Source organism: Triticum aestivum, chromosome 3A (assembly GCF_018294505.1).
Source record: "Triticum aestivum cultivar Chinese Spring chromosome 3A, IWGSC CS RefSeq v2.1, whole genome shotgun sequence".
Classification (NCBI taxonomy): domain Eukaryota; kingdom Viridiplantae; phylum Streptophyta; class Magnoliopsida; order Poales; family Poaceae; genus Triticum; species Triticum aestivum.
In genome coordinates, this window is record NC_057800.1 from 692419229 (window position 1) to 692563407 (window position 144179).

The 144179-nt window shown below is 46.0% G+C and overlaps 2 protein-coding genes and 2 pseudogenes across 2 annotated transcripts; 1 reads left to right on the forward strand and 3 right to left on the reverse strand.

Moving 5' to 3' along the window:
• Nucleotides 1-4172: 4172 nt before the first annotated feature.
• LOC123057167 (putative disease resistance RPP13-like protein 1) lies at nt 4173-59420 on the forward strand (annotated as a pseudogene).
• Nucleotides 59421-60717: 1297 nt separating this feature from the next.
• On the reverse strand, nt 60718-62113 carry LOC123059166 (F-box protein At5g07610-like; annotated as a pseudogene).
• Nucleotides 62114-78932: 16819 nt separating this feature from the next.
• LOC123057168 (F-box protein At1g47340-like) lies at nt 78933-81095 on the reverse strand. The gene is made up of 2 exons (XM_044480278.1): nt 81013-81095; nt 78933-79743 (listed from the first exon to the last, which is right to left on the reverse strand). Exons 1-2 carry the CDS (start codon nt 81093-81095, stop codon nt 78933-78935), a joined length of 894 nt encoding a protein of 297 aa, XP_044336213.1.
• A 2762-nt stretch (nt 81096-83857) lies between these two features.
• LOC123059167 (F-box protein At2g16450) lies at nt 83858-85481 on the reverse strand. Its single transcript, XM_044481801.1, has 2 exons — nt 85317-85481; nt 83858-85239 (listed from the first exon to the last, which is right to left on the reverse strand). The coding sequence occupies exon 2, from the start codon at nt 85211-85213 to the stop codon at nt 84089-84091; it is 1125 nt and encodes a 374-aa protein (XP_044337736.1). The 5' UTR covers nt 85214-85239; nt 85317-85481; the 3' UTR covers nt 83858-84088.
• Between the last annotated feature and the right edge of the window lie 58698 nt (nt 85482-144179).

Genomic DNA, 144179 nt, shown 5'->3' on the forward strand with positions numbered 1-144179 from the left:
AGATCAAGACGCTTGATAAGTTTTTTCAATAAGTACATACCTTGACAAATTTTTGAAGTAGTTCAAAATGGAACAGTCAAAGAAGGAGTTCTTGCATGTATTGCAAGGTGTGAAATTGAGTAAGACTCAAAGCCCGACCATGGCAGAAGATAGAAAGAGAATGAAAGTCATTCCCTATGCCTCAGCCATAAGTTCTATAAAGTATGCCATGCTGTGTACCAGTTCTATTGTATACCCTACACTGAGTTTGGCAAGGGAGTACAATAGTGATCTAGGAGTAGATCACTGGAAAGCGGTCAAAATTATCCGGATATGTTTCTCAATTATGGAGGTGACAAAAGGTTCGTCCTAAAGGGTTACAACGGTGCAAGTTTTGACACTGATCCAGATGACTATAAGTCTCAATCTGGATACATAATGAAAGTGGGAGCAATTAGCTAGAGTAGCTCCATGCAGAGCATTGTTGACATATAAATTTGCAAAATACATATGGATCTGAATATGGCAGACCCGTTGACTAAACTTCTCTCACAAGCAAAACATGATCACACCTTAGTACTCTTTGGGTGTTAATCACATGGCGATGTGAACTAAGATTACTGACTCTAGTAAACCCTTTGAGTGTTGCTCACATGGCGATGTGAAGTATGGGTGTTAATCACATGGTGATGTGAACTATTGGTGTTAAATCACATGGCGATGTGAACTAGATTATTGACTCTAGTGCAAGTGGGAGACTGAAGGAAATATGCCCTAGAGGTAATAATAAAGTTATTATTTATTGCCTTATTTCATGATAAATGTTTATTATTCATGCTAGAATTGTATTAACCAGAAACTTAGTACATGTGTGGATACATAGACAAACAGAGTGTCACTAGTATGCCTCTACTTGACTAGCTCATTGAATCAAAGATGGTTAAGTTTCCTAGCCATAGACATGAGTTGTCATTTGCTTAACGGGATCACATCATTAGAGAATGATGTGATTGACTTGACCCATTCCATTAGCTTAGCACTTGATCGTTTAGTATATTGCTATTGCTTTCTTCATGACTTATTCATGTTCCTATGACTATGAGATTATGCAACTCCCGGATACCGTAGGAACACTTTGTGTGCTACCAAACGTCACAACGTAACTGGGTGATTATAAAGGTGCTCTACAGGTGTCTCTGATGGTACTTGTTGAGTTGGCATAGATCGAGATTAGGATTTGTCACTCCGATTGTCGGAGAGGTATCTCTGGGCCCTCTCGGTAATGCACATCACTATAAGCCTTGCAAGCAATGTGACTAATGAGTTAGTTGCGGGATGATGCATTATGGAACGAGTAAAGAGACTTGTCGGTAATGAGATTGAACTAGGTATTGAGATACCGACAATCGAATCTCGGGCAAGTAACATACTAATGACAAAGGGAACAACATATGTTGTTATGTGGTTTGACCGATAAATATCTTCATAGAATATGTGGGAACCAATATGAGCATCCAGGTTCCGCTATTGGTTGTTGACCGGAGATGAGTCTCGGTCATGTCTACATAGTTCTCGAACCCATAGGGTCCGCACGCTTAACGTTCTGTGACAATTTGTATTATGAGTTATGTGATTTGATGACCGAATTTTGTTCGGAGTCCTGTATGAGATCGGGGAGATGACGAGGAGTCTCGAAATGGTCGAGACGTAAAGATCGATATATTGAAAGGCTATATTCAGACATCGGAAAGGTTTCGAGTGATTCAAGTATTTTTCGAAGTACCGGAGAGTTACGAGAATTCGTATTAGGCCTTAATGGGCCATACGGGAAAGGAGAGAAATGCCTCAAGGGTGGCCGCGCCCCTTCCCCATGGACTGGTCCGAATTGGACTAGGGAAAGGGGGCATCCCCTTCCATTCTTCTCCTTCTCCCTTCCCTCTTTCCTATTCCATGTGGGAGGTGGAATCCTACTAGGACTAGGGAGTCCTAGTAGGACTCCACACTTTGGGCGCGCCCTATGAGGGCCGGCCTCCTCCTCCCTCCATCCTTTATATACGTGGCCAAGGGGCACCCCATAGACACACAAGTTGACCATTGATCTTTTAGCCATGTGCGGTGCCCCCCTCCACCATAATCCACCTCGGTCATATCGTCGTAGTGCTTAGGCGAAGCCCTGCGCTGGTACCTTCATCATCACCTTCATCTTCATCACATTGTCGTGCTGGTGAAGCTCTCCCTCGACACTCTACTGGATCATGAGTTCATGGGATGTCACCGAGCCGAACGTGTGCAGATTACGGAGGTGTCGTACTTTTGGTGCTAGGATCGGTCGATCGTGAAGACGTACGACTACACCAACTGCGTTGTCATAACGCTTCCGCTTACGGTCTACGAGGGTACGTAGACAACACTCTCCCTCTCGTTGCTATGCATCACCATGATCTTTCATGTGCATAGGAAATTTTTTGAAATTACTACGTTCCCCAACATCCACTACCCGCAAGAACAAATTTCTGCTCATTTGGTAGCAACGACGAAAGATACTTTCGGGGAATATCGGGTCAATGTGAAGTAGTCCGTGTACAGAAGTCGTGCACTGGGAATCCTATCATGGGGAATAACTCTCCAACTCTTGATGGAAACCTTGAAGTTGAGGACGTGTTCCTCTGCCTTCTCCAACTCCTCTTGGATACGCATCATCATCATCATCATTTCAGCATCCTCATCGTCCAAATCCGATGAGATGATGAACTCGTTGAATATGAATTCGTCAAGGTCTGAGTTCCCACGTCCATCATTCCATGACGAATCCATTGGTGACCTAGAAGTAATGACCAAAATAAAATAAAACAAACGGCTCAGAAATTTCATGAAACACACAAAAGCGCGAGGTGCATACATTTCAATATTTATGCATGAGGAACCTATTAAAATACCTGATTTGGACAAGGATATATACTTTTCGATATTTATGCATTATGCACTGGGCACTACAAGTGTTGCCGATGAAGAATTTATATGAGGTGGGAGGGTGATTGCAGAAAAATTACACCAATCACCTATTGTGGCGGTAGTAGGGGCAGGACGACTTAGGACAAACCCAGATATCAAGTTTTCAAAAAATCCTGCAAACCATGGCATGTTGAATGACACAATGAATGCTCTTTGGTGGAGCTATCAACCGCTTAATCCAGACATTAGGCGATGCTTTGAATTCTGCAATATTTTGCCCTGAAGATCGAAGTTGAAAAGGGATGAGTTAGTTCGCCTATGGATAGCGCAAGGCTTTGTAAAGAGCAACTTTGCAAAAGAGGACATGGAAGATGTAGCCAAGGGCTACATTCAATAGTTAATGTCATGCTCATTACTACAACCAGAAGTAGATGATTCCTCTGAAGAAGAATACTTTACAATTCATGATCTATTGCATAATTTATTAGCCAAGGTTGCTGGAAGTGATTGCTTCATAATTGAGAATACAATGAGCCACAAAGAAGGCTAGAAGGAAGAAGTCCCTCGAGATGTCTGACATCTTTTTGTTCGGAATTATGATGCAAAATTAATTACTGAGAAGATCCTTGGATTGGAAAATTTATGTACTCCTAGCATTGATGTTGTTGAAGAGGATAAACCAGCTGAGAGGAGAGTCATTGAGAGTATATGCAAGGGGCTGCCGAGATTGCCGATACTATCCGTTGCTTTTAGCAAGAAACATCGTCGAATCAGGAAACCCAATAAGTTCTCGATCCCAAAATCTATTACTCGGTTAAAGCACCTACACTATCTTGCTTTTATGACGGACTACTCATGCTTTGTGACTTTACCAAGCGCACTAACTAAACTTCACCTAATCCAGTTGCTAGATTTTTACAGCGGTGAAATGTTGGAATTCCCCTTTGCTGACCTTGTCAACTTGAGGCACATGTTCTAATGATACAAGGTGCAGTCCAGAAGTTGAAGCGGGGGTACTTGAGGGCCTGTGCCCTCCCATGGGGCTTCAAGAAGTTGTAATAGGTGGATACAAAGGTTCAACATACCCAGATTGGATGGTGGATAAGCAGAGTAGTGGCACGAAGAGCCTGCATAATCTTTTTCTCTCAAGATGCAGCCAACTGGGACCTAGATTTGAGGCTTTCCCTCGTCTTTATGTACTCCAGATTTATACCTGCAGCTAGGACTCCTTACCAGGCAACATGGAGCACCTCACGTTGCTCAAGGAACTGTATATCGGTAATTGCAATAATATCCTATCTCTTCCAACACTGCCCTAGTCTATTGAGGAATTGTGTCTTGATTCTTGCAACGATGAGTTCATGAAAGTCTTGTAAAACAGTCAGACGTCCAAATCGGAAAAAGCTTGAGCACATCCCCAGGAAAGTTGTTGGGTGATCCAGCAAGTAAGAATGTAATCCCTTTGCTGCCTTGTTTTCTCATTTTGTAGGTATGAAGCAGGTGGTGTTCGCAAAGGAGGAGCGGCGTGGCATCTGGCACGTCGACAACAACGGGTCTCAGCGGCATGGAGCAACGGGGCCTTGCCGGTGGGCATGTGATGACAGACGAGTGCAAGATGGTGGCATTGTCTAGCACCATGGTGGCGTCGACGGCAGCTAGACCAGGCAAAGGTATAGATGCAGCAGTACATCACTGAAGATGGATTGGTAGCAGGTGGCTGCGGCCGCCTCATACCCGACAGGCGTCCTGATTGAGGAATGCGCCGGACTGATGGGTGCCCCATACCCGGCAGGCATCCTGGTTGGGACCTCGGGCCTTGGATATTCGGTTTGGCTGCAAGGTATGTTTGGTATTAGGCCTAGACTATCAGCATCCCTAGATCATGTGGATAGGAGTAGCAATAGATGTTGCCCAGATGGTGGCTTTAGTCTGACTGTTGTATGACTTTGTAAGGTCTTGTCTGCATAATTAATAAAGTGGCTGCATGCATCGTCCAGATGCAGAGGCCAGGGGTCCTCCTCCATTTCTAAATAAAAAAATTGGATGATAAGTGGGTGAAGACCAAGAACAACCAACAACTGGAGGAACTGATCTCTCTGCTCAAAGTTGGGATGAAAGGAATCAAAATCTTAGTGACGGCTCAAACAATAGTTGCAACTACAGCTCTATGTGATGATGAACCTATTAAAATACCTGATTTGGACAAGGATTTATAATTTTTGATATTTATGCATTATGAACAGGGCACTACAAGTGCTTCCGATTAAGAATTTATATTGCAGAAAAGTTACACCAATCACCTATTGCAGCAGTAGCAGGGGCGGGACGACTTGGGACAAACCCAGATATCAAGTTTTGGAAAAATATTGTAAACCATGGCATGCTGAATGACACCATTGTCGGTGTCAAAACCGACGGATCTCGGGTAGGGGGTCCCGAACTGTGCATCTAAGGAGGATGGTAATAGGAGGCGGGGGACACGATGTTTACCCAGGTTCGGGACCTCTTGATGGAGGTAATACCCTGCGTCCTACTTGATTGATCTTGATGATATGAGTATTACAAGAGTTGATCTACGACGAGATCGTAGAGGCTAAACCCTAGAAGCTAGCCTATGGTATGATTGTTGTTGTCCTACGGACTAAACCCTCTTGTTTATATAGACACCGGGGGGCTAGGATTACACAGAGTCAGTTACAAGGAAGAAGATCTACATATCCGTATTGCCAAGCTTGTCTTCCACGCCAAGGAGAGTTCCATCCGGACACGGGACGAAGTCTTCAATCTTGTATCTTCATAGTCCAATAGTCCGGCCAAAGGATATAGTCCGGCTGTCCGGGGACCCCCTAATCCAGGACTCCCTCAATAGCCCCTGAACCAGGCTTCAACGATGATAAGTCCGGCACGCGGATTTGTCTTCGGCATTGCAAGGCGGGTTGTTCTTCCGAATACTCCATAGAAGATTTTGAACACAAGAATAGTGTCCGGCTCTGCAAAACAAGTTCCGCATACCACCATAGAGAGAATAATATTTCCACAAATCTAATCTGCTGACATGTTCAACAACATGACATCATGTCATGGCCCGGTCATTATTCGAACCGTTTTTCTCAACCAGCACTACACATATCACGAGGCGGTTTTCTTGACACGTCTTGTCGAAGCAGAGATCGTGTCCCCCTTATTACATGATTCTCATCAATACGGACGTGGGTAACCCAATCGTGCCCATTGGTATGACTCCTTGATTTTAGGCAAGTCCCAAACGGCCACGAGGTGGACGCTTGATATTCACCCTCTTTATAAAAAGGCCAAGGCCTGTCCTTTTTTCCCTCTCGTACTCAATCGAATCCTTCCCCCGCCTCGAGTTCCAACACCCAAGGCTCAGGTCAGGTGCTTCGGACCTTCAACCATGTCCGGATCCAACCTTCAAGGTCGGTGGATGCCTTCCTCTATCACAGAGGAAGACATCAAGAAGCTAAGAGAGGCCAGGTATTTGACCGTCGAAATCTCGCACAGGCTGCCTGCTCGAGGGCAGGTCATTCCCACTCCCGAACCCGGCGAGAGCGTTGTATTCATCTCTAACTTCTTCCGAGGGCTAGGCCTTTCTCTAGATCCCTTTGTCAGAGGGCTCATGTTCTATTATGGGCTGGACTTCCATGACATGGCCCCGGATTCCATCCTTCACATCTCGTCGTTCATTGTCGTGTGTGAGGCCTTCCTCCACATTACCGCACACTTCGGCCTATGGCTCAAAACTTTCAATGTGAAGCCGAAGATGATTGGGGGGTGACACGCAGAGTGCGGAGGTGCCGTAATAAGCAAAGGCATTGATGTTCCATGGCCAGAGGGTTCCTTCCGAGAGGTGTCCAGTTTATGGCAACGGGAGTGGTTTTATATCACAGCTCCCCGGAGTACCAAGTGGGTAGCCGCCTGCTACCTCTTGAGCACTGCGTTGGTTTTCCCCGAAGAGGAAGGGATGACGCAGCAAAGTAGCGTAAGTATTTTCCTCAGTTTTTGAGAAACAAGGTATCAATCTAGTAGGAGGCTACGCGCAAGTCCCTCGTACCTGCACAAAACAAATAAATCCTTGCAACCAACGCAAATAGGGGTTGTCAATCCCTATAGGGCCACTTACGAGAGTGAGATCTGATGGATATGATAAGATAGTATTTTTGGTATTTTATGATAAAGATGCAAAGTATAATAAAGGCAAAGTAAATAGCAAAGGAAATAACTAAGTAGTAGGAGATTAATATGATAAAGATAGACCCGGGGGCCATAGGTTTCACTAGTTGGTTCTCTCAAGAGCATAAGTATTCTACGTGGGTGAACAAATTACTGTTGAGCAATTGACAGAATTGAGCATAGTTATGAGAATATCTAGGTATGATCATGTATATAGGCATCACGTCCGAGACAAGTAGACCGACTCCTGCCTGCATCTACCACTATTACTCCACTCATCGACCGCTATCCAGCATGCATCTAGAGTATTATGTTAAAAACAGAGTAACGCCTTAAGCAAGGTGACATGATGTAGAGGGATAGACTCATGCAATATGAAGAAAACCCCATCTTGTTATCCTCGATGGCAACAGTACAATACGTGCCTTGCTGCCCTTACTGTCACCGGGAAAGGACACCGCAAGATTGAACCCAAAGCTAAGCACTTCTCCCATTGCAAGAAAGGTCAATCTAGTAGGCCAAACCAAACTGATAATTCGAAGAGACTTGCAAAGATAACCAATCATACATAAAATAATTCAGAGAAGATTCAAATATTATTCATAGATAGACTTGATCATAAACCCACAATTCATCGGTCTCAACAAACACACCGCAAAAAGAAGATTACATCGAATTGATCTCCACAAGAGAGGGGGAGAACATTGTATTGAGATCCAAAAAGAGAGAAGAAGCCATCTAGCTACTAACTATGGACCCGTAGGTCTGAAGTAAACTACTCACACTTCATCGGAGAGGCTATGGTGTTGATGTAGAAGCCCTCCGTGATCGATGCCCCCTCCGGCGGAGCTCCCGAACAGGCCCCAATATGGGATCTCGTGGATACATAAAGTTACGGCGATGGAATTAGGGTTTTGGCTCCTATTCTGATCGTTTGGGGGTATGTGGATATATATAGGAGGAAGGAGTACGTTGGTGGAGCAACAGGGGGGCCACGAGGGCGGAGGGCGCGCCTGGTGGGGGTGGGCGGGCCCCCCTACCTCGTGGCCTCCTGTTGTAAGTGCATCTAGTGCCACCCCTAGTTAGTTTTGGAGTATTGACGACAAACCTAGTTGAGGGACTAATGTGTTCGTGAGAATTGCAGGATAACACAGGTAGAAGTCCCTCATTGATTCGGTTTTCCTACCAGAGATGACCCCTAAAAATGTATGAAGACATTGAAGTCAATGGTGGTATGTGAAGACATTCACATTGAAGACTATGACAAGAGAAGACATCGCATGAAGACTATGGAGCGCGAAGACTTAGATCTTTCGTAGTTCTTTTTCTTCTTTGTTGAGTCATAGGAACCACCGTACTGTTAAGTGGGGTCCAAGAAAACCAGTCAGAATGACTGAAGTGATGCTTAACCAAAATCCTATGTCTTCGAGTGAAGACTATGAGAGCGAATCTTGTTCAGAGTTGGACAAGTCAGCTTTGCTTGTAGCCCAAGTAAAGTTGCCGTGTGTGTTTGAAATCTGACCGTTGGAACACGTGTCAGTTCCTTAGTGACCCAGGGTCATTTCGGACAAATCAGGTCGGGTTGCCTAGTGGCTATAAATAGCCCACCCCCTACAACCATAAATGGTTGGCTGCTCAGAGTTAAAGTACGGCTTTTGTCGTTTGAGAGCAACCCACCTCGAAGCCTTTGAGAGAGAATTCCTTGAGAGGATAAAGCCCTAACCACCCAGAGCCAAAGAGTGTTAGGCATCACTTAAGTCTTCTTGTCTGTGTGATCTGAAGACTTATTACACTTGAGGACTGTGAATCCTCCAGCCGGTTAGGCGTCGCGTTCTGAGCATCCAAGAGTCATTGTGGATTGCCGGTGAACGAAGTCTGTGAAGGTTTGGAAGTCTACCTTGAAGACTTACCAGAGTGATTGGGCGAGGACTGGGTGTCCTTAGCTCAAGGGGAATAAGGTGAAGACGAGGTCTTCTGAGTTGAATCTCAGCCTCCCTAACCAGATGTACAGTTGTCACAGCAACTGGAACTGGTCCAACAAATCATTGTCTTCAACGAGTCACTGTTTTCATCCTTCCCTTCCCTTTACTTATTGTTAGCTCGTGTGAAGTCATTGTACGATAGCATCACCGTTTGACTTCACTAAGTGATTACGTGGACTGATTGGCTTCTCAACATCTTCCTACCTGATCCTTACTACCTAGCTGCTATTTGTCATTGTGCTTTTACTTCATTGAATACATGACTATGGTTTGTCTAGTGTAGTCTACCTTCCGCTGCATGATAATAGGTTTATTTCTATCATTTGTCTTCGAAACTTACATGTTTTGAAGACTTTCCTAAAAATCACCTATTCACCCCCCTCTAGTCGATCACTAGCACTTTCAATTGGTATCAGAGCAAGGTACTCCCTTGTTCTGTGTGATTTGGTTTAACCACCTGGAGTTTTCGCTATGTCGACTGCAGGGATAATTAAAGTCTCTGCTGCGTGCCCCGTCTTCGATGGAACTGAATATCCCTACTGGAAGAATAAGATGCGCATGCATCTTGAAGCCATTGATGTCAACCTATGGTATGTCGTCAAGAACGGTGTTCCCAAGGCTGGAGAAGGTGTCACTGCCACTAATGTCAAGAAGTTTGTTCAACTGGACTCTACTACCAAGAATATCATCTATGGTCATCTGACCAAAGGACAGTATGGCCGCGTGAGTGCTTTGGAAACATCTAAGCTCGTCTGGGAATGGCTATCCAAGGTCAACGAAGGCGTATCAACCCAGAGAGATCAAAGAATCAATGTCCTTTGCAACCTCTTCAATCGCTTCAAGAGAAATGACAATGAGAATGTCCAGCTCACGTTTGATCGACTCACTGACATCACAAATGAGCTTCAAGCCCTCGGTGCTACTGAGATCACCAAGCATGAAGTCGTCAAGACACTCCTGAGATCACTTGACAGTTCGTTTAACACCCTAGCCCTGATGATTTAAGAACGTCCTGATTTCAAGACACTCGATCTGTCTGACATACTTGAGAGGCTCAACACACACGAGTTTCAGCTTTCTGAGAAAAAGAGACATCTACGGTCCCAACTATGGGCGAACTCGTGCCTTGAAGGCAAAGGCTGTCTCCTCATCTGAAGAAGAATCTGACAGCAGTTCTGATGATCCTGAAGACATTGGAAGGGAGCTTGCTATGCTTGTGAAGAAGTTCCAAAAATTCACCAAGAAGAAAGGCCTCAGAAAGTCTTCACGATCAAGCTCAAGGAATGATGAAGCTTCTGCTCATGACTACAAGAAGAGAACATGTCACAAGTGCAAGAAACCTGGCCACGACATCTCTGAATGTCCACAGTGGGACAATGAGAACAACAAGAAGAAGAAGAGCAAGGAGTATGACTCTGACGACAAGAAGAAGAAGAGATACTCAAAATCGTCTTCCAAGTCTTCCTCCAAGTCTTCATCACACAAGAAGAGCTCATCTGGCAAGGCACGTGCGTTTGTTGGCAAGGAAATGGACTCTGAGGATGAGTCCACTTCTGAGGAGGCGGAAGTGGAGTCTGAGGAGGAGTCCGATTCTGGCGTTGCAAGTCTGGCTACAACATACATTGCCAAGTCCATCTTCAACACTGAAGAAAATGACTTCATCACCGACACCGATGCAAACGACAAGGACTACTCCACTCCTTCCTACTGCTTCACTGCATGCGGTGCCAAGGTAAACACACGCACTACTCACTATCAAACATCTAGTGACGATGACTCTGATTGTGTTTCCAAACCCAACTACAAAACACTTGCTAAAATTGCAACTGAACAACAGAAAATCATGGAACACATTCAAAAACTATTAGACAAAAGCGATGATCTGTTAGACGCTGAAATGACTCGATCTCAGTCCTTAATTGAAGACATAAAAAATCTTCACGTTAAGTATGAGGAACTTGAAAGTCGTCATGAAATGCTCTCAATAGCTCATGAAAGGCTTTCCTATGATTATCTTCAAAGGAAGCAAGATCTTGAGAAATTGAGAGCGGCTCATGAAGATCTTCAAAAAGAAAACAAGTCACTTCGCGCCAAACAGATTAGTTCAGCTCAGGAAGGATTTGAACCACCATGTCTTAAATGCATTGAGCGTGATAATGCTACTTCTGTTGTTGAATGCTCTACTGCTGCTACTGTTGCAAAATCTTCAAGTGTTGATGTGGAAACTAACCCCTCTGCTGAGGACACCACTGCTATTGCTGATGAGAATGCTAGGTTGAAGACACTGCTTGAAATAGGGATGTACAAAAGTCTCAAAGGGCATCAGACACTATGCGATGTTCTAAAAAGGCAGATCCTGAACCGAAACCCTAGGAAAGAGGGTGTTGGGTTCGTAAGGAAAATGAATGCTGATGGCTCTTACTGGAAACCTGAGCAGTACCCCAAAACCACATGGGTTGCTGCAAAGGAACCTTCAGCAGATCTATCCACTCTATCTGGATTCACTTGTGCTAACCCCATTATTATTGATGAATCCTTTGATGCAAACTATAAACTGTTTAAGAATCAGAATGGTGAAGTGTTTGCCAGGTACATTGGTACTAACTGCAGGAATGGACCACCTATGAAGAAGATCTTGAAGGAAATATGCCCTAGAGGCAATAATAAAGTTATTATTTATTTCCTTATATCATGATAAATGTTTATTATTCATGCTAGAATTGTATTAACCGGAAACATAATACATGTGTTAATACATAGACAAACTTAGTGTCACTAGTATGCCTCTACTTGACTAGCTCGTTAATCAAAGATGGTTATGTTTCCTAACCATGAACAATGAGTTGTTATTTGATTAACGAGGTCACATCATTAGTTGAATGATCTGATTGACATGACCCATTCCATTAGCTTAGCACCCGATCGTTTAGTATGTTGCTATTGCTTTCTTCATGACTTATACATGTTCCTATACTATGAGATTATGCAACTCCCGTTTGCCGGAGGAACACTTTGGGTGCTACCAAACGTCACAACGTAACTGGGTGATTATAAAGGAGCATTACAGGTGTCTCCAAAGGTAGATGTTGGGTTGGCGTATTTCGAGATTAGGATTTGTCACTCCGATTGTCGGAGAGGTATCTCAGGGCCCTCTCGGTAATGCACATCACTTAAGCCTTGCAAGCATTGCAACTAAATGAGTTAGTTGCGGGATGATGTATTACAGAACGAGTAAAGAGACTTGCCGGTACCGAGGTTGAACTAGGTATTGGATACCGACGATCGAATCTCGGACAAGTAACATACCGACGACAAAGGGAACACCATATGTTGTTATGCGGTCTGACCGATAAAGATCTTCGTAGAATATGTAGGAGCCAATATGGGCATCCAGGTCCCGCTATTGGTTATTGACCGGAGACATGTCTCGGTCATTTCTACATTGTTCTCGAACCCGTAGGGTCCGCACGCTTAAGGTTACGATGACAGTTATATTATGAGTTTATGCATTTTGATGTATCGAAGGTTGTTCGGAGTCCCGGATGTGATCACGGACATGACGAGGAGTCTCGAAATGGTCGAGACATAAATATTGATATATTGGAAGCCTATGTTTGGATATCGGAAGTGTTCCGGGTGAAATCGGGATTTTACCGGAGTACCGGGAGGGTTACCGGAACCCCCCGGGAGCTATATGGGCCTTAGTGGGCTTTAGTGGAAAGGAGAAAGGGGCAGCCCAAGGTGGCTGTGCACCTCCCCCCTTCCCCTAGTCCTATTAGGGCTAGGAGAGGTGGCCGGCCCCCTCTCTCTCTCTTTCCCCCCTCAAGGAGTCCTATTCCAACTAGGATTGGGGGGGGGGGAATCCTACTCCCAGAGGGAGTAGGACTCTCCTGGCGCGTCTCCTGTGGCCGGCCAGCCTCCCCCCCTCTAGTCCTTTATATACTGATGTGGAGGCACCCTAGAACACACAAGTTGATCCACGTGATCTATTCCTTAGCCGTGTGCGGTGCCCCCAGCCACCATATTCCTCGATAATACTATAGCGGAGTTTAGGCGAAGCCCTGCTGCTGTAGTGCATCAAGATCGTCACCACGCCATCGTGCTGACGGAACTCTTCCCCGACACTTTGCTGGATCAGAGTCCGGGGATCGTCATCGAGCTGAACATGTGCTCGGACTCGGAGGTGCCGTAGTTTCGGTACTTGATCGGTTGGATCGTGAAGACGTACGACTACTTCCTCTATGTTGCGTCAACGCTTCCGCAGTCGGTCTGCGTGGGTACGTAGACAACACTCTCCCCTCTCGTTGCTATGCATCACATGATCTTGCGTGTGCGTAGGAATTTTTTTGAAATTACTACGAAACCCAATAGTGGCATCCGAGCCTAGGTTATTTATGTTGATGTTATATGCACGAGTAGAACACAAGTGAGTTGTGGGCGATATAAGTCATACTACCTACCAGCATGTCATACTTTGGTTCGGCGGCATTGTTGGACGAGACGACCCGGACCAACATTATGCGTACGCTTACGCGAGACCGGTTTCCCCGACGTGCTTTGCACACAGGTGGCTTGCGGGCGACTGTCTCTCCAACTTTAGTTGAACCAAGTATGGCTACGCCTGGTCCTTGCGAAGGTTAAAACGGAGTCTATTTAACAAACTATCGTTGTGGTTTTGATGCGTAGGTGAGATTGGTTCTTGCTTAAGCCCGTAGCAGCCACGTAAAACTTGCAACAACAAAGTAGAGGATGTCTATCTTGTTTTTGCAGGGCATGTTGTGATGTGATATGGTCAAGACATGATGGTGAATTTTATTGTATGAGATGATCATGTTTTGTAACCGAGTTATCAGCAACTGGCAGGAGCCTTATGGTTGTCGCTTTATTGTATGCAATGAAATCGCGATGTAATGCTTTACTTTATCACTAAGCAGTAGCGATAGTCGTAGAAGCACAAACTTGGCAAGGCAACAACGATGCTACGATGGAGATCAAGGTGTGACGCCGGTGACGATGGTGATCACAACGGTGCTTCGGAGATGGAGATCACAAGCACAAGATGATGATGGCCATATCATATCACTTATATTGATTGCATGTGATGTTTATCCCTTTTATGCATCTTATCTTGCTTTGATTGACGGTAGCATTATAAGATGATCTCTCTCTAAATTATCAAGAAGTGTTCTCCCTGAGTATGCACCATTGTGAAAGTTCTTCGTGCTGAGACACCACGTGATGATCGGGTGTGATAGGTTCTATGTTCAAATACAACGGGTGCAAAACAGTTGCACACGCGGAATACTCAGGTTATACTTGACGAGCCAAGCATATACAGATATGGCCTCGGAACACGGAGACCGAAAGGTCAAGCGTGAATCATATAGTAGATATGATCAACATAATGATGTTCACCGATGAAACTACTCCATCTCACGTGATGATCGGACATGGTTTAGTTGATTTGGATCACATGATCACTTAGAGGATTAGAGGGATGTCTAAGTGGGAGTTCTTAAGTAATATGATTAATTGAACTTAAATTTATCATGAACTTAGTACCTGATAGTATCTTGCGTGTTTATGTTGATTGTAGATAGATGGCTCGTGCTGTTGTTCCGTTGAATCTTAATGCGTTCCTTGAGAAAGCAAAGTTGAAAGATGATGGTAGCAATTACACGGACTGGGTCCGTAACTTGAGGATTATCCTCATTGCTGCACAGAAGAATTACGTCCTGGAAGCACCGCTGGGTGCCAGGCCTGCTGCAGGAGCAATGCCGGATGTTATGAACGTCTGGCAGAGCAAAGCTGATGACTACTCGATAGTTCAGTGTGCCATGCTTTACGGCTTAGAATCGGGACTTCAACGACGTTTTGAACGTCATGGAGCATATGAGATGTTCCAGGAGTTGAAGTTGATATTTCAAGCAAATGCCCGGATTGAGAGATATGAAGTCTCCAATAAGTTCTATAGCTGCAAGATGGAGGAGAACAGTTCTGTCAGTGAGCATATACTCAAAATGTCTGGGTATAATAATCACTTGATTCAATTGGGAGTTAATCTTCCAGATGATTGCGTCATTGACAGAATTCTCCAATCACTGCCACCAAGCTACAAGAGCTTCGTGATGAACTATAATATGCAAGGGATGAACAAGACTATTCCCGAGCTCTTCGCGATGCTGAAAGCTGCGGAGGTAGAAATCAAGAAGGAGCATCAAGTGTTGATGGTCAACAAGACCACTAGTTTCAAGAAAAAGGGCAAAGGAAAGAAGAAGGGGAACTTCAAGAAGAATGGCAAGCCAGTTGCTACTCAAGAGAAGAAACCCAAGTCTGGACCTAAGCCTGAAACTGAGTGCTTCTACTGCAAGCAGACTGGTCACTGGAAGCGGAACTGCCCCAAGTATTTGGCGGATAAGAAGGATGGCAAGGTGAACAAAGGTATATGTGATATACATGTTATTGATGTGTACCTTACTAATGCTCGCAGTAGCACCTGGGTATTTGATACTGGTTCTGTTGCTAATATTTGCAACTCGAAACAGGGGCTACGGATTAAGCGAAGATTGGCTAAGGACGAGGTGACGATGCGCGTGGGAAACGGTTCCAAAGTCGATGTGATCGCGGTCGGCACACTGCCTCTACATCTACCTTCGGGATTAATATTAGACCTAAATAATTGTTATTTGGTGCCAGCGTTGAGCATGAACATTATATCTGGATCTTGTTTAATGCGAGACGGTTATTCATTTAAATCAGAGAATAATGGTTGTTCTATTTATATGAGTAATATCTTTTATGGTCATGCACCCTTGAAGAGTGGTCTATTCTTATTGAATTTCGATAGTAGTAATACACATATTCATAATGTTGAAGCCAAAAGATGCAGAGTTGATAATGATAGTGCAACTTATTTGTGGCACTGCCATTTAGGTCATATCGGTGTAAAGCGCATGAAGAAACTCCATACTGATGGACTTCTGGAACCACTTGATTATGAATCACTTGGTACTTGCGAACCGTGCCTCATGGGCAAGATGACCAAAACACCGTTCTCCGGTACTATGGAGAGAGCAACAGATTTGTTGGAAATCATACATACAGATGTATGTGGTCCGATGAATATTGAGGCTCGTGGCGGATATCGTTATTTTCTCACCTTCACAGATGATTTAAGCAGATATGGGTATATCTACTTAATGAAACATAAGTCTGAAACATTTGAAAAGTTCAAGGAATTTCAGAGTGAAGTTGAAAATCATCGCAACAAGAAAATAAAGTTTCTACGATCTGATCGTGGAGGAGAATATCTGAGTTACGAGTTTGGTGTACATTTGAAAAATTGTGGAATAGTTTCGCAACTCACGCCACCCGGAACACCTCAGCGTAATGGTGTGTCCGAATGTTGTAATCGTACTTTACTGGATATGGTGCGATCTATGATGTCTCTTACTGATTTACCGCTATCGTTTTGGGGATACGCTCTAGAGACGGCCGCATTCACGTTAAATAGGGCACCATCAAAATCCGTTGAGACGACACCTTATGAATTGTGGTTTGGCAAGAAACCAAAGTTGTCGTTTCTAAAAGTTTGGGGCTGCGATGCTTATGTTAAAAAGCTTCAACCTGATAAGCTCGAACCCAAATCGGAGAAATGTGTCTTCATAGGATATCCAAAGGAAACTATTGGATACACCTTCTATCACAAATCCGAAGGCAAGATTTTTGTTGCTAAATTCGGAAACTTTCTAGAGAAGGAGTTTCTCTCGAAAGAAGTGAGTGGGAGGAAAGTAGAACTTGACGAGGTAACTGTACCTGCTCCCTTACTGGAAAGTAGTACATCACAGAAAACTGTTTTAGTGACACCTACAGCAGTTAGTGAGGAAGCTAATGATAATGATCACGAAACTTTAGATCAAGACACTACTGAACCACGTAGATCAACCAGAGTAAGATCCGCGCCAGAATGGTACGGTAATCCTGTTCTGGGAGTCATGCTACTAGATCATGATGAACCTACGAACTATGAAGAAGCGATGATGAGCCCAGATTCCGCAAAGTGGCTTGAAGCCATGAAATCTGAGATGGGCTCGATGTATGAGAACAAAGTATGGACTTTGGTTGACTTGCCCGATGATCGGCAAGCAATTGAGAATAAATGGATCTTCAAGAAGAAGACTGACGCTGATGGTAATGTTACTGTCTACAAAGCTCGACTTGTCGCAAAAGGTTTTCGACAAGTTCAAGGGATTGTACGATGAGACCTTCTCACCCGTAGCGATGCTTAAGTCTGTCCGAATCATGTTAGCAATTGCCGCATTTTATGATTATGAAATTTGGCAGATGGATGTCAAAACTGCATTCCTGAATGGATTTCTGGAAGAAGAGTTGTATATGATGCAACCAGAAGGTTTTGTCGATCCAAAGGGAGCTGACAAAGTGCGCAAGCTCCAGCGATCCATTTATGGACTGGTGCAAGCCTCTCGGAGTTGGAATAAACGTTTTGATAGTGTGATCAAAGCATTTGGTTATACAGACTTTTGGAGAAGCCTGTATTTACAAGAAAGTGAGTGGGAGCTCTGTAGCATTTCTGATATTATATGTGGATGACATATTATTAATTGGAAATGATATAGAATTTCTGGATAGCATAAAGGGATACTTGAATAAGAGTTTTTCAATGAAAGACCTCGGTGAAGCTGCTTACATATTAGGCATTAAGATCTATAGAGATAGATCAAGACGCTTAATTGGACTTTCACAAACAACATACCTTGACAAAAATTTGAAGAAGTTCAAAATGGATCAAGCAAAGAAAGGATTCTTGCCTGTGTTACAAGGTGTGAAATTGAGTAAGACTCAATGCCCGACCACTGCAGAAGATAGAGAGAATATGAAAGATGTTCCCTATGCATCAACGATAGGATCTATCATGTATGCAATGCTGTGTACCAGACCTGATGTGTGCCTTGCTATAAGTCTAGTAGGGAGGTACCAAAGTAATCCAGGAGTGGATCACTGGACAGCGGTCAAGAACTTCCTGAAATACCTGAAAAGGACTAAGGATATGCTTCTCGTATATGGAGGTGACAAAGAGCTCATCGTAAATGGTTACGTTGATGCAAGTTTTGACACTGATCCGGACGATTCTAAATCGCAAACTGGATACGTGTTTACATTAAACGGTGGAGCTGTCAGTTGGTGCAGTTCTAAACAAAGCGTCGTAGCGGGATCTACATGTGAAGCGGAGTACATAGCTGCTTCAGAAGCGGGAAATGAAGGAGTCTGGATCAAGGAGTTCATATCCGATCTAGGTGTCATGCCTAGTGCATCGGGTCCAATGAAAATCTTTTGTGACAATACTGGTGCAATTGCCTTGGCAAAGGAATCCAGATTTCACAAAAGAACCAAGCACATCAAGAGACGCTTCAATTCCATCCGGGATCTAGTCCAGGTGGGAGACATAGAGATTTGCAAGATACATACAGATCTGAATGTTGCAGACCCGTTGACTAAGCCTCTTCCACGAGCAAAACATGATCAGCACCAAGGCTCCATGGGTGTTAGAATCATTACTGTGTAATCTAGATTATTGACTCTAGTGCAAGTGGGAGACTAAAGGAAATATGCCCTAGAGGCAATAATAAAGTTATTATTTATTTCCTTATATCATGATAAATGTTTATTATTCATGCTAGAATTGTATTAACCGGAAACATAATACATGTGTGAATACATAGACAAACTTAGTGTCACTAGTATGCCTCTACATGACTAGCTTGTTAATCAAAGATGGTTATGTTTCCTAACCATGAACAAAGTGTTGTTATTTGATTAACGAGGTCACATCATTAGTTGAATGATCTGATTGACATGACCCATTCCATTAGCTTAGCACCCGATCGTTTAGTATGTTGCTATTGCTTTCTTCGTGACATATACATGTTCCTATGACTATGAGATTATGCAACTCCCGTTTGCCGGAGGAACACTTTGGGTGCTACCAAACGTCACAATGTAACTGGGTGATTATAAAGGAGCATTACAGGTGTCTCCAAAGGTAGATGTTGGGTTGGCGTATTTCGCGATTAGGATTTGTCACTCCGATTGTCGAAGAGGTATCTCAGGGCCCTCTCGGTAATGCACATCACTTAAGCCTTGCAAGCATTGCAACTAAATGAGTTAGTTGCGGGATGATGTATTACAGAACGAGTAAAGAGACTTGCCGGTAACGAGGTTGAACTAGGTATTGGATACCGACGATCGAATCTCGGACAAGTAACATACCGATGACAAACGGAACAACGTATGTTGTTATGCGGTCTGACCGATAAAGATCTTCATAGAATATGTAGGAGCCAATATGGGCATCCAGGTCCCGCTATTGGTTATTGACCGGAGACATGTCTCGGTCATGTCTACATTGTTCTCTAACCCGTAGGGTCCGCACGCTTAAGGTTACGATGACAGTTATATTATGAGTTTATGCATTTTGATGTACCGAAGGTTGTTCGGAGTCCCGGATGTGATCACGGACATGACTAGGAGTCTCAAAATGGTCGAGACATAAAGATTGATATATTGGAAGCCTATGTTTGGATATCGGAAGTGTTTCGGGTGAAATCGGGATTTTACCGGAGTACAGGGAGGGTTACCGGAACCCCCCGGGAGCTATATGGGCCTTAGTGGGCTTTAGTGGAAAGGAGAAAGGGGCATCCCAAGGTGGCTGTGCGCCTCCCCCTTCCCCTAGTCCTATTAGGACTAGGAGAGGTGGCCGGCCCCCTCTCTCTCTCTTTCCCCCCTCAAGGAGTCCTATTCCAACTAGGATTGGGGGGGGGGGGGAATCCTACTCCCAGAGGGAGTAGGACTCTCCTGGCGCGCCTCCTGTGGCCGGCCAGCCTCCCCCCTCTAGTCCTTTATATACTGAGGTAGAGGCACCCTAGAACACACAAGTTGATCCACGTGATCTATTCCTTAGCCGTGTGCGGTGCCCCCAGCCACCATATTTCTCGATAATACTGTAGCGGAGTTTAGGCGAAGCCCTGCTGCTGTAGTGCATGAAGATCGTCACCACGCCGTCGTGCTGACGGAACTCTTCCCCGACACTTTGCTGGATCAGAGTCCGGGGATCGTCATCGAGCTAAACGTGTGCTCGAACTCGGAGGTGCCGTAGTTTCGGTACTTGATCGGTTGGATCGTGAAGACGTACGACTACCTCCTCTACGTTGCGTCAACGCTTCCGCAGTCAGTCTGCGTGGGTACGTAGACAACACTCTCCCCTCTCGTTGCTATGCATCACATGATCTTGCGTGTGTGTAGGAAATTTTCTGAAATTACTACGAAACCCAACATATCTGGGTGCCGAAAAGGTGTTTGGAGAATCTTCCTGTGAATGTCATCATGACACCACAGGTGAAGAAGACAAACTCCAGACCACAAGCTTCATACGGTCCAAAGGCTTCATACAGACAGAGGACTCACCGGAGTCAAACTAACGCAAATGTTTTGCAGGGAAGCCATACTCAGGCCTATGAATATGAGCACGGTTCATCAAACTGCCATGTTCATAAGACCAAGAACTATTCTGCTTATTCTTATGAGTACTATTGTCCACCTGCAAGACTTTTTGCTAGGGCTCCAAAGCCAAAGTTCTCAGATGCTGCACTTAGACTTATTGCTTCGAAGCCACCCCTGAAGATGTGGGTGGCTAAGAAAGCTTAACTCTCTTTTGCAGGGAAAGGTCTCCAGACGAAAACCAAAATCGTCTGATGCTATTGCTGGGGACCTTAAACATCTTGTAGGGCGCAAGATCAAATGCCCAAATGGTCTTATTATGTATTTTGTTTTTGAATCGCTTGCAACTTGTCCTAACAGTCCTAATCTCGATCTAAGCTTTAATAATCCACTGGTTCATCAAATGTTTTTTCCTCACAATTCTCTTCGTGAAGCCTATCCCCCTAACTGTACTGTAGGGTACGACACCAGCTGTTTCAGAATGAATTATTGATAGTGGGTGTACAAATCACATGACTGGCAAGTGAAGCCTTCTCATGGACTCAACTTTACGTCCATCAGACAAAAGTCACATCACATTTGCCGACACTGGTAAAAGCAAGGTATTGGGTCTAGGTAGAATTGCAATCTCAAAGGATCAACACATGGATAAAGTCATGCTTGTTGAATCCCTTGGTTTCAACTTAATGTCCGTCTCAATGCTTTGTGATTTAAACATGATTGTGATGTTTGGAAAATATCGTTGCCTTGTACTAATGGAATCTGACAAGTCTCTAGTGTTTGAAGGGTATCGAAAAGATGATTTGTATGTTGTAGATTTCTCAGCAGGACCACAACTTGCAGTATGTCTTCTAGCAAAAGCTTCTGAATGCTGGCTCTGGCATCGAAGGCTAGGGCATGCTGGCATGAGGAACCTCCACACCCTTGCAAGGAAGAAGCATGTCATAGGCATCGAGGGCGTCAAGTTCAAGAAGGATCACTTATGCGGTGCCTGTGAAGCAGGAAAGATGACGAGGGCCAAGCATCCCTCGAAGACAATCATGACAACGACTCAACCCTTCGAACTGCTACACATGGATCTTTTCGGTCCCACTCATTACTCAACTCTTACTACTACTGCTTGTCTCTATGGCTTTGTCATTGTTGATGATTATTCAAGATATACTTGGGTGCATATAATCCTTTACAAGACTGAAGTGCAGGATGTCTTCAGACGCTTCGCCAATCGAGCAATGAACAACTATGGCGCCAAGATAAAGCACATCAGAAGTGACAATGGCACTGAATTCAAGAACACTGGCCTTGATACATATCTTGATACTTTGGGCATCACACATGAATTCTCAGCTCCGTACACGCCACAGCAGAATGGCGTCGTCGAACGCAAGAACAGAACACTTATTGAGATGGCTCGGACGATGCTTGATGAATACAAGACTCCAAGAAAATTCTGGCCTGAAGCCATTGACACTGCATGCCATATCATCAACCGTGTTTATCTTCACAAGCTTCTGAACAAGACATCCTATGAGCTCCTTACTGGCAAGAAGCCAAATGTCAGTTACTTCAGAGTATTTGGCGCCAAGTGCTGGATCAAGGATCCACATCACACTTCAAAATTTGCACCAAAAGCACATGAGGGTTTTATGCTTGGATATGGAAAGGATTCGCACTCCTACAGAGTCTTCAATCTCTTTCATTATAAAGTGGTTGAAACAGTGGATGTGCGGTTCGATGAAACTAACGGCTCACAAAGAGAGCAACTGCCAAATGTGCTAGATGAAGTTCCATCGAGTGAATCAATCAAACTTATGGGAACTGGAGAAATCATACCTTCTGAAGCTCAACCTGAAGAGGAACTTATCATCTCCGCACCTGAACAACCTGAAGACAATGCTCAGCCTGAAGACAATCCCTCTAACAATGACAATGATCAGCAAGAGCAAAATCTTCGTCCTGTACATCCTCGTGTTGCAAATGAAGTGCAGATTGAGAGAATAATCGATAGCATCGGTGCACCAGGTCCACTCACTCGTTCAAGGGCGACTTAGCTAGCAAACTTCTGTGGGCACTTTGCATTCGTCTCAATAACTGAACCCAAGAAAGTTGAAGAAGCCTTCATGGAACCTGAATGGATTCAAGCTATGCAAGAAGAGCTTCAACAGTTTGAGCTGAATAATGTATGGGAACTGGTTAAGCGTCCTGATCCTTGAAGCACAATATAATAGGCACCAAATGGATATATCGCAACAAGCAAGATGAGCATGGTCAAGTTGTCAGAAACAAAGCTCGTCTCGTTGCTCAAGGATACACTCAAGTTGAAGGGATTGACTTCGATGAAACATTTGCTCCTGTGGCTAGACTTGAAGCCATACGCATACTGCTGGCCTATGCAAATCATCACAACATACTTCTATATCAAATGGATGTGAAGAGTGCTTTTCTCAATGGCAAGATTGAAGAAGAAGTGTATGTTGCACAACCTCCTGGCTTTGAAGACCCAAAACATCCTGACATGGTATACAAGCTCAACAAGGCATTGTATGGCCTCAAACAAGCCCCTCGGGCTTGGTATGACACACTCAAAGACTTCCTGAAGAGCAAAGGCTTCAAATCTGGTTCCCTCGACCCCACTCTCTTCACGAAGACATATGATGGTGAACTGTTTGTGTGACAAATATATGTGGATGACATAATCTTTGGCTGCACCAATCAGAAATACAGTGAAGATTTTGGATATATGATGCAAGAGCAATATCAGATGTCAATGATGGGTGAGCTGAAGTTCTTCCTTGGTCTTCAAATACGTCAGCAACACAACGACATCTTTATATCTCAAGAGAAGTATCTCAAAGATTGCCTGAAGAAGTTTGGTATGCAAGACTGCAAAGGCTTCACGACGCCAATGCCAGCCAAACATCATCTGGGTCCCGACGACAATGGTAAAGAGTTCGATCAAAAGGTATACCGCTCCATGATTGGTTCTTTACTTTATCTATGTGCATCTAGGCCAGATATTATGCTTAGTGTTTGCATGTGTGCTCGATTCCAAGCGGCACCAAAGGAATCGCATCACTTAGCTGTGAAGCGAATTCTTCGATATTTGGCTTACACCCCAACTCTAGGATTATGGTATCCAAAGGGCTCAGAGTTTGATCTGGTTGGATTCTCGGATGCTGATTATGCTGGTGACAAGGTGGATCGCAAGTCTACATCAGGCACATGTCATTTTCTGGGACGATCACTTGTATGTTGGTCTTCAAAGAAGCAGAACTGTGTATCTCTCTCCACTGCTGAATCTGAATACATTGCTGCTGGATCTTGCTGCGCTCAGCTTCTGTGGATGAAGCAAACACTCAAAGACTATGGCATTCATCTGAAGCAAGTGCCACTCTACTGCGACAACGAAAGCGCCATCAAGATTGCCAACAACCCAGTTCAGCACTCGAAGACAAAGCACATTGAAATTCGTCATCACTTTCTCAGAGATCATGTTGTGAAGGAAGATATTGATATCATACACGTCAACACTGAAGAGCAATTGGCAGATATCTTCACCAAGCCCTTGGATGAGAAGAGATTTTGCAAGTTACGGTGTGAGCTAAATATCTTGGAATCCTCAAATGTCCTGTGATCAGGCACACATCCTAACACTTATGCATATTGACGACTTAGATGTGCAACACACGAAGTAAAGTATATCTTCAATCAATGAAGACATACATTCTAAGTGTGAATACATTAATGTGGAATTTGACTTGGAGCGCCACGATAATTGTGCGCCGTGTCTGGGTCTAATACTTCCTATACGGTGGGTAACGCCACCACCAAATTCTTCTGTTTGAAGTGTTTTACCCATGGCGTTACATTTGCTATGTCTTCACATTTTGTTTGTCTTCATTCTCAACTTGTCCTCATGATTATCTTCACTATGTTGGTTTGATTGTCTTTTTCATATATATACATAGTGTTTTGTCCTCTACAGCATTCACTTATAGCTATGTCTTCTTGTTGAATCTTTTGAACTAAGTGAATGTGATCGGACCCTAACCTCTCTATGCTTTCTATCTCAAACTCTATCTCTCCAAATCATATGCATTCTATTGAAACTGTCGAATGTCTTCTCTGCGTCCTTGTCAGCAGAAGATACAGAGACAAACATTAAGTCCGTTTTCAATGCCAATTCCTTCACCTGAAACCCGGAGAAGTGGGAACGACCACCCGACAATCCAGGCGTGCGTGGGAACGTGGAACAACCTCCGATATGCTGCATGATGGCCACGTGTTCTTCAGATGTGAATCGCCAGGGGCACCTGTGTAATAACGCTGTGCCGTCCCTGTCCCTATAAATACACGCCTCACCACAGTCATTATCCTTTCTTCCACTCTCGCACGAACCCTAGCGCCACCGCTAGCCCTCGACGACACCGGCAACGAAGCGCTTAGCTGCCGCGACCTCTCCGACGCCGTCTTCATGCCGGCCGTGGACATCGTCTTCTCCGCCGTCGCCGTAGGTGTCCTCCGTCGCCAAGTTAGGGCACGGACGATCGAACTGCTCGGCCTCCTCTTCCACTCCGTCTAGCAGTTCCTTGTGTGGTAAATAAAACTTCCTTTTTACGGCCCCTTTGATCCTATAGATTCGTCACTTTCTACCACAAGCAGTTTCTGTTCACACAAGTTGGATCCACTTCATACTGCATCTCATATTATGCCTAGTATGTTCACTTATGCTTCACAAAGTAGTTAGATTCCTCACTTGTACTGATCTGTGGATTCGTACAAATCTGGAACCAACTCCTTATCTATGAGTGAATGTCTTCGCACGATGAGGTCAATGTCTTCTAAACTAATTTATCTTCAAAATCTTCTGAGAATGCATATGACCTCTTCCACTTCCCTCACACCTTAATGCTGTCACAGGTACATGTCCGTGGGAGAATCCCTTGGTTCTCATAGTCTGCATTCATTTGCAAAATTCTTACAGCATCATATAAATTCTCCCGAAGCCAGTTCCTGTTTGTCCAGCAAGCGAAAGCCTCTAAAGCCTTTGAATGTGTTGAAGCCATTCAGTTTGAAGTTCATGGCTGCAGAGAAATCTGTAAGGAAGGGTGGCAGACAGTGTCGTGGGGGAACATCAAGAGATTTGCCTGATGACCTCTCAGAGCTTTACAAGACAGATCCTGAAGAGGATTACAATCAGCGCAAGACCCAAATCCAATGGATTCGAAGATATTGGGCAGAACAATGGTTCAAATACCGGTTTGTGACCCAGGAATATGTTGAGAAAAATGCCATCAAGCGACCTTGGGGAGACATCCTATACAAAAATCTTCCACCCAGGTCCAGAGACGAAGACATTGATCAAGGCTTCTATCCCTGCATGGTCCGAGGACCACAGCCTGCAGATGCACACCCATCGTCACTACTATGGTGTCGTGACAACAATCTGTTCAAGCGCAACTTCCAGTTTGCCAAGAACTCAGCGAAGCAGAACAAGAAGTCATTGGGACTAGACTTCAACCCTGGTCCCTCTGCTCCCCGTGCCGAAGGCACCCGCGAAGCTGAACCCAATCTTGTTGGGCCCTTCTACAATCTGGAAGGTCTCATCACTCACATCGTGGTTCAAGGGACAGCTGTGGATGAGCCTGCAGATGACGCTGAATCTGATGAAGCGCCTACAGCGCCGAAGCCAAAGAAACTGAAGCAACCTAAAGCTTCAAAGCCTGCCTCAGCCCCAAAAATCTCACGGGCGAAGCCACTGGCTACTGCACCTCGTGAAGACAGTGTGCAGTCTGAAGGTCTATCACGTATCTCCAAGCCCCCGAGAGTCAAGATGCCCCTGCCACACACCACCCAAGAACTGACTGCTGCTGCCATTCTGCGCAACGATGCCATTGATCTGTCCAGTGATGAAGATCTGGCAGATGACGCTCTTGAGCAACTGATCAAGAGCAAAGAAGAAGCAAAAAATCTTCAACAATTTGCCTCTGTTTGACGTGGCAATCATCCACGACTTCATCGATGAGTGGTTTGAAACGCCCAACCTCAGCTTTGAAGACCTGCAACTTCCCATTGGCCTCAGTGTTGCCTTCCATGGCGCCATTGCTTCAGAGTTAGCTATCGCCCAGCGCATCGTTGAACTGAAGCAGAAGATTGACTTTGAGAAAGCTCGGTTCAAGAAGCATATGGCCAAGCTCAGCGTGCAAGAGGTGAAGAACTTCAAGATTATGCTGCACAAGCTCAAGGAAGCCTTTCTCAAGAAACATGCAGAAGCTCAGGGTTCTCGTGAGCGCATGAAGAGCCTGGCTGACAAGTGTGTGCACGCCTACAACGAGGCTGAGAAGCGCAAGACCCTTGGGCGTCCGGGCATTGATCCCAGGATGGCTGCTAAGAAGAAGAAGAAGCCCACTGTGGCCAAACCCGACGCACCAAGGCAGGAAGCAGATCCCATTGTCTTCCCAACCAGCATGACTGGCTCGAAGCCAAAAGCCAGGTCTACCGCTTCAGAACTGAAGAAGACGAGGACTGCTGAGGCTGAAGCCAGAAAGAGGAAATATCATGAAGCCTCTGATGTTGCTCCCTCCAAAAAGAAGCGGAAGACCAAGAAGGAACGGGCTGCTCCCACAGAGCCCTTAATTGTTGAACCTATCTCCATGGTTCGCCCTGCCACTGAACATCAAGAGCGCCAACTGACTGTCCATGAGCCTGCTTCCACAGAGGCTTATGAAGCTGAAGACATTCCAGCAGCTGATCCCACCGCTGCTGAAGACATTGGTCACCATGACAATGTTGAAGATGATGTAGTTCTTCCTCAGATCGAGCACCAACAGGTATCATCGCCTGTGCTTACGCACATCGAACTCATCAGCATTGGTCATCCTTTGACGCCAATTGCTCAGGATGCATCATGGGCTGATCACCCACAACAACAAGTCACACCACCCCGGCAAGAAGAAGAAGATGACTTTGAGGCCCAGCCAACTCCATCTCCAAAGGCGTCGCCAGCGTTACGCAGGCTTCGCAAAGGACCAAGGTCTCAAGTCTCCGAGTCTGATGCTAAAACTGCTGAAGACATTCCAGCTGCATCAGCCGATGACACTCAAGAAGAAGAACGTGTTCCTACTCCCCCAACTACTGAAGAAGCTGTTCTCGAGGAGAACGTGTTTGTGCCCGACCCTCCAGCTCATCAAGTGGAGGTAGAAAATCTTGAGGCTGCCACCACCAACACCAATGAAGCCACTGACGTTGTCATGGCTGAAGCAAATGTGGAGCCTACACCAACCCAAGAACCAGAAGTCAGCGAAGCCAATGATGTCACTGCTTCTGTTCCTGCGCCTGTTGCTGGTCCTCAGTTTGACTATCATATTGAGCACAGGCCTTAGGTACAAAAGGCAATGCCAAGGTTGCCCAGGTTTCCAGGTCCTGCCTCAGCACCTGGATCCTTTAATGTCAACGGCTTCAAAGCAGACAACACATTCTTCAATAGCTCCAAGAACCCCTACTCAAGGGAAAGAATATCTTCTGATCGGTTCTGGAGCTACCCGCAGCGAAGCTCCTGCATTCTGTACAATCAAGGTCGCATCTTCCCACATATGCGTCTTGACACCGAAGCAATAGCTGGTCTGCCCTGTCTCGAAGAAGCTCTGGATTGCTTCAAAGAGGTTGGATTGTTGTCTTTCGTCACCGACCAAGAGCACTGGAACAAAGAGTTGCTGCTCCAATTTTATGCCACACTTCACATACGTGGTTATAATAGAGATCCGAAGACTTGGGTCTTGGAGTGGATGACAAGAAATGTTCATCATGAAGCCAAAGCCTTTGATATCATTGAGCTCACTGGTCTGCCCACTCCTGGAGATCTCTATGAACCTGGTTGTCAGCTTCACAGTGAAGCTATGGAGAGCATCTTTCAGAAGCCTGAACCGAACATGAGTTAGATGCTCAGTATGATGAAGCCCTTGCCACAAGATGTTGCATATCCTAAGGAGTTCTTTGTTGAAGACCTTGAGTATCTGCCAAGGACTATCTATCACATCATAAGGCGAACTCTCTGGCCCATCAAAGGACATTCTCCACATGCAAAGCTGGAAGGTGCAATGAAGACTTTGGTCTTCTATATTCTTCATGGCAAATGCTTCAATGCATAGGACTTCTTCATCCGCCAACTTGCTGCATCAGGATCTGATCTTTTTGGCTTGAAGTTCTACGCTCCATGGATAATGCGGCTGATTAAATTCCACTCAGCTATCTCATATCAGCCATCTGCTCGCAATCATCGGATCTTTCTCCCTGATGTGGATATGTCCGTTGAAGCCATTTATCCTGAGCCTGCCAAGGAACCTCTTAGTCTTCAAAATGCGGAGCATCAAAGTTTCACTCAAAACATTGAAGGAGTTGAAGCAGTCACTCGTGTTTATCCTCTGGCTGGAACTACACGTGCACCTCATCATGCTCTTACTAAAGCCATTGAAAGCAGTATTGCCCAATGACCCAAGAAGCGATCTCGTGTTCTCAATGACCGAGAGCTTCTGGTTGCTCTTCATCAGAAACAGGATAGGCATCATGACTGGCTGAAGCGCCAAATGCAAAGCCTCTTGGTGGATGTCAACCGCATTCACAATCTTGCCACCAAGAATGCCTTTGTTGCCCATGAAACCTGTCGGCGTACATGGAAAGGGCTGACGCTTATGTGCTCTGAGGATGATCTTCACGAGGATGGCTTCCCTGAACGTTTCAAGTTTGACTCCACACCTCCCCGAAGGGCTGTGCTGCGACGAACTCCATCTCTTGAAGACTTTGAGTTCTCTTCCTCTGCGGCAACTGTGAATGCCAGAGTGATCGAGGACGAAGATGATGCCACTTCATCGCCCCCTACTTCTGCACGCCTCGACACTGCCCCAAGTTCTTCTGCACCGCCAAACACCACCGATGATCCTGCTGCTTCACCTACTCCTCGTGGGAACGAGTATATGCTCTATGTCTTCAAACCTTTTTGGTCCTCACTGACAAAAGGGGGAGAAGCATATGAGTTTGATAGTCTTCAAGCGGGTCAATATGGGCGGTTACTTTATGTTTTGTCTAGTGTTTACAAATCTTGTTTTGATACATTTGGTTCTTTGAGTTGTAACACTTAAACTCAATGGTCGTCTGCTACTTATTTGCTATTTTGTGGTGCGATGATAAATTCCGCACTTAGATCATTTTGGAGACGTTCATTTTTCATTATGCATGTCATTATCTTCACGTACCTTCATGCATAATGAATTGTCATCATAAGTTGAAGAGGATCTCCACAAGTACAACCTGCCATGTGCATTTGCATTCCAAAAGCAAATTGCTTATATGCACATCTTCAGGGGGAGCCCTTGCAACTTATGAAGACAATTCCTTATCCTTTACAATTTCACATATTATATTCCCAGTTGAAAACTTCAACTAGTTTGTCATCAATCACCAAAAAGGGGGAGATTGTAAGTGCATCTAGTGCCACCCCTAGTTGGTTTTGGAGTATTGACGACAAACCTAGTTGAGGGACTAATGTGTTCATGAGAATTGCAGGATAACACAGGTAGAAGTCCCTCATTGATTTGGTTTTCCTACCAGAGATGACCCCTAAAAATGTATGAAGACATTGAAGTCAATGGTGGTATGTGAAGACATTCACATTGAAGACTATGACAAGAGAAGACATCGCATGATGACTATGGAGCGCGAAGACTTAGATCTTTCGTAGTTCTTTTTCTTCTTTGTTGAGTCATAGCAACCACCGTATTGTTAAGTGGGTCCAAGAAAACCAGTCAGAATGACTGAAGTGATGCTTAACCAAAATCCTATGTCTTCGAGTGAAGACTATGAGAGCGAATCTTGTCCAGAGTTGGACAAGTCAGCTTTGCTTGTAGCCCAAGTAAAGTTGCCGTGTGTGTTTGAAATCTGACCGTTGGAACATGTGTCAGTTCCTTAGTGACCCAGGGTCATTTCGGACAAATCAGGTCGGGTTGCCTAGTGGCTATAAATAGCCCACCCCCTACAACCATAAACAGTTGGCTGCTCAGAGTTAAAGTACGGCTTTTGTCGTTTGAGAGCAACCCACCTCTAAGCCTTTGAGAGAGAATTCCTTGAGAGGATAAAGCCCTAACCACCCAGAGCCAAAGAGTGTTAGGCATCACTTAAGTCTTCTTGTCTATGTGATCTGAAGACTTATTACACTTGAGGACTGTGAATCCTCCAGCCGGTTAGGCGTCTCGTTCTGAGCATCCAAGAGTCATTGTGGATTGCCGGTGAACGAAGTCTGTGAAGGTTTGGAAGTCTACCTTGAAGACTTACCAGAGTGATTGGGCGAGGACTGGGTGTCCTTAGCTCAAGGGGAATAAGGTGAAGACGAGGTCTTCTGAGTTGAATCTCAGCCTCCCTAACCAGACGTACAGTTGTCACAGCAACTGGAACTGGTCCAACAAATCATTGTCTTCAACGAGTCGCTGGTTTCATCCTTCCCTTCCCTTTACTTACTGTTAGCTCGTGTGAAGTCATTGTACGATAGTATCACCATTTGACTTCACTAAGTGATTACATGGACTGATTGGCTTCTCAACATCTTCCTACCTGATCCTTACTGCCTAGCTGCTATTTGTCATTGTGCTTTTACTTCATTGAATACATGACTATGGTTTGTCTAGTGTAGTCTACCTTCTGCTGCATGATAATAGGTTTATTTCTATCGTTTGTCTTCGAAACTTACATGTTTTGAAGACTTTCCTAAAAATCGCCTATTCACCCCCCCCCCTCTCTAGTCGATCACTAGCACTTTCACCTGTTTTATTTCTTGACATAGGGTCCAAGTCTCTCTGGTCTTATTTGTTGAGAAAATCACGTTCCCGAAGGTTTCATTTTTTTTGGACTCTGTTTGATATTCCTTTTCTTCGAAACCCTAAAACAGGCAAAAACGGCAATTCTGGGTTGGGCCTCCGGTTAATAGGTTAGTCCCAAAAATAATATAAAAGTGGAAAATAAAGCCCAATAATGTCCAAAATAGTAGATAATATAGCATGGAGCAATCAAAAATTATAGATACGTTGGAGACGTATCAAGCATTCCCAAGCTTAATTCCTGCTCGTCCTCGAGTAGGTAAATGATAAAAACAGAATTTTTGATGCGGAGTGCTACTTGGCATAATTTTAATGTAATTCTTCTTAATTGTGGTATGAATATTCAAATCTAAAAGATTCAAGACAAAAGTTCATATTGACATAAAAATAATAATACTTCAAGCATACTAACAAAGCAATTATGTCTTCTCAAAATAACATGGATAAAGAAAGTTATCCCTACAAAATCATAGTCTGGCTATGCTCTATCTTCACCACACAAAATATTTAAATAATGCACAACCCCGATGACAAGCCAAGCAATTGTTTCATACTTTTGACATTCTCAAAACTTTTTCGATCTTCACGCAATACATGAGCGTGAGCCATGGATATAGCACTATAGGTGGAATAGAGTGGTGGTTGTGGAGAAGACAAAAAGGGAGAAGATAGTCTCACATCAACTAGGCGTATCAACAGGCTATGGAGATGCCCATCAATAGATATCAATGTGAGTGAGTAGGGATTTCCATGCAATGGATGCACTAGAGCTATAAGTATATGAAAGCTCAAAAAGAAACTAAGTGGGTGTGCATCCAACTTGCTTGCTCATGAAGACCTAGGGCAATTTCGAGGAATCCCATCATTTGAATATACAAGCCAAGTTCTATAACGAAAAATTTCCCACTAGTATATGAAAGTGATAACATGAGAGGCCCTCTACTATGAAGATCATGGTGCTACTTTGAAGCACAAGTGTGGAAAAAGGATAGTAGCATTGTCCCTTCTCTCTTTGTCTCTCATTTTTCCCTTTTTTTCTTTTTTGGGCCTTTTCTCTTTTTTTATGGCCTCTTTCTTTCTTTTTTTCGTCCGGAGTCTCATCCCGACTTGTGGGGGAATCATAGTCTCCATCATACTTTCCTTACTGGGACAATGTTCTAATAATGATGATCATCACACTTTTATTTTTCTTACAACTCAACAATTACAACTCGATACTTAGAAAAAAAATATGACTCTATATGAATGCCTCCGGAGGTGTACCGGGATATGCAATGACTCATGAGTGACATGTATGAAAGAATTATGAATGGTGGCTTTGCCACAAATACGATGTCAACTACATGATCATGCTAAGCAATATGACAATGATGGAGTGTGTCATAATAAACGGAACGGTGGAAAGTTGCATGGCAATATATCTTGGAATGGCTATGGAAATGCAATAGGTAGGTATGGTGGCTGTTTTGAGGTAGGTGTATGGTGGGTGTATGATACCGGCGAAAGGTGCACGGTATTAGAGGGCTAGCAAAGGTGGAAGGGTGAGAGTGCGTATAATCCATGGGCTCACCATTAGTAATATAAAAATCATATACTTATTGCAAAAATCTACAAGTTATCAAAGCAAAGTATTACGCGCATGCTCCTAGGGGGATAGATTGGTAGGAAAAGACCATCGCTCGTCCCCGACCGCCACTCATAAGGAAGGCAATCAAAAAATAAATCATGCTCCGACTTCATCACATAACGGTTCACCATACGTGCATGATACGGGAATCACAAGCTTCAACATAAGTATATCTCAAATTCACAACTACTCAACTAGCATGACTTTAATATCACCATCTCTATATCTCAAAACAATTATCAAGTATCAAACTTTTCACAGTATTCAACACACTCATAAGAAAGTTTTATTATTAATCTTGTATACCAAGCATATTAGGATTTTAAGAAAATTACCATGCTATTTAAGATTCTCAAAATAATCTAAGTTAAGCATGAGAGATCAATAGTTTCTATAAAACAAATCCAACACCGTGCTCTAAAATGATAGTGAAGTACTAGAGCAAAAATTATATAACTCAAAAGATATAAGCGAAGCACATAGAGTATTCTAACAAATTCCAAATCAAGTATGGCTCTCTCAAAAGGTGTGTAAAGCAAGGATTATTTTGGTAAACTAACAAATAAAGACTCAAATCATACAAGACACTCCAAGCAAAACACATATCATGTGGTAAATAAAAATATAGCTCCAAGTAAAGTTACCGATAGAAGAAGACGAAAGAGGGGATGCCTTCCGGGGCATCCCCAAGCTTTGGCTTTTAGGTGTACTTAGATTATCTTGGGGGTGCCATGGGCATCCCCAAGCTTATGCTCTTGTCACTCCTTGTTCCATAATCCATCAAATCTTTACCCAAAACTTGAAAACTTCACAACACAAAACTTAAAGTAAAAAATCTTGTGAGCTCCGTTAGCGAAAGAAAATAAAAGATCACTTCAAGGTACTGTAATGAACTCATTTTTATTTATATTAGTGTTATACCTACTGTATTCCAACTTCTCTATGGTTTATAAACTATTTTACTAGCCATAGATTCATCAAAATAAGCAAACAACACACGAAAAACAGAATCTGTCAAAAACAGAACAGTCTGTAGTAATCTGTAGCTAGCGCAAGATCTGGAACCCCAAAAATTCTAAAATAAATTTCTTGACGTGAGGAATTTATCTATTAATCATCTTAAAAAATAATTAACTAAATAGAACTCTCCAAATAAAAATGACAGCAGTTCTCGTGAGCGCTAAAGTTTCTGTTTTTTACAGCAAGTTCAACAAGACTTTCCCCAAGTCTTCACAACGGTTCTACTTGGCACAAACAGTAATTAAACATAAAAACACAACCAAAACAGAGGCTAGATAAATTATTTATTACTAAACAGGAGCAAAAATTAAGGAATAAAAATAAAATTGGGTTGCCTCCCAACAAGCGCTATCGTTTAACGCCCCTAGCTAGGCATAACAAGCAAGAATAGATCTAGGCATTGCCATCTTTGGTAGGCAATCCATAAGTGGCTCTCATAATAGATTCATAAGGTAATTTAATTTACTTTCTAGGAAAGTGCTCCATGCCTTTCCTTAATGGAAATTGGAATCTAATATTTCCTTCCTTCATATCAATAATTGCACCAATCGTTCTAAGGAAAGGTCTACCAAGAATAATAGGACATGAAGGATTGCAATCTATGTCAAGAACAATAAAATCTACGGGCACATAATTCCTATTTGCAACAATAAGAACATCATTAATTCTTCCCATGGGTTTCTTAATAGTGGAATCCGCAATGTGCAAGTTTAGAGAGCAATCATCAAAATCACGGAAACCTAACAAATCACACAAAGTCTTTGGAATCGTGGAAACACTAGCACCCAAATCGCATAAAGCATAGCACTCATGATATTTAATTTTAATTTAATAGTTGGTTCCCACTCATAATAAAGTTTTCTAGGGATAGAAACTTCCAATTCAAGTTTTTCTTCATAAGATTGCATCAAGGCATCAATGATATGTTTAGTAAACGCTTTATTTTGACTATAAGCATGAGGAGAATTTAGCACGGATTGCAACAAGGAAATACAATCAATCAAAGATCAATTTTCATAGTTAAATTCCTTGAAATCCATAATAGTGGGTTTAGCAACATCTAAAGTTTTAATTTCTTCAATCCCACTTTTATCAAATTTAGCATCAAGATCAAAAATTCCGAATTCTTGGAACGCCTTCTAGGTAAAGGTGGATCATATTCAGTCCCATCATTATCAAGATTCATATTGCAAAACAAAGATTTAATAGGGGACACATCAATAACTTTTAGATCTCCATCTTTATTTTCATAGCAACTAGAAGAACATGCTCTTATAAAGGCATCTTTCTTAGCACGCATCCTAGCGGTTCTTTCTTTGCACTCATCAATGGAAATTCTCATGGCTTTGAGAGACTCATTGATATCATGCTTAGGTGGAATAGATCTAAGTTTCAAAGAATTAACAATAAGAGCAATTCTATCAACGTTCCTAGCCAAATCATCAATCTTAAGCAATTTTTCTTAAATCATAGCATTAAAATTCTTTTGCAAAGTAATAAATTCTTTAAAATTAGATTCAAAATCAGAGGGTATCTTATTATAATTTCCATAAGAATTGTTGTAGGCATTACCATAATTATTAGAGGGATTACTAGGATAAGGCCTAGGATTGAAATTTCCTCTATACGCGTTGTTACCAAAATTGTTCCTACCAACAAAATTCACATCCATAGATTCATTATTGTTCTCAATCAAAGTAGACAAGGGCATATCATTAGGATCAGAAGAAACACTCTTATTAGCAAATAATTTCATAAGTTCATCCATCTTTCCACTCAAAACATTAATTTCTTCTATCGCATGCACCTTTTTATTAGTAGATCTTTCAGTATGCCATTGAGAATAATAAACCATAATATTATCTAGGAGTTTAGTAGCTTCTCCTAAAGTGATTTCCATAAAAGTGCCTCCCGCGGCCGAATCTAAAAGATTTATAGAAGCAAAATTCAATCCGGCATAAAAGTTTTGTATAATCATCCACAAATTTAAACCATGAGTAGGGCAATTACGTATCATTAATTTCATTATCTCCCAATCTTGTGCAACATGTTCATGATCAAGTTGCTTAAAATTCATAATATCGTTTCTAAGAGAGATGATCTTAGCGGGAGGAAAATACTTAGAGATAAAAGCATCTTTGCACTTATTCCATGAATCAATACTATTTTTAGGCAAAGACGAAAACCAAGCTTTAGCACGATCTCTAAGCGAAAAAGGAAATAGCTTCAATTTAACAATATCATTATCCACCATCTTTCTTATTTTGCGTGTCACACAAATCAATGAAGCTATTTAGATGGGTAGAGGCATCTTCACTAGGAAGGCCGGAGAACGGATCTTTCATGACAAGATTTAGCAAAGCAGTATTAATTTCACAAGATTCAGCATCGGTAATAGGAGCAATCGGAGTGCTAATAAAATCATTGTTGTTGGTATTGGTGAAGTCACACAATTTAGTATTATCTTGAGCCATCGTGACAAGCAAGCAAACTAACACACAAGCAAACAAAAAGCAAGCGGGCAAAGAGAGGCAAATAGAGAGGGAGGATAGAGAGAGAGGGCGAATAAAACGGCAAGGGTGAAGTGGGGGAGAGGAAAACAAGAGGCAAATGGCAAATAATGTAATGCGGGAGATAAGGGTATGTGATGGGTACTTGGTATGTTGACTTTTGCGTAGGCCTCCCCGGCAACGGCGCCATAAATCCTTCTTGCTACCTCTTGAGCACTGTGTTGGTTTTCCCCCAAAGAGGAAGGGATGATGCAGCAAAGTAGCGTAAGTATTTCCCTCAGTTTTTGAGAACCAGGGTATCAATCCAGTAGGAGGCTACGTGCAAGTCCCTCGTACCTGCACAAAACAAATAAATCCTCGCAACCAACACAAATAGGGGTTGTCAATCCCTATAGGGGCACTTACGAGAGTGAGATATGATAGATATGATAAGATAATATTTTTTGATATTTTTAAGATAAAGATGCAAAGTAAAATAAAGGCAAAGTAAATAGCAAAGGAAATAACTAAGTAGTAGGAGATTAATATGATAAAGATAGACCCGGGGGGCATAGGTTTCACTACTGTCTTCTCTCAAGAGCATAAGTATTCTACGGTGGGTGAACAAATTACTGTTGAGCAATTGACAGAATTGAGCATAGTTATGAGAATATCTAGGTATGATCATGTATATAGGCATCACGTCTGAGACAAGTAGACCGACTCCTGCCTGCATCTACCACTATTACTCCACTCATCGACCGCTATCCAGCATGCATCTAGAGTATTAAGTTAAAAATAGAGTAACGCCTTAAGCAAGGTGACATGATGTAGAGGGATAGACTCATGCAATATTAAGAAAACCCCATCTTGTTACCCTCGATGGCAACAATACAATACGTGCCTTGCTGCCCTTACTATCATCGGGAAAGGACGCCGCAAGATTGAACACAAAGCTAAGCACTTCTCCCATTACAAGAAAGATCAATCTAGTAGGCCAAACCAAACTGGTAATTCGAATAGACTTGCAAAGATAACCAATCATACATAAAAGAATTCAGAGAAGATTCAAATATTATTCATAGATAGACTTGATCATAAACCCACAATTCATCGATCTCAACAAACACACTGCAAAAAGAAGATTACATCGAATAGATCTCCACAAGAGAGGGGGAGAACATTGTATTGAGATCCAAAAAGAGAGAAGAAGCCATCTAGCTACTAACTATGGACCCGTAGGTCTGAAGTAAACTACTCACACTTCATCGGAGAGGCTATGGTGTTGATGTAGAAGCCCTCTGTGATCGATGCCCCCTCTGACGGAGCTCCGGAACAGGCCCCAAGATGGGATCTCGTGGATACATAAAGTTACGGCGGTGGAATTAGGGTTTTGGCTCCTGTTCTGATCGTTTGGGGGTATGTGGATGTCACATCCCTAGTCTGGTATGACCTAGACTAGCTAGTCATTTGTGCATCATGTTTAAATTCCATTTAATTTTGAAATGAGGATTTGTGAAACCCTCAGAATCATCTCTGAAAATGACCCAAATAAAAATTGTTCCAAAAAGGTCCAAGGAAATGTTCATGTTGCTCTCTGAAAATATTGGTTAGAGGTAAAAATTCAAACAAATATTTTAGGAGCTCATGGATATTTAATTTTGGCCATTTGGATTAATCCGATAATTATTTGCCTTGGATATATATTGTTATATATATAAAATATGGTCCAAAAACTATGCCATTTATTAAGGAGCTCTGGAATAATATAGTTAGCTCCTGCAAAAATTGGCATAAGGTAATAAAATGATTTAGTATTTTAATTAAATCAAAACATATGTCAGAAAAATAGAAAAAGAAATAAAAAGGGATACTTACCTGGCGCTTAGCTCATGTGCTGGCCCAGCACTGTGCGGCCTGGCCGGCCCAGCTAGCCAGCCCAGCCCACCTGGCCCCCCTCCTCTGTCGTCTTCCTCCCCGACAGGAGGACGGGCGCGTGCCCGACGCGCGCGCTCCGCCGAGCCACGCCACCTCCCTCTCTGCCCGCCTGCCCTCTCCCCTCCTCGTCTGGATGCCCCGGAGACGCCACGCAGCTACCCTGAGCTCTCTCGCCCTCTCCCTCGCCCTCGTCCTCTCCTCTGTCACCCTCTCTCGCACGCACCGAACAATGTCATCGTCGCCGTTCGCCGTTGCCGCGGCCACCGCCTCCCCCTTGTCCCTCCGTCGTGTCCACGCGCTCCGCCACTGTGGGCTACGCCTCCTCGACGAGACGCATGGCGCCGGACGCCCTGGAATGCCGCCATCGCCATCGTCTTCACCTCCGGCCGCCGCAGATCGCCATCGCCGCCTCGTCGTCTCCAGCGCGTCCCCGGCCACAACGAGTAGCCTGCAAGTCCTCTGTGAGCCCTGCTTCTTCTCCCCTCTCTTCCCTGGTCGCGCTCGCCCTCTGGCTGTCGTTCCCACCATGGCCGAAACTTCGCCGCCGCCGAGCTCGCCGTCGACGCAGCTCCGATGACCATTTGGTCACCCCGGCGAGTCCAACAAGCTCGTAGGGCCACGTAGACCATCCCTAGTGCTTTGCTTCTCCCGTTTTCGCGCTCCAAACGCGCTCTCGTGCACGACCGAACTCCGGCAGCCGCAGCCGAGCTCGCCGTCGTCGAATCCGGCCACCCCAGGCCCAGCCACGGCCACCGCCCGACGCGCCATCGAGCTGGCTCTCCAACGCGCCTAGCCGCGCGCCATTTGGAGCACCACAGAGGAAACCCGGGGCACAAGTACGCCGCGGATCTCACCGGCGACAAACCGCCGGCGGGTTTGACTTGTTTGACCTGGGGTTTGACCCCCCAGGGTCGCTGACTAGTGGGGCCAGGCCCTGCTAATTTTAGTTAAATATTAACTAAACCTAATATTGCTTAGAGTTGTGTCAGGTCTGATTCATTGGGAATGAATTGGAGTGTTACGATATGTTCTGGTGCTGAGAGTTAAGTGTGTGAACACGATTTGGTAAAGGTAGCGGTGAGAGGCCATGTAGGAGTACATGGTGGGTTGTCTCACTGGAACCGTCATTAAGCACTGAGTTCTATGTATGTTATCCAATGACTCGATACTACCACACATTGGGCTCCGGGCGCTCCAAGCCCTCTCGACTTATTAACCAACTTGATCTCTGTCCAGGAGTCGCAACTAGTTTCTGGTGTTTGTAGGTAGTGTTAGTAGTCTACCAAGTGGCACCCGGCCAGGTGGGCTTGGGACAGACTAGGCACAAGTGGCACGGTGTACCAAGCATAGATCCATCCGGCGAGGTGGGCTTGGGAACCCTGCACACATCATTTGGGGCCGTGAGTGAAACCCCGACCGGATCTCCTTGCAGATGGAACCCGAATAGGCGATAAACCTGGACTAGAGTCTTGTGTGGTTAGTCAGGTCGTGGCCGACACCCTCACCAGGCTTCCGCTTGAAGGTTGCCGAGATACATGACGTGTACATGGCGGTAAGTGGCGAGAGCGTGTGTGAAGAAGTACACCCCTGCAGGGTTAACATGATCTATTCGAATAGCCGGGTCCGCGGTTATGGACTTCTTGGATGCTTACATGGTACATAGACAACTTGAAGTGTATACTCTAAAAAGCTCAAGACAAGTGTGAGTGCTATGGATGGCCTTCTCGTAGGGAGACGGGGATGAATCCATAGTAGTGTATTGTGTGGTGATTAGTGGACTCGTGTGCGCCATATCACCTCAAAGAAGTTCTGGTAGTCGTAGAACAGGTTAGCCACAGAGTCAAAGCTGGCTTGCTGCAACTAAACTCCACATTACCCTCTTGATACAAGTGCATGTATGATAGGATCTGATGTAAGTCTTGCTGAGTACCTTTGTACTCATGTTGCTTTATTTATGTTTTTGCAGCGGAGACTTCGGTCTTAATAGTGTTCTCGTGGACTTCAACGAGTAGTTTGTACCTCAGCTACGATCTTGATCGGATGTTGTAGATAGTCAGGCTCTTCAGCCTTTTTCCTTTATAGATGTCTGTACTCAGACATGTAATGCTTCCGCTTGTTGCTTCATTGCTCTGAATGTTGGGTCATGTGACCCCTGTTTGTAATAAATGCTATGATGGCTCTTCTGATCCTTTATCTATATGAGTTGTTGAGTTATGCTGTGATGCCATGTTGTATAGCACATACTTGCATGTTATGCATACGTGTAATGTGTATTGCTATGTGTGGGATCTGACTATCTAGTTATTTATCCTTAGTAGTCTCTCTTACCGGGAAATGTCTCCTAGTGCTTCCACTGAGCCCTGGTAGCTTGCTACTGCTCCGGAACACTTAGGCTGGCCGACATGTGTCCTTCTTCGTTCCTGTGTCTGTCCCTTCGGGGAAATGTCACGCGATGAATACCGGAGTCCTATTAGCCCGCTACAGCCCGGTTCACCGGAGTCCTGTTAGCCCAGTGCTACAGCCTGGATTCACTCGCTGATGACCGACACGTTCGATGCTGGGTCATGGATGCCTGTCCCTGTAAGTTAGTGCCACTTTGGGTTTACGACTAGCCATGTCAGCCCGGGCTCCTTATCATATGGATGCTAGCGACACTGTCATATACGTGTGCCAAAAGGCGCAAACAGTCCTGGGCAAAGGTAAGGCGACACCCGTGGGGATACCGTGCGTGAGGCCGCAAAGTGATATGAGGTGTTACATGCTAGATCGATGTGGCATTGAGTCGGGGTCCTGACAGCCTTGGTATCAGAGCCTGACTGCCTGTAGGATTACCAAGCCAAACTGGTCGAAGTTGAGTCTAGAAATTCTTTAGTTATGTAAGGGAATTGATTGTGGGAAGGAACGTAAGGCTCCTTTTACTCCTTTAACTCATGGCCTTCTGATCTGAGTCGTCCTATCTTTCCTACGGGGTTAATGAACTAGGCTTTCTCTTTCGTCTATCAGGATCACGTGTTACTACTCCGTAGTCCCATAGGATTGGTTGATCAGAGTTATACCCCAGTTTTGAGTATTTCCGGTGTAGTCCGTTTAGTATGATCTCAGAACCTTGAGTAATGCTGATGAGTATGTTACCACCCCATTTTTAGTAGGATGTCTCATTCTGAGCATTTTACTGCCGTTATGCTGCCGGAATTTCCCTAGGAGTTCGAGAGACACTAATTCCTTGTCCTACATTCTACAGTCTATAGTTGATGCTGACTCCGTCCCTGGTTTCGTTCTCAGGATGTCATCAAGTTCTATTGTTCGTAGCCAGAACCATGGAGATGGTAGGGATGAGGATCCTCCCGACCCGCCTTCGTTGACAGAGTTCATGTTAGAAATGGAGAGGAACAAGCGTGAGTCTAACCGTTTGTTGGCACGTATCGAGGAGAACACCGCACATCAGTCCAATAAGTCTGCGACCATTCATGACTTCATTCGCTTGCACCCACCTACCTTTCATCATTCCATCGAGCCACTCGATGCAGATGACTGGCTCCGTAGCATCACTCATAAGCTGCATTCCGCGAGCGTAGCTGAAGATGACAAGGTCACTTATGCCACATACCACCTGGAAGGTCCTGCTAGTCTTTGGTGGCAGAACTATGAGGCTATGCTTCCAGCTGACCAGACTCCCACCTGGAAGGATTTCGTTGAGGCTTTTCGCGAGCATCACATTCCTGAAGCCCTCATCGATCGCAAGAGAGAAGAGTTCTGTAGTTTCACCCAGGGTAAGTTGGCTGTTGATGCTTACAGTAGAGAGTTTGAGAACCTCGCCCGTTATGCCACAGAAGAGGTGTCCACGGACGCCAAGAAGCAGGCTAGGTTCCGGAAGGGTCTCAATCCCAAGTTGCGTCGTGATCTCCACCTGCATCATTGTGATACATTCCAAGCTCTTGTGAACAAAGCCATTAATGCAGAGATAGCTCAGCTCACTTACGAGGAGTCTCGTAAGCACACCCGTGATTTGGGATCTTCCTCCGGTTCTAGCTCTCAGAAGCGCCGGATTTGGGTTCCAAACTCCGCTCTTCCTTCCGGATATGTACCGAGGCCATCTTATGTGGCACCTCATCCAGTTCAGCAGTATGCTCCACCCAGGTCTATTGGTGGACCGCCTGCCAATGCGGGTCCACATCCTACCTCCAAGATTTGTTACAAGTCCGGAGAGCCAGGCCACATTGCCCGTATTTGCACTCAGATCAGAGTTGCTCCACCTCAGTCCGAGAAGTCTGTTGGTCGTGGTAAGCCATCACGCAAGATGATCAGTGCCAAGTCAGCTCCCATTAAACATGGACGTGTGCATCACGTCTCAGCTAAAGACGCTCATGATGATCCAGATGTCGTTCTTGGTACATTCCTTGTTAACTGTCATCTAGCATCGGTTCTGTTCGATACTGGAGCGTCTCATTCCTTCATTTCTGAAAGCTATGCCCACTTGCACGACATGTCATTTTGTGATATGCCCTCCCCACTACTTATTCAAACTCCTGGATCCAAATGGCAAACTTCTAGGATAAGTTATGGCAATGAAATCCATGTTGACAGACTTGTATTCCTTGCTTCCTTGATATCTCTCAAGTCTTCGGATATTAACATTATCTTGGGTATGGACTGGATGACAGCTCATCATGCCAAGATTGATTGTTTCACCAGATCTGTTCAGCTTACACATCCATCTGGCAAGATAGTCAATGTCTTCACTAGAGTTGCTAAGCGTCATCTCTATTCTCTTAATGCCAGCCCTCTTCCAGACCTTGAAGATATTCCGGTAGTCCGTGACTTTCCGGATGTCTTTCCAGAGGAACTGCCAGGTGTTCTGCCTGACAGAGATGTAGAGTTCGTCATAGATCTTATCCCAGGAACTGCTCCAATCTCTAGGAGACCCTACAAGATGGCACCCTTAGAACTAGCCGAGCTTAAGAAACAACTTGATGAGTCCTTGCAAAAGGGTTTCATCCGTCCCAGTTCTTCTCCTTGGGCTTGCCCCGTCCTCTTCGTCAAGAAGAAGGATGGTACGGACCGGATGGTTGTAGATTATCGTCCCGTTAATTTGGTCACGATAAAGAACAAATATCCGCTCCCCAGGATCAACGATCTGTATGATCAGCTCGCTGGATCCTCAGTCTTTTCCAAGATGGATTTGAGGTTAGGTTACCACCAAATCAAAATCAGAAACGGGGACATTCCCAAGACGGCCTTTGTCACTCGTTATGGCCAGTACGAGTACACCGTCATGTCCTTTGGCCTAACCAATGCTCCAGCCACATTCTCCCGCTTGATGAACTCGATCTTCATGGAGTACTTAGATAAGTTCGTCGTGGTTTACCTCGATGATATTCTTATTTACTCGAAGAACAAGGAAGAGCATGCCGAACATCTTAGACTTGTGTTAGAAAAACTCAGAGAGCACCGCCTTTATGCCAAGTTCTCCAAGTGTGAATTTTGGTTGCCAGAAGTGACCTACCTAGGCCACGTAATCTCTGGTAAGGGCATTGCTGTCAATCCCGAGAGAGTCAAGGCCGTTCTTGATTGGACTCCACCTGAAACAGTTAAACAAGTTAGGAGTTTCCTTGGTCTAGCCAGCTATTGTCGCCGCTTTGTTGAAAACTTCTCCAAAGTAGCCAAACCCCTCACGGAACTTCTCAAGAAAGATAAAAAGTTTGAGTGGTCCCCACAGTGTGAGTACAGTTTTCAGGAACTGAAAAGACGCCTGACTTCTGCTCCCATACTTGTGCCACCGGATTTCACGAAGGACTTTGTTATCTACTGCGACGCCTCACGACAGGGACTAGGTTGCATTCTTATGCAGGATCGTCATGTGATTGCCTATGCATCTCGACAGTTGCATCCACATGAGGATAATTATCCTACACATGATCTAGAGCTTGCAGCCGTAGTCTATGCACTCAAGACCTGGCGACATTACCTCCTTGGTAAACGTTGCGAGATCTACACCGATCACCAGAGTCTCAAGTATATCTTCACCCAACCAGACCTGAACCTTAGGCAAAGACGTTGGTTGGAGTTAATCACAGATTATGATCTAGGGATTACCTACACCCCAGGCAAAGCCAATGTCATGGCTGATGCTCTAAGCCGTAAATCCTATTGCAACAATCTCATGTTGCAGCAAGGCCAACCACTTCTCCATGAGGAATTCTGTAAGCTTAACCTTCACATCGCTCCTCACGGATTCCTTTCTACCTTGGTGGCGAAACCTACCCTTGTGGATCTTATCATAGAAGCCCAAAAGCATGATACGGGGATTACCCGGATCAAGAGAAACATTGCCAAGGGTATTGCTGGTAGTTTCTCTATAGATGATCGAGGTGTTGTTTTCTTTGGGAACCGCCTGGTGGTCCCCAAGAAGCAACATCTGCGACAATTGATTCTTAAGGAGGCGCATGAATCTCCTCTCACGATTCATCCCGGTAGTACTAAGATGTATCAGGACCTACGCCAGAGGTTCTGGAGGATTAGGATGAAGAGAGAAATCGCTGAGTTCATTGCTAAATGTGATGTTTGTCGTCGCGTTAAGGCAGAGCATCAAAGGCCTGCTGGCACTCTTCAGCCTTTAGCTATTCCTGAATGGAAATGGGATAAAGTTGGTATGGACTTCATCACCGGCTTTCCCAGGACCAAGAGAGGGAATAACGCTATCTTCGTAGTCGTTGATCGTCTTTCCAAAGTGGCTCACTTCCTTCCTGTTCGAGAGAGTATCACTGCTAGTCAGCTTGCTGACTTATACATTTCTCGAATAGTGTCACTTCATGGTGTTCCACTAGAGATCAATTCAGACCGTGGCAGTCTTTTCACTTCTCATTTCTGGGAGAGTTTCCAAACTGCCATGGGAACCCATCTTTCCTTCAGTACCACTTTCCACCCTCAGTCGAGTGGTCAGGTGGAACGGGTCAACCAAATTCTCGAAGACATGCTTAGAGCTTGCATTATCTCATTCGGTATGGATTGGGAGAAATGTCTTCCTTTTGCCGAGTTTGCTTATAACAATAGCTATCAATCCAGCCTCAAGAAAGCTCCTTTTGAGGTTCTCTATGGACGAAGATGTCGAACACCTCTAAACTGGTCAGAAACCGGTGAAAGACAATTCTTTGGACCGGACATGATCCAGGAGGCAGAAGAGCAAGTTCGCATCATTCGTGAGAATTTGAAAACAGCCCAGTCTCATCAGAAAAGCCAGTATGATCGTCATCATAAGGATATGACTTATGAAGTTGGCGACAAAGCTTACCTTCGGGTTACTCCCTTGAAGGGTACCCATCGTTTCGGTATCAAGGGCAAGTTGGCTCCTCGTTACATTGGTCCCTTTCGCATTCTCGCTAAACGAGGAGAGGTTGCCTACCAGTTGGAACTACCCCCACATCTTTCTCGAGTTCATGATGTCTTCCACGTCTCTCAACTCAGGCGTTGCTTCTCGGATCCCATCCGCGGAGTGGACCACGAAACGCTTGATCTCCAAGATAACCTCACATACCGAGAGTACCCGGTTCGCATTCTTGATCAAGCAGAGCGTGTCACTCGACGTCAGAACATCAAGTTTCTCAAAGTTCAATGGTCTCATCATTCCGAGAGAGAGAAGCTACTTGGGAGCGAGAAGATCGCCTTCGACTGGAGTACCCCGCTTTCTTTCCGTCGACCCCTGAATCTCGGGACGAGATTCTTTCAAGTGGGGGCGAGTTGTCACATCCCTAGTCTGGTATGACCTAGACTAGCTAGTCATTTGTGCATCATGTTTAAATTCCATTTAATTTTGAAATGAGGATTTGTGAAACCCTCAGAATCATCTCTGAAAATGACCCAAATAAAAAATTGTTCCAAAAAGGTCCAAGGAAATGTTCATGTTGCTCTCTGAAAATATTGGTCAGAGGTAAAATTCAAACAAATATTTTAGAAGCTCATGGATATTTAATTTTGGCCATTTGGATTAATCCGATAATTATTTGCCTTGGATATATATTGTTATATATATAAAATATGGTCCAAAAACTATGCCATTTATTAAGGAGCTCTGGAATAATATAGTTAGCTCCTGCAAAAATTGGCATAAGGTAATAAAATGATTTAGTATTTTAATTAAATCAAAACATATGTCAGAAAAATACAAAAAGAAATAAAAAGGGATACTTACCTGGCGCTTAGCTCCTGTGCTGGCCCAGCACTGTGCGGCCTGGCCGGCCCAGCTGGCCAGCCCAGCCCACCTGGCCCCCCTCCTCTGTCGTCTTCCTCCCCGACAGGAGGACGGGTGCGTGCCCGATGCGCGCGCGCTCCGCCGCGCCACGCCACCTCCCTCTCTGCCTGCCTGCCCTCTCCCCTCCTCGTGTAGATGCCCCGGAGACGCCACGCAGCTACCCCGACCTCTCTCGCACTCTCCCTCGCCCTCGTCCTCTCCTCTGTCACCCTCTCTCGCACGCACCGAACGCTGTCATCGCCGCCGTTCGCCGTTGCCAAGGCCACCGCCTCCCCCTCGTCCCTCTGTCGTGTCCACGCACTCCGCCACTGTGGGCTATGCCTCCTCGACGAGACGCACGGCGCCGGATGCCCTGGAACGCCGCCATCGCCATCGTCTTCACCTCCGGCCGCCGCAGATCGCCATCGCCGCCTCGTCGTCTCCAGCGCGTCCCCGGCCACAATGAGCAGCCTGCAAGTCCTCTGTGAGCCCTGCTTCTTCTCCCCTCTCTTCCCTGGTCGCGCTCGCCCTCTGGCTGTCGTTCCCACCATGGCCGAACCTTCGCCGCCGCCGAGCTCGCCGTCGACGCAGCTCCGGTGACCATTTGGTCACCCCGGCGAGTCCAACAAGCTCGTAGGGCCACGTAGAGCATCCCTAGTGCTTTGCTTCTCCCGTTTTTGCGCTCCAAACGCGCTCTCGTGCATGATCGAACTCCGGCAGCCGTAGCCGAGCTCGCCGCCGTCGACTCCGGCCACCCCAGGCCCAGCCACGGCCACCGCCCGATGCGCCATCGAGCTGGCTCTCCAACGCGCCTAGCCGCGCGCCATTTGGAGCACCACAGAGGAAACCCGGGGCACAAGTACGCCGCGGATCTCGCCGGCGACTAACCGCCGGCGGGTTTGACTTGTTTGACCTGGGGTTTGACCCCCCAGGGTCACTGACTAGTGGGGCCAGGCCCTGCTAATTTTAGTTAAATATTAACTAAACCTAATTAGCCACTAACACTGACTAGTGGGCCCCGACCCCCCCCCCTAATCCTTTAATTAAGCAAATAACCCCCTGTTAACTAACTATGACACTGACGTGTGGACCCCACAGGTCAGGTTTGCCCCAGTCAGCCGCAGTTGACTTGCTGACGTCATGCTTACTCAATGCTGACGCAATTATTTATTTTCTAGAATTATTTTAATTCAGGAAATTCCAGAAAATAATTTAAACTTCAAAATTCATAGAAATTCAACCGTAGCTCAGATTGAAATAATTTATATATGAAAAATTATCAGAAAAATGCAACCTTTCCATCTGTACTAGTTTCATGCATGACAAACCAACTTATACATGCTGAATATGAGTAAACACATTATGTCATATTAAGAGACTTAATTTAGAATTGCATTTGAGCTTATGGTTCAAATGGACTTCAAACCAAATGAGTACTAGTTGCATTAGCTCAAACAGCATCACATCTTCATGCCATGTTCATGCATCATATTGTTGCATATGTTTGTGTATTAATTGCCGACACTGTTCCTTCTCGATAGGTCCTGCTCTGAAGTCCGTTCCAGAGTGCCTGTCTATGAAGCAGTGCCTCCCTTGTTGATCTACCAGGCAAGCAAACCCCCTTGTTCATTCCGATATAATCCTACTCTCTCGCTCCTGCTCTTTGTTATTGCATTAGGACAACAACGATTCATCTGCTACTTTGTGCTGCGGTAGTTGAACCCATTCCTCTGCATGACCTGTCATTGCCACAGTAAATAGTTGAAACCCACTAGCATGTGTAGGAGTTGATTGAAGCCACTGATGTGTTCCTACCATGCTATGCCTGCTATTGCTTAGAGTTGTGTCAGGTCTGATTCATTGGGAATGAATTGGAGTGTTACGATATGTTCTGGTGCTGAGAGTTAAGTGTGTGAACACGATTTGGTAAAGGTAGCGGTGAGAGGCCATGTAGGAGTACATGGTGGGTTGTCTCACTGGAACCGTCCTTAAGCACTGAGTTCTATGTATGTTGTCCAATGACTCGATACTACCACACATTGGGCTCCGGGCGCTCCAAGCCCTCTCGACTTATTAACCAACTTGATCTCTGTCCAGGAGTCGCAACTAGTTTCTGGTGTTTGTAGGCAGTGTTAGTAGTCTACCAAGTGGCACCCGGCCAGGTGGGCTTGGGACAGACTAGGCACAAGTGGCACGGTGTACCAAGCGTAGATCCATCCGGCGAGGTGGGCTTGGGAACCCTGCACACATCATTTGGGGCCGTGAGTGAAACCCCGGCCGGATCTCCTTGCGGATGGAACCCGAATAGGCGATAAACCTGGACTAGAGTCTTGTGTGGTTAGTCAGGTCGTGGCCGACACCCTCGCCAAGCTTCCGCTTGAAGGTTACCGAGATACATGACGTGTACATGGCGGTAAGTGGCAAGAGCGTGTGTGAAGAAGTACACCCCTGCAGGGTTAACATGATCTATTCGAATAGCCGGGTCCGCGGTTATGGACTTCTTGGATGCTTACATGGTACATAGACAACTTGAAGTGTATACTCTAAAAAGCTCAAGACAAGTGTGAGTGCTATGGATGGCCTTCTCGTAGGGAGACGGGGATGAATCCATAGTAGTGTATTGTGTGGTGATTAGTGGACTCATGTGCGCCATATCACCTCAAAGAAGTTCTGGTAGTCGTAGAACAGGTTAGCCACAGAGTCAAAGCTGGCTTGCTGCAACTAAACTCCACATTACCCTCTTGATACAAGTGCATGTATGATAGGATCTGATGTAAGTCTTGCTGAGTACCTTTGTACTCATGTTGCTTTATTTATGTTTTTGCAGCGGAGACTTCGGTCTTAATAGTGTTCTCGTGGACTTTGACGAGTAGTTTGTACCTCAGCTATGATCTTGATCGGATGTTGTAGATAGTCAGGCTCTTCAGCCTTTTTCATTTATAGATGTCTGTACTCAAACATGTAATGCTTCCGCTTGTTGCTTGATTGCTCTGAATGTTGGGTCATGTGACCCCTGTTTGTAATAAATGCTATGATGGCTCTTCTGAGCCTTTATCTATATGAGTTGTTGAGTTATGCTGTGATGCCATGTTGTACAACACATACTTGCATGTTATGCGTACGTGTAATGTGTATTGTTATGTGTGGGATCTGACTATCTAGTTATTTATCCTTAGTAGTCTCTCTTACCGGAAAATGTCTCCTAGTGCTTCCACTGAGCCCTGGTAGCTTGCTACTGCTCCGGAACACTTAGGCTGGCCGGCATGTGTCCTTCTTCGTTCCTGTGTCTGTCCCTTCGGGGAAATGTCACGCGATGAATACCGGAGTCCTGTTAGCCCGCTACAGCCCGGTTCACCGGAGTCCTATTAGCCCAGTGCTACAGCCTGGATTCACTCGCTGATGACCAACACGTTCGATGCTGGGTCATGGATGCCTGTCCCTGTAAGTTAGTGCCACTTTGGGTTTACGACTAGCCATGTCAGCCCGGGCTCCTTATCATATGGATGCTAGCGACACTGTCATATATGTGTGCCAAAAGGCGCAAACGGTCCCGGGCAAAGGTAAGGCGACACCCGTGGGGATACCGTGCGTGAGGCCGCAAAGTGATATGAGGTGTTACATGCTAGATCGATGTGGCATTGAGTCGGGGTCCTGACAGTGGATATATATAGGAGGAAGGAGTATGTCGGTGGAGCAACAGGGGGCTCACGAGGGTGGAGGGCGCGCATGGTGGGGGTGGGCGCGCCCCCCTACCTCGCGGCCTCCTGTTTTATCTTGACGTAGGGTCCAAGTCTCTCTGGTCTTATTTGTTGAGAAAATCACGTTCCCGAAGGTTTCATTCCGTTTGGACTCCGTTTGATATTCCTTTTCTTCGAAACCCTAAAATAGGCAAAAAAAACAGCAATTCTGGGCTGGGCCTCTGGTTAATACGTTAGTCCCAAAAATAATATAAAAGTAGATAATAAAGCCCAATAATGTCCAAAACAGTAGATAATATAGCATGGAGAAATCAAAAATTATAGATATGTTGGAGACATATCACCTGCCTTTCGCTCGAGCCCCCCACCACAACTGACGTCAGGGATCAACAAGGGGCTGGACTGGGGGCCAGTAAATGATGTGCCGATATTGCAAAGTCACATCCGAGATCTCCTCGAGAGAGATGTCAGCCTGGTCACGGTAATGCAAGTCATGCTAGTTTGTCGAGTCCCACCTTGCAAACGTCGACCCCTCCGTATGTGGGAGTTCAACCCGGAAGGATCGCAAACTATTCAGCACTTCCTCGGCATGACGCTCTAAGAGATGTACAAATTGTTCTTCAGACCACAAATAAAGTGTCCGGACACCACCGAGGATAAGGGTCTGAGCTGTAATCGCCCAGATACCTAAGTAAGTAATCTGTGGCCGAACACGCTGTCTTTTTATTTATCATAACATCATTCTGAAAAGTCTCTCTTCGACCAGGACTGGGTAACAAAGGCGAAGATGATCAGGTGTTCGGCCCCCCTTCCCAAAGGCTCGGCCAATCCAGTACTAGCCAGAATGCTCGAGTCGGCGCCTTATCAGGCGCCCTCAGGGGAAGATAAAGGGGGAAATAGAGAGGCTAAAAGCAGGCCTCACTCATTATTCATCCAAACCGGGGGAATTAGCGCCTCCGTGAAGGAGGATAACAAGGGAGAAGAATTTGAAATTCCCTCTCTCCAAGGAAGGAAGAGGAACACCTCTGAAGACCCGGAAACAAAGGTTTCCAAACGGGGGAAGAAATCTTCGCCAGAGGGTCCTGCCTCGGAGGGTACTCTTGCCGCACAATGCCCGCAAGGGGATCAGCCCTCTACCAAGCTGTAAGTAAACAAAAAGTACTTAATAGTAAAAATATCCTACATTACTTCTGAAGACAATAACCGAAGCATATATCTTGTAGTTCGGATCGTAGCCCTTCTCGACAGAGTTCGTCTTCGGGGGATCTTCTTCCGGAGATGATGGAGAGCGAAACACCTCCCCATGCCACCCTGCCTCATGAGGCAGGCGACCCTGAAGTGTCGTCGCGGAGGGTTTCTCCTGATCCGCCAAGGCCAGAGGGTAATCCTTCGGCCACCCGAATTCCTTAGTATTCGGCTCCTAAAGAGAGCAACAGAAAGAGTCCGGAACCGTCCGGTGTGTGATCGGACGCACTGAAGGATCTTCTGGAGCAAGCGTCCATCTCAGAAGCGCATCGTACGCTAATGGGTACGGTGATTGAGAGGATTTCATCCGCCGAAAGCGGGTTGCACGAAGCTTTTATGAGTCTGCTGAAAGGCTTTGAGGTACGTGAAATAGTGTATGTTTTTGACAGTACCGCACACGTTAGGTGTGCCCTATGCAGATAGTAGCCCCTGAGACTGGTTGCCGTCGAGAACAGCGGCAAACAGAGGATCATAGTCCCAGGTAATAATCAGGCTGCCTTCATGTGCAGGTGGCTGAAGGTCCGGTGGCTAGCCGGACTGGTGAGTTTGCCAAGCTGAAGCGGCAATTTGATGCGGCAGATGCCGACATCGTGCTTGTAAACAAGCGGCTCGACGAGGCATAGGGTATGTGATTTCTCCGGTGATCAACACATAGTAAGAGGAGCATGATGCTAGTATCTTTAATATGTTGTGACTACAGATGGAGCTACCACCGTGGAGATCCTTCGGGCGGAACTTGCCCGAGCCAAGGAACAAGCCAGGAATAGTTATGTGGCTGCTCTAAAGGCGGTCGAAGAGCTGAGGGCCGAACAGGCTCTGCATTGCCGAAGCAAGGAAAAAATAGCCAAGATGGTCATTTAGTTGAAAGATGTCGCCGACCGATACCAGCTTCTTGAAAAAGAAAGCCGAGCGAAGGCGACGGACTTGGAGAAGGCCATGGTAGCAGCCAAGGAAGCCCGCTCTAAAATTAGAGTGGCGAAGGAGGAGTTGCGTCAAGCTGGAGATATCGCGGCTGGGAAGCCCTTTTTGTTGCGGACGAAGTTCGGAGATCTGAAGTATGCCCCTCTTGATCAACTATGGAGTTCTGCAGATGCATACATGGATTTGGCAGCCAGTGCTGCTGATGCGGCCAAGTACTTCAAGGATCAAAAAGATCGTGAAGTGGAAAGGCTATTCTGGTCACAGTCCCATGTTCCAGTGCGTCCGCTGCTATTGAATGAGCGAATGGCCGAGTGGGCCGAGATCCATAGGTTGTTCGGGCTTGCCATGAGGTCTGTTGTGGATCATCTGTGGCTGGAAGGGCCAAGGCCGAATAGTTATTTTAGTTTAGTGCAACAGTTCCTTGGTGCTGTGCCGCACATCGACGCTATGAAGAGGTCGGCGTGCATAGAGGGTGCGCGTATGGCACTTGCCCATGTCAAAACATACTGGGCAGGGATAGAGGCCACCGCTATTGCAACCCAGAGTTCGGTCGTAGGCCGAGTACCTGCCGAGCACTACTTTGAAGAAGTCCTTGAAGGCGCTCGTTCAATAGAGGCTTGGTGCTCGAAGAATATATTGTTCTAGTGGCATGTATTCCCATTGTAGAAACAATGTTTTATTGAATTATAAAGGCTGTGTTTATACTTTTGCCTGAAAGTATTATGATGCCTCTTGTGCGGCCGTTTATGTATATATGTATATAACCTGAAAGTTTGCAGTCGTCAGCTTCAGCCCCCACGCATATAATGCGGGGGTGTTCACAAAAAACGCGTATTCACACTTGATCCAACGTTTTGGTCCATTAAGGAGGTGGTAGCGCAGCGAATGAGGCAATCCGACTATATTGCTTTAACACTTTCACTTAGCCATAGGAGTTTGACGGTGGGACTACTATATAGCCCCTGGTACCTCCGCGCTTGCCCGAATACGGTGCGCGTACATACATGACCGGGAAACGGCCCTTCGTTAATGCGGAGGAATCCCGAAGATTCCGCTAAGTCATCGAGTGGTTGACCAGTCTCGCGCTTTATCATGACAGTCAGTTTTCGGCTTTCTCTACTGAGGTGCTCATCCGGATGAATTAGGGCATGATCGCAGTAGTTCTCCCGGTGCCACCTTAGCCGATAGAGCGGAACATAAGGTAGCAAAACACGGGAGCCGGGCAAACCCAACATTTAACCAAAGACATGATTCGGAGCTGATGCATATAAGGCCAAACTCGCGACACCGAACACTCCCTAAGGTATTCGGTCTTTATAACATATGACGGGCTGAACAATGCCCTTAATAATAAACCCCGAGTGTCCAGGTACGTGCAATATTCTGACGTGGCGAAATGCCAATAACGTCAGCATCCTTCTCGGTTGTATTGAGTATCCGGAGGATGTGAACAACAAGAGACAGTAAAAAAGGTTTACGCGGGGTCTTAATCTGAAAAGAAACCTTTGAGCGGGTCCCTGCTGCACGTCTGCGCCTGTATCTCCGTTGTGCCGTGTCCTGGACGGGTGCAGCACGATTGTCATATATAAAAGAGAAGAACTTAGGTGAAAGTTGTCGTGCCAAAAAATTGGTTATTCTCGATAAACCATTAAAATTCAAGATAAGTCAAGTTGAGCCGAACTAGCCCTGATTACACGCGGGAAGCCCCTGGTACCGTCTATGAAGGTTTAACCATCAAACCAAACTCAGGTATATCTAGTGATGTGCCGGACTCGTCGAACAGTGTCCGCGGTCTTGACGACCTATCATTTATTCCGGTTGGTGAGGCCGTCTAGTGCTCGGCTGTTAAAGCCGCTGCACGTTCTTCCGCGCATAGAGAACGCTCAATATGTCCACTAATTGTGATGGTGCCACGTGGACCAGGCATCTTAAGCTTAAGAGAAGCGTAATGTGGTACCGCATTAAAACGAGCGAAAGATGTTCTTCTGAGTAGTGCTTGATAGCCGCTTCGGAATGGAGCAATGTCAAAGTCTAACTTCTCACTTCGGTAGTTGTCGGGTGAACCAAATACAACCTCTAGTATTAGAGAGCCCGTGGAGCGGGCCTCTGGGCCTGGTATTACTCCCTTGAAGGTAGTATTACTGTGGCTGACTTTTGTCGGGTCTATCCCCATTTGACGGACTGTGTCCTGATATATCAGATTTAGACCACTGCCGCCGTCCATTAGGACTCGTGTGAGATGGTATCCGTTTATTATTGGGTCTAACACCAAGGCAGCCAATCCTTCATGTCGAATATTTGTCGGGTGATCCCTGCGATCAAAAGTGATCGGGCAGGCCAACCAGGGGTTGAACTTAGGGATGACGGGCTCTACGGCGCGTATGTCTTGGAGTGCATGTTTGCTTCTCCTCTTCGTCACGTGGATCATGTTTACTGTTTTAACCTCTGGTGGGAATTTTTTCTGTTCTCTAGTGCTTTGCTGGCGAGGTTCATCCTCGTCTTCGCTTGGTGTCTCCCTCCCCTTGTGTTCAGCGTTTAGCTTACCGGACTGCTTGAAGACCCAGCATTCTCTGTGGGTGTGATTTGCAGGTTTATCGAGGGTGTCATGAATCTGACATAGTTTGTCTAGAATCTTGTTTAGGCTGGACGGTCCATCTCTGCTGCCTTTGAAAGGCTTTTTCTGCTGACCTGGTCGAGAGCCCCTGAATCCGGCGTTTACCGCCGTATTGTCTGGGTTGTCTTCTTTATTTCGATGTTTGCTTTTACTGCGTCGTGGTTTTCCATTGCCATCCCTGACTTCGGATGTGCTTGGGTCGCTGGTGCTACTGCGGGCTAACCAGCTATCTTCGCCCGCGCAAAAGCGGGTCATGAGGCTTGTCAGGGCTACCATTGTTCTCGGTTTTTCTTGGCCGAGGTGTCTAGCGAGCCAATCGTCTCGGACGCTGTGCTTGAAAGCTGCTAGGGCTTCGGTGTCCGGGCAGTCGACGATTTGGTTCTTCTTAGTGAGAAACCTGTTCCAAAGCTTTCGAGCTGACTCTCCGGGCTGTTGAATTATATGACTTAAATCGCCTGCATCCGGAGGTCGGACATAGGTCCCTTGAAAATTAGCCCGAAAAGCATCCTCGAGCTCCTCCCAACTTCCAATTGAGTTTTCGGGGAGGCTTTTCAGCTAGTGCCGAGCTGGTCCTTTAAGCTTGAGGGGCAAGTACTTGATGGCGTGGAGATCGTCTTTGCGAGCCATATGGATATGGAGGATAAAGTCCTCAATCCAGACCCCAGGGTCTGTGGTCCCGTTGTACGCCTCTATGTTCACTAGTTTGAATCCTTCTGGAAATTCGTGGTCCAGCACCTCATCGGTGAAACATAGGGGGTGTGTGGCACCCCTGTATTTGGATGTATCATGGCATTCAGACGGTTGTACTATTCGGTTTTGGTTTTCTGTCGGAGCGTGCTTCCTAGATCCATAGATGGATCTGGCCATACTGGATTTTTGGCGCAAGTCCTCACGTAGATCGTGTGTTGACTTATGTGCGGCCTTGTTAGCCGCTCTATCACGGTCACAAGGTGGTTGATCCGGCAGGTTGGCCATTTTATTTTTCGGCTGTGTGGGCTCTAAGGCCTCATCGTCGAATTCAGGTAATAGCTTGCGCTTTGGATAGCTCTTTGTGTGGTAACATCCACCATACTTTTCTTCGTTGTCGAGCACTTTGTTCCACCTGCTGTTGAGCGTATTTTGTGCGGCCTTAAGCCTTTGCTTCTGCTTCTTCAGACTCCTCGATGTGGCAATAAGCCTTCTGCGGAGGTTCTCTTGTTCCAAGTGCGTTTCCGGGATGATGTGTGCATCTTCGTCCGGACTGTTTTCCTCCCCAGAGGGGGTTTGATGAGGTTTATCCTTGGTGTCACCGTGTTCGGACATCGGATCCATACTATGTTCGCCGTTTGCAGTTTCATCGTGCTCTGTCGCTGGGTCAATGTGATCGTCGTTTCCTCTGGAGTCGACTGGAGTGTTATTTTCTCTTGCACTGTTATCGCTGTTTTTGCCGAGGCGGGATTTTGAGCGGCGCCTATGCCGACGCTTTGCTTGCTTCTTGAGGGAGCTATTCTTCGCTGCATCCTGCCGTTCTTTGTCATTGTTTTCTTTGGGTGTATCCACCATGTATATGTCATGTGGTGAAGTGGCTGTCCAGCGCCCTGTGGGCACTGGTTCCTGTTCCTCTCCTGCATCGTCGTCCATGTCGTCGATGTCTTCGGAATCGAAATCAAGCATGTCGGTTAAATCATCGACAGAGGCTACTAAGTGGGTGGTGGGTGGGCAACGAATTTCTTCGTCATCCGCATCCCATTCTAGCCGGACATAGTTCGGCAAGGGATCTCCTGACAAGGAGAGAGACCTTAATGAATTTAGCACGTCGCCGAAAGGTGAGTGCTGAAAGATATACGCAGAGGTGAACTCCATGATCGGCGCCCAATCGGATTCGATAGGCACGGACACAGGCGGCTCGGAGTCCGTGGCCGAAGACGAATCCAGTGGTTCGGCAACACGGCTCTCATAAGGGGCGAAGTCAGTATCTGGCTCCATCGCCACTGAGAGTGCGGCCTCCATGGCGGGGTCTATCCCCCCGTCCTCGGATGGCGCAATTTGCTCCGGATTGAGGGCCGGAGTAGTTGCAGGTGTGATCTCCCGAACACTGTCCGACGGCAGAGTTACGTCATGCTCGTCGTGATTGTGCGGTGCACCTGACATGGGCTCGAATCCGTCGAAGATCAGGTCTCCGCGGATGTCAGCAGTGTAGTTTAAGTTTCCGAACCTGACCTGATGGCCAGGGGCGTAGCTCTCGATCTGCTCCAGATGGCCAAGCAAGTTGTCCCACAGTGCGAAGCCGCCGAATACGAAGATATGTCCGGGGAGGAAAACCTCACCCTGGACCGCATCGTTACCGATGATCGAAGGAGCCATCAAGCCTTACGGTGACGGCACAGTGGAACTCTCAATGAAAGCACCAATGTCGGTGTCAAAACCGGCGGATCTCGGGTAGGGGGTCCCGAACTGTGCGTCTAAGGCGGATGGTAACATGAGGCGGGGGACACGATGTTTACCCAGGTTCGGGCCCTCTTGATGGAGGTAATACCCTACGTCCTGCTTGATTGATCTTGATGATATATATATATATATATATATATGAGTATTACAAGAGTTGATCTACCACGAGATCGTAGAGGCTAAACCCTAGAAGCTAGCCTATGGTATGATTATTGTTGTCCTACGGACTAAACCCTCCAGTTTATATAGACACCGGAGGGGGTTAGGGTTACGCAGAGTCGGTTACAAGAAAGAAGATCTACATATCCATATTGCCAAGCTTGCCTTCCACGCCAACGAGAGTCCCATCCGGACACGGGACGAAGTCTTCAATCTTGTATCTTCATAGTCCAACAGTCCGGCCAAAGGATATAGTCCAGCTGTCCGGAGACCCCTAATCCAGGACTCCCTCAACCATCGATGCTCTTTGGTGGAGCTACCAACTGCTTAATCCAGACATTAGGCGATGCTTTGAATTCTGCAGTATTTTCCCCCAAAGATCGAAGTTGAGAAGGGATGAGTTAGTTCGCCTATGGATAGCGCAAGGCTTTGTGAAGAGCAGCTTTGCAACAGAGGACATGGAAGATGTAGCCAAGGGCTACATTCCAGAGTTAATGTCATGATCATTTCTGTAACTAGAAGTAGATGATTCCTCTGAAGAAGAATACTTTACAATTCATGATCTGCTACATGATTTATTAGCCAAGATTGTTGGAAGTGATTGCTTCAGAATTGAGAATACAATGAGCTACAGAGAAGGCTGGAAGGAAGAAGTCCCTCGAGATGTCCGACATCTTTTTGTTCAGAATTATGATGCAGAATTGATTACTGAGAAGATCCTTGGATTGGAAAATTTAGGCACTCTCATCATTGATGTTGTTGAAGAGGATACACCAGTTGAGGAGACACTCATTGAGAGTATATGCAAGGGGCTGCCGAGATTGCAGATAATGTTGGAATTCCCCTTTGCTAACCTTGTCAACTTGAGGCACATGTTCTGCTGGCCAAACATGAAATTCCCTAACTTGGGCAGGCTAATCTTGACCAAACACTACCGTGCTTCACAGTAAGCAATGAATAGTGTTATGAGATATGGCAACTGAGGGACCTAATGCTTCATGGGCTCATGGCTGTCTGGAGATGCATGGCCTTGAAAATGTTAAAGGCAAGGAGGAATCTCTCGAAACCAATATAGCTGCCAAGGAATGGCTCACAGAACTAAGGTTGATATGGGTTGGTGATAATGATACAAGGTGCAGTCCAGAAGTTGAAGTGGAGGTGCTTGAGGGCCTGTGCCCTCCCGTGGGGCTTCAAGAACTTGTAATACGTGGATACAAAGGTTCAAGGTACCCAGATTGGATGGTGGGTAAGCAGAGCGATGGCCTAGCGAGCCTGCGTAATCTTTTCCTCTCAAGATGCAGCCAACTGGGACCTAGATTTGAGGTTTTCCCTCATCTTCATGTGCTCCAGATTTATACCTACAGCTGGGACTCCTTACCAGGCAACATGGAGCACCTCATGTTGCTCAAGGAACTGTATATCGGTAATTGCAAGAATATCCGGTCTCTTCCAACACTGCCCCAGTCTATTGAGGAATTGTGTCTTGGTTCTTGCAACGGTGAGTTCATGCAGTCTTGTAAAATAGGCGAACGTCCAAATCGGAAAAAGATTGAGCACATCCCCAAGAAAGTTGTTGGGTGATCCAGCAAGTAAGAATGTAATCCCTTTTGCTGACTTGTTTTCTCATTTTGTAGGTGTGTACATTGCCTCTGTATATAATTGACGATCTGCTAATAACTCAGCTTATTTTTGTTATTCCATTTGCTACTGGTCGACATTCCAGAAAGGCAGTGAGGAACGTCTGATGGTCAAGCTATCTACTCCCTCTGTAAAGAAATATAAGAGTGTTTAGATCACTAAATAGTGATCTAAACGCTCTTATATTTTTTTACAGAGGAAGTAGTTCAGAGTCACGTCTGACCCTCCTTGGCTGAAGCCCAGCCTCGTGTGGAACTCTGTTTTGCAGATTAAGATTATTATTTCTGTCAAGATGATTCATTCGTTGGGTAGCACTAGGCGCTGAAGCTTGTGCCTACCGCCTATGGAGATTCAGAACTGAAGCCTGAGTGGTGTTGACGCCTCGCCCTTGCAGCGTCGTTGCTTATCAACTTCCAAACGATAAGAATGTTGGGTGGATACCATTTTGAAAGAGGATACATACGTCTTGGATCAAGCGTCGACCATGAAATGATCAAATCGACACAAAGATAACAGGACTTGGCCATCTCTGTCTAGAACTGATTTAAGTGTGAAGAAGAAATTGGCAGTCAGAAGTTTCTCCAGATAGGTGTCACTTGGCAAACAGCAAGAAGTTTCTATGTTGATAAATCTCTATGTAAAACACAGATTCCCAACGACTACAGGTTGCAGTTACACTAACTGAACGGGTACACATCTTCTATTAGAAAACTGCAGCAGGAGAATCAAGCGCTGAAGCCAACAATAATCAAACCAGAATGGCAAAAGAGCACCTGTGGTTCGCATCAAGTTGAAACAAGCAGTTCATATGTCAGAAAGCCTTAGAAATAGATCATGTTAACAAAAATACATCACAGAAATGGAATAACAAAGAGAACTGAATCTCCACAGCATGTAGTCCTCGAACGCTACAGAAACACAACAGCAGTCTTGCATTCCAGGTCCAGCCAAACAACAAGATAAGTTCTAGGCTAGAGCTAGAGATTGAGAACAAGAATATAACCATTCATTTCTACTGTCGGAAACACAAGGTTGCAAGATCTTAAGTTCTAGGTTAATTAGAGCTAGATGTTAGGAACAAGAAAACAACCATTCATGTACAACTAAAGTTCATAAGCGGATAAACACATTCAGAAATAGGGAAATAAGCAGAGAGAAGAACGTAGATATTAAAATATTCATAATAGTTCCAAGAAAACAGTAAAATATCCGTACTTAAGTAGTAGGGTGTTACGCCTGCGTGGCTGCTATAAATGGCCACTTGAACACAAACAGAGTACTAAGTTTACTAAATAGCTAGCTAGCTCCACAAGTCCAGTAATGAGTGCAGTCAAGCACCAACCGCTTTATCACAACTTCATGAAGCTCTGCCCAAATCACTTTCTTCCCTGCTTGTACCATTAATGTAACTCTAGTACCATCAGAAAGATTGACAATTGTGAGGCTCCAATACACAAGACATTTAGTGCCCGTCTGCTAATGACTTCGAGAACAAAGGAACATCGGAAAGATAAGGCAACCTGGAATTCCATGGAAGATCACATATGAAATGCAGCTCCCCAGAATCCATTTCATATGAATATAATTTTTTCAGTGATCGGCATCTCGATATAAATTCTTTGATTATGAATATCACATTGTGTTCTGGGTGAGCTGAGATAACACCGTAAAATTGCCCAGAGCTTGAATAGTCTATTCCAAACAGTCGCAAGTAGCTGATATTGAGCTTGAGGGTCCAACAATTTTCACTACTAGAATCTTCAAGAACCCAGAAAGACAGCTCAAAAGCAGCCTGAAGTGAGATACAATTGTCCCCGTGATACGTAGACATTAGGACCACCAGGAGCATCATGTGAAGTGGGAATAGGAATGATCCTACAAGTTCCCTCCAGGTCGACGACTGCAACTGAACTATTATCAGAACATAAATACAACACTCCGCTCAAATACGCGCCACCTGATAAGTAGAGTTTCTCAAATAGATCATCCAAAACAATTGGATGTGTCCAGACTCCAACTTTGGTAGAGTAAATCCCCACCGCTTCAATGCTATAATCATCCCTCTTATCCGGATTCCAAGCAAGGGCAGGTACCAACTGGAACACATAGAAATGTGAGGAGACGGCCGGGTCAAATCCAAGGCAAGCGCTTCTCTCCAACCAGGACCACTCGATGGCTGGCACTGTTACCCATTTCTCAGTGGCCGGATTGCACACCACGTAATCCAGCGTCTCTGGGTCAGTCGACTTCCGGGCTCGGCGGAGGAGGAGGGGAGGCCGTTGCAGCAATCCAAGATTTGAAGGCTCTCGTATTTGGGCAGGAACGAGAGGGAGGCGTCATGAGGGCACCAGTTTCCAGAGACGCTTTGGTAACCATGAGAAAGATCTGGATGGTCGTCCGTGGCGAGGGTTGTGTAGAAGAAGCCGCAAGGGTCGACCGGGGAAATATTTTGCGGTGGTCGGGGTAGGAGATGAGGTCCCGCCAGCGTGTGGAGACGCACTTGCAGCAGCAGGTGGACTTGTACGGCACGCGGGAGATGACCTCGACAAGGAGGTCTTCGGGGAGCTTGATCGTCGGACCGGTCATGACTCATGAGGGTCGTCTCCATGGATCCCGTCGCCATCTCCGGGGAAGCAACGAGCGGCCAATCTGCAGATCGGGGCGGAGGAGGAGAAGTTAGGGACTCATCCAAGCGGCGAGGGGAGCGTGATGGAAGAGAGGACCTACCAGATGCGAGACGCGCGAACTGCAAAGGGAGGAGCGGCCAGAGCGCCGCCGCTGGGTGCTCCCATCCGCGCCGGCCGGTGAGGGTTTGGTTTGGCTTGGCTGGGACGTGGATTTTTAGAACACTTGCACCCAGACCCTGCTATCCTAGCTCTCCAATATCGCTTTAAGATCCGTGTGACGCAATTAATTTTTTATATGAGATTTTCTCTTTTTTGTTTCTCCCACGTAGAACATATCTTGAAATTCAAACCTATGCAGCGTGCCAAAACTTTCTAGCTAGAATTTAGGATAAATCTTTCAGTTTTTTTGTCAAATATAAATAGACAAAAAATTCTGAAAGATTTATCCTAGATTCTACTTAGAAAGCTTTGCCACACTGCATAGGTTTGAACTTCAAGATATGTTCTACGTGGGAGAAACAAAAAAGAGAAATGTATTTGCATGGATCTTAAAGCAGAAAATGGATGGCTAGATAGAGAGGGCCTGGGTGCATATGCTCTAATATATATTTTCGGGCTTGGCTGCAGAGCGAGAGAGATGGACGGATACTGCAGAAGTGGAACCAAAAGCCAGTTATGTCGTGTTTTTCCTGGGCTTAGTGAGTCTAAACACTCAGTGAAGGACATTTTGATTCTCTCAAAACGATGATCTTTGAAATACATTTTGATTCTCTCAAAAAGAGCACTTCGCTATCAGTGAGCACTTTTGAAGGGGCAAAATGCATCCAAACAACACTTACAATCTAAACCCGATCTTTTCTTGTAGCCTATGTTGCCGTGTGCTCCCAAGAGTAACGCGACACATGTAGGCATCGCCACCCGTCGGTGCCAAGGTGCAAAGTTTTTGTTCGCCCCTCTCCCCCCACACCCCATCAAATCTAAGTATATTGCTACCCAAGGATCAATGTTGATGCCTCCCTCAATAAGCTCGTGGTTTCCCCTGATCTGGAAGAGGGCTCCCACTTAAGATAACAGACCTATAATTTGCCGATGGAGCTAAAGCACCTCATCGGCAAGGTTTGAGGAGAAGCTACGGCTCCAACGATGCCAGTAGATTGTTGGTGTCTCCGACCGTACCATCGAATCATATGGTCGACGGGCGACCAATCTTCTTCATCTCGGTCAAGATGTCAAAAGGGCGACAACACAACGTCAGTTTTGGAGTCCATGGTGTGCAAGTGGTCCGGAGTAGCCCCCAACTATGTCGTGATTATTTCTATGGGGTAGTTGTTTATTATTTGTCATATAGGGGCGTCTTTGTAAATGCAAGGACTAGCATGTAATTGTTTTTTTTCATTTGGGGCATATGTAAGTTGTACTACCACACCGCACCGAGTCCTCCGGAACCCTTCCACCATAAAAAAGTTATATGTCATCTATAGATTTCTAGAGCGAACCAAATATTTTGTTTGGGTATGTCTAGAATTCAGTTGACTAAGACTCAACCAAATCCAGCCAACTAAGGTTTGTGGTGCTACAACAAGTAGCACGGGTGGATGTTGCAAACTGATGGGATGACATGTTGCAAACAGCAATGATAGACACTGCAAGACTTGCCACGAGCAATGACGATGGCTGTTGCGAGGACTCAACCAAATCCAGCCAACTGAGGTTGTGGTGCTACAAGCGGCACGGGTGGATGCTGCAAAATGATGGGATGACATATTGCAAACAGCGATGGCAGACGCTGCAAGACTTATTGCGAGCAATGACGATGGGTGTTGTGAGGACTCAACCAAATCCAGCCAACTAAGGTTGTGGTGCTACAAGCATCATGGGGTGGATAGCACGGCTGGATGCTGCAAACTGATGGGATGACATGTTGCAAACAGCGATGGCAGACGCTGCAAGAATTGCCGCGAGCAATGGCGATGGGTGCTGCGACCGGTGTGATTACATTCTGCAAGCGGCAATTGCGGACCTGCGACTAGTGGGACGACATGCTATAAGCGACGAGGGTGGACGTTGGACGGGTGAGATGATATGCTGCAACCGGCAACTACGAGCGGTGGGACGATGTGTTGCGAGGGCCGTTGGATGATGCTCCGTCTAGCACTAACCTCCACGCAAAAGATCCAACAGCTACACAGTCAACTGAGACTTGGTTCGGTTGAGTTTTAGCAATATCGTTTTTCTTTTCTTTTGATTATTGCCTTCTACAGTAAAATACTTGTAGTGTCTAGCATTGATTTGGGATAAATAACACAAAAGCACAGCAGACACGAAAGCATAGCAGCCCAACATAGTATTGATGAAATCGACACAAAGATAACAAGCAGTGTTCAAAACTGGAATTGGCAACTTGGCCGTGATGTAACTGATTCAAGTGAGCTGACCAGATTGCCCTCCATTGTCCAGTCTAAACTTTCTCCAAATGGATATAACTTGGATCCCAGAAAATTTCTACGTTCATAATTTTACAACTAATCTATTAGAACTTGCAACTGGAGAACCACGCTCTGAGGCCAGTGATGGTGACACGAAGATAATCAAACCGGAAAGAGGCGAAAAAGCACTTGCATTGAAACAACAGTTTATATATAGGATTCCTCTTCTGTACTTTTGGGAGTATGTACTTTCATCCTCAATATACCTCATATACGCATTAATTATACCTCTTTATTATTCTCAATATACTTCATTAAATATTCTAAGATACCCCAATATGAGTTTAGTTGAAAAAATATTATCAGCGACGTATTTTTTGTAATATACCTTTTCACGTACAAACACATCAGTATATACGTAAATATTTAAAAATACATAGACTCACATGAATTTTTTCATGAAACTCATTTTGGGGTATCTAATAATTACTAATGAAGTATATTAAAAATATTAAAAAGGTATAAAAGATTCATCTATGTGGTATATGAGGAGCAGGAGCACACAACCATTTTTCTATATATATATTCTTCACCCAAGGTAATTTTATGATTATTTCATAATTAAATTATGTTTCGAATTCAAATAGTTACATTCCTATTGATTCACTATATAAAATTTGACGTAAGAAAAATAAAAATATAGGTCATAAGACAAGAAAATATGCAGTTTATGTGTATTTTAGACTATGTTTTTACGTTTGGAATTTTACATAACATAAAATATTTTTTACGGCGATTATATATTTTCTTACAGTCCATTTTTGCATCGGAAATAAGACAAAACTTACGGAACGTAAAATTACGGTGCATTGATGGTAAAATAGAGGGGGGTGAAGAATAACTATTCCTCATCCAGGGTGACGAATAGCGCGACTATCACACTTTCAGCAGAAGATGAAAATACAACACATAAATTTAATAACAAAGAGAATTGAATCTCCATGGCAAGTACTCCTCGAATGCTCTAGAAATGCAACAACAGTCTTTGCCATTTCAGGTCCACCGAAACACACTAGTAGAAAAAGGGCCTTTAGTCCCGGTTCAAGGCCCTCCACGTGGCCGCTGCTTGGAGGTCCACCTTTAGTCCCGGTTGGTAACACCAACAGGTACTAAAGGAAATTTTATGAATTTTTTTTGAATTTTTTTTTGAATTTTTTTTAATTTCAAATTTCTGAATTATTTTAACCTCTAATCTCTAATCACCCCTTGTCACTGCTCAATTTAACCTTTAATCTCTAATCACCCCTCATCATTCCAAATCATCTAACTTCCCGAACAGTCACCCATCCTCTCACTACTCCAGCCTGAGCACGCTTAACTTCCGGGTTCTATTCTCCCTCGTTTCCAAGTCTGCACTTGTTGTTTTCCTGACAATAGTAAGATGTCAATCCTATTAACCCTCAGGAATTTAGTTTGAGCATGAAGTCACACATTTCACTGTTTGAGTTTGAAACTATTGTTCTAAAAATCAATAATTATTTAGTAACACTAATATTTCTTGAATAGGTAGTTTGACCACAGTTTGACCATAGTTGACCAAAATTCAAAAAAACTAAAATAATTATTTGGTAACACTAATATTCTTGAATAATTATTTAGTAACACTAATACTTCTTGAATAAGTAGTTTGACCATAGTTTGACCAGATTTAACAAAAATTCAAAAAAAACTGAAATTTGAGCATAACTTTTTTCCTTTTAGAATTTGAGGATTCTAAAAAATTGCAAACAGGCCGTAGGCGGTCTCCATCGGATGCGGATTTTCGTTCCGAACATTTTGATATATTATACGTTTTTCCCGACATCGTATGCAAAAGTTATAGCCGTTTTATATTTTCCCTACATTTTTTACAAAACATGTCCAAATTTAAGTTTTTAAATTTTCCTAACTAGTAGATGTAGTAATATAACTACCTCTCGAAGGATTTTATTTTTTGAAGTTTTTATCATTTTCTTTTGATTTTTTCAAAACAAAAAAGGCGATCCACCTGGGGGGTAGAGTTTGAAAATGGGACCTTTAGTCCCGGTTTGAGACACAAACCGGGACTAAATCGCACCCTTTAGTCCCGGTTTGTGTCTCAAACCGGGACTAAATCGCACCCTTTAGTCCCGGTTTGTGTCTCAAACCGGGACTAAAGGTCTAATCTTTAGTCCCGGTTTGAGACACAAACTGGGACTAAAGGGCATCGCACCCTTTAGTCTCGGTTCGTGTCTCAAACCGGGACTAAAGGGCTCAGGTGAACCGGGACTAATGCCTTAGCCGCACAAACCGGGACCAATGCTCACATTAGTCCCGGTTTGTGACTGAACCGAGACTAATGTGAATATTGCCCCGTGACCAGAGCCCTGTTTTCTACTAGTGACAGCAAGATAAGTTACAAGCTATATAAGAGATTAAAAAGAAGAGTATAACAATTCATGTACTATCTGAAACACATGCTGGTATACCATCAAATTATTCACAAATAGAGAATATATAATCCAGATATGAAAATATTCATAATAGTTCCAACAAGACAGTCACAATTCAATGATTAAGTATAAAACTACACAAATAGACGCAGAGTACTAAGTTAACTAAATAGCTCAGAGCATAAAATCAGGTACTTGACTTCACTCAAGCACCAACAGCTTCTCACAACTTACCCAGATTACTGTTGTAGACATCAAACTCCATAATCATCATCAGAAAGGTGGACAACTGTGAGGTCCAATATACAAAAAGACCATTATGCCCATCTACCAACGACTCCGAGTACAAAGGGGCATATGGAAGATAAGGGTATCTGGAAGTCCATCCAAGGTCACATATGAAACACAGCTCATTAGAATCAATTTCAGATGAAAATATTTTCCCCCGTGTTCGGCGGTATCCCGATGTATATTATATGGTTATGAATATCACATTGTCTTCTAGGTGAGCTGAGATAACACCATAATAATCCTTGGAGCTTGAACCGAACAGTTGCAAGTAGCTCACATTGTGCTTCATGGTCCAATAATCTTTACTACCATAATTTTGAAGGGCCCAGATTGATGCTTCAGCAGCACCATAATATATGACGTACAATTGTTGTCGTGATACATAAACATAAGGACCACAATGAGCATCATGTAAAGTAGGAGAAGGAATGAAACGACAGTTTCCCTCCACATCGACAGCTGCAACCAAATTATTATAAGAACATAAGTACAACAACCTGCTAAGAAATGTGCCACCGGAAAAATTGTATATCTCAATTGGATCGTTCCATTCAATTTGATGTGTCCAACCTCCAGCTTTGGATGAGTAGATCCCTACCTCTTCGATGTTATAATCAAACTTCAATTTTACATTGAAAGCCATGGCAGGTACAAAGTCGAACATAAGGAAATAGAAGACGGCTGGGTCAAATCCTAGGCGAACATACGACGACGAGGACCATTCATTGGCAGGGACGATTACCCATTTCTCGGCAGCAAAGAAGGGGCGGTCACCCCTCGATTCCGATGATTTGGAAGAGGTTCATCCTCATCGACATTGGAGGAGAAGCTATGTTGCTCGTTGAAGCTTCCGTCCTCCCTCGGATGATTAGGGAACGACAACCCATTGTCGGGCTTCGACGCTTTGCCGTTAATTCTTCTAGTTGAAGGGCGGCCTTATGGAGTTCATTTGCCATGGCTCTTTCTCATCCCATCGACCTGGTTGTGGCAGTTCGGCTTTGGTTTGGACTCCAGCCGTCCCAAACAGTTTCATCCCTAGCAACGGTGGGAGTGGGATCACATGTTTTTCTTTTCTTTTTCTTTTTTGAGGACAGAGTAGGAGAAACTACTCCGAAGGAGCATTAAACTCGGACAACATCAACGATCGGAGGCCCTGTGGGACGTCTGCAATCATCAGTTTGTCACCCATGCTCCTGTTCAACGTCGCCAAACCATGCGCCAGTTTGTTGATCTTCCTGATCCCGTATTGGACGTTGCATGCAGCAAAACCCTTCATCGCATCTTTCATATCCATGATTAGGCCATAGCAGGCAGTCCTGGACGGTTTCTGGGGGGTTAGCTCTGCTATGATGTTTTGGTTGTCCATCTCTAGCACCACCTCACCATTAAAGTATCTACTCATTGTCTGTAGGCCGACAAGGGCCGCACGCGCCTCGACTTCCTCCACACTGCTGCAGAGCGGGAGCTTTTTGCAGACAGATAAAAAACCAGGCATCTGTGGTCCCGGGCAACCACCCCCGCCGCACTCTCCCCTGTATCAGCACAGAAAGCTGCGTCGGAGTTAATTTTAGTCGTTCCCCGAGCCGGCGGCGCTCTCCACTTGTCCTCTTGGGTGGCGGGAAGCAGCCGGTTCTTTCTCTCTCCCTCATCCAAATCGGTGCGTCCTTTCTGCCTGTCATTAGTCTCCTCTGAACTATACAGATCTTCCACATACTGCTTTAAGAACTGCATTGAAGCCCGCATAGATTCTCTCCCATTATTACGCATGCAGTCCTCTCTGAGGTGCCAGCATCGCCACAAGAGTAGCAGCAGTTTGGCGCGCATCTCCTCGTTTTCAGTGTCCAGTGCAACTTGCAGCCAATCATCACCGGTGAATCTCAGCTTGTTCTCCGCAGTTAGTCTCCAAACTTCTCTCATAGCTGCTTTTAGTGCATACAATAACCGCATGGTGTTCATCCTCGACACCATTGCCACATAAGCTGCAAGTGGCATCAACTTCCAATGTTCTCCTCCATTTGTTCTTCTTGGTGGCCAGGGTATTAGTTGCAACTCTCCAAGCAAAGATGCGGATCTTCCCGGGGACTTTTGTTTTCCAAATTAGGTCCCAGATGTTGTGATCATTTGGGTCCCTAGAAGAGTTCGACGGGGTATTCGACACTTGCTCAGGGTTAGAAGCCGCAAGTCTATATGCGCTCTTGACTGAGAAAAGGCCATTCTTCTCATAATGCCAAGCAATGCAGTCGCCCACCTCCGAAGAGGGAATATTGAGCTTGCATGTCTCATCAGCATCAAAGGGATATAAGATTTGTCGGATGAGGGGTTCATTCCATTCCTTTCTATCGGGCAACATAAGTTGGTTCACCCAACGAATCCGGGAGCGCCTAATGAAGGCAGTCGTCATAAGGCCCTCTTTCCTTGGGATCCATTGATCTCTCTGAATTTGAATGCTTTTTCCATCCCCCACCCGCCATATTAGGCCTTTTTTCAACAGCTCCAGACCGAACTCAATGGCTCTCCATACCGGGGACGCATCATTTGCAAACACTGTGTCCAAAAGGTTCCCATTTGGGTAGTACTTTGACTTAAGAACTCTTCACAGGCTATCCGGATTTTGTATGAGCCACCATCCCTGCTTGGCCAGAAGTGCTTGGTTAAACAAGTGCATGTCTCTAAAACCAATACCTCCCGCCCTCTTTGGCTTGATCATGCGATCCCACGCCATCCAATGTACCTTCCTATGCCCCTCGTCATCCCCCCACCAAAAGTTTTGAATCATTTTCTCATATTTGTCACAGAAGCCTTTGGATAGCATAAAGACACTCATGATGAAAGTTGGGAGGGCCTGAACAAGCGATTTCACATGAACTTCTTTTGTTGCAAATGACATAAACTTCTCTGACCAGTCACTACATCTCTTACCAAATCTGTCCATAATTGGTTGGAACTGCTCATCTTTCATTCTCCCCTCGGGAGTAGGCAGTCCAAGATACTTACTTTCAAAGGTTTTAGCGACCACCCCTAGGATATGTTTAATTTCCTCTCTTATTTCCGCATGGCAAACCTCACTAAACAAGAGGGACCATTTGTTCTGGCTAAGTAGTTGTCCCGTACATTTCTGGAAAGTATCCAACGCGTGCTTGATCACCTTAGCTTTTTCTGGCACCGCCTTAAAGAAAATCAAATTGTCATCTGCAAAAAGAAGATTTGATATACCCGGGCTATTTCTGGCAATCTTGATCGGTCTAAGGTTTTTCACGGCCAGCTCCTTCTTCAACAATAGCACCAAACCGTTAGCCACAAAGAGGAAGAGATAAGGGCTTAACAGTTCCCCTTGACGTAAGCCACGGGAGGGGAGGAAGGGTTCCAACAGATCGCCATTACACTTGATCGAATACCTCACTGACTTGACACATTGCATCACCCAATTGGTCCATATGTTGTTGAACCCAACTTTCTGGAGCACACCTTCAATAAAAACCCAGCTCACCCTGTCATACGCCTTGGCAAGGTCCAACTTGTAAGCGCAATAATTGTCCTTCTCCTTCTTACAGTGCTGGATCTTATGGAAGCATTCAAAAGCGATGATGGCGTTATCCGTAATCATTTTGCTCGGGATGAACGCGCTCTGGGTCTCTGAGATGATCCCATCCAGAATAGGGCGCAACCGATTGACGAGACACTTAGAGATCACCTTGTAGATGATGTTGCATAAGTTGATCGGTCTATAGTCTTTGAGAGACTGAGGGTCTTTTCCTTTTGGGATTAGCATGATCACCGTATCGTTTATTCCTTCTGACATGACACCATCCACAAACAAAGCCCTCACACTTCTGATCACATCTTCTTTAATGTCTCCCCAGTTTCTTTGAAAGAAGCGTGTCAGGAAACCGTCGGGCCCCGGGGCCTTAAGGGGGCCGATCTGAAATAAAGCATCGTTGATTTCCTCGTCAGTGAACGGCTTAACTAAATCTTTATTCATGTCCATAGTAACACGGGTAGTTACCAGCTCTAGGATATCGTTGGGATTGGTGTTCTCCTCGTTGGTGTACAGGTTCCTGAAGAAGGCGTTTGTTAACGCATGCAGACCAACGGTATCCTACACCCAGTTCCCACTAGCATCACACAATTTTTGGATGGCATTTTTCTTCTGCCGCCAAGTCGCTTTCCGCTGGAACCACTTTGTGTTCCTGTCCCCTTCATGGAGGTACGTCGCTCTAGACCTCTGTCTCCACATGAGCTCCTCCCTTAGAAGCATTTCATCTAAATCCTTGGCTAGTTTTGTTGCTTCCCTCTCGAGAGCGACCGTGGGTGTGGAACACAAAATTCTGTGGAGCCTCTTCCTGATCTCAGATGTTTTCCTTGTAATCGAACCAAAGTCACGCTTGGCCCGCTTCGTTAGCTCGATCTGCATGCTCTTCAACTTAGCTCCAAGCATGTGCATGTTCTCTTCTAGGCCACTTCTGCTCCACGACTCTGTGATTGTTGGCTGAAGGGAGTCCACCCTCTCCCACATCTGCTCATATCTGAAACATCCCTGTTTACCTTCAGACACAGGCCTCCACTCTTTTATACTTCCCATCCGTAGCAAGATTAGAAGGTGGTTAGATCAAGATGAGAAGATGTGCTCCACCGAGGCATTAATAAACAGATCCAACCACGCCGGAGAGGCCACAAATCTGTCTAGTCTCGCACGAACATTATGGCTTCCTTGATGCTTATTGTTGTAAGTCCACCCGGGCCCTTTGAATCCCAAATCAAAAGGGTTGCAGTCCGACAGAACCTCTCTAAAATTCTCCATATATCTCTCAGATCTATTAGCAGCCGAGAAGTGTTCAGACTGCCACATGGTCTTGTTAAAGTCACCTACCATCAGCCAAGGCAGGTTACTACTGTCCTTTATTCTTCTCAACATCGTCCACATGTGATGACGCTCTTGGCCTTTGGGTTCACCATATACAAAGGTTCCTCTCCGTTAAGAGCTGTGTGGGTTTAGACGGATCAACACATCGATATACCTCGTCCCCACGGCAATTTTCTTTATTTCCACAGACTCATCATAAAAGAGAGCAATGCCGGCACCTTTTCCAGTGCCGTGTTGCGTGATACAGTGGCGGAGGCCCAGCCTCCACTTCAGGTTCGAAACATACTTATTGTTCTGTCGAGTTTCATTCAAGAAGCCGAGCTTGGGCTTGTATGTGTGCACCAGACACACTAGTTCTTGAACTGTTCGAGGTTACCCGAGGCCTCGACAGTTTTGGCTCATGATCGTCATGGCTCCTGGTGGGCGCCGTCATTGGCACCCACCAGGACGCCGGGAGCCCCTAGCCCGGTCGCTTCCTTGCTTTCCACCATGCCCTCATACACCGTCCCAGCGGCACAGACCTTCTTGCTCTTATCCGGTCCACCCTCCATCTCAGTAGCAGCTGCAAGTTCCACCTCCAACTTATCCCTACCCCCTCTCTTCCCCGGGATCGAAGACGCCTGCCCCACCCTTTTCTTTGACCTGATATCCTTCAACACTTTGCGGTTGAACAGACCCTCCACCGACCAAACCATCTCATGCCTTGTGGTGCGCGTGCCCAGCTCAAAGCCAGGCGGATACAGCAACTCCTCCTCTACCTCGCCAGATCCAGCCACAACTTTCCTGTCATCGCTTGCAGTCATCACCTCAGGGCCCTGCACAGCAACCTCCACCCCTTGGGCCTGAGCCATCCCGAGAACAAGGTTGACCATAGGTGTGTTTCTCTCAGCAAGGCTAGGAGCAGCCTCCACTACGGCAGCCATAGTGTCGCCATGGGCGAGTCCCGGGTCTATCACTTGGACCGGAGGGGCCAGGCTCAGAGCCAGTTTGATGCCCCCTTCCTCCGCTGGGACGCCCTCGGTGCCCGATTGCATGACCTCACTTTGGATCCCCCCCCCCTTAGACTTTGGCAGCATGGTCGATCTCGGAGGAGTCTGGGCTCCGGCCGAGCCACCATCATCGGAGACCTTGAGTGCACTAACAGCCGCAATGGTAGCCTGCACTTGTGGGTTCAGCAGCACCTCTTCAGGGATCTTCTCACGGGCCGTCCTGTTCTGGTGTGAGCTTCTCTTCCTCTGAACTTCTCTCCCAAAACTCAGGAGGCGGTGGGCGCTGTTCGCCACCGGAGCCACATGGCCCCCTCTACTGTTGCTTTTCTTATAAGGGGAGGCTCGCATTGTTGCCATGAACCTCATCTCATGGAGGTCCTCCGGCAACTTAGAGTCGCGTTGGCCATGCCCAAGATAACCACAGTACCCACAGAATCGAGGCACTCTCTCATACTTAACCTCTAGGGTAAACACCTTATCACTAGGAATATCTCTAGATTTTTATCCTATCTCTAAGGGGTTCATCTACATCATGATTAATGTGAATCTTAATGAAATCCCCCCATAGCTTACCCCTAGTATCAGTGTAGACCTCCAGCACCTCTCCCAGCTTATCACCGAGCTTCCACGCGGCACCTTCATCTAACATGATCGGAGGTATGTCATGGACTCGCACCCAGATCGGCATGTGTGCAACCTCCACCTCGCCCGGGGGGCGCCTCCATCAACAGAGACCATGAGGAAAGCATCCCCCTGATGAGTCCATGGGCCGTTGTCGAGGATGAAGCGACGATCGCCCTCGCGCTCGAACTCGATGAGGAAGTGATTGTTCTTCAGGGGCTTGTAATCCATGCCCCCCCCCCCCCCGAAGACCCCACTTGCCCTTGAGCTCTCCAAAGAGCCCTTCGTTGCTGAATGGCAGGGGCGAGAAGAAGAGACCCACGGCAACCCAATGGAATCTCATGGCTACGCGCTCCTTCGACAGGTCCAGCTCCACCACATCCTCGCCTCGGCGGTCGAAGTGCGTCGGGAACCTTGGCGCAACAATGTCGCCCCCCGCTCCGAGCCTCTTCATGGACTCCCTGCCTCCCTAGGAGCGGGAGGAGTCGCCTCGGAGCATCCTTCCCGCCTGGTTCATGCCTCCAGCGAGGCCAGCGCCTGACTCCGCTTCCATCAGGGCCTTGTCCTTGCGGGATTCCCTGTTCGCCATTGCAAGTTGTTGGGCGCACTCGATCAGAATGCAAACGGGGAGGGGATCAGTAGGGTTTGTGATAGCCTCTATGTTATATCCACTCTTTATATACTCCTTCCCCGATCTGAACTCAGCGATACTGCAGGATTCGCTGATGATACCTTGCCTTTTGACTGGTACCTTTCCTCGTCTACTGATTCTGGTAATCCTCCAATCTTATCAGGAGGATCTGTGTCCTTTGCATCAGGAGGAGTTGGGTTCACCACACCCGTAATATTTCCTCCTAGACCGCGGCCCAGATCTCTACGCATGGTATGAAGTCTTCCCCTGATTCTCCCCATGGCTATACCATCAATGGCCTGAGCTTTTATCGCGATCCCAGATCGGTTTTCTCCGCTCTTCTTCCTTTCCATGGCGATTTCCTTCACCGCTTTCCTTGTCCGGAGCCATGCCTCCCGCAGGCCCAGCGAGTCCGCGATCAGCGTCGGACCCCTTTCTCCATCAGACACTCGTGGATCTCGACCTGTCCGCCGGCGGGCCGGCCACTCGGATGGGTGGGCGTCGCCCCCCCCCCCCCCCCCCCCCCCGGTCGCCCCGACAGACTCTCCGTAATTTTCGCTCCTCATAGTCGGGCTACCTAAACTCTTCGCATGCGTAAGCTCGTGGATGGGGATCACATGTTTTTCGAAAACGAAATCAGGGACAAAGTTACTTATGATTTTATTTTCTTGATTCCTTCTGCCTTCTGTGAGATATAACGAAATGTCTTCATGCATGACATGAACTGCACGATCTACAGACGACACCTTCCTTCCCAACAGCGCTAGGCAACCGCTTTAAAAAAATAATTGCCTGAAGCATGCATGCTCGCTGTAGGTGCTGCCACGTTGGATCGTGCAGGCTTCGGGCACAAATGTGTGGTGTGTATAGCAACGCTGGAGCTATAATGTCAAGGAACATCCTATCGTTGAAAAAAATGTAACAGCGGTGCAACTCTTAACTCCATGATCACCCTCATAATACTACTGTACAGTCTGTTTAGATCATTTTCTGAGGCTGATTGTAATGGGGAGTATCATATACTAGTATCATGCATATGATACTAGTGTATGATACTACCTTCCTAATGCATAGTATCATATATTAGTATCATCTAGTACTTTATTTATTGTTATGCATGACACAAAGTAGCATAGCATTTATTATGATACGGTATCATGATATGATACTGCACCCTATCTTTCTTCATTTAATGCTATGGCACCTTATCAAAATTGCCTAGTTGGCATGCATAATACTAACTATGATACTATCATTACAACCAGCCTTAGTGACAACAAGTACGTTGAAATCATTCTCTTTTCTTAATGGCTTTATTGTGAAGATCAGAGACAACAGTTGCAGTCTGCACGAATAAGACTTGAAAGGACAGGGTGTCGTTGGTAGGCAATGGAAAACGCACTATACAGTGACGAGTGTCCATATTGGTTTCTTTCCCACGCTGTTTCACCAGCCAAGAACACAAGTCCCCTCACCAAGATGCGGGATGTTCGATGATAAGATTTATATGTCAACTAGCATATATGTCGTGCGTTGCAACGCAGAGATATTTTCTGAGAAGCAACAAGAGAGATAAATTATGTGTTCACCAAAAACGATATCCATAGTGGTGGGGCGACAGAGCAAGGAGTTGTGGTCTTCTCGCGAGTCATGTTTGTCCCACAAGATGTTAATAGTGGTGGGCATGGCAGCGACTATACCTGGCCAAACCTCGGGCCGGGCCTAGCCAAGTCCGAGGCAAAAAACCTAGGCCCGGGCCCGGCCCGGCCATCGGGCCTGTTTTTTGGGCCCAAGCCCGGCCCGAACGCGTAAAAGCCCGCCGGGCCTCGGGCCTCGGGCCGGGCTCCTTCAGAAAAGCGCAAAAACAACGGGCCCGGCCACGGCCGGGGAGCACAATCGGCCCGGGCCGGCGGGGCCGGGCTTCCCATCGCCAAGACTAGTGGCGACCACCCAACTTGTGTTTTTCCCCTTCAGGTTCACCTTTGTGTCAGGGTTGTGGTTGTCTCCTCATTTGGTAGTTGTGCGGCGACCTTCGTTGCACTTGCTTCGACCACTCTCTCCTACGATAACGTAACCAGATAGATTACTAATTGCAACGCATAAATTCCATTTTATTAGCATAATCCACGGATAACCAGACAGTCCCTTCTTTATCAGGGTTTATTCTCTTTAATTGTTCTAGCGCTCATGTGCCCACAATTCTTCATAATTAGATCCAAACCAACATATTCTTTCTATTGGCACGCGCCCACAATATTTTTTTGATTCAATATATCAGTATCAAGGTTTGAAATTGCTGACCAGCCTGTCGCCTGGTCGCCACAATATATTTTAATTATAGCCAAGAAGCATATATTCTTTTTTATCGTTAAATAGCGTGTGGACGCACAACAGTTCATTGGCAGCCCATTGGCAGGCACCAAAACGACCAATGTTTGTAAGGCACAATATAAATTTTTAACTAGCGACCTCAAAAACTCGACCATGGGCTGCTAGCCACTCGAACAAATGGGTCCTGCTAACCAATGGCCAACCCAAATGTTTAAGAATATGCAGCGTCAGATTCAAATCTTTTTTTTGTTTTTTTGCTGAATTTTTCTGAAAATAAATTAATATTTATGAGTTGCCGAATATTTTTGGAAACATGAACAATTGTTGAAGCCCCGAACAGTTTTCAAAACTACGAACCTATTTTTGAAAATTGCGTTCATTTTTTGGAAAAAGACAAACATCATTTGAAATAGGTAGATTTAAAAAAATCATAACCATTTTTTGACAACATGAACCTTTTGAAAAAACATGAACATTTTTAGAATGTGTGAACATGTTTTGAACATTTAGAACAAGTCCAGAAAATGTGTTTTTTAACAGTGAACATTATTTTGAATTTGTGAACATTTCACTAAAACAAGAATAATTTTAAAATATGGAATATTTTTAAAATGCAACTTATTTTGAAAATCTTGATTTTTTGTAATACACAAACTTTTTAAAAAATGGTAACTGTTTTAATTTTGAACACATTTTGCAATGGGAACAAAAAAGTAAAGCTTTGAAAATTTTACAAGATAGGAATTTTTAAAAAAAATCTGATTCCTTTTCTAAAATATGGTAAACTTTGAAATTTTGAACGATTTTTTCAAGATTTTAATTTACGAGAAAAGGGAAAATAATCTAAAATTGGTAAGAAAAAAATGATGAAAGAAAAATAGAAAGGAACAGAAAAAATTAGAAACAGAACATAGAGAAAAAGAAAATGGTCCGGCCCAGTCTTGGGCGTCCTGTGCGAAGCTCCACTTATTCGACGCTGCATGCGGCAAATAGTCTTTCACAGCTGTCTGGGCAGATAAATAAGTGGGCTGGCTTCGTCGGCCACAGCGTGCTCAGCGCATGTACGAAAATTGTTTTATGTTTTTTCTAGCAGACGGATGCACAAAAGTTTAGTACGACCTCTGATAGAAAAATAATTTTACGTCAGTGAACGGATGAAAAAATTGGAGAAACGCACCTTACTTTATTAGTAGGTATAGGTACATAGATATAGATAAGAGCACACCCCACCAAAAAAAAAAACAAAGCACACCAACAATCGTCATAAATCATTCATCATCACGACGAGTTTCCACCCTTCAAGCGACAACGCAAATACATCGACCATAAGACTAAAATATCTTTTTTCTTTGCGGGGACACAAGACTAGAATATTACCAGTTCCAACACATAAAAATTGAACAAATTGGCACAAAGTCAATCAACCCAAAAGGACGGCCAAATAAACATTGATTGAAGTCGGATCCAAACAAACTTTGAAAGGCGATCTGAGCAGAAACAATATGCACTCCTCAAGAGATATCCTGACAAATTGGTCATCCTCGGTGAAACAAAGATGACCAAACCAGAATGGCATAAAACAATTTCGGGTCCAGCTGAACTGAAGCTGATGTTCATATATCAGAAAGCCTTAACAGTAGACCATGTTAAACTACTATTGTTACATTACTATATCACAGTTTCAACAGATATGGAAATTGTGGTTCGAGTTGAATTGAAAATGTTGTCCATATATCAGAACCTTAACAATAGATATTAAACCACTGTTACCTTACTATATCACAGTTTTAGCTGACATGAAAGTACAGCACAGAACTGAATCTACAAATGCAACGGCGGTCTTGGCCATTCCAGGTCCACCCAAACAACAAGATAAGTTCTACTAAACTAGATCTAGAGATTAAGAACAAGAATATAAACTTACATATACTGTCGAAAACATAGGTTGGTATACCAACAATTATTTACAAACAGAGAAATAGAAGAGACCAGAATCAACATACTCAAATATTCAAAATAGTTCCAACAAAACGGTCAAGTTTCCATGATTAAGTACTAGAGTATTACAGCTGCATGGCTGCCAATAACAACATAAACACAAGCAGACTACTAAGTTGACTGAATAGCTAGCAGCATAAGTCAGGTACATGACTTCACTCAAGCACCAATAGCTTATCACAACTTACCCAAATTACTGTTGCTCATATTCAAGATCTAACTTCGCTATCATTGTGCTTCAAGGTCCAATAATCTTCACTACTAGAATCTTCAAGGACCCAGATTGATACTTCAGCAGCACCATAATTTGCGACATACAATTGTCCACGTGATGCATAAATATAAGGACCACAGCGAGCATCATTTAAAGTAGGAACAGGAATGAAACGACAGTTTCCCTCCACGTCGATGGCTGCAACCAAATTATTATAGGAACATAAATACAACACCCCACTGAGAAATGTGCCACCTGAAAAGTTGCGTATCTCAATTGGATCGTCCCATTCAATTTGATGTGTCCAACCTCCAGCTTTGGACGAGTAGATCCCCACCTCTTCGATGTCATATTCATACTTCAAATTCCAATTCAAAGCCACAGCAGGTACCAACTCGAACACATAGAAATGGGAGGAGACGGCCGGATCAAATCCCAGGCGAGCATACGATTCCGAGGACCATTCATTGGCAGGGAAGGTTACCCATTTCTCAGTGGCAGGATTGCACACCACATAATCCGGTTCCTCGGGATAAGGCTTCGAACGTCGACAGAGGAGGAGGCCGTTGCAGCAGTCCAACAAGTCAATCTCCTCGCATTTTGGCAGGAACGAGAGGGAGGCGTCAATGGGGCACCAGTTCCCTGAGACGCTTCGGTAACCATGCAAATCATGTGGACGGCTGGCCATGTCGTAGGTTTTGTAGAAGAAGCCGGCGAGGGTCGACCGGGGAAGCTTCTTGCGGTGGTCGGGGTGGGCGATGAGGTCCCGCCAGCGCGTGGAGACGCACTTGCAGCCATGGGCGGAGCTGGGCCCCAGGCAGCCCAGGCCGTTGCCTGGGGCGTGGGAAATTTTCTCAGCCCATATACAAAAAAACACTGTTCGGCCTGGGGCGCAGCCCACTTCTTAGCCCAGGCAGCCTGGGCCAACTGGCCCATCCACCCAGGTCAGTGCCTTTCCCTGGCGCGTGCGTGTGCTACTCACGAGGGTTTGGACGAACCTGTCTGCCGCCCCTTCCCCCAACTTGACGAACCTAGGCGAGGCCGGTGGTCGCGTCCCTACCCGTCGGCGCCGCCCGCCGCCCCGCCGCCGGCTGTCGTCGTGCTACCCATCCAGCCGCCCCCAATCCCCTTCTGCGCCTCTGCCTATACACCTATCCAACCGCCCGCCCCCAGTCCGGCGAGGCGGTGGCCCCGGCGAACTGCCGGCAAGGTGGCCGAGGTGGCCCTTCCTTGGAGGCGCCTTTTTCTCAACAGCCGCGTCACAGAGCAACTCGACAGCAGCAAGGCAGCAAGAGGAAAGCGCAAATGGTCGTATCTCTTCCAATTTCCAAACCTCAATTTTTGTTTGTAGATGCCACTATTGCTAGATGATGATTTTTGTCAGTTGCTAGATTAAACCGTTGCTGCTAGAGGCCAATGTTTGTTAGATACTTAGATGCGAAAATAAAATTTGACATTTAGTAATTTTGCGGAAATCCCTTTTGGAGCTCGGGCTCCAGTGAGGCCTCCAGATTCAGATTTGAAATTTCATTGAAATTTGTATGTTTACATCTCAAAAAATTCTGAAAAAAAATCACAGATATACATGAAGGCATAATACACATGTGTGTAAATTTTCAGTTCAAAATACATTGAAATGAGGGCTGTGCAAAAAGACAAATATGGGGCTGTTTAACACATGATACTATTCATCCTTCCATGCCATGGATTTGTCTTTTTTGTACAGGTCGCAACTCAAGGTATTTCATCATGAATTTTTACACACATGTGAGTTACATTCTTACATACACGCATACTTTTTTCAGAATTTTTTGAACCATAAAAGTTTGAATTTGAATTTTTTAAAAATAAAGGCCTTCATGGAGCTCGGCCTCCAAAACGCCTTTCTCGTAATTTTGTTCCTATATTACTGCTAGAGGCCATTGAATATCATGTTTGTTAGTAACTTTGTTGCAACATAGATTGACTTTTGTATGCCTTCAAACTGAATTTTTTTGGTAGTTTTTAGCCTTTGGTTTCTCGCCTGGGGCGTTAGCAAATCCTGGCTCCACCACTGCTTGCAGCAGCGGGTGGACTTGAACGGCACGCGCGAGATGATCTCGACCAAGATGTCGTCGGGGAGCTTGGCCGTCGGATCGCTGATGAGGGCCGTCTCCATGGATCCCGTCGCCATCTCCATGGATCCCATGAGGGCGGCAAATCTGCAGATCGGGGAGGAGGAAAGGTTAGAGAGATACGTCCGGCTAGCAGTGAGGGGAGAGTGAAGGAAGAGAGGAACTACCAGATGCGTGGCGCGCGAACAGCGGCGAGAGCGCCGGCGTTGGGTGCTGCCATCCGCGCCGGCGAGTGGGTGGCGGCGAGGCGGTGAGGGTTTGGTTTGGGTGCGAGGCGGTGAGATGGAATTTTTTTTTTTGAGACAAAGGCGGCGAGATGGATGGACGGATGCTGCGGAACTGGGCTGGAACCGGAAGGACGGGCGTGTGAAGTTATCTGGGCTTTTTACTGGGCCGTGTGAGTCGCACTATTTCGCACACGTACACCATTTTGCGTTTCTAAAAAAAAACGTACACCATTTTGCAGTCCCTCAACAAACAAACATACACCATTTTGAAGTCCTAATACAAAAAAAAGTAGATCGAGGAGTGGGAGCCGTCCCTTAATTATTTTTTGAATTCTCGTATATCCTTGTTTTTTGCGTAGGTTTTGGTCTCCTGGCAGCATCGGCGAGGTAGTGGCAGAATCTACCTTGACAACTTCTGATCCGGTGGCGACGAAGGGCATGTATGAATTTTGTGTTGCCTATTTGTTAGTTCTTTTCAGATCTTGATAATTTATGTGTTAATCAAGGGAAGTCATTGACTGACTCTTGTCACAGAGACTTCGACCTCCTTCTTTCATTTGCTTCGCAGCATGGTCTTGATAGTTTCACCAACCCTCTGGACTAGTGGGAAACATTGCAAGCTTGCACTGCATGGGGCAAGACCCTAGCCGATGTTCATTTGGCAGTTATTAGATCTTGTTTCTAGCATTTAAAGCCTGGTATGAAGAGGATGTACATTTGCAAGTGTCCCTTTCCTCTACCGCCAGTTTAGTGCAATTTTCAGGCTTTGACCGACAGCATACTCTCTCTGTTTTTATTTACTCCGCGTATTAGCTTTGGTCAAAGTTAATGTAAACATTGACAAAGTTTAGAGACAAAAATATTAACATATACAATAACAAATCAATACCATTAGATTCATTATTGAAGGTACTTTCACATCATATAGATTTTTATGGTAAATGTTTATTATTATTTTCTCTAAACTTGATCAAACTTTGCAAAAATTGACTTCAATCAAATCTAATATGCAGACTAAATAAAAACCGAGGGAGTACAATCTTAGGAAGAAGGCAGCCAGTATGTTTTTGGGTGTAATTTTATCTTTTGCAGGTCAATTTATGTCATGTTGTCTTTTCACTGTGCTGATTACTGTTTTCCTTGATAATTATCAGTAAGTTATCCTTTGGGTATTATTTTCTAAATTAAATAAAATAGGCCATGACAAGAAATTAGAGGAATATTTTCACCCGGTAATTGGTCAAACTGACACAAAGATAACAGGCAGTGCTGGAAAGATATCCTGGCAACTTCGTCATCCTGGTCCTTTACTCATGTCTATGTAGCCGATTCAACTGTCTTTCCACAGGAAGGTACGTATCACTTGGCAATAATGACAAGTCTGAGGTTGAGCAAACAATAATAAGTTGGCATGTAGATAAATCTGTAAATTATGTGCTCAATATTACCATATATGATCCTTAGCGATAGGTCAAGTTAAACTTCTATTTGCCGCAGCTTGAGCAGAAATGATGAAAAAAAAAAGATCAGAGCCAAAACTGCAGAACGAAGGGCTCCCTGATCCTGGAGGCTCTAGAAACTGAAGCCACCGCCGGCGTCGTACCCTAACGATGAGTTGGAGATCACGCGGCTAATGATGGCCCACCGAGCAGCTAGTCCTGGAGGCATCGCATTCCCATGCCGCACATTTCAAGTAAAGAAGGTAATCAACATCCTACACAAACTTGTGTATTACTGGGACTGTATCCAACAGCCTGCGTCTCTGCTAACTGTCCTGTACATGAGGCTAATTTTCTTCTTGTACTTCGCCTGGTAAAGAATTTTCATTTTCTCCACTGCTGATGAATCTGCCGACACAAACATAACTTTGTCATCCTGGTCGAGAGATGTTCTGGCAACTTTGCCATCCTGATGCAGCATGCCAACCCCACTATGTATGAACATATGCAGGTCAAATTGTCCTCCATTATCCAATCTGAACTTCCTCCAGATAGATGTCACTTGACAGAAAATCAGAAGCCCGAGGTGGAGCAAATAATAACAAGCTTCTCTGTTGATAAATCTGCTAGTTATGTAGATCATAAAATTCCTAGCAAGAACAGGGTGAAGTTACAATTCTGAGTAGGAGTGCCCCCATGACTGAACCAACTGAACGGGCAACTCAACTTCTATATATTAGAAACTGCAGCTGGAGAACCACGCTTCAAAGCCGGTGAAGGTGACAGAAAGATAATCGAACCAGAATGGTGAAAAATCACTTGTGCTTCACGTTAAACTGAAACGGCAGTTCATCTACCGGAAAGCCTTAGCAATAGATCGTGCTAAGCTACTGCTATTACATTACCATATATCACAGTTTAAGCACATGAAAATAAAAAACAAAGACCGAATAATCTTAGGCTCTAGTAATGCAACAGCACTTCCAGGTCCACCCAAACAGGAAAATCTTAGGCTCTAGGGTAGAGCTTGAGGTTAATAAGGAGGAAATAACCTTTAGCGCACTAAAAATAATAATCCACAAACAGATAAATAAGCAGAGACAATAATGTAGACATCAATACTCATAATAACTGCAACAAGACGATCAATTATCCTTAATTAGTTTAATAGTAGGGTATTGCAGCTGCTAACATATATGACCAAACAGAGTTTTAGTTAAGTTTACTGAATAGCTTGCCTCATAAAGTGTGGTACATGAGTCCACACTTATAAAGATCTACCCAAATCACTGTTGTTCTGCTCGTACTCACGATGTAACACTCATATCATCAGAAAGATGGACAATTGTGAGGCTCCAATACACAGGACATTTAGTGCCCATCTGCTAATGACTCCGAGAACAAAGGAACATATGAAAGATAAGCCCGCCTGACATACCAGCCAAGATCAGATACGAAACACAGCTCCCTAGAATCCACGTCGTATGAAAATAATTTCACAAGCTCTTGGAACCCCGATCTCAATCCTATGGTTATGAATACCATATTGTGTTCTGGGTGTGCTGAGATAACACCATAATATGGCATGCGGCTTGAATACCCTTCTCCAAACAGTTGCAAGTAGTTGACATTGAGCTTCAAGGTCCAACAATCTTCGCTACTAGAATCTTCAAGAACCCAGATTGATAGTTCAGAAGCACCCCTATTTGTGAGATGCAATTGTCCCAGTGATACATATACATTAGGAACAATAGGAGCATCATGAGAAGTAGGAAGAGGAATGATCCTACAATTTCCCTCCACATCGATGGCTGCAACCGAATTATTATCAGAAGGTAAATACAACACCCCGCTGAGGAATGTGCCACCTGAAAAGTAGCGTATCTCAATTGGATCGTCCCAAGCAATTTGATGTGTCCAACCTCCAGCTTTGGAAGAGTAGATCCCCACCTCTTCGATCCTATAATCATGTCCACCTTTGATAGGTACCAACTCAAACACATGGAAATGGGAGGAGACGGCAGGGTCGAATCCCAGGTGAGCAAACGACACAATCCGGTTGGCAGGGAAGGTTACCCATTTCTCAGTGGCAGGATTGCACACCACATAATCCGGTTTCTCGGCATAAGGCTGCGAACATAGACAGAGGAGGAGGCCATTGCAACAGCCCAAGATATCAAGCTGCTCGTATTCAGGTAGGAACGAGAGAGAGTCGTCAAAAGGGCACCAATCCCCCGAGACGCTGTGGTAAACATCATGAAAACGTGGATCGCAGTCCATGCCGTGGTTTTTGCAGAAGAAGCCGGCAAGGGTCGACTGGGGAAGCTTGTCGCGGTGGTCGGGGTGGGAGATGAGGTCCCGCCAGCGCGTGGAGACGCACTTGCAGCAGCGGGTGGACTTGTACGGCAAGCGCGAGATGATCTCGACCAGGAGGTCGTCGGGGAGCTTGATCGTTGGATCGGTCATGAGGTCCGTCTCTGTGGATCCCGTCGCCATCTCCGGGGAGGCAACGAGCGGCTAATCTACAGATCGGCGCGGGGGAGGGGAGGTTAGAGCACTAGCTAGCCGTGAGAGGGGCGTGAGGGAAGAGAGGACCTACCAGATGCGTGGGGCGCCGGCGCCGGGTGCTCCCGTCCGTGCCGGTTAGTGGGTTGCGGCGAGCCGGCGAGGGTTTGGCCTGGGTACGCGGCGCCGGCGGCGAGATGAATGCAGGAAGTAGGACCGCATTTATCTGGGCTTTTCACTGGGCCTTGTTAGCACATTTCCAAAAAGGAAAAGAGCACTTCGTCAGTACTTGATTCCCGAAAGAAAACTCTTCTAAAAATAGATTCTCCAAAGAAAACAATCAGTACTTTTATTTCTCAACAAAAATAAGTCAGTACTTTTTTTTGAGAGAGAGAGAGAGAGAATCATCAGTCGGTAAAAGAACGAGAACAGAGGGGAGATTTCGGAAAGTGTATGGATGAACACGGATACATATGAACCCACTTTGAAAAACACATTTCTAAATACTAAAAGAAATATGAAAAGGGTTACACGGGTATATCTTTATGTTCTATGTGTGTGCATAAAGTTTCATGAAAAAATAATTTTTTTGTGGCTAGTGCAAAAAAGACAAACAATTTTGTCATGGAACGCTATTTAGAAACACTGAAATTTGTCTATTTTGCGAAGATAAAATAGAAAAACATTTTTTCACAAAACTTTGTGCGGCGCACACATATTTGCGAACATGTATGCATGAAATTTTGTTTTGATTTTTTTGAGATTTTAAAACATGCTTAAAATGTATTTTTGGGAGATGGGTGCAGATGCCTCTGTGTTCAAGACGTGCCCAATCGGGAGTATCCCCTGTCTTACTCTTATAGTAGATGAGAATACTTGAACCCGGGCCGGCGACGACAACCATTGTGTTGTCTACCACTTCACCCAAAAATACTTTTGAAGAGAATAAATTGCATCTAAATTGCATTCACAATCTAACGTTAACGTCAATCTTTCCTTTTTGCATGTTGATATTAGATGAACATGTATATATTCCAATATATATAGATAGATACTCCACTAGATAGATAGATAGATAGATAGATAGATACTCTGTTAGAGTATGTAATGGGTCTAATGGGCCTGGGCTGGCGGTATAGCCCGTCAGTCTTAGGGTTAATTAGAAATAAAGGTCGCTTGCTTAGGGGTCTAGTAAGTCTTGCTAGGGAGTTAAGTAAACCTCTCTATATAAGGGGAGGAGATGTATCAATCTAATCAAGTAAGAATTAAGAAGGAAATCCGTTCCCTTTTGCCCTGCCGTGGGCAAAAAGGCCCCCGACCGGCCCTCTTACGCCCTCTTTCTAGTAGCACCATAACATACTTCTAGCAAGTTGCAAACAATCTGGCTAGGAGTATATTTCTTTACTTGCCTGCTTAACTGAATTTTTAACATTCAGTGTACGGTCGATGAACTACTCAAAAAAAATCATGCCGGTCAACTCTTTCAGTTGGGTTAAATTATGCAAACCATTATTCAATTGGGTTAAATTATGGAATGCCAACTGTCACATCTAGGCTACGCAAAACATGACAATCTTTCTCCTTCATTTTACTCTCCAAAACAAGAGCCAGGGTTGTTTTTCTTTTTTGCAGAAGTAGAGTTTGTTGTGGAGCAGACTTTATATCAAGCAACTATCTAGACTACACTTTATATCAACCAATTTACACTCCAGCACGAGCGGGCAGGCTGTGGCAGATAAGCAGGCCGAAGGGCACGTTGACGGTGAGGATGAGGCACGCGCAGTCAACGCCACTGCAGTTTCGGTCGCCTCTCCTCTCCCAACGCCTGCAGGTACTTTTGGCCGGCATCGCCTCCTCCCTCTTCTGTTGAGGTCTAGCCGAACCCTAGCTGGCCATAGCTCACCCTCTTTTGACAATTTCGCCCATGGGTATGGGTATCCGCAGGTACCCTATCCGAAAATAGTGGGCATAGGCAAGACTTGGTAATATTTTGTACCCATGGGTAATGGGTATCCATACCCGCAAAATATATGCGTAGGGCATGGGTATAAGATTGCGCCCATGGGTAACCCAATGGGTACCTAGAAAATATTAATAAATGAAAATAACTCCTATGATATGTGAGGTCTACATCCAATTCATATTATCTAACTCTTAATTCCTTATTCCCTAAACCAACCATGGCTAATAGGCTCCCAACAACCAGCTCACACTCCTCCTATGTCATATGTGACTCCTCGAAATGATGAAATCTTGACTCATCACCAACACACTCTCTTCCAACTCTCGAACTAGCAAACCCAGTTCCCGTCGTCGCCTTCCACTATGTTGGCTTCCACCAACCACTTGTTGTAATCCTTTGCCGGCTGGAATTGGCCACACACCAAAGGACTTCATGTCGGTACTAGATTGATTGCCCATCATCACTTGAATATTACACTCATGTATGTACTTCTTTAAAATTTAAATGATATATATGGTGTACCCATTGGATACCCATTGGATATAGGATACCCGATAGGTATGCGCATGGGTGTCAATTTGTGCCCATGGGTATTGAAATGGGTGGATATAGAAAGTTTCTATGGGTATGGGTTTGGGCAAGAGGAGGTTGTACCCACCCATACCTTACACATTGCCATCCCTGTCGCGCGCCATCTCTCTGGCATGAACCGAGAAAGAAGAAAGGAGGGACACAGGATGTTTTTCCGCGACGAACGCTTGCTGCACTGACAACAATTTTCTTTTGACCACAAACTCAGGCCACGGCCATTACAACGGACACAGGAGGGGCTTCATATCCAGGGCCACGCCAGGGCACACACCCCGCGTTTTCACCCACTCACACTGGTCGCGCACGTACAAGCCCGGATCGCAACGAGCCCGCAACGGAACAGCGCGGTCACCCCTCCTCGTTGGCCAACGGCCTAGCCCTACATCTGCGCGTCGGGTGCACACACACACACGTACACCCGCGCACACACTCACGCACGCATGCACACACACTTGGATTCTACACAGACACTATCTAGACACGCCCCATACATGTCCTAGATAATAGCGAGATAAGGTACAGAAAATGCACGTGCCTGGCACGGACTCGGCCTAGCGCGCTCACGCCGGTCGCCACCGCCGCGACATGGCCTATTTCCAACACTCACCCCCTAAGCCATGACTACAAGAGGGTCGACCTGACATCGTCAATGTTGGCGAGGAGTGCCTTCTCCTCGTCCTCCGCCTTCTTCGGCTTCCAGGGCTGCCGCACGCTCGCCGTCAGCGGGGTCGCCACGGCAACAGACTCGACCTGGCGCACTGACGCCAGTCGCCATCATGCTTGCTTCTTCCTCTCCGGCGACATACGCCACTTCTCCGGCGATACACGCCGTTGAACGCATCACACCCGGCAGGATCGACACACGATCCACTGTCGCAGTGCCACCACTGGCGATCACGCACAGGCTGACACACGGCCCGACGACCTCATCGCACCGCCGCCACTCAACATTGTCACGCCACCGGCCACCACCAGTGCGCCTCCGGCAAGGGGAGCGAACCTGTTACTAATCAGCTCTGATACCAATTGTTGGGGTCTAGCCGAACCCTAGCTGGCCCTGGCCCGCCTCTCTCTCTCGCCGTCTTTCTGGCACGAACCGAGGAAGAAGAAATGAGGGACACATGATGTTTTTGGGCGACGAATGCCTGCTACACTCACAGCAATTTCCTTTGAGCACAAACTCAGGACACGACCATTACAACGGACACGGGAGAGGCTTTGTACCCAGGGCCATGCCAGGGCACGCTGTTGGGGAACGTAGCAGAATTTTAAAATTTTCTACGCATCACCAAGATCAATCTATAGAGTCATCTAGCAACGAGGGAGAGAGGAGTGCATCTACATACCCTTGTAGATCGCGCGCGGAAGCGTTCAAGAGAACGGGGTTGATGGAGTCGTACTCGACGTGATCCAAATCACCGATGACCTAGTGCCGAACGGGCAGCACCTCCGCGTTCAACACACGTACGGTTGGGAAGACGTCTCCTCCAACTCGATCCAGCAAGGGGGAAGGAGAGGTTGATGAAGATCCAGCAGCACGACGGCGTGGTGGTAGAAGCAACAGTGATCTCGGCAGGGCTTCGCCAAGCGCAGGGAGACGGAGGAGTGTCATGGGAGGGAGAGGGAGAGGCCAGGGGCTTGGGTGCGGCTGCCCTCCCTTCCCCCCCCCCACTATATATAGGGTCCCTAGGGGGGGCGTCGTCCCTAGGAGATCCAATCTCCTAGGAGGGGCGGCGGCCAAGGGGGTGCCTTGCCCCCCAAGGCAAGGGTGGCGCCCCCCACCCCTAGGGTTTCCAACCCTAGGCACAGGGGGAGGCCCAAGGGGGGCGCACCAGCCCACTAGGGGCTGGTTCCCCTCCCACTTCAGCCCATGGGGCCATCCGGGATAGGTGGCCCCACCCGGTGGACCCCCGGGACCCTTTCGGTGGTCCCGGTACAATACTGATTACCCCCCAAACTTTCCCGATGGCCGAAACTTGACTTCCTATATATAAATCTTCACCTCTGGACCATTCCGGAACTCCTCGTGACGTCCGGGATCTCATCTCGGACTCCGAACAACTTTTGGGTTACCGTATACTAATATCTCAACAACCCTAGCGTCACCGAACCTTAAGTGTGTAGACCCTACGGGTTCGGGAGACATGCAGACATGACCGAGATGACTCTCTGGTCAATAACCAACAGCGGGATCTGGATACCCATGTTGGCTCCCACATGCTCCATGATGATCTCATCGGATGAACCACGATGTCGAGGATTCAATCAATCCGTATACAATTCCCTTTGTCAATCGGTACGTTACTTGCCCGAGACTCGATCGTCGATATCCCAATACCTCGTTCAATCTTGTTACCGGCAAGTCACTTTACTCGTACCGTAATGCATGATCCCGTGATCAACCACTTGATCACATTGAGCTCATTATGATGATGCATTACCGAGTGGGCCTAGAGATACCTCTCCGTCATACGGAGTGACAAATCCCAGTCTCGATTCGTGCCAACCCAACAGACACTTTCGGAGATACCTGTAGTGTATCTTTATAGTCACCCAGTTACGTTGTGACGTTTGGCACACCCAAAGCACTCCTATGGTATCCGGGAGTTGCACAACCTCATGGTCTAAGGAATGATACTTGACATTCGAAAAAGCTACAGCAAACGAACTACACGATCTTTGAGCTATGCTGAGGATTGGGTCTTGTCCATCACATCATTCACCTAATGATGTGATCCCGTTATCAATGACATCCAATGTCCATAGTTAGGAAACCATGACTATCTTTTGATCAACGAGCTAGTCAACTAGAGGCTCACTAGGGACGTGTTGTGGTCTATGTATTCACACATGTATTACGATTTCCGGATAACACAATTATAGCATGAACAATAGACAATTATCATGAACAAAGAAATATAATAATAACCATTTTATTATTGCCTCTAGGGCATATTTGCAATAGTCTCCCACTTGCACTAGAGTCAATAGTCTAGTTACATTGTGATGAATCAAACACCCATGCAGTTCTGGTGTTGATCATGTTTTGCTCTAGGGAGAGGTTTAGTCAACGGATCTGCCACATTCAGGTCCGTATGTACTTTACAAATCTCTATGTCTCCATTTTGAACACTTTCATGAATGGAGTTGAAGCGACGCTTGATATGCCTGGTCTTCCTGTGAAACCTGGGCTCCTTGGCAAGGGCAATAGCTCCAGTGTTGTCACAGAAGAGAGTCATCGGGCCCGACGCATTGGGTATGACTCCTAGGTCGGTAATGAACTCCTTCACCCAGACTGCTTCTTGTGCTGCCTCCGAGGCTGCCATGTACTCCGCTTCACATGTAGATCCCGCCACAACGCTTTGCTTGCAACTGCACCAGCTTACTGCCCCACCATTCAAAATATACACGTATCCGGTTTGTGACTTAGAGTCATCCAGATCTGTGTCGAAGCTAGCATCGACGTAACCCTTTACGACGAGCTCTTCGTCACCTCCATAAACGAGAAACATATCCTTAGTCCTTTTCAGGTACTTCAGGATATTCTTGACCGCTGTCCAGTGTTCCATGTCGGGATTACTTTGGTACCTTCCTACCAAACTTACGGCAAGGTTTACATCAGGTCTGGTACACAGCATAGCATACATGATAGACCCTATGGCCGAGGCATAGGGGACGACACTCATCTTTTCTCTATCTTCTGCCGTGGTCGGGCATTGACCCGTGCTCAATCTCGTACCTTGCAATACATGCAAGAACCCCTTCTTTGACTGATTCATTTTGAACTTCTTCAATATCTTGTCAAGGTACGTACTCTGTGAAAGACCAATAAGGCGTCTCGATCTATCTCTATAGATCTTGATGCCTAATATATAAGAAGCTTCTCTAAGGTCCTTCATTGAAAAACACTTGTTCAAGTAGGCCTTTATGCTTTCCAAGAATTCTATATCATTTCCCATCAACAGTATGTCATCCACATACAATATGAGAAATGCTACAGAGCTCCCACTCACTTTCTTGTAAATGCAGGCTTCTCCATAAGTCTGCGTAAACCCAAACGCTTTGATCATCTCATCAAAACGAATGTTCCAACTTCGAGATGCTTGCACCAGCCCATAAATCGAGCGTTGGAGCTTGCACACCTTGTCAGCATTCTTAGGATCGACAAAACCTTCCGGCTGCATCATATACAATTCTTCCTTAAGGAAACCATTAAGGAATGCCGTTTTGACGTCCATTTTCCATATTTCAGAATCATAGAATGCGGCAATTGCTAACATGATTCGGACGGACTTTAGCTTCGCTACGGGTGAGAAAGTCTCATCGTAGTCAACCCCTTGAACTTGTCGATAACCCTTAGCGACAAGCCGAGCTTTATAGATGGTTACATTACCATCCGCGTCTGTCTCCGTCTTCTTCTTAAAGATCCATTTATTTTCTATGGCTCGCCGATCATCGGGCAAGTCAGTCAAAGTCCATACTTCGTTTTCATACATGGATCCTATCTCGGATTTCATGGCTTCCAGCCATTTGTCAGTATCCGGGCCCGCCATCGCTTCTTCATAGTTCGAAGGTTCACCGTTGTCTAACAACATGATTTCCAAGACAGGGTTGCTGTACCACTCTGGTGCGGAACGTGTCCTTGTGGACCTATGAAGTTCAGTAGCAACTTGATCTAAAGTTTCATGATCATTATCATTAACTTCCTCTCTAGTCGGTGCAGGCACCCCAGGAACATTTTCTTGAGCTGCGCCACTTACCGATTCAAGAGGTAATACTTCATCAAGTTCTACTTTCCTCCCACTTATATCTTTCGAGAGAAACTCTTTCTCTAGACAGGACCCATTCTTGGCAACAAAGATCTTGCCTTCGGATCTGAGGTAGAAGGTATACCCAATAGTTTCTTTAGGGTATCCTATGAAGACGCATTTTTCCGATTTGGGTTCGAGCTTCTCAGGTTGAAGTTTCTTGACATAAGCATCGCATCCTCAAACTTTTAGAAACGACAGCTTAGGTTTCTTCCCAAACCATAATTCATATGCTGTCGTCTCAACGGATTTCGACGGAGCCCTATTTAAAGTGAATGCGGCAGTCTCTAAAGCATAGCCCCAAAATGATAGCGGTAGATCGGTAAGAGACATCATAGATCGCACCATATCCAATAGAGTGCGATTACGACGTTCGGACACACCATTGCGCTGAGGTGTTCCAGGCGGCGTGAGTTGTGAAACTATTCCACATTTTCTTAAGTGTGTGCCAAATTCGTGACTCAAGTATTCCCCCCACGATCTGATCGCAAGAACTTGATTTTCTTGTCACGTTGATTCTCAACCTTACTCTGAAATTCCTTGAACTTTTCAAAGGTCTCAGACTTGTGTTTCATTAAGTAGACATACCCATATCTACTCAAGTCATCAGTGAGGGTGAGAACATAACGATAGCCACCGCGAGCCTCAACACTCATTGGACCGCACACATCAGTATGTATGATTTCCAATAAGTCGGTTGCTCGCTCCATTGCTTCTGAGAACGGAGTCTTGGTCATTTTACCCATGAGGCATGGTTCGCACGTGTCAAATGATTCGTAATCAAGAGACTCCAAAAGTCCATCTGCATGGAGCTTCTTCATGCGTTTGACACCTATGTGACCAAGGCGGCAGTGCCACAAGTATGTGAGACTATCATTATCAACCTTACATCTTTTGGTATTCACACTATGAATATGTGTAACATTACGCTCGAGATTCATTAAGAATAAACCATTCACCATCGGAGCATGACCATAAAACATATCTCTCATATAAATAGAACAACCATTATTCTCGGATTTAAATGAGTAGCCATCTCGAATTAAACGAGATCCTGATACATTGTTCATGCTCAAAGCTGGCACTAAATAACAATTATTGAGGTTTAAAACTAATCCCGTAGGTAAATGTAGAGGTAGCGTGCTGACGGCGATCACATCAACCTTGAAACCATTCCCGACGCGCATCGTCACCTCGTCCTTCGCCAGTCTCCGCTTATTCCGCAGCTCCTGCTTTGAGTTACAAATGTGAGCAACCGCACCGGTATCAAATACCCAGGAGCTACTACGAGTACTGGTAAGGTACACATCAGTTACATGTATATCACATATACCTTTAGTGTTGCCGGCCTTCTTGTCCGATAAGTATTTGGGGCAGTTCCGTTTCCAATGACCACTTTCCTTGCAATAAAAACACTCAGTCTCGGGCTTGGGTCCATTCTTTGGCTTCTTCTCGGCAGCTTGCTTACCGGGCGCGGCAACTCCCTTGCCGTCCTTCTTGAAGTTCTTTTTACCCTTGCCTTTCTTGAACTTAGTGGTTTTATTCACCATCAACACTTGATGTTCCTTTTTGATTTCTACCTCCGCTGATTTCAACATTGAATATACCTCAGGAATGGTCTTTTCCATCCCCTGCATATTGAAGTTCATCACAAAGCTCTTGTAGCTCGGTGGAAGCGACTGAAGGATTCTGTCAATGACCGCGTCATCCGGGAGATTAACTCTCAGCTGAGTCAAGCGGTTATGCAACCCAGACATTTTGAGTATGTGCTCACTAACAGAACTATTTTCCTCCATTTTACAGCTGAAGAACTTGTCGGAGACTTCATATCTCTCGACCCGGGCATGAGCTTGGAAAACCATTTTCAGCTCTTCGAACATCTCATATGCTCCGTGTCTCCCAAAACGCTTTTGGATCCCCGGTTCTAAGCTGTAAAGCATGCCGCACTGAACGAGGGAGTAATCATCGGCACGTGACTGCCAAGCGTTCATAACGTCTTGGTTCTCTGGGACAGGTGCGTTACCTAGCGGTGCTTCTAGGACATAATCTTTCTTGGCAGCTATGAGGATGATCCTCAGGTTCCGGACCCAGTCTGTATAGTTGCTACCATCATCTTTTAGCTTGGTTTCTCTAGGAACGTGTTGAAGTTGAGGACAACGTGGGCCATTTGATCTACAAGACATATTGTAAAGATTTTAGACTAAGTTCATGATAATTAAGTTCATCTAATCAAATTACTCAATGAACTCCCACTCAGATAGACATCCCTCGAGTCATCTAAGTGAAACATGATCCGAGTTAACTAGGCCGTGTCCGATCATCACGTGAGACGGACTAGCCAACATCGGTGAACATCTTCATGTTGATCGTATCTTCTATACGACTCATGCTCGACTTTTCGGTCTTCTGTGTTCCGAGGCCATGTCTGTACATGCTAGGCTCATCAAGTCAACCTAAGTGTATTGCGTGTGTAAATCTGGCTTACACCCGTTGTATTCAAACGTTAGAATCTATCACACTCGATCATCATGTGGTGCTTCGAAACAACGAACCTTCGCAACCGTGCACAGTTAGTGGGAACACTTTCTTGAAATTATTACGAGGGATCATCTTATTTAAGCTACTGTCGTTCTAAGCAAATAAGATGTAAAATATGATAAACATCACATGCAATCAAATAGTGACATGATATGGCCAATATCATTTGCTCCTTTTGATCTCCATCTTCGGGGCTCCATGATCATCGTTGTCACCGGCATGACACCATGATCTCCATCATCATGATCTCCATCATCGTGTCTTCTTGAAGTTGTCTCGTCATCTATTACTTCTACTACTATGGCTAACGGTTTAGCAATAAAGTCAAGTAATTACATGACGTTATATGTTGACACGCAGGTCACAAATAAATTAAGACAACTCCTATGGCTCCTGCCGGTTGTCATACTCATCGACATGCAAATCGTGATTCCTATTACAAGAACATGATCATCTCATACATCACATATATCATTCATCACATCCTTTGGTCATATCACATCACAAAACACTTGCTGCAAAAACAAGTTAGACGTCCTCTAATTGTTGTTGCAAGTTTTTACGTGGCTACTATAGGATTCTAGCAAGAACGTTTCTTACCTAGGCCAAAACCATAACGTGAATTGCCAATTTCTATTTACCCTTCATAATGACCCTGTTCATCGAATCCGATCCGACTAAAGTGGGAGAGACAGACACCCGCCAGCCACCTTATGCAACTAGTGCATGTCGGTCGGTGGAACCAGTCTCACGTAAGCGTACGTGTAAGGTCGGTCCGGGCCGCTTCATCCCACAGTGCCGCCGAATCAAGATAAGACTAGTAACGGCAAGATAATTGACAATATCGACGCTCACAACTACTTTGTATTCTACTCGTGCATAGAAACTACGCATAGACCTAGCTCATGATGCCACCGTTAGGGAACGTAGCAGAATTTTAAAATTTTCTACGCATCACCAAAATCAATCTATAGAGTCATCTAGCAACGAGGGAGAGAGGAGAGCATCTACATACCCTTGTAGATCGCGCGCGGAAGCGTTCAAGAGAATGGGGTTGATGGAGTCGTACTCGACGTGATCCAAATCACCGATGACCTAGTGCCGAACGGACAGCACCTCCGCGTTCAACACACGTACGGTTGGGAAGACGTCTCCTCCAACTTGATCTAGCAAGGGGGAAGGAGAGGTTGATGAAGATCCAGCAGCACGACGGCGTGGTGGTGGGAGCAACGGTGATCTCGGCAGGGCTTCGCCAAGCGCAGGAAGACGGAGGAGTGTCACGGGAGGGAGAGGGAGAGGCCAGGGGCTTGGGTGCGGCTGCCCTCCCTCCCCCCACTATATATAGGGTCCCTAGGGGGGGCGCCGGCCCTAGGAGATCCAATCTCCTAGGAGGAGCGGCGGCCAAGGGGGTGCCTTGCCCCCCATGGCAAGGGTGGCGCCCCCCCACCCCTAGGGTTTCCAACCCTAGGCGCAGGGGGAGGCCCAAGGGGGGCACCAGCCCACTAGGGGCTGGTTCCCCTCCCACTTCAACCCATGGGGCCCTCCAGGATGGGTGGCCCCACCTGGTGGACCCCGCGGACCCTTCCGGTGGTCCCGGTATAATACCGATTACCCCCAAAACTTTCCTGATGGCCGAAACTTGACTTCCTATATATAAATCTTCACCTCCGGACCATTACGGAACTCCTCGTGATGCCCGGGATCTCATCCGGGACTCCGAACAACTTTCGGGTTACCGTATACTAATATCTCAACAACCCTAGCGTCATCGAACCTTAAGTGTGTAGACCCTACGGGTTCGGGAGACATGCAGACATGACCGAGATGACTCTCCGGTCAATAACCAACAGCGGGATCTGGATACCCATGTTGGCTCCCACATGCTCCACGATGATCTCATCGGATGAACCACGATGTCGAGGATTCAATCAATCCTTATACAATTCCCTTTGTCAATCGGTACGTTACTTGCCCGAGACTCGATCGTCGGTATCCCAATACCACGTTCAATCTTGTTACCGGCAAGTCACTTTACTCGTACCATAATGCATGATCCCGTGATCAACCACTTGGTCACATTGAGCTCATTATGATGATGCATTACCGAGTGGGCCCAGAGATACCTCTCCGTCATACGGAGTGACAAATCCCAGTCTCGATTCGTGCCAACCCAACAGACACTTTCGGAGATACCTGTAGTGTACCCTTATAGTCACCCAGTTACGTTGTGACGTTTGGCACACCCAAAGCACTCCTACGGTATCCGGGAGTTGCACAACCTCATGGTCTAAGGAATGATACTTGACATTCGGAAAACCTACAGCAAACGAACTACACGATCTTTGAGCTATGCTGAGGATTGGGTCTTGTCCATCACATCATTCAGCTAATGATGTGATCCCGTTATCAATGACAGCCAATGTCCATAGTTAGGAAACCATGACTATCTTTTGATCAACGAGCTAGTCAACTAGAGGCTCACTAGCGAAGTGTTGTGGTCTATGTATTCACACATGTATTACGATTTCCGGATAACACAATTATAGCATGAACAATAGACAATTATCATGAACAAAGAAATATAATAATAACCATTTTATTATTGCCTTTAGGGCATATTTCCAACACACGCACCCCACGATTTCCACCCACTCATGTGCCTGGTCCGACTTGCTCTGGCTGCGTCCACGACGCGCACATAGACGCCCGAGTCTCAACGAGCCCGCAATGGAACGACGTGTTCACCCTCCTCGTTCGCCAACGATCTAGCCCTACATCTGCGTGTTAGATGCACACACACATGCACATCCATGTACACACTGACGCACGCACACAGACTCAGATTCTAGCCAGACACTATCTGGACACGCCCATACATGTCCTAGATAATGCCTAGACAATGCGCGCGCCGCCACGGACTCGGCCTGGGCGCGCTCACGCCGGTCGCCACTGCCGCGACATGGCTTATTTCCAACATCTTCACTCGAAACTAACTAGTGGTCCCCAGCTCGGTGCAGCTACCAGCTTCGGGTAGGCGACCAGCAGCAGCAACTCCACAGATTGAGCACCACCACTCAAGATCGGAGAGCCGGAGGGGGGATTCTCTTTTTTTAATATGCGGACGGAGATGTGAGAGGAAGAGAGCGCCGGCGACACGCGCGAGGGAAAGGGCGTGGCAACACAGGCGAGGGAGGAGCTCGGGGAGAGCCGGCGTGGGTGAGAGAAGGCGCCGGCGCCAGCACCGGCAATGTGCGAGGGAGAGATGTGGATGAGTCACGAGTGAGAGAGGGATGCGAGTGTTTCGCTACCATGTCCCCTACTGAAGTGTCCCCGACCGACATTGGGAATAAATGGACAACACACTTTTTGTGCGCGACGGAGCGAGTCTGTACTAAATTTTGCTCCGCGACTTATAAAAGTGAACGGAGGGAGTAGTCCGTAAATTTGATCAAATGAATGAGTACAAAGACAATACGGCCAAATTATCATAGATTCGAGTCCAATCGAGACAAAGAGTTTAGCAATATATCATTTTAAAATTTCTATTTACATGACCATATAGCTCCAAGCGCAGAGGCGCCGGCGATTTTGAGCAGAAACGCTGAACAAAAAGAACTGAAGAAATAACCCACGACCTACAAAAGAAGTCTTGTTTCAACTTATTATCCCCTCCGACGCTCTAGAAATCGAACCCGGCTTCGTAGCCTCCGGCCGAGTCGTAGATCGTGTGGGCAATAATCTCACACCAGAACACGCCCAGCCTACTTCATCCCAAACTTGCGGAGGTAGTACTCGTGCTCGTCATCCGAGTCGGACGACTCGTCGCCGGTGCGTTCCCCGGGGAGGTAGACCCGGTACGTCTGGTCAGGGAAGCGAGCCTTCTCCTCCTCCATAAAGATATCCCACCGCGCCACAATCCTGGCCATGATTGTGTCATTGTCTTCCTCCGCGTCCGAGTCGTGGTACACCTTGTCGTACGGCACATCGTCGTCGTCCGAGCCGCAGCAGCAGGCCTTGATGACCCCCGCCTCCTTGGCCGCCTCCGCCTTGGCCTTGCGGATCTCCGCCTCCGCCTCCGCCTTCGCCTTCGCCTTGCGGATCACCTCCTCCTTGTCCGCCTTGGACTTGGCCTTGGCCTTGGTCTTGGCCTTGAGGGACGACACCTCCTCGTTGTCCGCCATGGACTTGGCCTTGAAGATCGCAGCCTCCGGCTCCGCCCTGGCTGGCCCTGACGGTGAACGACCCGAGGCGGCTCTTGGTGTATTGGGGATTTCTCTGTCTCTCTCTCGTTGGGTCTGAAGGAAAACAGGAGGAGGTTGAGGCGGCGGGGGCTGGCGTATATATGTCCAGGCGAACAACCCAGGAGCCACCTCGGGTCGGAGTCGGACTCGGCTGGCGTATACACTTTTGTTTTTAGAACCTCTTCTATCATACTCGTTCATTGGGCCCCCATCACTTATTTCTGTCTTTCTACTACTAGCTTGTTGCGTAGTCTTCTCGAAAGAAAAAAATCTACTACCCCTCAAATACAAAAACAAAAACAAAAAGATCTATGCTGGCGTTTTGCCAGCCTCTTTTTGACTAGATTTTGTTATTTCCAATGAGTTCTATTAAAATACATTGCAAAAAGGACATGTAATTTGGAAACAAATTTCCAGACTTTTAAAAGTGTTTGTGAATTTCAAAATTCATGAATTTTTAATATGTTAGCAACCTAAAAATTTCGAATTTCAGGAAATAATCGGGACCCCCAAAAGTTTTAAGATTGTTTTCCCCCTGAATTTAAAAATATTCCTGGATTAAAAAATTCATAAATTTACATAAAAACTTCATAATTTTTTAAAAAAATCCTGAATTCTCAAAAATCTTCATGAATTTTAATATATGGTCACAAAAATTAAATATGTGTATGGATTCAAAACCAATTTCCGAATATGAAAAAATATTCGTGAATACGAAAGAAATCAAAAAAATTCAAAATGTTCATGAATGAATTTCAAATATAATCATGAATTGAAAAGAAAGTAAAATAAAGATAAAAAATAAAAAAGGGAGAAACCTATTAAATCAGCAAAGAAAAATCGAAAAAAGATTTTCGCTGGAGAGAAGCTTCTAGAAGCAAACCTTCCCAAAACCGATGGGAGAAAGAACAATAGGCCGATCTATGATGCCCACGCACGGAATAGAAAATCCCACTGATGCTCTACGAGGACTTTCCAATAAAAAGAAAAGCAAAAAAAAAACTACAGCTTGCAAACTTATGTTGTGAAGTGTAAAAAAACACTTGGTCCCACCACTAAGGGCATGCTCTTTGTGTTACACCATTTTACATTGCCACTAGTAATTATAAATGAAAAAGACTCAGAGTAGGGGTTTCCCTACTATTTTTTGTCAAAGAAAAGTGTGCTCAAGGACGAGTATCTCTCTCTCTTCTCTACTATGGTTGTTTGCTCCCTACTATGTAGTATATAGTATAACTTTAATGGTTATATCACCATAAAATTGATTCGTGTGCCGACAAGGTTAAATGAAACATCGAAGATCAAAAGGCAAAGTAGGGAATAAGACTTCTCTGTTTCGTCAAATAACATGGGGGACCTACAAGAAGATTCAATACTTAAGTTCCTACTCAAATCAATTTAGCGTTGAAAGCGAAAGGTTGGGCCTAAATATTGCTCTTTGGGGTAAAGGTTGGACCTTTTTTTCTTTGAACCATAGTGTAAGTTGGGGACCGTTTTTTTCTTCTTCTAAAATTACTTCAAACTACTTCCTCACATGTTTTAGTATTTCCATGCATTGCAAATTCATCAGGTCCTATTAAACTATTTTTGTAATGATGCAAACCATGATTTATGTACCTTTTACACTGCATGTTTGCATTTGCTTTCATTAATATCATGTTTTTCCCCAATGCCAGCTACCTGGTCTTCTTAGCAGTTAATACAAACTTGAAGTTTATGAAGAATTTTGGTGGTCCTTTTGATGAATGCCCAGTTATTTTGCTATCCATCATGCCATGATTCAATATTTGACAAAAATAAATATTGGTACTATCTTTATCAACTGAGAAATTGTTCAAACCTCTCATTTGTGGAGTGATATTGATTTCTAGTGACTGGAGCAGTTGTTCAGCTATTTTAACTCTATGTTGGTTTGCTAACAAGTTATTCACATTCATATGCATCAAGGATTTAGTTTAAGATTATATTTTTCATTAGTGTTAGGTAAATATTGCAATTTGGTACTTGGTACATTTTTTTGGCTTAGCTAATGCCAGTGTGCTTTGGTATAGGTCTGACCTCTCCTTCCCGCATATAGTTCTTTTCTTGCTTTTTCCTGGCTTGATTTGTTTGGCTACCATGTTTTCTTACTGTTGGAAACGAATATTTTGGCAATGCAACTCAATGTATTGATCGGTGCATAGCGCACGTATATATGGAGTACAAGGTGGGCCACAACCTCAACTATACAATGACTAGGAGGTGGGCCGGACTATACAATATACATGCACAAACCATATATTCAACACCCCCCCGGCAGTCGAAGCGTCGCCGGAGACGCAAAGACTGGACCTGAACTCCTCGAAAACAGAAGTAGGCAGTCCTTTTGTCATAACACCGGCAAACTATTGCGCCGTCGGGACGTGGAGGACCCGGATGCGCCCAAGGGCCACCTGCTCACGAACAAAGTGTATGTCGAGCTCAATGTGATTCGTTCGTCGATGATGGACCGGGTTGGCGGAGAAGTACACGGCGGAGACGTTGTCGCAGTAGACGAGCGTGGCCTTGTGAACATCACAAAGCAACTCCTGGAGCAGCTGACGAAGCCAAGAGCATTCGGCAACGGCGTTAGCCACTGCCCGATACTCTGCCTCAGCACTCGAGCGAGAGACTGTGGGCTGTCGCTTGGAAGACCAAGAGATCAGAGACGGCCCAAGGTAGACACAATACCCCGAAGTGGAGCGCCGTGTGTCCGGGCAGCCAGCCCAGTCCGCATCAGAGTAGGCGACGAGGTCGGTAGAGGCGGAGGCCATCAGTGTAAGTCCCATGGACGTAGTGCCGCGTATGTAACGGAGGATACGCTTCACCAAGGTCCAGTGAGAGTCACGCGGAGCATGCATGTGAAGACAGACCTGCTGAACGGCATACTGCAAGTCGGGGCGCGTCAGAGTGAGGTACTGCAAGGCACCCACAATGGAGCGATAGAAGGCCGCGTCGGATGCGAGAGAGCCCTCCAGAGCTGAAACCTTGGCCTTGGTGTCAACAGGCGTGGGAGCAGGCTTGCAGTTAAGCATGCCGGCACGATCGAGAAGCTCATGGGCGTAACGCTGCTGGTGCAGAAAGAACCCATCTGGCCGTCGAACCACCTCAATGCCGAGGAAGTAGTGGAGGGGCCCCAAGTCCTTCAGGGCAAACTCATCGCGAAGACGAGCAGTAAGCCGCTGGAGAAGCGCGACAGTGGAAGCCGTCAGGATGATGTCGTCGACGTAGAGCAACAAGTAGGCCGTGTCAACCCCGTGATGGTACACGAAGAGGGACGCGTCGGAGCGGGTCGATGTAAATCCGAGCGTCTGCAGGAAAGCAGCGATGCACTCGTACCAGGCCCGAGGCGCCTGCTTCAACTCGTAAAGAGAACGGGAGAGCAAGCACACATGGTCCAGATGTGTGGCGTCGACAAAGCCGGTGGGCTGCTCACAGAACACCTGCTCGGCGAGGTGGCCGTGCAAGAAGGCGTTGGAGACGTCCAACTGATGCATGGGCCAAGCTCGGGAGACGGCCAACTGAAGCACGGTGCGGATCGTGCCCGGTTTAACAACCGGAGCAAAAGTGTCGGTGAAGTCCACGCCCGCACGTTGCCGAAAGCCTCGAACCACCCAGCGAGCTTTGTAGCGCTCGAGAGTCCCGTCAGGACGAGACTTATGCCGAAAGACCCACTTGCCCGTGATGATGTTGGCACGAGGTGGCCGAGGGACAAGCTGCCAGGTGCGGTTCCATTGAAGCGCATCGAACTCTTCCTGCATCGCAGCGAGCCAATGAGGGTCCCGAAGGGCGGCTCGAGCTGACGATGGGAGAGGGGATGGCTCGAAGACGGAAGCGGCGAGAAGATACTCATCGCTGGTGTACCGCGTACTCGGGCGGAAGGTACCGGCCCGAGAGCGAGTCATCGGGCGGGGCAGCGAGTCCGGGACGAGGACGAAGAAGAGCCCGCCGCCACTGATGCCGCGGCTGAGATCGCGGGTGAGGCCGCCGGCGAGGGCGCGGGGAAGGCTGCCGCGGGCGAGGCCGCCACGGGCGAGGCCACCGGCGAGGGCACGGGGGGCGCCGAGGAGGCCCGCGCCGATGGTGGTGCAGGGGGCGTCACAGGCGCCGGGAGGGGTGCAGCCCCTTAGGAAATCGGCCGGGGAGGAACTCGACCCGGGGCACGGGGGGCACCCTCAAAGCCAGGAGGTGGCCCGAGAGAGGCGCCCGAGCGGCCGTCACCAGGAGCGGGCAAGGCCGCAACATCCGAAGGTACCTGCTGAAACGGAAAAACCATCTCATCAAAGTAAACATGTCGGAAAGTGATGACCCGATGTGAGATAGGATCATAGCAGCGGTAGCCTTTGGTGTTGGGGGGATAGCCAAGAAAAATACAGGCTACGGGCCGTGGTGCGAGCTTATGAGAAGTAGTGGAAGCGATGCTAGGGTAGCACAAGCAACCGAAAATGCGAAGCTCGGTGTAGGAAGGTGGTGTGCCGAACAAAACATGATGAGGAGCAAAATTCCCGCGAGTGCGATAGGGACGGATGTTGAGGAGTAGTGATGCGGTGGCGAGCGCGTCAGGCCGGAAACGTGGTGGCACGTTGGCGTGAAAGAGGAGGGTGTGAACGCAGTCATTAAGAGTGCGAAGCACGCGCTCAGCGCGGCCATTTTGTTGCGAAGTGTACGGGCAAGTGAGACGAAAAATCATGCCGTGTGTGGCGAGAAGGTTGCGGATTTCAAGATTATCGAACTCCTTCCCGTTGTCTGTTTGCAACGCATGAATGGGGCGACCAAACTGCATGGAGACATAGGAGTAGAATGCGGTGAGAGTGGCAACAGAATCCGACTTTCGCCGCAACGGGAAGGTCCACACATAGTGCGAAAAATCATCAAGGATAACAAGATAATAGAGATAGCCCGTGTTACTTGCAACAGGAGAGGTCCAAACATCACTATGAATTAACTCAAATGGGTATGAAGCAACATGCGAGGAAGTGCTAAAGGGTAAACGAGTATGTTTGCCGAGACGACAAGCATGACAAGTGTGATCGTCGATCTTATTACACGTGAATGAAAAACTGCGAAGAATATGACGAAGGGTGGCAGGGTTGGGATGACCGAGACGAGCATGCCAAAGGTCCACTCCAGCGGAAAGCGCCATGGGTGCAGCGACGGAGGATGTGGAGGAGTGGACCGGGTAGAGATCGTCGGGGCTGTCACATCGGTGGAGCACCATCCGGGTACGGGCATCCTTAACAGAAAAGCCAAACATGTCAAATTCAACGGTGACAGGATTTTCACGTGTAAGAGAACGAACAGAAACAAGATTTTTAATGATGTCAGGTGAAACGAGTACGTTAGAAAGATGTAATGGAACGGAGTTAGAAGGAAAAGCAGCATGGCCGACATGAGTGATGGGCATGGAAGAACCGTCGCCCACGGTAATGCGAGCAGCAGTGTGAACAGGGTGAGCGGTAAGAAGGTTACCGGGGTTGGCGGCCATGTGAGTCGTGGCTCCGGTGTCCATGTACCAGTCGCCACCACCAGTGTACTGCTGTGGCGTGGGGGCGGTGTGGAGGGCCGCTAGCAGCGCGGGGTCCCATGGTGCCGGCGGGAGGGCCGGGGCCGACGGCAGAGGCTGTGGCGGCGGCGCCACGAGCCCACCGGCCGGAGGCAGCCCATAGGCCGCCGAGGGGCCGTAGAGCGGCGCCGGCGGATACGCCTGAGGGGCCGCGTACAGAGCCTGATGAGGGGCCGGGCGGGCGCCAAAAACACCGGGACGGGGGCGCGCGGTATGGGCATGGAGTATGCGTGAACAACCCCCATCCAGGGGTTCTGGCCGGCCTGCCAGGGCGCCGGCGGGAGCGGGTGCTGCGGCTGGCGCGGCGCCCCGCCATGGGCAGCTGGCGGCTGCTGCTGCTGCTTGCGGCCACCTCGGCCGCGACGCCCGCCTCGGCGCTGCTGCTGCTCGGCGGGGGGCGGCGGAGGGGCCTGCGGCGGCGCGGGATATGGGAACCTGGGCGACGGCTGCACGTGGAGGGGCCCCTGGGCGGGCCGCGGCGGGGGAGCCGGAGCGGTGGGCGGTGCACCGCCACGGGTTCCGGCGGTGAGAGTCGTACCGGTGGCCCGGGCGCGCGACATCCGCATCCTCTTCTCCTCCAGCTTCAGGTACGCGACGATCTTGGGGAAGGTCGGGTTGGTGATGAGAGGGATGTTGGAGGCGGCGTTCCCGAAGTCTTCGTTCAGGCCGGCGATGAGAGTGTTGAGGAGGAGCTCGTCGGAGACCTACTCGCCGAGGTCACGGAGCTCATCGACAAGCTTCTTGAGGCGCATGCAATAATCGTCGACCGACGAGTCAAGCTGCTGGCACCCAAAAAACTCGTCGTGCAAGAAGACCTTGTGTTGGAGCGCGTTGTCGGTGAAGAGGCCATTGAGCTTAGTCCAAACGGCGTAAGCGTCATCATCGACGGAGACCACCGTGTGGAAGAGGTCCTTCAAGATGGTGGTGTAGAACCAGCGGATAAGAGTGGCGTCGATGGACGTCCATTCCTCATCGTCCTCCATGAAGCGGGAGTCCACGGAGCCATCGATGTGATCCCGGAGATTGTACTCACGGAACACAAGGGAGAAGTACGTCTTCCAGGCATAGTAGGTGGAGGTGAGTTGATCGAGAACGACGGGAACCCGAGCGAGGATATTGAGATCACAGATGACGACGGGATCGGGGCCGTCGAAGGGGTTGGTGCGGCGGCTGCGGGTGGTACCGGGGGAGGCCATGGCCGAGAGGGGAGGGCGGCGGCGCGTGGTGAAGCGGCGCGGCGGGAGGGATGGTGACGCGGCGCGGGTGGCGGCGCTGCGGGTTGCGGGCGAAAGCGCGAGGCGGCGGCGCACAAGGGGGCGGCGGCACGAAGTGGCGGCGGCGGCGGGTGGCGGCGGCGGCAGGAGTTAGGGTTAGGATCGTAGGTCTGATACCATGTTGGAAACGAATATTTTGACAATGCAACTCAATGTATTGATCGGTGCATAGCGCACGTATATAAGGAGTACAAGGTGGACCACAACTTCAACTATACAATAATTAGGAGGTGGGCCGGACTATACAATATAGATGCACAAACCATATATTCAACACTTACCAAACAAGCTATAATATAATGGTGGTGTTATGACCTACTTGTTTTTTGGCGCACGGCCAATTTGGTATCTCTTGCATTTGAGGGACTAAGCTTCTTGCGAGGAGGGTTCTTAAGGGGACACAATGACTATGAGGAGGTTGGTCAATTAGTGTGTCATTATGCTGCTTTTTGTTATCCTATGGCAATGCACGTACATTTAGCTAGTAATATTAAAAAGCACGAGAGTTGAGTTGGATCGATGCAAAGAAAATCAACCCATTAGCTAGCCCTACAGATCATCTCGATCTCATGGCCCATGACGCTCTAATGTTGTATCTCCACTCATTAACCACATATACTACATCTGACAATCAAAATCAACCCAATGGATGAATCAAACAGCGACAATGCAACCCCAAAAATGTGTGCCCCACTCCCACTCTCACGCTCGGAATACACGAGGTGCCCCATCCTCCACGGTGACCTCTTACAAACGCCCCACGCTTTCAAACGATGGCCCCAATCACCCATCCCATGTCGCCACAACTTCACCCCAAAGCAGGGCAGAGCTGGAGCTAATGTTACCAGATGCACCACATAGTCATGGCATAAAAAATTGAAGCAACAATGTATTGAATAAAGGTGTGTTCCACCAAACAACATTTTAGAACACATTATTATAAGTTCCACCACATTATTATAAGTTTCCAACGTTAAGAGCATCTACAACCGCGATGGGAAAATTCGGCCCCTCAAAAGCCCGCGGACGCGCCCAGGCACGACCGTGGACGCTGACCAGTCACGCCTCAAATAATGCAATCCACATCCGGATACCTTAAACTAGAAGCCTCAAATCCATATTATTACATGAAGGGAATATGCCCTAGAGACAATAATAAAGTTATTATTTATTTTCTTATATCATGATAAATGTTTATTATTCATGCTAAAATTGTATTAACCGGAAACATAATACATGTATGAATACATAGACAAACAGTATGTCACTAGTATGCCTCTACTTGACTAGCTCGTTGAATCAAAGATGGTTAAGTTTCCTAGCCATAGACATGAGTTGTCATTTGATTAACGGGGTCACATCACTAGAGAATGATGTGATTGACTTGACCCATTCCGTTAGGATAGCACTTGATCGTTTAGTTTGTTGCTATTGCTTTCTTCATGACTTATACATGTTCCTATGACTATGAGATTATGCAACTCCCGTTTACCGGAGGAACACTTTGTATGCTACCAAACGTCACGATGTAATTGGGTGATTATAAAGGTGCTCTACAGGTGTCTCCGAAGGTACTTGTTGGGTTGGCGTATTTCGAGATTAGGATTTGTCACTCCGATTGTCGGAGAGGTATCTCTGGGCCCTCTCGGTAATGCACATCACTTAAGCCTTGCAAGCATTGCAACTAATGAGTTAGTTGCGGGATGATGTATTACAGAACGAGTAAAGAGACTTGCCGGTAACGAGATTGAACTAGGTATTGAGATACCGACGATCGAATCTCGGGCAAGTAACATACCGATGACGAAGGAAACAACGTATGTTGTTATGCGGTTTGACCGATAAAAATCTTCATAGAATATGTAGGAGCCAATATGAGCATCCAGGTTCCGCTATTGGTTATTAACCGGAGACGTGTCTCGGTCATGTCTACATAGTTCTCGAACTCATAGGGTCCGCACGCTTAATGTTTCGATGACGGTTATATTATGAGTTTATGAGTTTTGATGTACCGAAGGTTGTTCGGAGTCCCGGATGTGATCACGGACATGACGAGGAGTCTCGAAATGGTCAAGACATGAAGATTGATATATTGGACGACTATATTCGGACACCGGAATGGTTCCGGGGGTTATCGGATATATACCGGAGTACCGGGGGGTTACCGGAACCCCCCCGGGGGTTATTGGGCCTCATGGGCCCAAAGTGGTGGAAGAGGAGAGGCAGCAGGAGGTGGCGCGCGGCCCCCCTTGCCCCAATCCGAGTTGGGAAAGGGGAGGGGGTGCGGGCCCCCTTCTCCTTCCTTCTCTCCACCTCCTCCTTCCCCCTTCTCCTAGTTGGAATAGGAAATGGGGGCAAAACCTACTTGGAGTAGGATTGCCCCCCCTTGGGTGCGCCTCCTCCTCTTGGTCGCCCCCTCCTCCTTCCCCCTTTATATACGGAGGAGGGGGGCACCCCATAGACACAACAATTGATCAAGTTGATCTTTTAGCCGTGTGCGGTGCCCCCCTCCATCATAGTCCACCTCGACAATACTATAACAGTGCTTAGGAGAACCCCTGCGTTGGTAGAACATCAACATCGTCACCACGCCGTCATGCTGACGAAACTCTCCCTCAACACTCGGCTGGATCGGAGTTCGAGGGACGTCATCGGGCTGAACGTGTGCTGAACTCGGAGGTGCCGTGCATTCGGTACTTGATCGGTCAGATTGTGAAGACGTACGACTACATCAACCGCGTTGTGCTAACGCTTCCGCTTTAGGTCTACGAGGGTACGTAGACAATACTCTCCCCTCTCGTTGCTATGCATCACCATGATCTTGCGTGTGCGTAGGAAACTTTTGAAATTACTACGTTCCCCAACAGTGGCATCCGAGCCAGGTTTTATGCGTTGATGTAATATGCACGAGTAGAACACAAGTGAGTTGTGGGCGATATAAGTCATACTGCTTACCAGCATATCACAATTTGGTTCGGCGGTATTGTTGGATGAAGCGGCCCGGACCGACATTACGCGTACGCTTACGCGAGACTGTTTCTACCGACGTGCTTTGCACACAGGTGGCTGGCGGGTGTCAGTTTCTCCAACTTTAGTTGAACCGAGTGTGGCTATGCCTGGTCCTTGAGAAGGTTAAAAAAGCACTAACTTGACAAACTATCATTGTGGTTTTGATGCGTAGGTGAGAACAGTTCTTGCTCAGCCCGTAGCAGCCACGTAAAACTTGCAACAACAAAGTAGAGGACGTCTAACTTGTTTTTGCAGGGCATGTTGTGATGTGATATGGTAAAGACGTGATGAGATATAAGTTGTTGTATAAGATGATCATGTTTTGTTGAAGTTATCGGCAACTGGCAGAAGCCTTATGGTTGTCTCTTTATTGCATAAGATGCAAGCGCCAAAATAATTGCTTTACTTTATCGCTATGCAATAGCAATAGTTGCAAGAGCAATAGTTGGCGAGACGACCATGTGACGACACATTGATATAGATCAAGATGATGGAGATCATGGTGTCATGCCGGTGACGATGGAAATCATGACGGTGCTTTGGAGATGGAGATCAAAGGCACAAGATGATGATGGCCATATCATGTCACATATTTTTGATTGCATGTGATGTTTATCTTTTATACATCTTACCTTGCTTTGATTGACGGTAGCATTATAACATGATCTCTCACTAAATTATCAAGGTATAAGTGTTCTCCCTGAGTATGCACCATTGCGAAAGTTCTTCGTGCTGAGATACCACGTGATGATCGGGTGTGATAGGCTCTACGTTCGAATACAATGGGTGCAAAACAGTTGCACACGCGGAATACTCAGGTTAAACTTGACGAGCCTAGAATATAACAGATATGGCCTCAGAACACTGAGACCGAAAGGTCGAGCGTGAATCATATAGTAGATATGATCAACATAGTGATGTTCACCATTGAAACTACTCCATCTCATGTGATGATCGGACATGGTTTAGTTGATATGGATCACGTGATCACTTAGAGGATTAGAGGGATGTCTATCTAAGTGGGAGTTCTTAAGTAATATGATTAATTGAACTTAAATTTATCATGAACTTAGTCCTAGTAGTATTAGCATATCTATGTTGTAGATCAATAGCTCGCGTTTAGCTCCCCTGTTTTTTTATATGTTCCTAGAGAAAACTAAGTTGAAATATGTTAGTAGCAATGATGCGGATTGGATTCGTGATCTGAGGTTTATCCTCATTGCTGCACAGAAGAATTATGTCCTTGATGCACCGCTAGGTGACAAAAAACCTATTGCAGGAGCAGATGCAGATGTTACGAACGTTTGGCTAGCTCAATATGATGACTACTTGATAGTTTAGTGCACCATGCTTAAATGGCTTAGAATCGGGACTTTAAAGATGTTTTGAACGTCATGGACCATATGAGATGTTCCAGGAGTTGAAGTTAGTATTTGAAGCAAATACCCAAGTTGAGAGATATGAAGTCTCCAACAAGTTCAATAGCTAAAAGATGGAGGAGAATAGCTCAAGCAGTAAGCATGTGCTCAGATTGTCTGGGTACTACAATCGCTTGAATCAAGTGGGAGTTAATCTTCCAGATAAAATAATGATTGACAAAATTCTCTAGTCATCATCACCAAGTTAGTAGAACTTCGTGATGAACTATAATATGCAAGGGATAACAGAAACGATTCCCAAGCTCTTCGTGATGCTGAAATCGACAAAGGTAGAAATCAAGAAAAGTATCAAGTGTTGATGGTAAACAAAACCACTAGTTTCAAGTAAAGGGACAAAGGGAAGAAAGGGGAACTTCAAGAACAACGGCAAACAAGTTGCTGCTCAAGTGAAAAACCCAAGTCTGGACCTAAGCCTGAAACTGAGTGCTTCTACTGCAAAGGGACTGGTCACAGAAAGCGCCCCCAAGTAATTGGCGGATAAGAAGAATGGCAAAGTGAACATAACTATATTTGATATACATGTTATTGATGTATACTTTACTAGTGTTTATAGCAACCCCTCAGTATTTGATACTAATTCAGTTGCTAAGAATAGTAACTCAAAACAGGAGTTGCAGAATGAACAGAGACTAGTTAAGGGTAAAGTGACGATGTTTATTAGAAATGGTTCCAAGATTGATATGATCATCATCGCACACTCCCTATACATTCGGGATTAGTGTTAAACCTAAAATAAATGTTATTTATTGTTTTGCGTTAAGCATGAATATGATTGGATCATGTTTATTGCAATACGGTTATTCATGTAAGTTAGAGAATAATTGTTGTTCTGTTTACATGAATAAAACCTTCTATGGTCATACACCCAATGAAAATGGTTTGTTGGATCTCGATCATTGTGATACACATTTTCATAATATGGAAGCCAAAAGATGCAAAGTTAATAATGATAGTGCAACTTATTTGTGGCACTTCCATTTAGGTCATATTGGTGTAAAGCGCATGAAGAAAATCCATGCTGATGGGCTTTTGGAATCACTTGATTATGAATCAGTTGATGCTTGCGAACCATGCCTCATGGGCAAGATGACTAAGACTCCGTTCTCCGGAACAATGGAGCGAGCAAAAGATTTGTTGGAAATCATACATACAGATGTGTGTGGTCCGATGAATATTGAGGCTCGCGGCGGGTATCATTATTTTCTGATCTTCACAGATGATTTGAGCATATATGAGTATATCTACTTGATGAAACACAAGTCTGAAACATTTGAAAAGTTCAAAGAATTTCAGAGTGAAGTGGAAAATCATCGTAACAAAAATAAAAGTTTCTACGATATGATCACAGAAGTAAAATATTTGAGTTACGAGTTTGGCCTTCAGTTAAAATGATGTGAAATAGTTTCACTATTCACGCCACCTGAAACACCACAGTGTAATGGTTTGTCCGAATGTCATAACCGTACTTTATTAGATATAGTGCGATCTATGATGTCTCTTACCGATCTACCACTATCGTTTTGGGGTTATGCACTAGAGACAGCTACATTCACGTTAAATAGGGCACCATCTAAATCCGTGGAGATGACACTGTATGAACTGTGGTTTGGCGAGAAACCTAAGCTGTCGTTTCTTAAAGTTTGAGGTTGCAATGCTTATGTGAAAAAAATTCGACCTGATATGCTCAAACCCAAATCGAAGAAGTGCGTCTTCATAGGATACCCAAAAGAAAATGTTGGGTACACCTTCTATCACAGATCCGAAGGCAAGATATTCATTGCTGAGAATGGATCCTTTCTAGAGAAGGAGTTTCTCTCGAAAGAAATGAGTGGGAGGAAAGTAGAACTTGATGAGGTAACTGTACCAGCTCCCTTATTGGAAAATAGTTCATCACAGAAATCTGTTCCTGTGACTACTACACCAATTAGTGATGAAGCTAATGATGATGATCATGTAACTTCAGATCAACTTACTACCGAACCTCATAGGTAAACCAGAGTGAGATCTGCACAAGAGTGGTACGGTAATCCTGTTCTGGAGGTCATGTTACTTGACCATGATGAACCTACGAACTATGAGGAAGCGATGATGAGCCCAGATTCCACGAAATGGCTTGAGGCCATGAAATCTGAGATGAGATCCATGTATAAGAATAAAGTATGGACTTTGATTGACTTGCCCAAAGATCGGCGAGACATTGAGATTAAATGGATCTTCAAGAGGAAGACGGACGCTGATAGTAGTGTTACTATCTACAAAGCTAGAATTGTCGCAAAAAGGTTTTCGACAAGTTCAAGGTGTTAACTACGATGAGAGTTTCTCATTCGTATCTATGCTTAAGTCTGTCCGAATCATGTTAGCAATTGCCACATTTTATGAAATCTGGCAAATGGATAAACAAAACTACATTCCTTAATGGATTTATTAAAAAAGAGTTGTATATGATGCAACAAGAAAGTTTTGTGAATCCTAAAGGTGGTAACAAAATATGCAAGCTCCACCGATCCATCTATGGACTGGTGCAAGCATCTCGGAGTTGGAATACACGCTTTGATAAGTTGATCAAAGCATATAGTTTTATACAGACTTGCGGTGAATCCTGTATTTACAAGAAAGTGAGTGGGAGCACTACAACATTTCTGATAAGTATATGTGAATGACATATTGTTGATCGGAGATAATATAGAATTATTCTACAAAGCATAAAGGAATGTTTGAAAGGAGTTTTTCAAAGAAAGACCTCGGTGAAGTTGCTTACATATTGAGCATCAAGATCTATAGAGATAGATCAAGATGCTTGATAAGTTTTTCAATGAGTACATACATTTACAACATTTTGAAGTAGTTCAAAATGGAACAGTCAAAGAAGGAGTTCTTGCCTGTGTTACAAAGTGTGAAGTTGAGTAAGACTCAAAACCCGACCACGACAGAAGATAGAGAGAGAATGAAAGTCATTCCATATGCCTCGGCCATAGGTTCTATAAAGTATGTCATGCTGTGTACCAAACCTATTGTATACCCTGCCCTGAGTTTGGCAAGGGAGTACAATAGTGATCTAGGAGTAGATCACCGGACATTTGTCAAAATTATCCTAAGTGAAATAAGGATATGTTTCTCGATTATGGAGGTGACAAAAGGTTCGTCGTAAAGGGTTACATCGATGCAAGTTTTGACACTGATCCAGATGACTCAAAGTCTCAATCTGGAAACATATTAAAAGTGGGAGCAATTAGCTAGAGTAGCTCCGTGCAAAGCATTGTTGACATAGAAATTTGCAAAATACATACGGATCTGAATGTGGCAGACCCGTAGACTAAACTTCCCTCACAAGCAAATCATGATCACACCTTAGTACTCTTTGAGTATTAATCACATAGCGATGTGAACTAGATTATTGACTCTAGTAAACCCTTTGGGTGTTGGTCACATGACGATGTGAACTATGGGTATTAATCACATGGTAATGTGAACTATTGATGTTAAATCACATGGCGATGTGAACTAGATTATTGACTCTAGTGCAAGTGCGAGACTGAAGGAAATATGCCCTAGAGGCAATAATAAAGTTATTAATATTTCCTTATATCATGATAAATGTTTATTATTCATGCTAGAATTGTATTAACCGGAAACATAATACATGTGTGAATACATAGACAAACAGTATGTCACTAGTATGCCTCTACTTGACTAGCTCGTTGAATCAAAGATGGTTAAGTTTCCTAGCCATAGACATGAGTTGTCATTTGATTAACGGGGTCACATCATTAGAGAATGATGTGATTGACTTGACCCATTCCGTTAGCATAGCACTTGATCGTTTAGTTTGTTGCTATTGCTTTCTTCATGACTTATACATGTTCCTGTGACTATGAGATTATGCAACTCCCGTTTACCGAAGGAACACTTTGTGTGCTACCAAACGTCACAACGTAACTGGGTGATTATAAAGGTGCTCTACAGGTGTCTTCGAAGGTACTTGTTGGGTTGGCGTATTTCGAGATTAGGATTTGTCACTCCGATTGTCGGAGAGGTATCTCTGGGCCCTCTCGGTAATGCACATCACGTAAGCCTTGCAAGCATTGCAACTAATGAGTTAGTTGCGGGATGATGTATTAGGGAACGAGTAAAGAGACTTGCCGGTAACGAGATTGAACTAGGTATTGAGATACCGACGATCGAATCTCGGGCAAGTAACATATCGATGACAAAGGGAACAACATATGTTGTTATGCAGTTTGACCGATAAAGATCTTCGTAGAATATGTAGGAGCCAATATAAGCATCCATGTTCCGCTATTGGTTATTGACCGGAGACGTGTCTCGGTCATGTCTACATAGTTCTCGAACCCGTAGGGTCCGCACGCTTAACGTTTTGATAACGGTTATATTATGGATTTATGAGTTTTGATGTACCGAAGGTTGTTCGGAGTCCCGGATGTGATCACAGACATGACGAGGAGTCTCAAAATGGTCGAGACATGAAGATTGATATATTGGACGACTATATTCGGACACCGGAATGGTTCCGGGGGTTATTGGCCTCATGGGCCCAAAGTGGTGGAAGAGGAGAGGCAGCACGAGGTGGCGCGTGGCCCCCCTTGCCCCAATCCGAATTGGGAAAGGGGAGGGGGCGCGGCCGCCCTTCTCCTTCCTTCTCTCCACCTCCTCCTTCCCCCTTCTCCTAGTTGGAATAGGAAAGGGAGGCAAAACCTACTTGGAGTAGGATTGCCCCCCTTGGGCGCGCCTCCTCCTCTTGGCCGGCCCCCTCCTCCTCCCCCCTTTATATACGAAGGAGGGGGACACCCCATAGACACAACAATTGATCAAGTTGATCTTGTAGCCGTGTGCGGTGCCCCCCTCCATCATAGTCCACCTCGACAATACTATAGCAGTGCTTAGGCGAAGCCGTGCGTCGGTAGAACATCAACATCGTCACCACCCGTCATGTTGACGAAACTCTCCCTCAACACTCGGCTGGATCGGAGTTCGAGGGACGTCATCATGCTGAACGTGTGCTGAACTCGGAGGTGTCGTGCGTTCGGTACTTGATTGGTCGGATCGTGAAGACGTACGACTATATCAACCGTGTTGTGCTAACGCTTCCGCTTTCGGTCTACGAGGGTACGTAGACAACACTCTCCCCTCTCGTTGCTATGCATCACCATGATCTTGCGTGTGCCTAGGAAAAATTTGAAATTACTACGTTCCCCAACATTACATGCAATGTAGCGATCTTTAAGCGGGGCTCATCCGTCCAGCAGCCGGTTGCGCTCCACAGAGTGTTGGTCCGGTCGCCGTCAAGGCAGAGTAGGGCATGGGACACAAGCTAACTCACGGGACTCAAGGCACCGCCGTCTCCCATGGCCTACTCTTTCTTGTCGGATCTCGGAACCGTTGGGTGCCGTTGGACATCAGATCGATAATGGATCCATCCTGGGACGAGCCGGCGACATCCACCACGATATGGTTGCGGTGCCCAGAACTGGTGCACCATACGAGGCGCCGGAGAATGCGACTCCACCTCGCCGACGTCCACTGCCATGAGGGATGTCGCCGCCTCCCGCGCCCGCTGCCTCACACGGGGGGCACGTCGCGCCATGTTTGCATCGGACGACGCCCACGGTGCATCTATGGCCTCGGAGCGCCAACGGAGGGGTTGCCCGTCTGCTACCGCGTTCGGACGCCAGACGGACCGCGCCGTCTCCGGTGAGGCAGCGACGGCTTCCCTAGCGCCGGATCCATGCGTCATTTGGGCGGACAGAATGTATTCCCGACGAAAGGAGTCCAAGGGTTGTCGTGCATGGGCCTCCTCCCAGGAGCGGCGGAGCGCAAGCCGGACGACCATCTCCTCCTCGGAGCCGCTTGCGATGGGCTTGGGGTCGACAGATCTGAAGGTGAAGGACTCATATCCACTGTCCGTCATGCCAGAAATGGTTGGACGCCATCGAAGACGAGCTTGGGTGACGGATGGGAGTGGAGGAGGGGTGAAGTGAAGTGGCTTGGGTTTAATCAAGCGAGCGGATGGGGAGGAATATATGTGGGGTCGGGTGAGCCAGCATGGGCCGGCTCCGACGTCCATGACACGCCCTGACGTTCCATGTTCGTCCCATAGTTGGGCTGGATACGAGGGGTATCGATCATCCCGGGCGTTCGCCAACGCAAACACGTCAACCACAAGACTAGAATCTCTACTATTAAAAGGGAATGTTCGATCGCCCCGCTTCGTACAACAGCCATCGCACGGTGTCCCCGCACACTAAAAAATTGGATCGTCTCCCCCACCACGCCTCGCACGAACGAAAAAACCACAAACGCACATGCCACCTACCCCACCTCCCACTCCTCCACATCCCTCGTTGTCTATCCCATGGCTCTCCGAAGAGGAATCGCCGCCGCCGACCTTCTTAGCGAACTTGAGCGGCAGCACACGGTGGATCCTCGCTCTTGCCATCTCATCTCATCCTCACCGAGTCTAGGAGAAGCTCGACGAGCAGGAGCGCTTCGTCGACGGAGGAAGGGGCTGAGGCAGGACGCCACGATGAAGGCCGCCATGTCGGCGAGCCCGACCATTCGTGCCTCGCGGCCGTGCAAGGTGAGGAAGAGGAACAACTCCAATCTCCGTGGGCAGGCCGTCCAGGAGGAGGTGCTGCCGATCTCAATGATTGCAGAGAGGTTGGAGGAGAAAGACCGAAGACGTCGATGTACCAATTGGAGGATCGCCTTCACATATGCTTCCTCCTCTCACCTGGTCATGGACCTGTGAGCGACCTTTCTTCCCTTCCTCGCGGTGCGATCTATGTTCTTTTCTTATGCAGGGAGTGTGATCTATGTTCTCTGGTTCAAAATTGTGTTCGTCTGGTCCGAAGTAAGAGAAGCGACCTTGAAGGAAAAGGAGCCTTTGCACGCTAGCAGCCGGGAGTTTCCGTGGCAACGAGTGTGTACTCTGATCGGTATTTGTGTGATTGTTTTATTCTCATTTGACTGTGCGCGTGGTGTCCTATTCAGTCTGCCATGGAATAATCAGATGACAGTGAAGGAGCGTGGTGGAGGAATCATGTGAGGTTTGTACAAAGTTGTATTTATTTACTCAGTTTATGATTAGGATTTTCTTAGTTACATGAGAATTCAGTTGCCAGATTCATGTTTTACGAGTTAGGACTGATAATCTCAGCTAAGTTTATTAGCTGAAACTATAGTTCTTGTATGAAAATGGCAATGGAATTTGCACTTTGGCTGTCACTACGTTAGCTACTCTGCTTTGAGCATATGTGTTTACGTTATTGATTCTTCTCATGGATTGCATTCATAGACCAATAAAATGTGTTGATCAATTCTTCTATGTGCGTTGGAAGAGAATGACCGATTCAGTTAAAAAATGTATCCAAAATTGATTTCATGTTCTTTGCACCCAGTTCATTTCCTGAATCAATTGGGAAATAAATCCATAGTTTTAAACAATAAAAAGGCCTGATAGATAACAACTCCTCTTTTTATTTGATCTTTAAAGTTCCTGGATAGAATGTTCTGAAACATCTTCGTGTTACCTGACATGTCTACGAAATTTATGAAGGATACTTGTATGATCCTGGATCAAGCTATATAAACCACTAGTATATATAAACTACTGGCTGGGGCGCGCCCTTGACGCGCCTCCTCTACGGTATTGTGCGTACTAATCTTGCTAGAGCATTTGGTAACGTGTTTATGCAGCGCAAATGAGTGCCAATTGTTAAAAGAGAATACATGAAGTAGAACTGCAGCAGCACAATATTAGCTCATAAAGCACGCATGTCAATCTTAACAGGGAGGTGACTGTCTTACAAGATGGATGACTGATCACAAAGCATGGCAATCTGTTGAAATCAAACTCAACATCCTCTAAAAGGTATCACAGAGCATGGCGATCGGTTGAAATCAAACTCTACCATCCTCTAAAAGGTGGGCGATCTCCAAAAGAGAGACATAGTTCACTGGATAATCAGAGCACAGGCATATTAAGTCTTAGAGAGAAACTAAATACATAGTTCACTGGGTCATCAGAGCACAGGCATATTAAGTCATAAGAGAGAAACTAAAGACCATACATGGATCATATGTATAGGCGATAGATGCGACTGACGGTGGTGTGTCTAGAGATGGTGCACATGAGAGAGAGGCGGCGCCCTTGCTTGTGCTTGAAAAGGAAGGTGCAGATGTCACCTTGCTGGATGTTCGGGTGGTGGCGAAACTATGATTAGTTCGTCGTGATGGTGGCCCTCTTGTCAATTCCAAGCATGAAGCGATCGTCGTGATGGTGGTCCATCTCCAAGCTTGACTGGTAGGGTATCATCGTCTCCGTGTATGTACTCCTTCAAATTGTTCTCTGCATATTCCACCTGAAAGTAGTACCGTTGACAAGAGGGAAAAGGAGTGAGGGCATGACAGAACACAATATCATGCCACCATTAGTCTTCTTCCTAGTGATTCAATCTAGCATCCTAAAGGTTTGCAAAGCAATGTTATGCATACCATCTATGCAGCCACTTCTAACCATGTCCTTCAGGGCTTCCCAAAACTTTCAAAAGCTATCCTACGCTGGTGCTTCACAAAAATTTCTCTTGTGTAAATAAATGACATGGTAACTACAACACACTACTTGAATCTACACAATAATTGTAGTAGCTGAAATTGATAAGCAATCATTCAGGGTTAGTCCTATAGCCGTGTGGTTCTCACACACTCTACGCAGTGGAGGGGGGGGGGGGGAGGCAAACAATTACTCTCTGATCAATTTATCAATTACATTTAAATGGGGATTCTTAGATTTGTGATTGCAACTGACAACAGGCACCTCATTCGTATGTCCTTTTTAATTATAATGAAATGTATAAAGAAAATTTATTACGGAATATACCTAGAGCTCTGCATATTTACCTTATACACCTTCAAATTTCCCCCTTAATATTGAAAACCTTGTTGGAGAGGCTATGGCTTTTGCTTCTTGAATGGGCATAATACTCCCACAGATGTAATTAAGAGTAAAAACAGATATATGCAGTAAAATAAAATGGACATCCAGATCCCATATCTTGACTACTATTAAACTATCATCGAAAAAGAATTAAACATCCTAATCTACAAAATTACCAAAAGATTGTAGAAGAGATACATCACTACTAAAATAGGACAGCACCACACATCGCCAGAATGCCCTCTGAGCAGACCATCGCAAATCGAAATTGATTCGAGACTTGTTCGCCAAGTGATGTTCATCGTTGTGGTGTTGCACAGTGGCACGGGAGGTCATGCTTTTCTATAGATGGCATAGATGTATTAAGAATTCAACTACAATTTACAGATTCAGAAAACTGGCTGCCACTTGTGGACAAAGGTTAACTGAAATGTAAATAAGTTCAAGGCTGCAATATTTAGAATGCAAGACAGATCTGTTTGTGATGGTTGCACATGAATTAAATCTCAGAACTGCGAGACCTGAAAAACTAAAATCCCACAAACTCATAAGAAAAGCTTATGATGTGGAAAACTCAACAAGTGATCACACATATGTGGAAAGCTAAAAGTTCAGGTGGTATTTTCCTTTCCTTCTGAGAAGCTCTGAACCTTTCTTTAAAGAAATGACCATGCAAAACTGGTTTTGGTCCAGAAGTACAGACCTAGCTTTATCCACTTGCATAGAAAAGTTCAAAATGAAAATTGCAACATTTTGTGTTCAGATTATCAATATTCAATGTAGCAGCTAGGTTAAATAAATGGTAGTACAATATATGATCTCATGGACCAACCTAGCTATTCAACATAAACTACACTGAACGATGGGCGAAGCAAAACGGGTAAGCGAGACTGCAAGGTCAACCTAAATTAAGACGGGGAGATTCACTTACATTTAGGTATGTGAAGGTTTTTTCGCTTCCAATGCTTAGTTTCTTATATGTTCAAAACTGCATCAAGGCCCTGCATCGACGGAAAACACCGGCTCTACTTCTTAAATTGGACATAGCAAAGGCTTTCGATAATGTGTCATGGGAGTACATCCTTGAGCTTCTGCAACAAAGAGGTTTTAGCGCGCGTTGGAGAGATTGGATAGCCTTGCTGCTGTCCTCCTCCTCATCGTCCTTCCTCCTTAACGGCGTCCCCGGAAAGAAGGTCCGTCACCGGCGAGGCCTACGGCAGGGCGACCTACTGTCACCTTTCCTCTTCATCCTTGCGATCGACACACTACACCACCTTCTTCAGGCCGCAGCTGAGCAACGCATCATTGCACCGCTGCCAGGATGAGAGCTAAAGGTTAGGATTAGCCTCTACGCCGACGACGTGGTTATCTTCACAAACCCGACTAGGCAGGAGATCGATGCACTCATGGAGATTCTTCGCGAGTTTGGCGCAGCCTCGGGGCTGCACATCAACCCCTCAAAGTCGATGGCCTTACCCATTAGATGTGAAAATATCGACCTAGGGCACATATTGCAAAAATTTGGAGGAACAGTGGGGCACTTCCCAACGACCTACCTGGGTTTGCCGCTGACGCTAGCCAGGCTGCGACTCGCGAACCTGCAGTTCATCATAGATAGGATCAAAGCCCGTCTAGCGGGATGGAAAGGGAAGCTTCTGCCTTTGGCTAGTCGACATGTGCTGGTTCGGTGCGTCCTTAGAGCAATGCCCACGTTTGCACTGACTGTCCTTCAAGTGCCGAAGAAACTTCTAAAAGAGATAGACAAGTGCAGGCGTAGATTTTTATGGAAGCAAGATGAGGAGATCACAGGTGGTAGCTGCAAGGTTAACTGGACAGCAGTGTGTGCTCCCACGTCACACGGAGGACTGGGCATCCTCGACCTCGAGCGGTTCAGCTGCGCCCTTAGATTGCGGTGGCTCTAGACATCCTGGACCGATCCGGAGCGATCTTGGGTCGATACGGAGCCACCGTGCAGCAACACCGACAAAGCCCTTTTCACGGCAGTGACCATGATCACCATCGGCGACGGCGAAATGGCTCTCTTCTGGCACTCCTCCTGGATCAGGTCGAACAACCTAGCCAGCTCCTACCCCCTCCTCTACTCGCACTCCAGGCGGAAAAACAGGACGGTGTGTGACGCGTTTACGGGCAAAACTTGGATAAAAGACCTGCGACACGAGAATCTACAGCCACTGCTGCCGGAATTTATCAGGCTACACCGCACGATCTCGTCGACTGGGCTAACTGACGGGAGAAGGGACAAGATTAGATGGACCCTAGAGGCGAGCGGCTAATACTCGGCAAGCTCGGCTTATGCCGTGCAATTTCAGGGAAGAGTCCATGTTGATTGGCAGAAGTTGATCTGGGAAGCAAAGGTGCCAGGGTGCATTAAGATTTTCAACTGGCTCCTCCTGCAGAACCGACTATGGATGTGCGACAGACTGCAACGGCGCGGCTGGCAGAACAACTATTTCTGCCCGCTTTGCGTCCGCAACCTAGAGACAGCACACCACCTAGTTTGGACCTGCCCACTAGCCCGTGAGGTTTGGGAGAAGGTGGCTGCAAGAAGGGGATGCCAACAGTTTCACCCACGGCAACAGGCACAAGAAGAAAGCGTCGTCGCTGTTTTTCAGCAGATAGCGGCAAACACCCAGCCGGCGCAGCAGAGGGCCAGCAATGCCATCATGCTTTTAACATGCTGGGAGATTTGGCAAGAGCGGAACCAGTGTGTGTTTAGGGGGAAATTACCTTCAGTACAAGACATCGTACAGGCCATTGAGCACTCCATTGAGCTTTGGTGGCAAGCAGGAGCAACTCACCTGGAGAGACCCTTTTGGGATCCACCATGAGAAGTTAGATAAAAAGAGTTTTTCTTTTTCTTTCAATTTGGAACCAAAACTGGTCCTAGGACCCTCATCCCACCCTTTGTATTTTCCTCATTGCTTTCTGCTTATCAATGAAACGTCAGCAATATGCTGAGTCTTTCAAAAAAAATGCTTCCATGCAGCATCAACACGCTGAACATCAAGCAAAGGAAGAAATAATGAACAACACAACCAACAAATAAATCTAGTATCAGCTTGATATGAAAAAAGTCATACCATAAAAAATTTGTTCAACTATTATACACATCAAGAGAAACCCGCTTGATACTGAACATAATGGAATAAGAATAGTAATTAGTGAACTCATAATTATAGGTGCGAGAGGGGAAAGAGCAACACATCATCATTTTCAAGTATAATAGTGAAACTCATACTGTGCATATACACATCACTGAATTTTTCAGGTTTAGATAGCCCAAGCTTTATAATTGAAACAAGAAGCAGACGATGTTGTTTCCCGAGAGGCTCCTTGGATAGATTCAATTCGAATAGAAAAGATGTTTTACTTATTAATTCATAGAATGAATTTAATATTGTTCTATTGTTTAAACAAATTCATCATGAAGGTTGCCTCATTAACAACCCATGAGCAAGAAATTTGCATCCACCTCTAGCTTTCATCCTTGATATAAAATACAGCAGAGTACATCCGGGAGTAGAAATAATCATGTCATGTGTCCTTGCCAGAAACCTGATTATTTACACGCATGGATGCATAACCCATCGGACAATCACCTAGTCATGGAAAACCAACAGAAATCATCGCTGCCATGCAGAATCAATTAAGCAAGTGCATGCGAGCTAATAAGTCAACTCCACTATCCACCACACCTTGGTGGGGTGCAGACTGCTGAAAGCCACGCGGCTTTCCAATAAGTTTTGGCATACAACACATAGTAGAATAGCAACACGAAATCGAGACCAGAGAGGAAGCATGATATCTCACCTGCTAACGGAGACGATAACGAGACGAGGAGGATGGGCATGGGCCACTAGTGCAGAACCGGGCAATAGCACCGGTTCGTAAGGCCCTTTAGTGCCGGTTCCATAACCGGCACTAAAGTGTGGGCACTAAAGGCCCCCCCTTTAGTACCGTTTCAGCACGAACCGGTGCTAAAGAGCAACCACGCGGCACGAGCCAGCTCCGGGGACCGGGAGCCCTTTAGTACCGGTTGGTAACACCAACCGGTACTAAAATGTTTGGGGGGGTTTTGGTTTTATGATTTATTTTTCATTTAATTTTGTGTTTTTCATTTTAATTCTTTTTCGTTTGCTGGTATTTTACGATACTACACATTGAACACGTTATGCATATATATATATAAATAGAATTTCTAATAGAACCAATCATATATATATATCATCAATGTCTCACAAACCACCATACTAATTCACACATACACACATGTATAGCTACATACAATTTCTCCTACATATGCATGTTGCCTTCGGAGCCAGTGGCATTAGCCTAATTGGTGCCTTCGGAGAGCGATGACAATTGAAAGTGGTTCATGACCTGGTCGATGGGGGCGGTAGCGGGTAATAGTATTCTCCCTTCGGATTTATGACCTGGTCGAGCAAAAATCCCGCTATTTCCTCTTGAAGTGCTTCTACGTGCTCCGTTTCTAGGAGCTTGTCCCGCACCTCTGTGAACTGTTAAGAAGGAGATCAATATGCATGTGTATTAGTTGTGTGACTAGATATCGATAATGGTGTAAAAATTGTGAATAGTGTTCTGACAAGCGTACACATTCCTGTCTTTGAGATCTGCTCTTTTCGGACGCCATCATGCGAATGTTCTCGCAAACGCAGAATGCACACAGATCAGTCCCCTGCGCCTGCTTCAGGGCCTTAATTACGAGAATGGAATTTAATTTGATCAGATAATAATTAACCAAGCATGATAATTAAAGCATGATAATATCTTCAACTCATTTAAAACTTGTGATGATCACCAGATGCCTGCTTATATAAATATATATATCTCGCCGGTCTTTGTTGTTTCAGGATCAACATGTTCTTCGTCATCGTCATAATCGTAGTTCATGACTTCATCAATTCGGTCGTCGCGATCGAATATCATATCACCCTCTCCGGTGTTGTTTAGAAATTCGGAGCCGTCATAATCTTCTTCATTCTGATCATCATCTGGCCCGCGTATCATATCGAACATGGTTTGTTCTCCCTCTCTGTCGGTATTGTCCGCCATAGCTTTTATTTAACTATGCCAAAAGAAATATAAAACAATTTAGTATTCAAATTACATCATCTTGAATAATAGATATAATCTCGAATACATCGTCTCAAATAATATATAATATTGAATAGTACATCACTGGCTAGGTAGCTAATTAAAGATCGAATACTACAGAAGAATCTAGGACACTCGCGGTCGCGGGCGGTGGACACCCAAAGAGAAGGAACCCTCACAGGATCATAGCTGAAGTGAGATCCCTGAAGAAACTGTCAGGTATTGGAGAACCTGCCGCCCTCTAACGCAACCATGTAGCGATGGACGTGCTCGTCCTCCTCCCTGACATGGCGACGTACCACCTCCGGCGGGGCCGGCTCCCTCCGCACCGAAACTGGCCCACGCGAACGCCACCAAACGAGATCAGGGTCGACGACGGGACCTGGGGCCGGGTTCCTCATCAAGCGGCGCGCCCCTCCAGGCAGCACCTCCCAGTGCCAGCCCGGCGGAGCCCAGTCCCGGACATGGGTCAGTCGGACGTCGTCGCGGACGGGTCGACGGCGAGGATGCGGGCCGGGCATTAATTCATACATATGTACGTGTGTGTGTGTGTGTGTGTGTGTGTTCATCATGCTTGTGTGTGTATGGGCTCGGGGAGGGGCGGCGCCCATGGTGGCCGCCGGGGGCGAGGGAGAGGGGTTAGAGAGGGAGAGCTCACAGCGGGGCGACGGCGACGGCGAGGCGACGGCCGGGGGCGGCGACGGGCCGGGGCGTGACACGGGGGCGGCAACGCGGGGACGGCGCGATGGGGACGGGCCCGGGGTGGCGACGGAGACGAGGGCGGCGACGAGGACGGGGGCGGCGACGGCGACGGCATCGATCGATCGGGGCGCGCGGGCGGTGCTTCAGTGGGGAAACAGAGGAAGAAACAAAGGGAGAATGAAATTTTCGTAAGTGTTGTATATATAGAAGGCACCTTTAGTACCGGTTGGAGCCACCAACCGGTACTAAAGGTCTGTTTTGGCCAGGCCAAGCGGCAGGAACCGCACCCCCTTTAGTACCGGATGGTGCCACGAACCGGTACTAAAAGGGGTGCGCTGGCGCAGGTGCAGTGCGCAAGTTTAGTCCCACCTCGCTAGCCGAGGGGCGACCGCATTGGTTTATAAACCCCCGTGCGGTAGCTCTCTCGAGCTCCTCTCCAAAGCAGGCCTACTGGGCCTACATGTTCTGTGCTGCCCTGTTGGCCTACTGGGCCTTTGCGGGCCTGCATCCTGGCCCAACAACAGGTTGGGTTTCTAGTCGTATGCAGGTCGCTCTGGCCTAATAGGCGGGCTTTTTTTATTTTTTACTTTATTTATTTTTGAGTTGTTTTTTTGTGTATTTAGAGTTTCTTTGTGAATATTTTTGCTTTAGGTACAAAAAATTACAAACTTTCTGTTAGTGCCCGTAGTTTTCAAATTTGAATAGTTTAAATTTTGAATTATTTGAAATTAGTGTGAATCACTAGTTTGTGAATAACTTAACTTTAAAAATCCTTTGTCAGATACACCATTCTCTGCCTTCCATTGCAGCAATTCCAGTGTGGTGTCCAGCTTTTTCTTATCACCTACGCAATTCGGGTATAACAATTTTTTGTGATCCTCTAACATGCGCTGCAACTTCTTCTTCTCCAAATCACTTGCGCAGTTTCTCTTTGCATCGGCAATGGCCCGACCTAGATCATCAACGGGCTCATCTGATGCCTCTTCTTCAGCTTCTTCCCGCATTGCCGGCTCAGCTTCTTCCTGCATTACCGGCTCAGCTTCTTCCCCCATTATTGTATCATCGTATTCAGTGAACCCATGGCCAGGATAGCTGTCGTCGTCCTCTTCTTCTTCTTCATTGTCTTCCATCATAACCCCTTTTTCTCCGTGCTTGGTCCAAACATTATAGTGGGCATGAAACCGGACTTAAAAAGGTGGACGTGAATGGTTCTTGACGTAGAGTAATTATGACCATTCTTACAGCCAGCACATGGACAAGGCATAAAACCATCCGCCCGCTTGTTTGCCTCAGCCGCAAGCAAAAAAGTATGCACGCCCTCAACAATTTCACGGTCATTTAGCTCTCTAAACAATTAGGTAAATGGCCGAAAAACAACAAATGATGTCAGAACATGTTGGAAATTGATGACGTCGCTTTGAATGCTGCATACTGAACACAAAAGAAGTCCGGAGTTCAAATAAGTTATTAAAAATAAAAAAGAGGTGCAATGCTGATTAATTTGCTTCAAGCCATTCGAAATAGTGTAGACTGCACTGCACATAGCTCAGTGCAATCTATGTTATTCCGCAAGGCTTGAAGCTAATCAACATGCATGTGAGCATTGCAACTCTTCGTCATTGTCTGTGCACTCACGGCTTATAAACCGCTCATACTGCCTCTCTCTTGGCGAGGTGGGACTAAAAATCAGCTTAAAGGTCTTCGTGGGGGGCCCAGCCTGACCATAGCCTCACACAACCTCACTAGTACCGGTTCGTGGCATGAACCGGTACTAAAGGTTGTCCACGAATCGGTACTAATGATGCCCGCCCGCCTAGCCATTGGAACCGGCACTAATGGTCACATTAGTGCCGGCTCAAATTCAAACCGGCACTAATGTGCTTCACATTTGACCCTTTTTCTACTAGTGGGCGATGAGCGTGTTGCTTTAGGGGAAGCTAAAATCACCTCGATTTGACGAGATAACACCCAAGAATCAAGAGGGAGGAGTTGGAAAAAGGAGGGGCGGGTCTAAATAACTATCGTCTTTCTTTTCCTTGCAGAAATTGAGGAAAAGTTGGAAACTACTGATTTTGGGCAGCAAGTAACACTTGTTGAGACCTTTAGTGTCATTTTCAGCTAAGTGAATCGACTTACTGATTAACGGATACTTTTCCAATAAAGATAGAACTGTGCTAAATTAAGAGTAATACGATCAAGCATGCCCTTGGACAAAAATGAAAAAAAATGTTCAGCTTATTTTTCTGAACAGGGTAACTCCAAACGCTCGTTTCTTGGTCTTGGGTACAGGAAAGCTATGTTCATATTTTTGCATGAACTGGAGTATGAAGGGAAGAAAGCAAATCGGGTTTCAACTTGTGGTTAGAGGATTTTTCTAAACTCTGATAAAAAATAGATCCGCTGAGATAAAGTTAGGACGCCAATTCTGTACGAGACTTCCGCAAGAACTTGAATTAGAAAAGGGAATCGATACCAAAGCCCATATCCACTTACGCCATGAATCAGGCGAGAAGCTCCGACCCTTGCCCTCGAGCCGCCGCCGCCTTCTCCTCCCACTCACTCCTCTCTCGAGGCAACGATGTTGGCGTGGCTGCGTGCTCGTCGGCGTCGCCCCTGGGCTCCAGATCCGGCAAAGAAATCGGCTGGACCCATCCTGCTCGCCCCTTGACTGCCCTCTGCTGCAGCCGCAAGGGCCCGTGACGGAAGATGCAGAGGAGAGGAAGAGGTTGCGTGTAGGGATGGAGAAGGCGGGGTTCATGTGTACAGAGGCCTTCTTTCCCTTCCCTCGTAAGCTTTCTCTTGGGTATATCAGCCACGACCGGCCAATAGAAAGCAACACAACTTGCCCAATCGATGAGCACATTGAATCCTTTTTGCAGGTGAATCGATGAGCACAGTGAATCTGATGTGACATAGTCGAGAGGGCGCCCTTTGCGCGACTGTTAATGGGTTTAATTTCTGAAACTCAGATGGATCAAGTCGTAGCAGAGTAGCTAGCCAAAGCTAGCTCAAATCAGGGGACTGATTGATCGACTAGCAACACACACGCACACGAAAGCTGATTGTATAGCAGCCACTGGCATGCAACGTACATGTTGTTTATGTTTCTTCAACTCACCATGATACAACATACAACCTAGGAACTACTTGCGTTTATACAAGCCATAATAGCACTTGACTAAGTACAATTAGGATTCCTTTACTACTCGGACAAGCAATCACTGCTTAACTTTGACAATAATGGGATCTTTAGGCAACCAGAAGAGAGGACTAGCTAGCCCATTATTTTATCCAGATTCATTGTGCTAACTGCTAACTGAAGAAGGTCTGAGCTACTCCCTCCATCCCATAATGTAAGACGCTTTTTGGCATTAATGTAGTGTCAAAAAACATCCTACATTATGGGATGAAGGGAGTATCATCTAACTTCGCTATTATAGATTTATTTTTATAGCCCATGTTTTGCTTTTCCCACATATTGAACATTTTACTGCATGTCACCTTAGGAAAATATGTGTTCTACTTTACTTCTCTTTCCAAGAGGTTTAGTCTATTGCACCCTTCTTTTTGAGTAGGATGATGCAGAGGCTCGTCAACAATTGTAGAGCTAAAGGCAACATGAATCATGGATGAGATTTATGGAGAAGGAAAAAGTATGTGCATTGTGATTATTTTATATAATGAACGCTTTTAGCTGGAGGGGTTGTTAGGGCCATGAATGATGGTTTGATTTTTTTTTCGGGTAATGAAGGTTTTAGGTCCTCAAAAGGCTGATTGCGCATTTGTGAAGAATAGTGGGACAACTAGCAAGGTTGGATCAGCGTTGGCGACCAACAATAATGGTGACGGACGCACAAATTTATTGTCCCGTGGCAACGCACGGGCACTCAACTATATTACTACATATCCAACACGCAAAATTTGACCAAATGAATGAGCACAAAGACAATACGGCCAAATTATCAGAGATTCGAGTCCAATCGAGACCAAAAGTTTAGCAATATATCATGTTAAACCTTGTACTTATATTAACCTTGTATTTTGAGCAGAAACGCGGAAACAAAACTGAAGAAATACCAAGGACGTACTACAAAAGAACTCAAAAAAAAACTCCGGTTTCATCGTATCCCCTCCGACGCTCTAGAAATCGAACCCACCGTCGGCGTCGAAACCCTCCGGCCGAGTCGGAGATCACGCCGGCAATAATCTGACAACCCCAGAACATGGCCAGCCTACTTCATCATCCCAAACTTGCGGAGGTAGTACTCGTGCCCGTCATCCGAGTTGGACGACGCCGACGCGTCGCCGGTGCGTTGCACAGGGAGGCAGACCTGGTGCTTCTTGTTCGGGTCGTACTTCTGGTCAGGGAAGCGAGCCTCCTCCTCCTTCATGAAGATGTCCCACCGCGCCACAATCCTGGCCATGATCGTCTCGTGGTCTTCCTCCGCGTCCGAGTCGTGGTACAACTTGTCGTACGGCACATCATCGTCGTCCGAGCCGCAGCAGCAGGCCTTGACGACACCCGCCTCCGCCTTGGCCCTGCGGACCGCCGCCTCCGCCTCCGCCTTGGCCCTGGCCTTGAGGATCGCCGCAATCCTGACCATGAAGAACGCCTCCCGCGCTGACCCTGACGGTGAACGACCAGAGGCGGCTCTTGGTGGATTGGGGCTGAAAAGCCGGGTTTCTCTGTCTCTCTCGCCGGAGGAAAACGGGAGGAGGCGGCGGCGGCTGGAATATATACTCCAGGCGAACAACCCAGGAGCCTCTCTCTCTCGGGTCGGACTCGGCTCTCGTCTCCGGACGGGCCTCTTCCATCGTCTCGTTCAATGGGCCCCCATCACTACTTTCTTTCTTTCTACTAGCATGTTGCGTTCTCCAAGGAAAAAGATATACTACCGCTCTAAAACAAAAGTGGAAAGAATGAAACTTTTTTATGGGTCCCGATAACTGCCACACGTGTGGTGTATCGGGTAGTTGTGCCACACGCCTCGTGTGGCATGGACAGAAACCAACCCGCATGACCGCGTCCGGGCACGCAAAGGCACGGCCCGCATGTCCAGTGTGTGGCAACCTCGCCCGCACGTCCGGGCCAGAGGACCCAGCAGCCCGCACGACCCAGCCGTCTCGGCCTCTGATCGATCCCCAATCCCGACTGCCGCCATCTTCTCCCACCTCCCGAACCCCTATCTCCATCGCCGGCCTTCTTTGTTTGCCATGGCAACCAGAGCAGATCCGTAGGGCCTTCCCACCGCAAACCACACCCCTCATCTCCCCCACCCCACCCCCTCCACCCCCCACCCCCACTCCAACAACGCCCTCCAAAGACGACCAGCTAAAAGCAGGTGAATCTCTCGATGTCCCTACTGCTTCTCATCCTTCTTCTGGACAGAAAATTGCAAAATTACCGACGAAGTTGGCAACTAGATCCATCCTACAAGGGTAAAACACTACATAGGTTGTGTGTCTTCACAGTTGCCAAGCAGAATACACTAGATTTGCCATGTACTACGCTAGAGATAACCGTAAGTTCTCAGTAGATTGATCCACATAGTTGGTAAATGAATGGATGTGTAGGAATCCATAAAAGGGAGAGAAAATTGAGAAATTTGGAATAGTGGGGGGTGTGAAAATTAATTGTCACTGGTGTCTAACGTCAGTTGCCACCTATCATTGTCGTCAACTGCCATCATATCAACTTATTGCTTGCCATCCTATTGTAGAGGCTGATGCCATCGAATCAGACGGATAACTAGCACCCAGATTTTAGAAAAGATAGTGGATGTGCATGTCCTACTAGCCATGATATGTTGGTTGCCTACGCATGAAAATGTGATAACACTGACGTGTTAACTTCTACATGCAAGCAGCACAAGGATACATTTTTTGTGGATTGTTGATGCGTTCTTGTTCATGCAGTGATTGAGAGCACATTGGCAGAAACAAGACGCGGAAAAGAATGAATCACGAAGATGGCGTTGATGCTTGGGGTTCTCAAAGACCAGAAACGCCCCTTTGGGATGCATCAGAGTACAGTCAACTCATTTCTGCAGGGTCATTGCTGCCACTACTAGAACAGTATGCAGGCATTGGTATGATGTGTGATAACAAAAGAAAAGAATATTTGCCATGTTCGCCACGATGAAGATGACATTCTACTTATGTCCTACACTGTCATTTTTTCTTAGGTTCTTATGACCAAAACACACTCAGGGGGGTTCCGTGGCAAGTTCAGTCACAGGGCGCTAACACTGATAAATGTACGGGCAGCCAACTTCAACTAGCTAATATGGCTAATCAAGGTAACACATACGAAAAAGAACACATACTGGTGTGGACATGAAAAATAAACTTGCAAAGGTTGGCAAAAGCCTCACGAGTTATGTCGGGGGAAAACGCAGAGCCTTCATGCAGCACGTGGCAGCAGGCAGCACCCATGTACCTGCCATCAACGTCATACACTGGTGAGTCCATAAAAAGTGAAGTTGCGGACGGTGAATTAGCAGAAGGAGCATAGTTGACAACTGCAGTTGCCATGACTGGACAACTGCAATTGCCATGAATTAATAACTGCAGTTGTCATCCCTGGACAACTGTTGTTACCCTCCGTGGACAATTGTAGTTGCCATGGAGGAACAACTGCAGTTGCCATGCCAAGACAACTACAGTTGCCATGCCAGCACAAACTGCAGTTGCCATGTATTGACCAACTACTACGATGCTTACAGGTTATTACGGTGGTGGTACCCCCGCAAACGTCTCGTGGCAAGCTTCACATATTGCAGATAGAGCACGTCAATTTGGTGTGCCAGACCACACAAGATGGGCACATGCAGCACAACAAGGTAAGAAAAAAATTGAACCACAAAAGAGCACTACATTTGTTTTTGTGGCAAATAGCACGTGACGAAAAAGAAGATTTGTATCAGTGATGGTGGACAAAATCAAGCATAAAACGCTAACAAGTGGTTGTGTGCAATGAGTCATATATTGTCTTCGGAAATTTGCTAACTGCTAGAAGCATATGTGCAGCATTAATGGTTGATCGCATTTGCCTAGTGAGCTCAAGCCTAGAATGCAAAGTTTTGATGCTAGAACACACTGGTTGCCATGTATTGGTAGCAGTATTTGCCATGTATGCGGGACTGCAGCTGCCATGCATTCAGAATCCAAGTTTTCGTACTAAAAAGGAGCTGGTGTCGTGCATTGGCAAACAATAGTTGCCATGTTTGTTGGACTGTAGCTGCCATGACTAGACAACTACAGTTGCCATGCATGTCCACACACAGACTCACGGCTTGCTGTTTGAATGATGTCATGCCAAATCACTTGAAGTTGATGTGATCCGTTAAAATAAACATGCTATTCAAGCAAAATCTTACGCTCGTACCTGTTTTTTCTATTACAGGGCCTACAACTACAGTGAACAGCGGCGCGGGGACATCTACTGCGGGGAGCTCTGAGCGCACGGAAGACGCGTTCCACCAGCCAGCCAACAATCATGCCGCAAACAATGCTGAGTCAGAGTAGGAAATGGCAATCATTCCAGCAATGCCGACAGGCACCCCTTTGAACACAAGCACTGGCAACACTCAAGTAGATGAAAATGCCGCCGATACTGAAGTGAATGATGAAACTGATGATGAAGCACAAGGGGATGAAGATATTGGGCAATCGGAGATCATGGTACCTCAGCCACCGTACGTTGGGCAGAGATTTGAATCGTTCGTAAAAGCAAAGGAATTCTATCAGACATATGCAAAGTTCCATGGGTTTGCGATCAACACCGAATACCGTAGGAAAATTAAGAAAACTAACGAGTACAGCAAAGGTGAGATGAGGTGCCACAAGGCACGAAGGAATAAGAAGGGGAAAGGTGTTGCGCCTGTCGTTCCGGAACGAAAGAGAGGTATCATTCTCAAGACTGAATGCCCTGTCCGGTGTAAGCTAAACGTAGATGGAGCATAGTGGGTGGTCACGGAATATTTTGACGAGCACAACCACAAACTCATAAAGAAGTTCGACCTGGTAAAATTTCTGACCACCCACAGAGGATTCATCCCCCTTAAGAAGAAATTCATAAAGCTGCTACATGATTGTAACGTCGGTCCATCAAGAATGGTCCAGATACTATCACTCATCCACAACAAAAAAAGGGACTCTGAGTAGCATGCCCTACATACCAGCTGACGTCACAAACCTAAAGGCAAAGTACCTGTAACGCCCTCGATGCGGCTATATCTCCCACGTGTCGAAGCACGACTTAGAGGCATAACCGCATTGAAAACAATGTTGCAAGTGAGGTAATCTTCACAACAACCCATGTAATGCATAAGGGAAAGAGAACATTGTTGGCTTACAATCGCCACGTCCCACAATGCATAAATAAGTCATTACATTCATCCAGATACACTCAAGGTCCGACTACGAAACCAAAATAAAGATAAACCCCAAATGCAACAAAGTCCCCGATCGCCCCAGCTGGGCACCACTACTGATCATCTGGAAAAGACACGTAGTATCATCCTGAGTCCTCATCGAACTCCCACTTGAGCTCAGTCGAATCACCTGGAGCGGTATCATCGGTCCCTGCATCTGGTTTTGGAAGTAATATGTGAGTCACGGGGACTCAGCAATCTCACACCCTCGCGATCAAAACTATTTAAGCTTATAGGTAGGGAAAGGTATGAGGTGGAGCTGCAGCAAGCGACTAGCATATATGGTGGCTAACATACGCAAATGAGAGCGAGAAGAGAAGGCAAAAGCACGGTCGATGAACTATGATCAAGAAGTGATCCTAGAACAACCTATGATCAAACATAACTCGAGACCGTGTTCTCATCCCGGACTCCGCCGAAAAGAGACCATCACGGCCACTCACTCTGTTGGTTCATTTTAATTAAGTTTAATTTAAGGTTTTCTACAACCGGACATTAACAAATTCCCATCTGCCCATAACCACGGGCACGGATTTCGAAAGATCAAATCCCTGCAGGGGTGTCCCAACTTAGCCCATCACAAGCTCTCGCGGTCAACGAAGGATATTCCTTCTCCCAAGACAATCCGATCAGACTCGGAATCCTGGTTACAAGACATCTTGATAATGGTAAAACAAGTCCAGCAACACCACCCGAATGTGCCGACAAATCCTGATAGGAGCTGCACATATCTCGTTCTTAGGGCACACCGAATAAGCAATCCGTACAACTAAAACCAACCCTCGAGTTTTCCCGAGGTGGCGCTGCAAGGGGCTCTAGTTTGGACCAACACTCAGAGGAGCACTGGCCCGAGAGTTTAAATAAAGATGACCCTTGGGCTCCGAAAACCCAAGGAAAAAAGAGGCTAGGTGGCGAATGGTAAAACCAATGTTGGGCATGTTGGGGAACGTAGTAATTTCAAAAAAATTCCTACGCACACGCAAGATCATGGTGATGCATAGCAACGAGAGGGGAGAGTGTTGTCCACATACCCTCATAGACCGAAAGCGGAAGCGTTAGCACAACGCGGTTGATGTAGTCGTACGTCTTCACGATCCGACCGATCAAGTACTGAACGTACGGCACCTCCGAGTTCAGCACACGTTCAGCCCGATGACGTCCCTCAAACTCCGATCCAGCCGAGTGTTGAGGGAGAGTTTCGTCAGCAGGACGGTGTGGTGACGAATTTGATGTTCTACCGACGCAGGGCTTCGCCTAAGCACCGCTACAGTATTATCAAGGTGGAATATAATGGAGGGGGGCACCACACACGGCTAAGAGATCAATGATCTAATGTTGTGTCTCTAGGGTGCCCCCTGCCCCTGTATATAAAGGAGCAAGGGGGGTGCGGCCGGCCAGGGCATAGGCGTGCCAGGAGGAGTCCTACTCCCACCGGGAGTAGGACTCCCCCCCCTTTCCTAGTTGGATTAGGACTTGGGAGGGGGGAAGAAGGAAAGAGGGGAGCCGACCCCCCTTGCCCTAAACCAATTCGGTTTGGGCCTTGGGCGGCGCGCGCCACACTTCCTTAGCTTCCCTCCTTTTCCACTAAGGCCCATGTAGGCCCATTAAGCCCCGGGGGGTTCCGGTAACCTCCCGGTACTCCGGTAAAATCCCGATTTCACCCGGAACACTTTCGATATCCAAACATAGGCTTCCAATATATCAATCTTCATGTCTCGACCATTTGGAGACTCCTCGTCATGTCCGTGATCACATCCGGGACTCCGAACAACCTTCGGTACATCAAAACATAAAACTCATAATATAATTGTCATCATAGCGTTAAGCGTGCGGACCCTACGGGTTCGAGAACTATGTAGACATGATCAAGACACGTCTCCGGTCAATAACCAATACCGGAACCTGGATGCTCATATTGGCTCCTACATATTCTACGAAGATCTTTATCGGTCAGACCGCATAACAACATACGTTGTTCCCTTTGTCATCGGTATGTTACTTGCCCAAGATTTGATCGTCGGTATCTCAATACCTAGTTCAATCTCGTTACCGGCAAGTCTCTTTACTCGTTCCATAATACATCGTCCCGCAACTAACTCATTAGTTGCAATGCTTGCAAGGCTTAAGTGATGTGCATTACCGAGAGGGCCCAGAGATACCTCTCCGACAATCGGAGTGACAAATCCTAATCTCGAAATACGCCAACCCAACAAGTACCTTCGGAGAAACCTGTAGAGCACCTTTATAATCACCCAGTTACGTTGTGACGTTTGGTAGCACACAAAGTGTTCCTCCGATAAATGGGAGTTGCATAATCTCATAGTCATAGGAACATGTATAAGTCATGAAGAAAGCAATAGCAACAAACTAAATGATCAAGTGCTAAGCTAACGGAATGGGTCAAGTCAATCACATCATTCTCCTAATGATGTGATCCCGTTAATCAAATGACAACTCATGTCTATGGTTAGGAAACATAACCATCTTTGATCAACGAGCTAGTTTAGTAGAGGCATACTAGTGACACTCTGTTTGTCTATGTATTCACACATGTAATATGTTTCCAGTTAATACAATTCTAGCATGAATAATAAACATTTATCATGATATAAGGAAATAAATAATAACTTTATTATTGCCTCTAGGGCATATTTCCTTCAGTTTCCCACTTGCACTAGAGTCAATAATCTAGATTACACAGTAATGATTCTAACACCCATGGAGCCTTGGTGCTAATCATGTTTTGCTCGTGGAAGAGGCTTAGTCAACGGGTCTGCAACATTCAGATCCGTATGTATCTTGCAAATTTCTATGTCTCCCACCTGGACTAGATCCCGGATGGAATTGAAGCGTCTCTAGATGTGCTTGGTTCTCTTGTGAAATCTGGATTCCTTCGCTAAGGCAATTGCTCCAGTATTGTCACAAAAGATTTTCATTGGACCCGACGCACTAGGTATGACACATTGACACCTAGATCAGATATGAACTACTTCATCCAGACTCCTTCATTTGCTGCTTCCGAAGCAGCTATGTACTCCGCTTCACATGTAGATCCCGCCACGACGCTTTGTTTAGAACTGCACCAACTGACAGCTCCACCGTTCAATGTAAACATGTATCCGGTTTGCAATTTTGAATCGTCTGGATCAGTGTCAAAGCTTGCATCAATGTAACCATTTACGATGAGCTCTTTGTCACCTCCATAAATGAGAAACATATCCTTAGTCCTTTTCAGGTATTTCAGGATGTTCTTGACCGCTGTCCAGTGATCCACTCCTGGATTACTTTGGTACCTCCCTGCTAGACTTATAGCAAGGCACACATCAGGTCTGGTACACAACATTGCATACATGATAGAGCCTATGGCTGAAGCATAGGGAACATCTTTCATTTTCTCTCTATCTTCTGCAGTGGTCGGGCATTGAGTCTTACTCAACTTCACAACTTGTAATACAGGCAAGAACCCTTTCTTTGCTTGATCCATTTTGAACTTCTTCAAAACTTTGTCAAGGTATGTGCTTTGTGAAAATCCAATTATGCGTCTTGATCTATCTCTATAGATCTTAATGCCCAATATGTAAGAAGCTTCACCGAGGTCTTTCATTGAAAAACTCTTATTCAAGTATCCCTTTATGCTATCCAGAAATTCAATATCATTTCCAATTAGTAATATGTCATCCACATATAATATCAGAAATGCTACAGAGCTCCCACGCACTTTCTTGTAAATACAGGCTTCTCCAAAAGTCTGTATAAAACCAAATGCTTTGATCACACTATCAAAGCGTTTATTCCAACTCCGAGAGGCTTGCACCAGTCCATAAATGGATCGTCGGAGCTTGCACACTTTGTTAGCTTCCTTTGGATCGACAAAACCTTCTGATTGCATCATATACAATTCTTCTTCCAGAAATCCATTCAAGAATGCAGTTTTGACACACATCTGCCATATTTCATAATCATAAAATGTGGCAATTGCTAACATGATTCGGACAGACTTAAGCATCGCTACGGGTGAGAAGGTCTCATCGTAGTCAATCCCTTGAACTTGTCGAAAACCTTTCGCAACAAGTCGAGCTTTATAGATAGTGACATTACCGTCAGCGTCAGTCTTCTTCTTGAAGATCCATTTATTCTCAATTGCTTGCCGATCAACCGGTAAGCCAACCAAAGTCCACACTTTGTTCTCATACATGGATCCCATCTCAGATTTCATGGCCTCAAGCCATTTTGCGGAATCTGGGCTCACCATCGCTTCTTCATAGTTCGTAGGTTCGTCATGGTCTAGTAACATAACTTCCAGAACAGGATTACCGTACCACTCTGGTGCGGATCTTACTCTGGTTGACCTACGAGGTTTAGTAACAACTTGATCTAAAGTTTCATGATCATCATCATTAACTTCCTCACTAATTGGTGTAGTTGTCGCAGAAACCGTTTTCTATGATGAACTACTTTCCAATAAGGGAGCAGGTACAGTTACCTCATCAAGTTCTACTTTCCTCCCACTCACTTCTTTCGAGAGAAACTCCTCTAGAAAAACTCCAAATTTAGCAACAAAAGTCTTGCCTTCGGATCTATGATAGAAGGTATACCCAACAGTCTCCTTTGGGTATCCTATGAAGACACATTCTCTGATTTGGGTTTGAGCTTATCAGGTTGAAGCTTTTTCACATAAGCATCGCAGCCCCAAACTTTCAGAGACGACAACTTTGGTTTCTTACCAAACCACAGTTCATAAGGCGTCATCTCAATAGATTTCAATGGTGCCCTATTTAACATGAATGCGGCTGTCTCTAAAGCATAACCCCAAAAGGATAGCGGTAAATCTGTAAGAGACATCATAGATCGCACCATATCTAGTAAAGTACGATTACGACGTTCAGACACACCATTACGCTATGGTGTTCCGGGTGGCGTGAGTTGCGAAACTATTCCGCATTGTTTCAAATGTATACCAAACTCGTAACTCAAATATTCTCCTCCACGATCAGATCGTAGAAACTTTATTTTCTTGTTACGATGATTTTCAACTTCATTCTTAAATTCTTTTAACTTTTCAAATGTTTCAGACTTATGCTTCATTAAGTAGATATACCCATATTTGCTTAAATCATCTATGAAGGTGAGAAAATAACGATATCCGCCACGAGCCTCAACATTCATCAGACCACATATCTGTATGTATGATTTCCAACAAATCTGTTGCTCTCTCCATAGTTCCGGAGAACGGCGTTTTAGTCATCTTGCCCATGAGGCACGGTTCGCAAGTACCAAGTGATTCATAATCAAGTGGTTCCAAAAGTCCATCAGTATGGAGTTTCTTCATGCGCTTTACACCGATATTGTTGGAAATATGCCCTAGAGGCAATAATAAAATGGATATTATTATATTTCTTTGTTCATGATAATTGTCTATTGTTCATGCTATAATTGTGTTATCCGGAAATCGTAATACATGTGTGAATACATAGACCACAACACGTCCCTAGTGAGCCTCTAGTTGACTAGCTCGTTGATCAAAAGATAGTCATGGTATCCTGACTATGGACATTGGATGTCATTGATAACAAGCTCACATCATTAGGAGAATGATGTGATGGACAAGACCCAATCCTAAGCATAGCTCAAAGACTGTGTAGTTCGTTTGCTATAGCTTTTCCGAATGTCAAGTATCATTTCCTTAGACCATGAGATTGTGCAACTCCCGGATACCGTAGGAGTGCTTTGGGTGTGCCAAACGTCACAACATAACTGGGTGACTATAAAGGTAAATTACGGGTATCTCCGAAAGTGTCTGTTGGGTTGGCACGAATCGAGACTAGGATTTGTCACTCCATATGACGGAGAGGTATCTCTGGGCCCACTCGGTAATGCATCATCATAATGAGCTCAATGTGACCAAGTGGTTGATCACGGGATCATGCATTACGGTACGAGTAAAGTGACTTGCCAGTAACGAGATTGAACGAGGTATTGGGATACCGACGATCAAGTCTCGGGCAAGTAACGTACCGATTGACAAAGGGAATTGTATACAAGATTGATTGAATCCTCGACATCGTGGTTCATCCGATGAGATCATCGAGGAGTATGTGGGAGCCAACATGGGTATCCAGATCCCGTTGTTGGTTATTGATCGGAGAGTCGTCTCGGTCATGTCTGCGTGTCTCCCGAACCCGTAGGGTCTACACACTTAAGGTTCGGTGACGCTAGGGTTGTTGAGATATTAGTATATGGTAACCCGAAAGTTGTTCGGATTCCCGGATGAGATCCTGGACGTCACGAGGAGTTCCAGAATGGTCCGGAGGTGAAGAATTATATATAGGAAGTCCAGTTTCGTCCATCGGGAAAGTTTCGGGGGTCACCGGTATTGTACCGGGACCACCGGAAGGGTCCCGGGGGTCCACCGGGTGGGGCCACCTATCCCGGAGTGCCCCATGGGCTGAAGTGGGAGGGGAACCAGCCCCTAGTGGGCTGGTGTGCCCCCCTTGGGCCTCCCCCTGCGCCTAGGGTTGGAAACCCTAGGGGTGGGGGGCGCCCCACTTGGCTTGGGGGGCAAGCCACCCCCCTTGGCCGCTGCCCCCCTTGGAGATCCCATATCCTAGGGCTGGCGCCCCCCTAGGGGTCCTATATATAGTGGGGGGAGGGAGGGCAGCCGCACCCTAGCCCCTGGCGCCTCCCTCTCCCTCCCGTGACACTTCTCCCTCTCCCTGAGATTGGCGAAGCCCTGCCGAGATCACCGTTGCTTCCACCACCACGCCGTCGTGCTGCTGGATCTCCATCAACCTCTCCTTACTCCTTGCTGGATCAAGTTGGAGGAGACGTCTTCCCAACCGTACGTGTGTTGAACGCGGAGGTGCCGTCCGTTCGGCGCTAGGTCATCGGTGATTTGGATCACGACGAGTATGACTCCATCAACCCCGTTCTCTTGAACGCTTCCGCTCGCGATCTACAAGGGTATGTAGATGCACTCCCCTCTCCCTCATTGCTAGATGACTCCATAGATTGATCTTGGTGATGCGTAGAAAATTTTAAAATTCTGCTACGTTCCCCAACAGTGGCATCATGAGCTAGATCTATGCGTAGTTTCTATGCACGAGTAGAACACAAAGCAGTTGTGGGCGTCGATATTGTCAATTTACTTTCCGTTACTAGTCTTATCTTGATTCGGCGGCATCGTGGGATGAAGCGGCCCAGACCGACCTTACACGTACGCTTACGTGAGACTGGTTCCACCGACTGACATGCACTAGTTGCATAAGGTGGCTAGCAGGTGTCTGTCTCTCCCACTTTAGTCGGATCAGATTCGATGAAAAGGGTCCTTATGAAGGGTAAATAGAAATTGGCATATCACATTGTGGTTTTGGCGTAGGTAAGAAACGTTCTTGCTAGAAACCTATAGCAGCCACGTAAAAACTTGCAACAACAATTTGAGGACGTCTAACTTGTTTTTGCAGCATGTGTCGTGTGATGTGATATGGCCAAAAGGATGTGATGAATGATATATATGTGATGTATGAGATTGATCATGTTCTTGTAATAGGAATCACGACTTGCATGTCGATGAGTATGACAACCGGCAGGAGCCATAGGAGTTGTCTTAATTTATTTATGACCTGCGTGTCAACATAAACGTCATGTAATTACTTTACTTTATTGCTAAAGCGTTAGCCATAGTAGTAGAAGTAATAGATGACGAGACAACTTCAAGAAGACACGATGATGGAGATCATGGTGTCATGTCGGTGACAACGATGATCATGGTGACCCGAAGATGGAGATCAAAAGGAGCAAATGATATTGGCCATATCATGTCACTATTTGATTGCATGTGATGTTTATCATGTTTTACATCTTATTTGCTTAGAACGACAGAAGCTTAAATAAGATGATCCCTCGTAATACTTTCAAGAAAGTGTTCCCCCTAACTGTGCACCATTGCGAAGGTTCGTTGTTTCGAAGCACCACGTGATGATCGGGTGTGATAGATTCTAACGTTCGAATACAACGGGTGTAAGCCAGATTTACACACGCAATACACTTAGGTTGACTTGACGAGCCTAGCATGTACAGACATGGCCTCGGAACACGGAAGACCGAAATATCGAGCATGAGTCATATAGAAGATACGATCAATCTGAAGATATTCACCGATGTTGACTACTCCGTCTCACGTGATGATCAGACACTAGCTAGTTGACTCGGGTCATGTTTCACTTAGATGACTAGAGGGATGTCTATCTGAGTGGGAGTTCATTGAATAATTTGATTAGATGAACTTAATTATCATGAAATTAGTCTAAAATCTTTACAATATGTCTTGTAGATCAAATGGCCCATGTTGTCCTCAACTTCAACACGTTCCTAGAGAAAACCAAGCTGAAAGATGATGGCAGCAACTATACGGACTGGGTCCGGAACCTGAGGATCATCCTCATAGCTGCCAAGAAAGATTATGTCCTAGAAGCACCGCTAGGTGACGCACCCATCCCAGAGAACCAAGACGTTATGAATGCTTGGCAGTCACGTGCTGATGATTACTCCCTCGTTCAGTGCGGCATGCTTTACAGCTTAGAACCGGGGCTCCAAAAGCATTTTGAGAGACACGAAGCATATGAGATGTTCGAAGAGCTGAAAATGGTTTTCCAAGCTCATGCCCGGGTCGAGAGATATGAAGTCTCCGACAATTTATTCAGTTGTAAGATGGAGGAAAATAGTTCTGCCAGTGAGCACATACTCAAAATGTCTGGGTTGCATAACCGCTTGACTCAGCTGGGAGTTAATCTCCCGGATGATGCGGTCATTGACAGAATCCTTCAGTAGCTTCAACCGAGCTACAAGAGCTTTGTGATGAACTTCAATATGCAGGGGATGGAAAAGACCATTCATGAGGTATATTCAATGCTGAAATCAGCGGAGGTGGAAATCAAAAAGGAACATCAAGTGTTGATGGTGAATAAAACCACTAAGTTCAAGAAAGGCAAGGGTAAAAAGAACTTCAAGAAGGACGGCAAGGGAGTTGCCGCGCCCGGTAAGCAAGCTGCTGGGAAGAAGTCAAAGAATGGACCCAAGCCTGAGACTGAGTGTTTTTATTGCAAGGGAAGTGGTCACTGGAAGCGGAACTGCCCCAAATACTTAGCGGACAAGAAGGCCGGCAACACTAAAGGTATATGTGATATACATGTAATTGATGTGTACCTTACTAGTACTCGTAGTAGCTCCTGGGTATTTGATACCGGTGTGGTTGCTCACATTTGTAACTTAAAGCAGGAGCTGCGGAATAAGCGGAGACTGGCGAAGGACGAGGTGACGATGCGCGTTGGGAATGTTTCCAAGGTCGATGTGATCGCCGTCGGCACGCTACCTCTACATTTACCTACGGGATTAGTTTTAAACCTCAATAATTGTTATTTAGTGCCAGCTTTGAGCATGAACATTGTATCAGGATCTCGTTTAATTCGAGATGGCTACTCATTTAAATCCGAGAATAATGGTTGTTCTATTTATATGAGAGATATGTTTTATGGTCATGCTCCGCTGGTGAATGGTTTATTCTTAATGAATCTCGAGCGTAATGTTACACATATTCATAGTGTGAATACCAAAAGATGCAAGGTTGATAATGATAGTCCCACATACTTGTGGCACTGCCGCCTTGGTCACAGAGGTGTCAAACGCATGAAGAAGCTCCATGCAGATGGACTTTTGGAGTCTCTTGATTACGAATCATTTAACACGTGTGAACCATGCCTCATGGGTAAAATGACCAAGACTCCGTTCTCAGGAACAATGGAGCGAGCAACCAACTTATTGGAAATCATACATACTGATGTGTGCAGTCCAATGAGTGTTGAGGCTCGCGGTGGCTATCGTTATGTTCTCACCCTCACTGATGACTTGAGTAGATATGGGTATGTCTACTTAATGAAACACAAGTCTGAGACCTTTGAAAAGTTCAAGGAATTTCAGAGTGAGGTTGAGAATCAACGTGACAGGAAAATCAAGTTCTTGCGATCAGATCGTGGGGGAGAATACTTGAGTCACGAATTTGGCACGCACTTAAGGAAATGTGGAATAGTTTCACAACTCACGCCGCCTGGAACACCTCAGCGTAATGGTGTGTCCGAACGTCGTAATCGCACTCTATTGGATATGGTGTGATCTATGATGTCTCTTACCGATCCACCGCTGTCATTTTGGGGCTATGCTTTAGAGACTGCCGCATTCACTTTAAATAGGGCTCCGTCGAAATCCGTTGAGACGACACCGTACGAATTATGGTTT

Coding starts and splice junctions, on each gene's coding strand:
- LOC123057168 (XM_044480278.1), bottom strand. CDS start 81,095: ATGGAGACGGCCCTCATCAGCGATCCGACGGCCAAGCTCCCCGACGAC. Junction 79,744..81,012: donor ATCTCGCGCGTGCCGTTCAA/GTCCACCCGCTG, acceptor CCTGGGGCCCAG/CTCCGCCCATGGCTGCAAGT.
- LOC123059167 (XM_044481801.1), bottom strand. CDS start 85,213: ATGGCGACGGGATCCACAGAGACGGACCTCATGACCGATCCAACGATC.